Here is a 144,179-nt window from a genome sequence, read left to right as displayed (position 1 = left end):
ACTTGGGAAACCCAGAGACTGCAATAATTTGGAAGTATGAATAAGTCTTGCTCTTATCTCTTGCTTATCTACTAAATTCAAGCAACCTTCAAAACTGAGGCCTCGCTTGCGGTATCTAAGTTCCAGAATTGAGCAATATCTGTGGCGCTGTTTTGTAAGTGAAATCTGTACCTCAAAAGGTTTGCCTGCAACTGCTCCAGAACAGTGTCCCAAAAGCAGCTTTGGGGAAACTTCTCCGCTGCAGTTTACCTGTATAAAGACACACAGAGATTAAAAACCAGACAGCTTAACAACAGTGCACAAGAAAAACAACCTTCTTAATGGGAATATAAGCCTGGCAAGCAAAGACTTCCTTTGTCTACTTGTTCTACTGAGTACATATTCTACAGTTAACATGCAGGTACAACAAGCAATTGAAAAAGCAAATGGTATGTTGGCCTTTATTACAAGAGGATTTGAGTCGAAGAGTAAAGACGCCTTACTGCAATCATATCATCATCATCAAAGGCAGTCCCTCGAAGCGAGGATGACTTGCTTCCACGCCAAAAAGTTCACAGGTATTTCAATGAAGGACCTAATATTCCTTATCCCGAACTACATCTTGAAGGGTGGAAGATGCCTGTGCGTGGATTTTTTTAACGTGTGGTGGCCGTTGCACACCAGCCACCACACAAGCTGCGATGTGTGCGCGCACTGAGTCCGTGCAGCAGAGCTGGTCATCAGTCGTCTTGGGTAATCCTTGCCACTGGACCAAGACCTAGCTCTGCAATTATATAGGACCCTGGTGAGATCACACCTGGAATATTCTGTACAGTTTTGCTCTCCTTACCTCAGGAAGGATATACTTGCCATAGAGGGAGTGCAATGAAGGTTCACCAGACTGATTCCTGGGATAGGGGGATTGTCCTATGAGGAGAGATTGAGTAGACTAGGCCTATATCCTCTAGAGTTTAGAAGAATGAGAGGTGATCTCATTGAAACATGCAAAATTCTTACAGGGCTTGATAGGATAGATGCAGGGAGGATGCTTCCTCTGGCTGGGTAGTCTAGAACCAGGGGTCACAGTCTCAGAATAAGGGGTTGGCTATTTAGGACTGAGATGAGGAGAAATTTCTTCACTCAGAGGATGGTGAATCTTTGGGATTCTCTACCCCAGTCGGCTGTGGAGGCTCAGTCTTTGAGTATATTCAAGAGGGAGATCAATAGATTTTTGAATATTAAGGGTATTAAGGGATATGGGGACAGTGCAGGAAAGTGGAGTTGAGGTAGAAGATCAGCGATAATCTTAGCGAATGACAGAGTAGGCTTGAGGGGCTGAATGGCCGACTCCTGCTTCTATTTCTTATGTAGCATGGGTTTTCCAACTGCAGTATCCGGACCCCGAGGTAGTTCCTAAGGGAATTCCAGTGGTTCCACGAGCGTTTCAGATTTCTATATTTTTCAACATTATTTCCATTGCTGCATACTAATAATAAAGAAATTTGCTGTGACGGCATTACTTTTCCTTTGGGTAGCTGACGTATCTTTCAGAAGTTACACCGGGAGGTCTCCAAGAGTATGCGTCAATATTTCAGAGGCAACCCGTCCCCTCCCCCAACCTCTCCACACACAATTGCTTGAAAACTACTGCTTTTACTGTATGTGATTATCTACATTAACAAGGGCCCAGAAAGTCTGTGGAGCATTTAAGTGCGAAGATTTGCTGCCCCAGATCTTCACTGCTGACAATGCAATTAGTAATATGTATCACTACTACATTTCACTGCTAGTGGTGCATACTGCTGCTTATATTTCGCCAGTAGCAGTACATACTAATCGCGTTTGCGGTTTCTGATTCCCATTTCCTTCAAATATCCACAAGTATTAGAGACAGAAACAATTAAAGGTAATGAACACATTACCAGAGAAAGGCTCAAGCCATTATTGCTAAAAATGTCAATCAAGATATCGAATTAAATTCTGAAATGTACGCACAACTGGGCCAGATAAAGTGAACAGCTGTGGTGAGAATCCTGGGCTGGGGCCAGTTATTCCATGATTTTGGCCTTGACCCCCTTCTTACTTTTCAATGCTGTAGGTGGTTGTCATTGAGATGGGAAAGAGCAAAAACAATCATTCATAAGCTGGGAATAGAAAAAAAATAAGGAACAGCTGTCTGCTTTTAGAAGGAACAGTTAGGAATGAAAGTGGGACATGGTTGTTTCATTAACATTTAACACTTAATTTCACCCACGGACCTGGATCTGCATTGGTGACACTTGATGTCAAAGATCTGAGGAAGTGCAATCCTCGGGAAACCAGTGCGCTCTGCTTGACATTCACAGTCCTACCTGAATTGTTGCTGGGATCCTTTTGGACAATGCTTCTATATCGTGGTTAAATGACAGAAAGATCTCTCCTGATCTCGCCGTGCTCTTCTGCTCTATTTCGGCTCGGAGGTGGTGCTTCTCCAATCTCACATGTACATTGGCAATGTACCCATTTCTGAGATTCTGTCCAGGGGATAAGGCAGACAGTTATGTGCCGAGGAATAAAGGTTTTATAGCACATTCCTTGAGGGCCACTGCAGCGTGGAATTATGGAAATGGAACATATACTAATTAAGAATCAAGGTCCGTGTAATAGACAGCGTGATAGGTAGATTCGCTGTGTGTGGATTAGAAACTCACAGTGAACCAGGCACCTCACTACAAGGCAAGAAATCAAAAATTCTACCCTTAGATGTCAATGTCTTATAACTGCATAGGGACAAGAGATGTTGCAGGCAGCTAGTTATGGTTTATAGATGCACACAATATATAAACATTACCAACACTGAATAAACCATAAACAGTGAGTGACAATATTGCTGCACATTTTTCACACAGGTACACACTGGCAGGGTCATTTGCTTACTTATTCTTTGTGGGAGCTGAAGGTTTTCCAATAAGCATGTTGGCACAGTAGTATATATGGAGATGGTGAGGAAGTTCAAGTCTAAAAGGTCCCTTTAAGAGGCATTTATATCAATGGGTTTATATAATTACTGACATTTGATGATAGCACTGTTATACTTGTCCGACAGTAACTAACCTTTATTTATCTGACTTCTAGTCATTCAGTTGAATTACAGTACAGCACAATGGCCTTTGTTCAATTTAACCCTTTAACTGCTGACTTTGGAATACCCATCTAAACCAATTCATTAATCTCAGGATGGTTTGGACAAATAAATGTGGACTGAGTTTTCAGAGGTTTGTTTTGATTTCTTCCTATGAAAATTTGTGTGTGCGGTATTCAAATACAAACAATTATATTAAGAGGTAAATGAAAGAAATAGCACGCACGTAGAATAAAAGCCACAGTAGATATAGTCTGTGCTTGTACCTAATATATAGATATATAGACTTATGGAATCATATTTATGAGATGTAATATGAAGGTGCATAATCAATGCTGCTCTGTATTAATAATTTTGCCAAAATAAAAGATGAATAATTATCTGACAATACTTCAGTGAGATACTTACAACAATTTGTACTTGTATACTGTTCCTCTTGTGTGAAAGATGTCTCAGAGCATTTACAATAAGGAATAAATGGATATGGTGGATATCAAGCATGAGGAAAAGGAAGAGAGTTGGCGAGTGTAGGATGGATAACCAAAAGCATAGTCCAAGAGGAGGGTGTTGAAGAGGGTTTTGAAAGCAGGTAGGGAGGTGGTAAGATGGAGAGAACCTGATGGATGATCCCTAATCGCAGCAGCATGGTGACTGAATGAACTGCTGCCAATGCTCGGGCAGAGGGAGTGAGGAGTGAGGAGATGTCTAGAAGAGCTGAGGGTACGTATGGGGATGTAAGACAGGAGGAGACCACTAAGGTAGGATACGCGAAGACATGAGGTGATTGGAAAACAAGGATGAGAAATTGACATACTGGTACATGTAGAGCCAATGGAACTCAAAGAGGATGGTGATGTTGTGAACCTGGGACTTATTGCAGGTGAGGATATTGGCTGAAGCATTTTGATTACTGAAGCTTGTTCAGGGTTGACACAGGGAGGCCAGGTAGGAAGGCATTGGAGAAGTCCAGCTTTATATTTAGTAAATAAACTGCGGAAGAGTTGGAGGAACAGACTTTGAGATTGACGATTCACATACCCATGCTCACCTGATAATGATAGCTTCCAATAGATGAGAATGGAAGACCAAATTTTTCCAGTTCCTCCACACTGTGCAGCAGACTGGTGGTTAGCTGGTATATAGGGGTACCAGTAAACGTTCTCTCCATCTCCACAGAAGCCTGTATGCGTTTACTGCCACTTTGCATTTCAATCACAACTACACGATTGTTATTCACATGGTCATAATTCAGAGAGAGCCTCCCATCAGCAGGTAAACCTAATCATTAGAATTTGGAATTAATCAGATGCTCAAAAATGGCAACTTAAAAAATTGATCATCTGTAATATCGACATGTTATGTATGCAATAAAGGTTAAAACTGAGTACTGTTTAACTAAGCAAGGTACAACCTTGGCTCTGCTTTATTTAGGCCCAAAGTGCCTGACTCTCAAAATGGCTGGCCTTTTATACCTGAGCAGCACCATGTGCCTCCAACAATGAAGCCATCTGGTGGCTACAAACAGAATGTACATACATTTCCTTTTATTAAACATTCATTGGCTGGGGAGGGGTTCGAGTTCTGTGCACATATCCAAACATGCATGGACAGAGCTCCTTTGTACCTGACCCCAGTGTGATCTGCAGCACAATTTGGTTAAGAGCCCAACTGTGGTCTGCCGGCTGCATTCTTGCCTTAGGGACACCCATACCTGGAACCAGTAGCTGCAGTGTAAATTGGACTCCTGAGGGAGACATTACCTTTCATTGGGCTTAAAAAAGAATGAACACTGAGTGTTATGTTTTGTTCTGAAATATGGAAGCACAGGCACTAAAATAGTTGGCTATCAGTTGCCTTTAAAACGACCCACCTGTAGTTATTAATTCCTCCAGGTTGTGGGTCACTTTACCAGTGACCTTAGTCTGGTTTGCTTTGGTCACCTGTGAAAGCTGGAAACATATTGATTTATCATTAGTTTGCCAACAGGCCAGGCCCACTCTCGACTCTGGCCCCAGCTCTAGCTGTCCTTTAAACTCAGTCATTACTGGGATTGTTCGGCTGCCATTCTGGGTCAACGTGACAAGCAGATTATGGGCAGTGCGGTCACTGAAAGTGTTGTTATTTTGAAGATGTAGTCTGTAAAGGATGTCATCAATTTCAATATTCAGGTCACCTGCAGTTAACGGCGAGAACAAGATAAATAGTTACTAAGAATGATGAAAGCAAACCAAGAACAAAAAAGTATATTTAACATTTAGGATGTGACGAGCAAAAAAAAAACAGGATACTTTGTCCATGGTTTCTTACTTTTTCTTGAATGTGCTTACTTTAAAATAGGTTTTTAAAAACCCACACTCAAAATGAGGACTACGCATTCCTTTAGAAGTTAATTTTCAGAAACAGGACAGGACTACAATCCTTTGAAGGGACCGATTATCCTTAAAATGCAGTTCCGATGAAAGGTCATTGACCTGAAATGTTAACTCTGTTTTTCTCTCCACAGACCTGCTGAGTATTTCCAGCATATTCTGTTTTTATGCCAGTTTTCCAGCCTCTGCATTTGCTTTTATATCCTTAATATGTAAATGTGTTTGATAGCTAAACTCATCAAGAGTGTATGTATCATCAGGCACAACTGTGGTAACCCAATCAAGGAGACTGCTCTTGATCCAAAATGGTCAGGATAAAAACAATTGAGTTATTGATGCTTTGATCAAGTGTCATCAAATTGTATCATTGGATTACAAAATATTCCATGAATTTCCTCACAGGTTCTTAAGATCAGCTGCCATAACTTTGGCAGAGGATCTGCAGAAACCCAGATACACCATGTAAACAGTGTTTCCGCTGATCTACCACTGAAGTTATGGCAGTGGATTGCGAGAATTAATGGATGACACCAAATAAGGGGGGGACAGTCAATACTGAGGAGGACTGCAACAAATTACAGGTCATTAGTAAACTTGCAGAATGGGCATATAATTGGCAAATTAATTTCAACACAGATAAATGTGAGGTATTACATTTTGGTAGGAAGAACAGGGAGGTCACATATTATTTGGAGGGAACGAGTCTAGGTGAGGTAGAGGAACAAAGGGATCTCAGAGTACAAATACACGTAGCAACACAGGTTAACAAGGCCATAAAAAAGCAAACCAAGAACTAGAGAGCCAGCGGCAGTTGGTGAGAGGGGAGCGACCTATCAAAAGCCCAGCGGGAGATCGAGAGGTAGCGGCAGTTGGTGAGAGGAGAGCGACCTATCAAAAGCCCAGCGGGAGATCGAGAGCCAGCGGCAGTTGGTGAGAGGGGAGCGACCCATCAAAAGCCCAGCGGGAGATCGAGAGCCAGCGGCAGTTGGTGAGAGGGGAGCGACCTATCAAAAGCCCAGCGGGAGATCGAGAGCCAGCGGCAGTTGGTGAGAGGGGAGCGACCTATCAAAAGCCCAGCGGGAGATCGAGAGCCAGCGGCAGTTGGTGAGAGGGGAGCGACCTATAAAAGGCCCAGCGGGAGATCGAGAGCCAGCGGCAGTTGGTGAGAGGGGAGCGACCTATCAAAAGCCCAGCGGGAGATCGAGAGCCAGCGGCAGTTGGTGAGAGGGGAGCGACCTATCAAAAGCCCAGCGGGAGATCGAGAGCCAGCGGCAGTTGGTGAGAGGGGAGCGACCTATCAAAAGCCCAGCGGGAGATCGAGAGCCAGCGGCAGTTGGTGAGAGGGGAGCGACCTATCAAAAGCCCAGCGGGAGATCGAGAGCCAGCGGCAGTTGGCGAGAGGCGGGAGCAGTGTCGGAGCGGCCTATAAAGGCGACCGGTGTAGCTACAGCGGGAGAGAAAGCAAAATAGAAGTAGAAAGAAATCAAAAAGTGACGTCACAGCCAATGGGGTAAGTGATTGGTGAGTAGCTTTTCTTTTTCTTTTTTATATCAGTAAGTGAACTTTAGCATTGTTACTACCAATTTAAGGGTATCTAAGGGTTAAGACATGGTAGGAGAGCTCGGTCACGTGATATGCTCCTCCTGCACCATGTGGGAACTCGGGGACACTTCCGGTGTCCCTGGGCGCTACGTGTGTGGGAAGTGTATCCGCCTCGAGCTCTTGATGGTCCGCGTTGCGGAATTGGAGCTGAGGGTGGATTCACTCTGGAGCATCCACGATGCTGAGAATGACGTGAGTATCACATGTAGTGAGTTGGTCTTACCGCAGGAGAAGGGTCCACAGCCAGATAGGGAATGGAAGACCAGCAGGAAGAGCAGTACAAGAAAGATAGTGCAGGGGTCCCCTGTGGTCAGCCCCCTGCAAAACAGATACACTGCTTTGAGTACTGTTGGGGGGGATGACTCATCAGGGGAGGGCAGCAGCAGCCAAGTTCATGGCACCGTGGCTGGCTCTGCTGCACAGGAGGGCAGGAAAAAGATTGGGAGCGCGATAGTGATAGGGGATTCGATGGTGAGGGGAATAGATAGGCGTTTCTGCGGCCGCAACCGAGACTTCAGGATGGTATGTTGCCTCCCTGGTGCAAGGGTCAAGGATGTCTCGGAGCGGGTGCAGGACATTCTGAAATGGGAGGGAGAACAGCCAGTTGTCGTGGTGCACATTGGTACCAACGACATAGGTAAAAAAAGGGATGAGGTCCTACGGAAAGAATTTAAGGAGCTAGGAGCTAAATTAAAAAGTAGGACCTCAAAAGTAGTAATCTCGGGATTGTTACCAGTGCCACATGCTAGTCAGAGTAGGAATCGCAGGATAGCGCAGATGAATACGTGGCTTGAGCAGTGGTGCAGCAGGGAGGGATTCAAATTCCTGGGGCATTGGAACCGGTTCTGGGGGAGGTGGGACCAGTACAAACCGGACGGTCTGCACCTGGGCAGGACCGGAACCAATGTCCTAGGGGGAATGTTTGCTAGTGCTGTTGGGGAGGAGTTAAACTAATATTGCAGGGGGATGGGAACCAATGCAGGGAGACAGAGGGAAACAAAAATGAGGCAAAAGCAAAAGACAGAAAGGAGATGAGGAAAAGTGGAGGGCAGAGAAACCCAAGGCAAAGAACAAAATGGGCCACTGTACAGCAAAATTCTAAAAGGACAAAGGGTGTTAAAAAAGCAAGCCTGAAGGCTTTGTGTCTTAATGCAAGGAGTATCCGCAATAAGGTGGATGAATTAACTGTGCAAATAGATGTTAACAAATATGATGTGATTGGGATTACGGAGACATGGCTCCAGGAGATCAGGGCTGGGAACTCAACATCCAGGGGTATTCAACATTCAGGAAAGATAGAATAAAAGAAAAAGGAGGTGGGGTAGCATTGCTGGTTAAAGAGGAGATTAATGCAATAGTTAGGAAGGACATTAGCTTGGATGATGTGGAATCTATATGGGTAGAGCTGCAGAACACTAAAAGACAAAAAACGTTAGTGGGAGTTGTGTACAGACCTCCAAACAGTAGTAGTGATGTTGGGGAGGGCATCAAACAGGAAATTAGGAGTGCATGCAATAAAGGTGCAGCAGTTATAATGGGTGACTTTAATATGCACATAGATTGGGCTAGCCAAACTGGAAGCAATACGGTGGAGGAGGATTTCCTGGAGTGCATAAGGGATGGTTTTCTAGACCAATATGTCGAGGAACCAACTAGGGGGGAGGCCATCTTAGACTGGGTGTTGTGTAATGAGAGAGGATTAATTAACAATCTCATTGTGCGAGGCCCCTTGGGGAAGAGTGACCATAATATGGTGGAATTCTGCATTAGGATGGAGAATGAAACAGTTAATTCAGAGACCATGGTCCAGAACTTAAAGAAGGGTAACTTTGAAGGTATGAGGCGTGAATTGGCTAAAATAGATTGGCGAATGATACTTAAGGGGTTGACTGTGGATGGGCAATGGCAGACATTTAGAGACCGCATGGATGAATTACAACAATTGTACATTCCTGTCTGGCGTAAAAATAAAAAAGGGAAGGTGGCTCAACCGTGGCTATCAAGGGAAATCAGGGATAGTATTAAAGCCAAGGAAGTGGCATACAAATTGGCCAGAAATAGCAGCGAACCTGGGGACGGGGAGAAATTTAGAACTCAGCAGAGGAGGACAAAGGGTTTGATTAGGGCAGTGAAAATGGAATACGAGAAGAAGCTTGCAGGGAACATTAAGACGGATTGCAAAAGTTTCTATAGGTATGTAAAGAGAAAAAGGTTAGTAAAGACAAACGTAGGTCCCCTGCAGTCAGAATCAGGGGAAGTCATAACGGGGAACAAAGAAATGGCAGACCAATTGAACAAGTACTTTGGTTCAGTATTCACTAAGGAGGACACAAACAACCTTCCGGATATAAAAGGGGTCAGAGGGTCTAGTAAGGAGGAGGAACTGAGGGAAATCTTTATTAGTCGGGAAATTGTGTTGGGGAAATTGATGGGATTGAAGGCCGATAAATCCCCAGGGCCTGATGGACTGCATTCCAGAGTACTTAAGGAGGTGGCCTTGGAAATAGCGGATGCATTGACAGTCATTTTCCAACATTCCATTGACTCTGGATCAGTTCCTATCGAGTGGAGGGTAGCCAATGTAACCCCACTTTTTAAAAAAGGAGGGAGAGAGAAAGCAGGGAATTATAGACCGGTCAGCCTGACCTCAGTAGTGGGTAAAATGATGGAATCAATTATGAAGGATGTCATAGCAGCGCATTTGGAAAATGGTGACATGATAGGTCCAAGTCAGCATGGATTTGTGAAAGGGAGATCATGCGTGACAAATCTTCTGGAATTTTTTGAGGATGTTTCCAGTAAAGTGGACAAAGCAGAACCAGTTGATGTGGTATATTTGGACTTTCAGAAGGCTTTCGACAAGGTCCCACACAGGAGATTAATGTGAAAAGTTAAAGCACATGGGATTGGGGGTAGTGTGCTGACGTGGATTGAGAACTGGTTGTCAGACAGGAAGCAAAGAGTAGGAGTAAATGGGTACTTTTCAGAATGGCAGGCAGTGTAGTGGGGTACCGCAAGGTTCTGTGCTGGGGCCCCAGCTGTTTACATTGTACATTAATGATTTAGACGAGGGGATTAAATGTAGTATCTCCAAATTTGCGGATGACACTAAATTGGGTGGCAGTGTGAGCTGCGAGGAGGATGCTATGAGGCTGCAGAGTGACTTGGATAGGTTAGGTGAGTGGGCAAATGCGTGGCAGATGAAGTATAATGTGGATAAATGTGAGGTTATCCACTTTGGTGGTAAAAACAGAGAGACAGACTATTATCTGAATGGTGACAGATTAGGAAAAGGGAAGGTGCAGCGAGACCTGGGTGTCATGGTACATCAGTCATTAAAGGTTGGCATGCAGGTACAGCAGGCGGTTAAGAAAGCAAATGGCATGTTGGCCTTCATAGCGAGGGGATTTGAGTACAGGGGCAGGGAAGTGTTGCTACAGTTGTACAGGGCCTTGGTGAGGCCACACCTGGAGTATTGTGTACAGTTTTGGTCTCCTAACTTGAGGAAGGACATTCTTGCTATTGAGGGAGTGCAGCGAAGATTCACCAGACTGATTCCCGGGATGGTGGGACTGACCTATCAAGAAAGACTGGATCAACTGGGCTTGTATTCACTGGAGTTCAGAAGAGTGAGAGGGGACCTCATAGAAACGTTTAAAATTCTGACGGGTTTGGACAGGTCGGATGCAGGAAGAATGTTCCCAATGTTGGGGAAGTCCAGAACCAGGGGTCACAGTCTAAGGATAAGGGGTAAGCCATTTAGGACCGAGATGAGGAGAAACTTCTTCACCCAGAGAGTGGTGAACCTGTGGAATTCTCTACCACAGAAAGTAGTTGAGGCCAATTCACGAAATATATTCAAAAGGGAGTTAGATGAAGTCCTTACTACTCGGGGGATCAAGGGGTACGGCATGAAAGCAGGAAGGGGGTACTGAAGTTTCATGTTCAGCCATGAACTCATTGAATGGCGGTGCAGGCTAGAAGGGCTGAATGGCCTGCTCCTGTACCTATTTTCTATGTTTCTATTTTTCTAGAGTTTATTTCTAGAGGAACAGAATTGAAAAGTTGTGAAGTTATGCTGATCTTATATCGAACCATGGTTAGACCACATGTGGAGTACTGTGTATCATTCTGATCGCCATATTATAAAAAGGATACAGGCACTGTAGAAGATGCAGAGAAGATTTTCAAGGATGATACCAGAAATGCGATGGTATACCGATCAGGAAAGGATGAACAGGCTGAGTCTCCTTTCTCTTGAAAAAAGGCTGAGGGGTGACCTAATACAGGTCTTTAAAATTATGAAAGAGTAGATACAGAGAGAGTATTTCCACTTGTGGGGAAGAGCATAACTAGAGGCCATCAATATAAGATAGTTACCAAGAAATCAAATAGGGAATTCAGAAGAAACTTCTTTACCCAGAGAATGTTGAGACTGTGGAACTTGCTACCACAGGGAGTAGTTGAGGCAAATAGTATAGATACATTTAAGGGGAGGCTAGACAAGCATATGAGGGAGAAGGGAATAGAGGGGTTTGCTGATGGATTTAGATGAGGAAAAACAGAAGGCAGCTCAAATGAAGCATAAACGCCGGTTGGGCCGTATATCCTATGTCATCCTATGTAATGGTAGCAGGTCACGAGAATCGATGAGAAAATGACCAATGATCGACTCTGTCGAGCAGAACTGCTGCAGATCTTGCTCTGGGGGTTCTGCCGATCCTCCACTGAAGTTACGGCGGGAGATCAGGGAACCCCCCGAGCAAAGGCCTTTGCGCTTACTGGCGGTGATTGTGGTCTAGTGAACATCTTTTTCTCCCTGAACATTCGTGAAAGCCACTGCCTGGTTTCAAGGAGTGGTTTTGTGTACAAAGAAGCAGCGTGTTTGATATGTGGATAGTTTGGGTTTGGTCTGGTTGCGAGTTGCATGGAGGTGAACTGACTGTGCATGTAAATCCTGCACAGATTGTATTCTATCGATCTGCTGAGGAATCAGATTGATATTTCTCTCTGATTAACATTTGTTTTGCAAAGAAGTTTTCAAAGAAAAGCCTCTGGGCTCTCTATTTAACCCTCTGTGAACTTGCCCAAACTACTGTTTTCAGACTAATTTTAATACCTTGCTCTGTAAATAACTCTTCATGAATAAATCTAATTTAATAGATGAGATCGTTACAAAAACATCAACCATGGCAGATAGTACCTGTCTTTTTGGTGTTGTATTTGACCCCGGGATAAACTTCCGGCCACATCTTGGCTCCATCACCAAGAACGCCTACTTCCACCTCCCGACATTACCCGACTCTGTCCCTGCCTCAGCTCATCTACTGCTGAAACGCTCATCTGTGACTTTGTTAATTGTAGACTTGACTATTCAGTCGCCATCCTGGCCAGCCACCCATCTTCCACCCTACATAAATTTGAGCTAATCCAAAACTCTGCTGCACGTATCCTAACCGCACCAAATCTTGTTCACCCATCACCCTTGTGCTCGCAGTTAAGCAATCCCTTGCTTTTAAAATTCGCATCGCTGTTTGCAAATCCTTCCAAGGCCTCACGCCTTCCCATCTCTGTACTCTCCTCCAGTCCCACAACCTTCTGAGATATCTGCGCTTCTCTAATTCTAGCCTCTTGAGCATCCCCGATTTTAATCGCCCCACCATTGGTGGCCATGCCTTCAGTTGCCAAGACCCTAAGCTCTGGAATTCCCTTCCTAAACCTTTCCTCCTCTCTATCTCTCTTTCCTCCTTTAAGACGCTCCTTAAAACGTACTTCTTTGACTGTCATCTGCTTATGTGGCTCGCTGTCAAATTTTGTTATGTAACGTTCCTGTGAAGCGCCTTGGGACGTTTTACTATATTAAAGGCGCTATATAAATACAAGCTGTTGTTATTGCTAGTGTCAGAGTACAAAAATCTATACTAACTCTTAACTATCGAGTAACTGCTGGTCTAAAGCAACAACATAAGTGGAAACACCCACCCCTTCACTTTGTGATATCCAGGGCCTCAAATTTAGTATCGCTGGAAAGCTGGTGCTCTCCCCACCTTTTTGTGGCCATTAATGGCAACATTTTTTTGTGGCTGGGCCATCCCATATTCAGTTCCAAAAGTGAACAAATGGGTTCCAGCGCTAATGAATCCTTCCAAAGTGGATTTTTCAGCGGTGTGGCTGTCTTAATTTGAGCATTATCACCACTAAGAAATTCAGCATGCAGGTAAGGGTTTCTAACAAGCCAGCTGCAAAGGGGGGGAGGAGGTTGGAAGGATGGCTGGTGTAAGAGGTGCAAGGAGAGCCAACAGGTTCACTGATATGGAGCTGGAGACACTGATGGACGGTGTGGAGGACAGAAGAAGAATACTGTTTCCTGACGTGAGGAGACCTGGCAGACCGCCAGTACATAATGCATGGAGGGAGATTGCAGGGGAGGTGTCAGGCACCTCTATATATGTGAGGACACACCATCCCAGGAGGGTGCTGGCCAGTCTGCACCCGGCCCTTCCAGGGTGGCGATGGGTCGACGCCGCCTAGCTCTGGGGCGACGAGGATCCTCCTCCTCCTCCTCCTGTGCCTCCTCCTCCTCCTCCTCAGATGGTACTGCTGGCTCGATCTCCAGTGGCTGTCCCCTCATGGTGGCCAGGTTGTGCAGCATGCAGCAGACCACGACGATTATGGAGACCCGTTGAGGAGAGTACTGCAAGGTGCCACCAGAGCGGTCCAGGCACCGGAGCCACTGTTTAAGGATGCCTATGCACTGCTCGATGATACACCTGGTGGCACAATGAATGTCATTGTATGCATGCTCTGGTGCTGTCCTGGGGTTCCGCAGTGGAATGAGCAGCCAAGTGGACAGAGGATATCCCTTGACCCCAAGCAGTCAACCGCTATCCTGATTTGGGCCGGTGAAGACGGCGGGCACACTGGTCTGGTGCAGAATGAATGAATCATGGCTGCTGCCTCCCTTGCCCGCTGCCTGTCTGCACGGTGCTGACGGTGCCACCTTCTCCTGCGTGCCGCCCTGCTTCTGATCAGGTGTACCAGGTGTCGCCCTCCCAACACTCCCCCCATCCTCAGGGTGAACCCTGCCAAGCAGGTCTCTGCAGCCCACAGGCCGCCACTAAAGAGTCAGACGTGAACATTGTACAAAAGTATGTGCAAACCTCTGAGCAGCACTCAGCAGGTTGAATGGAGCCAAAGCAATTAATAAAACTATATGAAAAGATAAATACAGTGGATGCTGGAATCTGAAATAAAAACACTAAATTAATAAAACTATTTCCCTACCAAAGGTCCCTGATCGCGGCAACACTCCAGCGGTGTCATATTCGAGCACCATATCGAATACCTCGCGGGGGCACTGCCGGGAAAAGTCTTACCTTTTTGCAGCTGAAAATCCCTGTCCTTTTTCGCTTTTCAGTGGCCCGCACGCTGAAGAGCTCTCCGCTGGAAAGTTACTTTTACAGCGGCTTCACCCCACCATTACCGGCAGAAGTGAGCACTGCTCAAATCCCCCCCGCCCCCCCACTCCCCCTCCACCGAGCTGAATATGGTTCGGGGAGGGAAAAGTACCTGACCGCGGCAGCCGATTGATTTTTTTTCGATTGGCCGCCCAAACCCCGCGGTAGCCGTCCCTTCGGCGACGGTGAATTTCGGCCCCCTGAAGTGTGCTGCAACCCTGAGGAATTTAGACATCTAGTGAGTCGCCAAAATCAGTTGGGCAATAGATGCTTTCATTGGTTTCTCAGGGAACATTAAGCTTCGTGGTGGTGTATAAACATCAGGGGAGAGGTTTGATAACTAAAATGTCTACAGAGGAGAGCAGAGCGCTAAGGGAGGCGTTGCACAATCCTTTTAGGGCGCCAACGACCCATCGCGGAGCAGGAGCACTTCTCAAGTTGAGGCGTGAGGATACCAGTATCCTAACGCCTAAAGAGGAAGTGAGGTCGCCATGTGGAACCTGCAAAAAAATGGAAGGGAGGCAACCAACAGCCTTCCACAGGTAAGAGAGGTAAGTAATTGTTAAAAATTTGACTCTCAACATTTACCTCTTCATTGCCTGCGATATGGCCCCGGGATCCTCTGTACACTGTCTGCTTCCCCCTGTCGGGAGCAGCGTCAGGTGCTACAGCAGGCGAAAGCAGTCAATTTCGGAAACGCGTCGCAATGGGGGCATTGCACACTCTTGATCTCACCAAGTGGTGGCGCTAGAGTGCGCAGCGCTAAATGACAGTGCCGCCGCTAAACCACCAGTGAGGTTCGCGGCAGGCGGTCATAGAGCGGGGCTCGGGCAGTCGGTGTTTAGCAGCCCCTTAGCGCCCCTTTCTGGTGCTAATGGTGATGCTGAACAACCGAATTTCTCCCCCTAAAAGTTTTACATAACCGTACATTGTAGTATCCTTTTATAGGAGCGAGCTTTTGGCTTATTGGTAGCAATCCCATCTCTGAATCAGAAAATGTATTTTATGAACCACGCTCCAGACAGTCATGGGACTTTCAATGGCGTTTCCTGCGGTATTGTTTGGGAGTGGCCAACCACAAACAAGGTCACGGATGTGGAGGAGATAAAGCAACGGGCGGGGACTCCCTAACACTGGGAGCTCTTCCTTCCTCAGCCTCCAAGTGACCCGGCATTGGTTTGTAGGCTGATATATTGACTAAGATGATGTAGTGGGCCTCTTGGATAGGTGGGGTGGGTTTCATGCTGGGATCATGGGCTGGTCCCTAAAGACTAGAGAGGAGGCACTTAAAAAAAAATGTTTATAATGGCCCCGTGACTGGGGTCACAATCTGTTGCTTTCAGGACAGGAACATGGTACCTTCACACCCGTGTGTCAGCATAACCCCTTGGTAACCAATAAATATCTGAACTATAACGTCTCAGTAACCAAGAACTATAACTCCTTAGTAACCAAGAACTATAACCCCTCAGTAACCAAGAACTATAACTCCTTAGTAACTAAGAACTATAACTCCTCAGTAACCAAGATAGTCATGGCAAGCTGACGTAGCTATCTTGATTACCATATCGCACTGAGTTTTTGAAAAAATATCTTGCAGGAGAACTCACATCACAACAAAGTGATATAAGTGTGAATAATGCATAGAGATGCCACTACCACAGACATTTCACAGAATATCAGATATGAAAATAAAGTAGTCAGGAAAGGGAGCCAATCCAAATCCAATTACTTGTCCGGATTAATCTGGATTTCCTTTAAAATGGAAGAACTCTCTGCTCTACAGGGAAATTGTACACAAACAAAAAATTTGAAGCTTATCCCATTTGTAATTGATTACATATGTGCATCCACTCAAATCTGGCATTGTTTTCCGGGTTGGGGTGGGCTCCACGTAAATTGTGCAGAACATCTAAACTGAGCCCAACCTACTTCTTTAGTCTGAGCTTTTATTTAAAATCTAATCATCATTTTATTCCAATTGTTTATACCTAGATGCTTGGTTAATTACAGCAGTATATATGGCCTCAGATTACTTTCGGACCAGCGAGTGTAATTTTGACTTTGTGCCATAGTGAAGTCAATGGAAAAATAAAATGGGGAGAGATGTAAAACGAGCTGCTGATTCGCTATCACCCTTTTACAAAGTCAAGATGGCCCCTCGTATGTAAATGAATAGCAAAACAAATATAAGCCTACAACGAGCATTTCTCCTCTACATCTGTAGTGCATAGACCTACCAATAATCACTTGTACAATACCATGCTCCTTGCTCGTTATATTTTTTTAGTGGATCCTATTACATAATGACATTGTTTATACATTTTATATTTGGTTAATGCAACTTGAACCATTCACATATACTGAACGAGTAACTTGTTTAGAATGCAAGTTAATCCCTAAACAAGAAATGCTAATTATTTTTGTCAGTTCCTTTGTTTTGCAGTAGTTCAACAGCCCCACAGCTGTCTGTAAACCTCAAAGTTTTAAACTTTGCATTTTACATCAAATGTTCAAACCAATGGGGATAGGCAGGATTGGTCATCTTCAAAATATGCATCAGCTCTTGTTATTTCTTATTAAATGCAGCAATGCATTTGGGAATAAAAGGGTAAATTCATCAATCTTACATTCCCAGCAGAGAGCTGGGAATGGGGCGCTACAGTGTCCAGGTTCGGAGAATTGGGGCACTACAGTTTTGTAGTCTCATCTTTAACCCATGCCTTCTTCAAGCAAGGCTCCTCCTGGGAGCATGGGATTGGTGCGCGTAGCCTAAAGTCACTTTAGCTGGATTGATCACATTCAAATTTTATCAGCAGCTTCTACCAATGGAAATGTGATGAGTTAATGAAATCCTGAATATTTCGATCTTAACCTCGGTTATTTTCATCTTATTTTTCCAGGAACCATTCTTTCTTCGAGTTCAGTGGTCCCCGCCTGCCTATAAACTGGCCACTCACCTTTACAAACACTTGCTTTAACAAAGAACTCATCAGAAACATTGTGGCTCAAAAGCTACATACTCCACCAGTAGCAATGCATCTAGTCCAACAACAACTTGTATTCCTATAGCACCTTGAACATGGAAAAATGATATAAAAGGAATAAAGAAGCAGGCACCGAGCCTTGATGTGACAGTTCGGAGAAGTGACTGAAAGCACGATTGGAATTATGGCTTTTGAGAACGTTCTTGAAGGTGGAGAGAGATGCAGAGAGGTGAAGGCAGTTCCAGAGAGAGGGGTCGAGGCAGCTGGTGGGACAGGGAGAGGATGAATGCACAAAATTTCAGAGTCAGAGGACAGAAGATTGTGGGATGTGATGCAAGGCTGACAATAGTTGTCAGAACTAGGGTGGGAGAAGGCCTTGGGAAGAGTTGAAGACGAGGGTGAGTATTTTGAATTGAATGCACTGGGGATTAGGAAAGCAAAGTCAGTGTGTAAGGGCGAGTAATATTTTGTGCAGTGCAGGATACAGGCAGTGGGGTTTGAAAAAGCTGGAGTTTATGGAGGGTGGAGGATGGGAGGCAGCAAGAGAGACAGTGGGGCAATCGAGCGTGGAGATGACAAAGTCACGGATAAGGCTGTGGGGTAAGATAAGGGTGAAGGTAGGTAATATTGTGGCGGCATAAGTTCATAGTGCTAATAATGGATATGGCATAGAGTTGGGATCTCAGCTCGGAGTTGAACCAGATACAAAGATTTTACACAGTCTGGTTCATCCTTAGCAAATGGCCAGTTAAAGGATGGAGTCAGTGGAAAGGCAACAGGAACAAAAATGAAGGCAAAATACTACGGATGATGGAATCTGAAATAATAACAGAAAATGCTGGAAATACTCAGCAGATCAGGTAGCATCTGTGGAGAGAGAAACAGGGGAAACAGAGTTAAGATTCCAAGACAATGGTTCTTCATCAGAATTCTGACGAAGGGTCATCGACCTGAAACGTTAACTCGGTTTCTCTCTACAGATGCTGCCTGACCCGCTGAGTATTTCCAGCATTTTCTGTTTTTAATACAAAAATGAAGGCTTTGGTTGTCCCAAAACTTTTGAATAAGAATCATCAATATTTATGACTAAAATAACAACTACCATAACTCACTATACTGACCGATGAACGTTAGTCTTTCTGTTGGTGTTTGTGTATTGTTACTCTATGTAGAATTTCTGTAATCATTTATATAAGTAGTTAGGGAGACCATGCAGAGGCCTGATCAAATTTCCACAGCGAATGAACAAGCACATCTGAGGCCTTAATCACAGCAAGATGATGCTGGTTATATACGGAGGTCGCTGTATAGGTACAACTAATCCTATTTCCCTACGCGAAAATGTATTGTTGCACAGGTAAGGCCAGTGTTAGTAATAAAGTAATAAAGTCAGAGGTAGAACATTACAACAAACATTTGATATGTAAAATTACAGGAAAACCATCTGCATAGTCTGAGGTACAAACATACAGGTCAAGAGGGTAGAATCTTCAAGAAATTAAGAAACAATTGCTGAGAAATTACCTTCATTGGTATTGTTTTGTTGTTTTAAGGTTGCATCTACGTGCAGGAATTGTGGGATTGTCTGCACATTATTCATATTGTGCTGGACAGTACCAGCCAATGAGATAATCAAACCTTCTTGATACTCTTTTAATCCCTTCACATCTACCTCAAAAGCGTTCTCATCCAACTGCAGACTGGAAACCAGCAAATATCTAAAGTCAAGCAGCAATGCTGTGTTAGACCCATCAGTCACGGATGAATAATGTTACAAAGCCATTTAACATCTGCTTGTATAAAAAAACTGATCTGCGGAAATCTTTAAACTGGGGCAGTGAATATCGAAATGATTTGCAACACCTTTCCTGAAGCTTCTATAATAAATAATTAACAAATATTCTTTTGCAGATAGAGGTTCGAAAGAAAATAAAAATGTCACCTCCATTTCTGAGCCTTGACTCTGACCCACATCAATCTTTTTCCAAATTTTATTCACTTACTTTCGTCATGGTTGGCATGTAGTGTTAGGAGGCAAAATGCAACTACCATATTGCTTAAAACAGATTTCAACAAGGGTGCAAAAGTTCACGATTTGCATTGGGAATTTCCCTTAAGGCAAGTGGTACTTAACAATCATATTTCCTAAACATTACGTCCTACATCCTTAATCACTTTGTGTATCGCTTAACGTCAAACTCTTTAAACATTGGCACATCATACAGTTCCAAATATTTAAACATAAATTATGCAAAGCGCATTAAAGTTTCTGCAATATACTCTATGCATATTTTACCTTGAATTATAAGCTTGCCCCATTAATTGAAATTGGCTGTTCTCTGGTCCAGTCAGGAAGCTCTGGTGCAGGGCAGCTTTAACACCCAGCATTCTGACATTCCTTTTACTCTCATTCACAACATCAAACTCCGTTACCATAAGATCTTTACCATTGGAGTGGAGGTAGAATGTGCCATTGTAGTTGGTCTCCCCATAATTCTTTGCTGTTGCATAGGCCTGTATTTATAGAGAATGCTTCAAGAATTAAATCAAATTAAAATTTATTGAACAAGATTTGTAACAAGTCATAATTAAAGGCACACTAATAAGCGTACAAGTTATTTACAAATTAATCTGCAAAATATTCTCCCCAATTGCTACGCCATTCATTTATAGATTAAAGGCCAATAAAATAAGCATTATTGCATCTCATTTAAAAAAATGACCAATACTATACTTGTTCTCGGTCATCCTTCTTATAGATCAGCACAGTAAATGCATTCCATTTAAAATTAATGGCTAAGGCTGTGAGACTGAGATGTATTAAAGGATATTTAAATAAGGTATGTAATTTTAAAAATTGGAGCTCCCTAGTTGGCTCACTTGGTGAAGCAAGCTTTTAACTGAGCCATTGGAGTGCATCATCACAAACAGGAACAACATTTTTATTTGAGTTGTTAATTTACAGGTTTATTGGCTGTTGACTTACTTGCCGCCATCAACAGGTCCAGGCAGTCGGCGGTCGAGGGGGACATTCAGCCCGACTGCCTGTCTCCCTTCCGTGGCTACGTTCGCACCCGGATGGCCCTGCAGATGGCTCGCGGCCTTCCACAACAGGTGGGCACCGGAGGGACTGGAGTGCATCATTACAACAGGGAACAGATTTGTAATTTGATTTGTTAGGGTTCCCTTTAAGGTTTATTTGTTAATTTGCGGGTTCTGGTGATTGCCCCCTTTAACAAGGGGGCACATGGTTGAATTGTATTATTTAAAAAGAGTTGTGAGCTAGAAGCTGATTAAGCAGTCGTAGATTGTTTGACTCTCAAAAGGTACAGACCAGAAGGTTTAATTTCTTGCCTGTACTGAGTTAGCTTATCTCAGATGTAGTGGCAATTGGGGAGCTAAAACTGGCTTTAGCTTGGCTTATTCCTGCCACTGAGTCACAAGGTCACGGGTTCAACTCCCACTTCAAGACTTGAACACATAATCCAGGCTGATGCTTCAGTGCAGCACTGAGAAAATGCTGCATTGTCAGGAGTGTCTTTCAGATGAGAGGTTAAACCAAGGCCCCATCTAATTGCTCAGGTGAACATAAAAGTCCCCTGGAACTTTTCTGAAGAGCAGAGCGCTCTTCCAGTGTCCTGGTGACTATTCATTTCTCAACCAATGCCACAAAAATAGAATAACTAGGCTTTCATCTCATCGTTGGAACTTGCTGTGTGCTGATTGGCTTCTGAATTTTCCCACAAAAGAGTGACTACACTTTAAGAGTGTTTCATTGACCCTTACAGAAGCCACAGGATTTTTCTTTCACCGAAATGAATGGAAGGACAAACAGATGGGTTCTGTTACTAAAGTAGTTCTGACGAAAGGTCATCAACCTGAAATGTTAACTCTGTTTCTCTCTCCAGAGATACTACCTGAACTGCTAAGTATTTCCAGCATTTCTGTTTTCATTTTGGGCTCTGTTACTGGCCTGTAATCCCCCCCACCACATTTTCCCTTTTGTGTTCCGCCCAAACAATAATCTACCCAGGGTATTTGAGATAGAGCGTCTAAGATGATGTACCTGGAACGTGTACGGTATTGCTGATTGGTAGGGATGGCTGAACTCAGAATAAACTCGCATCTGATTGGAGGAGCCATTCACCTGAACAGAGAACTGGTTGAATACAAAAGAAGGTCAGTAGAAATAATCACTGTCATAACTGAAGAGTTTTTAATAGTTTATTTTAAATAAGTATTTCAGTACTGAAAGGATATTCTGTCAAAGTTTTAATAAATTAAACCCGATTCATTTTTAGGTTATTCTGACAATTATAATTCTCACAATTAAAATATATTCTACATCTTAATAAATTATCCTGATGGGATGACCACCACAAAATATTTTATTGGAGAATATATTTAATGCAATGAAAAATGTGTATTTTAACAGTTAAAAACTCAGCTTTTTCCAAAGGAGTTCATGATGGAATTTCAATCAAAACAAACAACCCACTAACAAAGCCAATATAGCGGTATAACAGACAAATGCATGGAAGAGTTATATTCTGTGGTTTGAACAGTGTCTTTCAAATTTTGCTTGAACTGCAAACTTTGCCATGGATTAAGCGGGGGGGGGGGGGCGGCTAATGGCATTGTGGTGGCACAGCTTGTTGAGATTTAATCTTCTGATACCATCAAGGGTAGATGGCAAATGGAGGCCTGGCATTTCCCCACTAAGAGGGAAAAAAACCCAAAATGAGTCGTCTAGGTCAGTAAGTTCTAGTGGCAAAATCACCAGAGCAAGTGATAGAGCAGATCTCCTGCCTGCACCTGGGGGCATGCTAAAGTAGAACCTTAAGTGAGGGCAAACCGCACATAAAAAGCTAAAGAAAAAGATTGGCCTCTCTTTTTGGCAGTCAAAAGTCAGTGAAACACTACCCTAATGTCTCAGGACCGAATACACCATTTGGTGCCATATTGAGCCACACACATCAGGAAGGTCCTACATTCAATCCTTGGTCTACACTGCATTTGCTGATCTCAGCTAGAACAAAGTAGTGGCACTATAATACTCCTGTGAAGTACCTTGGGATGTTTCACTACATTAAAGGCGCTATATTAATACAAGTTGTTGTTGTACAATTGGCTTTAATGGATCTGAGCTGGGGGGGGGGGGGCATGTGAAAGTCTGGGATTCCACTCACTATGCAGTGTAATCCCTCTTGGAAAGCTCACACTGGAGAAGATAAGGCCCAGGAATGATCTTAATGAAGTATTCAAGATTCTAAAGGGTACAAAACACATGCTTCACATACCCATAAATTCGACAACAAGAGGGCCTAATCGCAAACCAGAAGAGAAAGAGTGAACAAGCAGATTGGATTGAATTACTTTACACAGTGAGTGATGACTGTATGGGTTGGACTGCAAAGGAGGGCAATGGAGAAATGATTGTATCAGCAATTTCAAGAGGGAGTCGGATAAGTGCATGAAGACAAATATGGTTGAGAGGTATTGTGGGATATGATATTTCATGTGCAGAGGGACCGGCCAAATGGGCTGCAATGGTCTTTTCCAGTCCTCTACATTCCTACACTCCTATGTTGGGTAAATACACAATTTATTGTAGTGAAATTGCTCAGCAACTTTCATTGTCTGGGCCCACACAACAGAAGTACAAAGATAAAAGCATCCTTGAGGTAGTCAGTGCATGAAAAAATCCATAAGGGGCTTGAAAGATTCCAGAGATGAGGGGGTTGACTTATGAAGATAGATTGAGTAGGTTGGACCTATACACTTGGAGTTCAGAAGAATGAGAGGTGATCTTATTGAAACTTATAAGTTAATGAGGGGCTTGACAAGATGGACGCAGAGAGGATATTTCCACTCATAGGGGAAACTAAAACTAGGGGACATAGAGCCCAAGTTTCTACAAGAAAAAAAACGGGCGCCCCTCCGAGCTGGGCGCCCGTTTTTCGCGCCTAAAAAAATCCTCGGTATTCTCCACCTACTTACAGGTCCTCTGGCCCTCGGCGCAGCCAGCACGAGCTGTGGGGGGGCGGAGCCAGGTCCCGGCGCTGAAAACAGTGCCGGGACCTCTGCACATGCGCGCTACAGTCGGCACGCAAGTGCAGTAGCTCCAGGCGCCGAACTGTGTGGGAAGGGCCCGAAGCACGCAGCCCCTAGCCCTGGCCCAATGGGGCTGCGTGAATGAGGCTCCTCCCACGGCCAGCTCCTGCTCCCCGCCCGACCAGACCCGACACTCGCTCCCCCCCCCCCGCCGCCGACCAGACCCGACTCCCGCTCCGACCCGACACCCGCTTCCGCCCCCCCCCCCCCCCCGAGACCTGCTCCCCCCCAGCCCCCCCGCACTGACCTGAGACCCGAGACCCGCTCCCCCCCCCACCCCCCACCGACCAGACACCCGCTCCCCCCGCCCGACCCGACACCCGCTCCCCCCCCCCAGACCCGACACCCCGCCCCGCCCCGACACCCGCTCCCCCACCCCCCCCCCCCCCCCCCGACACCCGCTCCCCCCCACCGCACCGACCCGAGACCTGCTCCCCCCCCGCCCCCCCGCACTGACCCGACACCCGACACCCGCTCCCCACCGACCAGACACCCGCTCCCCCCGCCCGGACCCGACACCCCCCCCCCCCCCGGACCCGAGACCCGCTCCCCCTGCGCCGACCCAACACCCGCTCCCCCCCCGCCCCGACCAGACACCCGCCCCGACCCGAGATCCGCTCCCCCCCCCCGACTGACCCGACCCGCGCTCCTGTTCCCCGACCCGACGCCTTCCCCCCCCTCTCTCCCTCCCTCCCCCCCTCTCTCTTCCCCCCCCCCCTCTTTCTCCCCCCCTCTCTCTCTCTCTCTCTCTCTCTCTCTCTCTCTCTCTCTCCCTCCCGCTCAGCGGCACGAACGGCTGCAGATTTCTCCCTGGCTGAAGCACTTTCACACAGGTAGGATGATGGTTTATTTAATCTTTTCTTGGCTTATAAATGTTTATTCAGGTTGGATTTATTTGTATAATATTTGTAGAAGTATAAATAAGGATTTATTGTCGAATTTAATGAGTTCCCTCCCCCCCCCCCCCCCCCCCCCCCCCTCGTTCTGGGCGCCTAATTTGTAACCTGCGCCTGATTTTTTAATGTGTAGAACAGGTTTTTTCAGTTCTACAAAAATCTTCACTGGCTCCATTCTACTTTAGTTTGGAGTACATTTTCACTGTGGAAACTTTCAAATCAGGCGTCAGTGGCCGGACACGCCCCCTTTTGAAGAAAAAATTCTGTTCTAAACTAGAACTGTTCTACCTGAATAGAACTGCAGAAAAAAAAATGTGGAGAATTGCGATTTCTAAAATAGTCCGTTCTCCACCAGTTGCTCCTAAAAATCAGGCGTGAATCATGTGGAAACTTGGGCCCTTAGTCTTAGAATAAGGCGCCGCCCATTTAAAACTGAGATGTGGAGAAATTTCTTCTCTGAGGGTTGTAAATCTATTGAATTCTCTGCCCCTGAGAGCTGTGGAGGCTGAGTCATTGAATATATTTAAGGCGAAGACAGATTTTTGAGCAATAAGGGAGTAAAGGGTTATGGGGAGCAGGCAGGGAAGTGGAGCTCAGACCATGATCAGATCAGTCATGATCTTATTGAATGGCGGAGCAGGCTCGAGGGGCCAAATGGCCTACTCCTATTTCTTATGTTCTTATGAAAGGACTGAAAATATTGGGTGAGCTAGATAAGACACATGGGTTATTTGAATTTTCACATTCTTACCAGCATGCACAGGTTAAGTAATTGCTGTGGAGATTTTTGACATTTTGTCGATGTTTCTTTTACGACAGTATTTAAAAAAAGTAATATCCAAATGTTCAACCAACATTTTGCATCTAACCTGTGATGTATCCAGCTTATTGACGGTAAATTTGCAATTTGCTCCATAATTAAACTCCTCATTCTTGTTTTGCATCGTGAACAGTTCCCCATCCAGGATTAATGTGTGTGGAACTCGTAACTACATCAAAGAGAAACAAGCAGTAAAGCAAAAATGTCTTAGACACCCTTTCAATATTTTATTAATATGCCCGTTAAATAGCTGTTAATACTGGCAGTGGTTTAACAGACCAGTGCAACATTAATACAGGCCTTCAGTATACCTGCATACTGTGATCGGTGTCAAAGTGCACAAGGTACCAGGAATCTGTATCTGTAGATTTATTCTGATATTGTCCATGGAACTTTAGGGCGTCCTTTTTGTTGATTTTCACTGTTGCTTCTGCCTCAAATGTTGTCTGCGACATAAACCATCTAAAATCTTAGTACTTTCATAAATTACAAAATGCAAATCAAAGACAACATGTAATACGGAAAAAACTCTATAACATTAAAAAACTGGAATTAAACCCTTAACTGCCAGCAGCCCAGCGAAATTCCTGTCTGCCTGGGCCAACCAGTTTTGTAAGATTCAAACACACGCACTGTGATGCTGATTTAAATAAAAGCACTATATTATAGTAGTAAAATTATTCAAACACAAGGATGAGCTTTTTATACTACACTATTAACATCATAGTCTAAATATGACTGTAAGCGAGTGCGTCGCAAACTCCTGTAGCATTCCTCGGTCCACTATTCTAACTCAGCTGCCAGTGCCACGTGCTATTGCTACCAGTGCCACGTGCTAGTCAGAGTAGGAATCGCAGGATAGCGCAGATGAATACGTGGCTTGAGCAGTGGTGCAGCAGGGAAGGATTCAAATTCCTGGGGCATTGGAACAGGTTCTGGGAGAGGTGGGACCAGTACAAACTGGACGGTCTGCACCTGGGCAGGACCGGAACCAATGTCCTAGGGGGAGTGTTTGCTAGTGCTGTTGGGGAGGAGTTAAACTAATATGGCAGGGGGATGGGAACCAATGCAGGGAGACAGAGGGAAACAAAAAGGAGACAAAAGCAAAAGACAGAAAGGAGATGAGTAAAAGTGGAGGGCAGAGAAACCCAATGCGAAAAACAAAAAGGGCCACTGAATATAAAGGGGCTGCAGGAGGGGTAAAAACTAAAAATCATGGTTTAAAAACTAGGATTAAAATACTTTACCTAAACGCACGCAGCATTCGAAATAAAGTAAATGAGTTGACGGCACAAATCATTACAAATGGGTATGATTTGGTGGCCATTACAGAAACGTGGTTGCAGGGTTGCCAAGACTGGGAATTAAACATACAGGGGTATCTGACGATTCGGAAAGATAGACAAGAAGGGAAAGGAGGTGGGGTAGCTCTGTTAATAAAGGATGATATCAGGGCAGTTGTGAGAGACGATATTGGCTCTAATGAACAAAATGTTGAATCATTGTGGGTGGAGATTAGAGATAGTAAGGGGAAAAAGTCACTGGTGGGCGTAGTTTATAGGCCCCCGAATAATAACTTCATGGTGGGGTGGGCAATAATCAAGGGAATAATGGAGGCATGTGAAAAAGGAACGGCAGTAGTCATGGGGGATTTTAATCTACATATCGATTGGTCAACTCAAATCGCACGGGGTAGCCTGGAGGAGGAATTCATAGAATGCATACGGGATTGTTTCTTAGAACAGTATGTAACAGAACCTACAAGGGAGCAAGCTATCTTAGATCTGATCCTGTGTAATGAGATAGGAAAAATAAACAATCTCCTAGTAAAAGATCCTCTCGGAATGAGTGATCACAGTATGGTTGAATTTGTAATACAGATTGAGGGTGATATAAAAGGGGTCGGAGGGTCTAGTAAGGAGGAGGAACTGAGGGAAATCCTTATTAGTCGGGAAATTGTGTTGGGGAAATTGATGGGATTGAAGGCCGATAAATCCCCAGGGCCTGATGGACTGCATCCCAGAGTACTTAAGGAGGTGGCCTTGGAAATAGTGGATGCATTGACAGTCATTTTCCAACATTCCATTGACTCTGGATCAGTTCCTATGGAGTGGAGGGTAGCCAATGTAACCCCACTTTTTAAAAAAGGAGGGAGAGAGAAAACAGGGAATTATAGACCGGTCAGCCTGACATCGGTAGTGGGTAAAATGATGGAATCAATTATTAAGGATGTCATAGCAGTGCATTTGGAAAGAGGTAATATGATAGGTCCAAATCAGCATGGATTTGTGAAAGGGAAATCATGCTTGACAAATCTTCTGGAATTTTTTGAGGATGTTTCCAGTAGAGTGGACAAGGGAGAACCAGTTGATGTGGTATATTTGGACTTTCAGAAGGCTTTCGACAAGGTCCCACACAAGAGATTAATGTGCAAAGTTAAAGCACATGGGATTGAGAACTGGTTGTCAGACAGGAAGCGAAGAGTAGGAGTAAATGGGGACTTTTCAGAATGGCAGGCAGTGACTAGTGGGGTACCGCAAGGTTCTGTGCTGGGGCCCCAGCTGTTTACATTGTACATTAATGATTTAGACGAGGGGATTAAATGTAGTATCTCCAAATTTGCGGATGACACTAAGTTGGGTGGCAGTGTGAGCTGCGAGGAGGATGCTATGAGGCTGCAGAGCGACTTGGATAGGTTAGGTGAGTGGGCAAATGCATGGCAGATGAAGTATAATGTGGATAAATGTGAGGTTATCCACTTTGGTGGTAAAAACAGAGAGACAGACTATTATCTGAATGGTGACAGATTAGGAAAAGGGGAGGTGCAACGAGACCTGGGTGTCATGGTACATCAGTCATTGAAGGTTGGCATGCAGGTACAGCAGGCGATTAAGAAAGCAAATGGCATGTTGGCCTTCATAGCGAGGGGATTTGAGTACAGGGGCAGGGAGGTGTTGCTACAATTGTACAGGGCCTTGGTGAGGCCACACCTGGAGTATTGTGTACAGTTTTGGTCTCCTAACCTGAGGAAGGACATTCTTGCTATTGAGGGAGTGCAGCGAAGGTTCACCAGACTGATTCCCGGGATGGCGGGACTGACCTATCAAGAAAGACTGGATCAACTGGGCTTATATTCACTGGAGTTCAGAAGAATGAGAGGGGACCTCATAGAAACGTTTAAAATTCTGATGGGTTTTGACAGGTTAGATGCAGGAAGAATGTTCCCAATGTTGGGGAAGTCCAGAACCAGGGGACACAGTCTAAGGATAAGGGGGAAGCCATTTAGGACCGAGATGAGGAGGAATTTCTTCACCCAGAGAGTGGTTAACCTGTGGAATTCTCTACCACAGAAAGTTGTTGAGGCCAATTCACTAAATATATTCAAAAAGGAGTTAGATGTAGTCCTTACTACTAGGGGAATCAAGGGGTATGGTGAGAAAGCAGGAATGGGGTACTGAAGTTGCATGTTCAGCCATGAACTCATTGAATGGCAGTGCAGGCTAGAAGGGCCGAATGGCCTACTCCTGTACCTATTTTCTATGTTTCTATGTTTCTATGTAAGGAAGTTGTGTCAGAAACGAGCGTACTATGCTTAAACAGTGGGATGAGGGCAGAGTTGGCTAAAGTAGACTGGAAACACAGACTAAATGGTGACACAATTGAGGAACAGTGGAGAACTTTTAAGGAACTCTTTCATAGTGCACAACAAAAATATATTCCAGTGAAAAAGGGCGGTAAGAGAAGGGATAACCAGCCGTGGATAACCAAGGAAATAAAGGAGAGTATCAAATTAAAAACCAATGCGTATAAGGTGGCCAAGGTTAGTGGGAAACTAGAAGATTGGGAAAATTTTAAACATCAGCAAAGAATGACTAAAAAAGCAATAAAGGAAAGATAGATTACGAAGGTAAACTTGCGCAAAACATAAAAACAGATAGTAAAAGCTTTTACAAATATATAAAACGGAAAAGAGTGACTAAAATAAATGTTGGTCCCTTAGAAGATGAGAAGGGGGATTTAATAATGGGAAATGTAGAAATGGCTGAGACCTTAAACAATTATTTTGCTTCGGTCTTCACAGTGGAAGACACAAAAACCATGCCAAAAATTGCTGGTCACAGGAATGTGGGAAGGGAGGACCTTGAGACAATCACTATCACTAGGGGGGTAGTGCTGGACAGGCTAATGGGACTCAAGGTAGACAAGTCCCCTGGTCCTGATGAAATGCATCCCATGGTATTAAAAGAGATGGCGGAAATTATAGCAGATGCATTCGTTATAATCTACCAAAATTCTCTGGACTCTGGGGAGGTACCAGCGGATTGGAAAGCAGTTAATGTAACCCCTCTGTTTAAGAAAGGGGGTAGGCAAAAGGCAGGTAACTATAGACCGGTTAGTTTAATATCTGTAGTGGGGAAAATGCTTGGAACTATCATTAAGGAAGAAGTAGCGGGACATCTAGATAAGAATAGTGCAATCAAGCAGATGCAGCATGGATTCATGAAGGGGAAATCATGTTTAACTAATTTACTGGAATTCTTTGAGGATATAACGAGGTGTACCGACGGCTGTGGTGTATTTAGATTTCCAAAAGGCATTCGATAAGGTGCCACACAAAAGGTTACTGCAGAAGATAGAGGTACGCGGAGTCAGAGGAAATGTATTAGCATGGATAGAGAATTGGCTGGCGAACAGAAAGCAGAGAGTCGGGATAAATGGGTCCTTTTTGGGTTGGAAATCGGTGGTTAGTGGTGTGCCACAGGGATCGGTGCTGGGACCACAACTGTTTACAACATGACCTGGAAGAGAGGACAGAGTGTAGTGTAACAAAATTTGCAGATGACACAAAGATTAGTAGGAAAGCGGGTTGTGTAGAGGACACAGAGAGGCTGCAAAGAGATTTGGATAGGTTAAGCGAATGGGCTAAGCTTTGGCAGATGGAATACAATGTCGGAAAGTGTGAGGTCATCCACCTTGGAAAAAAAAACAGTAAAAGGGAATATTATTTGAATGGGGAGAAATTACTACATGCTGCGTGCAGAGGGACCTGGGGGTCCTTGTGCATGAAACTCTTTCAGACAAATCCCAAAAAGTTAGTTTGCAGGTGCAGCAGGTAATCAGCAAGGCAAATGGAATGTTGGCCTTCATTGCGAGAGGGATGGAGTACAAAAGCAGGGAGATCCTGCTGCAACTGTATAGGGTATTGGTAAGGCCGCACCTGGAGTACTGCGTGCAGTTTTGGTCACCTTTCTTAAGGAAGGATATACTGGCTTTGGAGGTGGTACAGAGACGATTCACTAGTCTGATTCCGGAGATGAGGGGGTTACCTTATGATGATAGATTGAGTAGACTGGGTCTTTACTTGTTGGAGTTCAGAAGGATGAGGGGTGATCTTATAGAAACATTTAAAATAATGAAAGGGATAGACGAGATAGAGGCAGAGCGGTTGTTTCCACTGGTAGGGGAGACTAGAACTAGGGGGCACAGCCTCAAAATACAGGGGAGCCAATTTAAAACTGAGTTGAGAAGGAATTTCTTCTCCCAGAGGGTTGTGAATCTGTGGAATTCTCTTCCCAGGGAAACAGCTGCCATAAGTATGAATGGGAATAACCTCAAAAATTTGTACGGAATTAGCATAAGTATGAATGGGGATCCCCTACTCTGATAGGTTGAGCCGGCCTACGTGATCCCATTGATGTGTACGAAACCCATACACTCCTGGGATATGTAAGCTGCTACACAGGCCTTCGCTTAGAGCCCCAGGACCGCAAGCCACCGAAACTTCGGGACCACCAGGTACCTTCGTACAAATTTTTGAGGTGGGAGGTATCCGCCCCGCGGAAAGCCTCCGACCCCAAATTCTGGTCCAATGTATTCTATCTAATTAACCGTCATTTTCTATTTTTACCCCAGTTTAAAATAGGTCACTAACCTTCGGGGTTAAAGGTCACTGTGTGCAGTAAAACTGTAAACACCTCCATTTTCAATGCATTTATGGGACAGGATCAGCACTCCTGGTCAGGATAGATATCGGAAAATTCTGCACCTCTACCCTGTGATATTCGGACCATTAATTCTGCTAAGTGACTCTGGGTAGAACCGTGTTCTCCACCAATGCTACCCTGTTGCAAGTAAGACATTAAAGGTGCTATACAAATGCATGTTGTTGTAATTAAAAGTGAGTTTCAGGCACAAGTTCAATCTCTGGGCTCCGTTGATGTTCACAACAGGTTGGAATTTGCTGGAGTGGGGCATCTCATGGTGCACCCAGTTAGTTAGACATTTTCCTGCATCCTTCAACTCAAATTTTCTTTGCCCTGTAAGTTGCTGGAAGTGTAAGCTGATAACGGCGCAGCGAGGACAAAAGGACATCTGGAACCTCAGTGAAAGATGGGAGAGAGCAACACTCGAGAGGGGGTGCCAGGCTGCCCGGAGGCATAATTGTCGGGCCGACATAGCAGTCGGCTGACAAAAAAAAATTAAGATGGCGACCGCGGCAGTGCATCCTCCCCTTTAATGGCAGTCACACCGCCATTTTAGAAGCAGGCCAAGCACAGTGCACTGACAGAAAAAGCTGTCGGTGACATCGAGCGATGGGAGCAAGATTTTCTATGCGGAATTTAGCGATCGGGGGAGAATATCGGCGGTGACGCACATAAGACGGATCGGCAGCAACAGAGCGGGTCACTGCCAGGATACCGCAGGGGCAGAATTTAAAAAATGTGGGCCATTCCACTAAAAATCGGCGGCCATTGCACTCCGCAACGTGGCCGCAGATTTCCAGCGGTAACAGGCCCTAAGGAAAAGGGCAATTTCGGCCCCTTAAAGTTAGCCATTTTTAAAATCACTAACAACAATTCACTACCTGAAGAAATGAGACTCCACAGTTCTAATTCTACACTGTCTGGACAAGTGAGATTGTTTGGCATAAAAACAGAAAATGCTGCAAATCTCAGCAGGTCAGGCAGCTGTTTGGCAATCATTAACAATTAACACATCGCTAAAAGGATAACAATCCTATTAATTACTAGATTTAACTGTGCGGTGAGTTTAATGGGCAATTAATGTGCAAATGCAACGACTTCATGAAACTCATGGGGCAGTTAAGGGCGAGGTGCCATTTTCGTGAAGCTAACGGCTGAGCAGTGCAAATTGTTCAGCAAAGTGTGGCAATTCGGAATTCACAGGTTATCTCTTCCTCAGAACAAGTTGCTGCTGATTCGCACATTAATAACCGTGCGCATCATTCACTAGCCATGAGTTTTTCAGTAAATACTGGCCCCAAACTGTTTCAGCATTACAGTTTATGAGGCTCATTAGGATATCTCTGTTGAATTGTGACATTTGAAGATTCTAACGCCCATGAACTCCCTCTCACTGGAGTTAGCATACCTCACTCTTGACTTGTGACTTGTTTTGTTCAGTCCTATAATGAGGCTGACATATCTTCCAGTTTCCAATTCTGACTAGGGTCTAAGCCTAAAATGTTAACCTCTTTTTTTCTCATTCCAGAAGCTAACATACCTGCTGTGTAATTCAAGCATTTTCTATTTTAATTTCAATTGAATGGCAATCTTGTAATGAACTCCTGGGTGTTATACAACTAAACCAGCAAGGCGAACATGAACGCCTAACTGTACAATATCATTAAGAAACAGATCGATACAGGAGGTGTAGCGAGATTCAACAGAATGATACTGGGACTGAGAGGATTAAATTATGATGCACAGACTAGGCTTGTATTCCCTGGAGTATGGAAGATTGAGGGGTGATCCAATCGAGGTGTTAAAATGTTCGAAGAATTAGTTAGGGTAGAGATGGAGAAACTTATTTTATTTGGTGGGGGAAATAAAGGATGAGGGGACATAATCTTAACAGTAGAGCTGCACCATTTAGAGGGGCTATCAGGGATCACCTTTTCACAGAAAGGATAGTGGAGATCTGGAATTCTCTCCCCAAAAGCCTGTGGATGCTAGAACAACTGGAGCTTTCAAGCCTACGATCGACAGATTTCTGTTGGGTAAATGGGACTATCAAGGAATATGGACCCAAGGCAGGCCTATGGAATTGAGTTACAGTTCAGCCATGATCTAATTGAATGGCTCAAGGGTCTGAATGGCCTACTCCTGTTCCAATGTTTTGCTGCAGGGAGCAAAAGTATCTGAGCTGTACTCACAATGTGGTTCGTCTTTGTCCTGACACAAACTTCCATATACTTTGGAATAACTTCACCATTATAAGGGTGTGCTAAATCAACACAGATCTGAAAAAAAAGGAATCATTGGAAATACTGTGTTGAATATTAATGAAGTATTTAAAGAAATTAAGCTAAATGTCCTGTATTCTGAATATTATGCTGCTAATTATATCAATACAATTATCAATAAAAAGATAGCATTGCAAAAACATGTATGAATTTTGGGGCTAAGAAGTGCAACTTGAAAGTAAACAGTAAGTTGGAATTATTAAGAGGACCCCACAGTCTGTTGCATTTTGAGGGGCACAGCTCACAAGCACTAAGCAGTGAGAAAAGAAAACATATTTTAACCAGGTATGTGGGCATCGCACCCAATGTTTACTCCCCACCACCAATGGCAAGTCTTGTAACTGCTCATATTAATTCCACTTTCAATAATCTATCATTTCTAAGGATTTATCATTTCCTAACAGAAATATTTAGTTTTTGTAACAGTACATCAGAGTAACAAATCAATTTATTTGGCACCACCAGTAAAATGGATTTTGGCTAAGCCATCTTAGTCCAGACGCACAGCCATCGTGCTGATTTGTATTTCTTACATATGGCTTTTCAGGTTGGTATCCAAGCGTGAGTGTATGAACAGTTTCCTCTTTCTCATTCACCAAGGCTTTTACTTCTAAAACATAATGCTTCTTCCTCTTGTCGACAGTGAAAGTCTCCTGTAGAAGGGTGTTCTGTGGTACTGGCAGCTTAAAAGGGTGCCTACAAAATGAAACACAGCAACAGAGTATTAATACTCAGAGGTAATAGGAGAGGATGAATATTTGCCCCAAATTACAGCGAGCTTAATGATCACGCCATTATTAGTGTGTTAATTGTCCAGCAACTTGTGGCTAGGAAGAGACACCCCGTGAGTTGCGAATCGCCACAAATTGCTGGACGATTTGCGTCACTCCACCGTTAGCCTCTCAAATACCGGAGCTCATGCTCAAACTCCCAGCGAGTTTCAAGAAATTGCTGCATTATTTAGCTGTTGTAAAGGTACAACAGAGTAACACATCAATTTCTTTGGCACCATCAGTAAAATTGATTTTGGCTAAGGCATCTTAGTCCAGACGCTCAGCCATTCATGCTGATTTGTATTTCTTACATATGGCTTTTCATGCTGGTATCCAAGCGTGAGTGTATGAACATTAAATTCGCCACACAAAGTTAGGGCTATTTAACAGCATAAGGACCCTTTTAATGAAGAGATTTATGATCGTGCAATGCCACTCAACCTGTCCGTCCCAGAAAGGGAAAAATTGAAACTGTGAGGTCTCATTCTTGCAGGTAGTAAATTGTTCCTAGAGATTTTAAAAAACTTTAATTTTTTACTTTTTCTTTCTGTCTCGTTTTTTCTCTCTCCCTTAATCCAATCTTTCTTTCCCTCTCTCTATTTCTCTTTTTTCACCCAATTTTACTCTAAATCACCCTTTTTCCTTCTCTGTCATCGCTTTGTTTTTTTCTCTATCCTTAAGTCTCATTGGTTCAGTACATAGACTGTTGGTCTTGTCATTCACCAAAGTTCAAGGTGCCTGCTGCCCTCACTGCACCATTATCAGCTCGGACTTCCAACAATCTGTGGGGGGGAAAAGCTTTTTGAGCTGAAGGGTGAGGGAAAAGATCTAACTAACAGGACATGCCACAGGATGCCCCACTCCAGCCCAGATCACTCAGTGATCTGCAAGGTATGAATCCAATAGAGAAATCCACAGGATTGAATACTAAGTAGTTTGTGACTCTCATTTTAGCCTACCCCCTCCACTCCTTTCTATATCCCTGCCCAGGCAGAGATTCAGCAGTCCTCAAACTACTTGATGGGAGTTCTTCGGGGAGCAGAAGCTTGACCCATCCTGCAGTACTCAGGTTCCGATTTGATGATAAAAGAACAACATTGCCTTTCAACAATTAAGCACCAGAAATCGGCCAGGATCGAGCATTTTATTGCTTAACTATGGACTTTGTTGAAGTCTGATTTTTCACATATCACCATCTTGGCAATTGCACTGCAAAATACTGTTGTTTAACAGACATTAGTAAAGAATGCTTGTCCCCAGAAGAAATTATCCCTAGAAAACTTTCAGAAATTTTTTGCAAATTAATTGCACACAGCTGTATCAGTGGCACGATGAAAGTGATACTGAGGAACACATTCAGATTGGGGTAACAGCAGCTATCACCTAAATCGAACTGATGCACGATTCTGGAACAGCATCTTCTCTCGCTTCAATTCCTCGATCTGTCCGTCCAATTGCATTACCAAAGGTGGGCTCTTACTGTCTGTCCAAAGCGCCATCAGTGATATACTCCTTTTCCTCTTTGGCTGTGAATTGACAATAAATAATAAGATCCATAAATAAATAATGATTTATTTTTTGAAACTAGAGATGCACAGATCTCCTGCTATGTATTTTATAGAAACAACTTGCCAAGCTTTAGTAATTCAAACGTTTTTGCCAAAGCCACAAAAACCTATTCCTTTGATCCTGCTTTTGACACACATGAAACCACTTCACTGACTGCAAGAGTTATTCCATTCAATGTGGCATACATCTGGCTTTATCCAGTTGAGGTTGGATACATCAGGACTCCAGTTGTGGCAGAATCCAGCCAACACATAATACATTCAGGATGAACTGGGTTAAATAAAAAAAATAAACTACTCCAATTCTCCTGGATTTAAACATTGCATTTCTATTAAGTTCAGAATCATGAATTTTAAAGCAACATAAACATCAAACAAATTGAAATAGATTTGTAACAATGCTTTCGTGCAAGCAGTTGCCACTCTTTGATATTTACACTTTCAGCTTTCATAACATAAGAACATAAGAATTAGGAACAGGAGTAGGCCATCTAGCCCCTTGAGCCTGCTCCGCCATTCAACAAGATCATGGCTGATCTGGCCGTGGACAGATCCACTTACCCGCCCGCTCCCCGTAACCCTTAATTCCCTTATTGGTTAAAAATCTATCTATCTGTGATTTGAATACATTCAATGAGCTAGCCTCAACTGCTTCCTTGGGCAGAGAATTCCACAGATTCACAACCCTCAGAGAAGAAATTCCTTCTCAACTCGGTTTTAAATTGGCTCCCCCGTATTTTGAGGCCATGTCCTCCAGTTCTAGTCTCCTCGACCAGTGGAAACAACCTCTCTGCCTCTATCTTGTCTATCCCTTTCATTATTTTAAATGTTTCTATAAGATCAGCCCTCATCCTTCTGAACTCCAACGAGTAAAGACCCAGTCTACTCAATCTATCATCATAAGATAACCCCCTCATCTCCGGAATCAGCCTAGTGAATCGTCTCTGTACCCCATCCAAAGCTAGTATATCCTTCCTTAAGAAAGGTGACCAAAACTGCATGCAGTACTCCAGGTGCAGCCTCACCAATACCCTATACAGCTGCAGAAGGACCTCCCTGCTTTTGTACTCCATCCCTCTCGCAATGAAGGCCAACATTCCATTCGCCTTCCTGATTACCTGCTGCACCTGCAAACTAACTTTTTGGGATTCATGCACAAGGACCTCCAGGTCCCTCTGCACCGCAGCATGTTGTAATTTCTCCCCATTCAAATAATATTCCCTTTTACTTTTTTTTTTCCCCCAAGGTGGATGACCTCACATTTTCCGACATTGTATTCCATCTGCCAAAGCTTAGCCCATTCGATTAACCTATCAAATCTCTTTGCAGCCTTTGTGTGTCCTCTACACAACCCGCTTTCCCACTAATCTTTGTGTCATCTGCAAATTTTGTTACACTGCACTCTGTCCCCTCTTCCAGGTCATCCATGTATATTGTAAACAGTTGTGGTCCCAGCACCGATCCCTGTGGCACACCACTAACCACCGATTTCCAACCCAAAAAGGACCCATTTATCCCGACTCTCTGCTTTCTGTTAGCTAGCCAATTCTCTAACCATGCTAATACACTTCCTCTGACTCCGCGTACCTTTATCTTCTGCAGTAACCTTTTGTGTGGCACCTTATCGAATGCTTTTTGGAAATCTAAATACACCACATCCATCGGTACACCTCTATCCACCATGCTCGTTATATCCTCAAAGAATTCCAGTAAATTAGTTAAACATGATTTCCCCTTCATGAATCCATGTTGCATCTGCTTGATTGCACTATTCCTATCTAGATGTCCCGCTACTTCTTCCTTAATGATAGCTTCAAGCATTTTCCCCAATACAGATGTTAAACTAACCGGCCTATAGTTACCTGCCTTTTGTCTGCCCCCTTTTTTAAATAGAGGCGTTACATTAGCTGCTTTCCAATCCGATGGTACCTCCCCAGAGTCCAGAGAATTTTGGTAGATTATAACGAATGCATCTGCTATAACTTCCGCCATCTCTTTTAATACCCAAGAATGCATTTCATCAGGACCAGGGGACTTGTCTACCTTGAGTCCCATTAGCCTGTCCAGCACTACCCCCCTAGTGATAGTGATTATCTCAAGGTCCTCCCTTCTCACATTCCAGTGACCAGCAATTTTTGGCATGGTTTTTGTGTCTTTCACTGTGAAGACCGAAGCAAAATAATTGTTTAAGGTTTCAGCCATTTCCATATTTCCCATTATTAAATCCCCCTTCTCATCTTCTAAGGGACCAACATTTACTTTAGTCACTCTTTTCCGTTTTATATATCGGTAAAAGCTTTTACTATCTGTTTTTATGTTTTGCGCAAGTTTACTTTCGTAATCTATCTTTCCTTTCTTTATTGCTTTCTTAGTCATTCTTTGCTGTCGTTTAAAATTTTCCCAATCAGCTAGTTTCCCACTAACCTTGGCCACTTTATACGCATTAGTTTTTAATTTGATACTCTCCTTTATTTCCTTGGTTATCCACGGCTGGTTATCCCTTCTCTTACCGCCCTTCTTTTTCACTGGAATATATTTTTGTTGAGCACTATGAAAGAGCTCCTTAAAAGTCCTCCACTGTTCCTCAATTATGCCAACGTTTAGTCTGTGTTTCCAGTCTACTTTAGCTAACTCTGCCCTCATCCCACTGTAGTCCCCTTTGTTTAAGCATAGTACGCTCGTTTGAGACACTACTTCCTCACCCTCAATCTGTATTACAAATTCAACCATACTGTGATCACTCATTCCGAGAGGATCTTTTACTAGGAGATCATTTATTATTCCTGTCTCATTACACAGGACCAGATCTAAGATAGCTTGCTCCCTTGTAGGTTCTGTAACACACTGTTCTAAGAAACAATCCCGTATGCATTCTATGAATTCCTCCTCAAGGCTACCTTGGTTTGACCAATCGATATGTAGGTTAAAATCCCCCATGATTACTGCCATTCCTTTTTCACATGCCTCCATTATTTCCTTGATTATTGCCCGCCATGTTCCTGTTCCACGCTGTATTTTCTAAGTTGGAAAGACAGAATGGTCTAAACTATTGGCCTCTCCATGGCGACTCACTAAACACAATAAATATATCCTCAAGTGACTTGACTGTTGTGACAAGTTGGGTTATGATCAGCTTTAAGATTGGAAACTATTCTCTTAGTACCACACATTGAAAATAGAATTTAGGGAGGTGATTTTATAGAGGTATGCAAGATAGTAAAGGGTATGGCAAAGATTAATCCAGAACACTTATATTATCTTTGTCTCCTTAGACAGTCCCGCTGAGTCGAGGACGACTTGCCTCCACACTAATATGAGTTCTAAGGTGTCTGATGAGTCCAATGTGGGATCTACTGTCTCTGTCACAGGTGGGGCAGGTAGTGGTTGAAGGGACAGGTGGGTGGGGTGCTTGGTTTGTCGTACACTCCTTCCGCTGTTTGTGCTTGTGCTCACGACGAAGAGACTCAAAGTGTTCGGCGCCTTCTTGAAAGCTTCTCCTCCACTTTGGGCCAGGGATTCCCAAGAGTCGGTGGGGATGTTACATTTTTTCAAGGAGGCTTTTTGAGGGACTTATATTATATAGTCGAAATAGGTCACAGGTTCCAACTAGTAAAAAGCAACTTTATGACTGATGTTAGCTATCCTTCATGCAAACATTGATCAACATTTGGAACGGGCTTCCACGCAAAGTGATGGAGGTGAAACCCTGGAATCATTTAAGAAATGTCTCGATCCTAATGCCTGTGTTGGACGTGAAGAAAGGTCTCAGAAATGGAAGGACAACATTGCAATGAACTGCGCTACCCGGTCCCCTGTTTCACAAAATTTGAAATCTCACCTCCTCTCTGCTCATGTAGTTAGCTGTGATATTAAATTCCTTCTTCTGATGCTTTATCCAAAACCAGAAGGACTTCAGTTTTTCTTTACTTTCCATAAAAATTTCATTCTTAACTGGCAGATTCCAAAGCGACACCAGCTCACTGTGGCTTCTGAACAAATTCTCTGCAATGTGTCCAACAGTAGATGCCTGAAATAATGTAGAACACTCTGATTAAACCTAACCTTTAAACCAGAACTACTATAACAGCTCAGTTTAATGGTCTTGTGGGTCTCATCAGTTCTGTAAAAGAAAAAGGACATCTTTGTTTCATATCCAGAAAAAAAGGAGAATTGTCTGTTAAAGTAAATTGGTTGCAGTGAAATCTGTAAATTATAGACACCTTAGGGATTGTATGTGTTATGTATGAAGAAAGAGTCTGACTGGATACTGTGAGCTCAAAGTAAAGTGTGACCTTCGTCTTTTATTGCAGATCTCCAGAGTGCCTCTCCAGCCTATGAGGCCTCCTTAAATACTTGTGATCCCAAGGGGTTATGGGATCCCTTGGGACTCCAGGGGATGAGCCCTCTGGTGGCTGTACAAAGTATATAAAAGTTTACGTATATAACAAGTATGTACAACAATCTTGAAGAACCAGCTGAGATTATGATCAGCACCTGATCAGCTGCAGCAAGGCTAAGAAGCCTCCTCCCACACACCAGCTTTCAGCTGTGGTCGCATAACAGTTTTGCAATCTAAATTCCCGCTTCATTTGAAACCGCTCTCACTTGGAACAGAGTGAAACTTCAGTAATGAATGATAGAATCATAGAATAGTACAGCACAGAAGGGGGGCATTTGGCCCCTCAAGTCTGTGCCGGCTCTTTTGAAGAGCTATCCAGCCCCACTCCTTCGCTCTTTCCCCATATCCCTGCAAATATTTCTCCCTCATGTATTTATCCAATTCCCTTTTGAAGGCTACTATTGAATCTGTATCCACCACCCTATCAGGCAGAGCATTCCAAATCCTAACCACTTGTTGTGTAAAAATGTTTTTCCTCCTGTTGCCTCTGGTTCTTTTGCCAATCACCTTCAATCTGTGCCCGCTCGCTATCAACACTTCAGCAATTGGAAACAGTTTCTCCTCATTTATTCTATCTAAACCCTTTATGATTTTAAACACCTCCATCAAATCTCCTCTTGGCCTTCTCTGCTCCAAGGTGTACTGCGATTCCCAGTTCTACTTACCAGCATTTGGGCAAACAACGGGGAAATGACAGGAATATTGAAGTTTACAAAAGGCAAGACTTAGAATAGATTGAGAACTTTTGGAAGGGAAAACACAACAGTTCACATTAAGTGTAGGAGTGAAACTAAGGTTTCTGGCTGAGCAATGAGCCTGCGGGATGACTGACTGATAGCTGGGACTCACAGGCGTGTCCATCACTTTATACAGCAGCAGAGAGAGACAGAGAAACCCGGGACAGCCATCCACCTTCAATCCCCAATCTCAAAGAAGACAAGGGAAAAACCGTGACAGGGTCAGGGGAGAAAGTGCGTATGGACACAGCGCTGAGGCAGGAAAGGACGGCCCCACTCACCGAATGCATGTGCTTTCCTTGATTCGGGCTCTCTGCTGCGGTGGGGGTGATGTCACCGGGTTGGAGGTGGGAAGTTCCGCCACCCAGTGGAGCCCAGTGGAATGGGCACTTGAATGACAATTGAAGGGGAGGTGGAACAGTATCTCAGAGTTTATTCACCCTGCCCAGGGACACACTGCAGCACCGATGTGCAAAACTGCCGATACAACAAATTGTTCTTTCCAGTTGCCAGGGAATTTGGGGGCAGAACGGAGGCGAGCTGTAAGGTCAGTGATCCTGACTCAGTGAAATTTCCAGATACAACCGCTTTGTAACAGGCTGTGCCCTGTGTTTTAAGTTGTAAAAGTGCTTGCTGCATGAAAGTTTATAATTTGCGAGTGTCTGTGGTTTCAGAGCGCCTCTTGTATATTTTACCATGCAAGTTATTTGGGTCTCTGTCCGTTTTTTAGGGGTGTCCGTTTATACCGGTTTCACCAGGTTTTCCCTTTGGCCATAATTTCTCATTTTCATTTCGATGCCAGTCAGCACAGGTGAGTGTGGATCGGATGTTTGCGGGGCGGCAGTTATGGTGCGGCGAGGCCAAAAGCAGCCGAAGAACCCCACAATGCCAGGGGGACGCGGGGGCGCTGCCGAACTTAACGGTGCACATTCTATGGACAAGGTCACTCTATGACCTGAACCTTTATTCACAGGACCAAGAAGTGATGACCCTGCGTAGGACTTCCCTTTATATACATACATGACATCACCTCTACCCCAAAGTCTTATTGGGATTATAGGTCAAGTCTTTCAGGTGGTCTACGCTCCCTCGTGGTGCGCCGCAGTTGGGGCTCTGGTTGTTGAGCCTTGGCGTGAGTGTCTGTCACCTGTGGCGATTCCAGCCTGTCCGGGCTGACCGCCAGGACTGTGCATGCTGCTGAATGTTCTTGTTGCTCGTTCACTGGCGGTGGTGTGAGCACCATCTCATGATCTTCCTCGGGTTCCTCAGTTTCGATGCTGAACCTTTTTTTTACTTGGTCCAGATGCTTACGGCATATCTGCCCATTGTTAAGTTTAACCACAATGATCCTGTTCCCCTCTTTGTCTATTACAGTACCCTCAAGCCATTTGGGCTCCACGGCGTGATTGAGGACAAATACGGGGTCATTTATTTCTATACATCTCCCCCTCGAGTTTCGGTCATGGTACTCGTTTTGGGACTGCCGTTTGCCCTCAACTATGTCGGTCAGGACTGGGTGGTGAATGAGGGACAACAGAGTTTTGAGTGTTCGTTTCATAAGTAACTCAGCGGGCGGGACCCCTATGAGCAAGTGTGGTCGGGACCTATAGGCCAGCAGGAGGCGTGATAGGTGGCATTGAAGGGAGGGTCCTTGAATCCTGAGCATGCCTTGTTTAATGATTTGGACTGCACGTTCCGCCTGGCCATTGGAGGCCGGCTTGAATGGTGCTGTCCTGACATGGTTGATGCCATTGCCCGATATGAACTCCCGGAATTCGTAGCTCGTGAAACATGGGCCATTATCGCTAACAAGGATGTCCGGCAAGCCATGGGTTGCAAAGACTCTCCACAGTGGTGGATGTCGTGCACAAATTCAAAATGATGCACTCGATCCATTTCGAGTACGCATCTACCACAATGAGAAACATTTTTCCCATGAACAGGCCCACATAGTCTACATGAATATGTGACCATGGCCTGGTGGGCCAGGGCCACGGGCTGAGCGAGGCCTGGGGGCATTACCCAGCTGCGAACACAGTGTTCCAGGTCTGAATCAATTCCCGGCCACCAAACATGTGACTGGGCAATGGCCTTCATCAGAACGATGCCAGGAAATTCACTGTGGAGTTCCCTAATGACTGCCTCCCTGCGAAAAGATCCTCCGCTCTTGGGAGCGGGTATTGGTCTTGTAGGGACACCCGATTGATAGTGGCCTTGTAGTCGCCACAGATCCTGACAGAACCATCCATCCACTTTTAGGACGGGAACGATGGGGCTTGCCCAGTCACTGAATTCAATGGGCGAGATGATGCCCTCTCTCAGCAAACGGTCCAATTCACTCTCAATCTTCTCCCACATCACATACGGCACCGCTCTGGCTTTGTGGTGCACTGTCTCTGGTGTCCGGGGTGATGCGTATCACTACTTTGGTACCTTTGAACGTCCCGACGCCAGGTTGGAATAGTGACTCAAATTGTTGTAGGACTTGTGAGCACGAACTTCGCTCCACAGATGACATTGCGTGCATATCCCCCATTTCCAGTTCATCTCGGCTAACCAGCTCCTCCCCAACAGTGCGGGACCATTGCCCGAGACAATCCAGAGTGGCAGCCGGTTCACTGATCCATTGTCTGTAACCGCCAACATTGCACTACCTAGTACTGGAATGATTTCTTTGGTATACGTCTGTAGTTATGTCTCAATGCATTCTAGTTTGGGTCTACTGGCTTTGTGTGGCCATAGCTTTTCGAATTGTTGAACGCTCACGAGTGACTGGCTGGCCCCCGTGTCCAGCTCCATGCGTACAGGGATGCTGTTTAATAAAACCTTCATCATCATTTGTGGCGTTTTGGTATATGAGCTGTGAATGTTTGCCACATGAACCCGCTGAACTTCAGCGTCCATTGATTTGCCCCAAGAGTCATCCTGCATCACAGACCCCACTTCTGGTCCATCCACCTCGTAAATTAGCCTGGTTACAGGCTTCCTGCACATTCGAGCTAAATGGCCACTGAGGTTGCAATTTCTGCAGACGAATTGTTGAAACCTGCAAGTCCTAGCAGAGTGTTTGCCCCACACCTCCAGCATGAGCTGAGATTCCCATTGTTGTGAACAAAGGAGCTATGACCCGGCATTCCTCGCTGATTATCCCTTTGACTACCCTTGAGTACCCTGTTAGTGGATGTCAATGGCCCCATCCCGGACCACATTGTCCACTGTGATGGCATAAATGTCCGTTCAGCCTGCCATTGTCTCTGTTGAAAACCTGCTCTGGGGTCTATTGCTGCCTGGGGTATGTCGAATTGCCCTTCCCTGCCTGCAGGGCTCGGAGTGGCATTTAGGATATTGACTCCCTGATCCCCCGCCACGTTGGAGGCAGAATTGCGTGCGTATATTATTTTGGTTTCCTCCTCCCCCGCCATGAAAGTCTGAGTCATCAACGCCGCCGCTTCCAAAGTCAAGTCCTTGGTTTCAATTAACTTTCGGAAAATCCACGCATGACCGATGCCCTCAATAAAGAAATCCCTTAACATCCTCCCCTGCAGGCATCTGTGAACAAACAGAGGCTGGCCAAACGCCGGAGGTCTGCAACGAAGTCCGGTATGCTCTGTCCATCACGACGTCGGTGGGTATAGAATTGGTGTCGGGCCATGTGTATGCTGCCCGCCGGTTTGAGGTGCTCACCGATTAGTTTGCTGAGCTCTTCAAAGGTTTTGTCCACCAGCCTTTCGGGTGCTAGTAGGTCCTTCATGAGCGCGCAAGTCTTAGGTCCGCAGCTGGTCAGCAGATGTGCCCTTCGCTTGTCGGCCGCTGTATCTCCCAGCCATTCTTTCGTGACAAAGCTCTGCTGGAGCCTCTCAATGAAATCGTCCCAGTCCTCACCAACACAGTATCGTTCCCCTGTGCTACCGGTGGCCATTCTCATGGGTCGTTGATTCCCGTTTCTCATCGCCAATGTAAAGTCCTTAGTCTTAATGGCACAAAACCCACATGAGGCACATTCTATGGACAAGGTCATTCAATGACCTGAACCTTTATTCACAGGACCAAGAAGTGATGACCCTGCGTGGGACCTCCCTTTATATATCTGGATGACCAGGTAAGGAGTGTTTCCCACAAGTTCACCCCCTGTGGTCAAGGTGTGCATTGCTTAAGTATATACAGTATTGCAGTGGTGTTACATAGAGGTTACATACATGACAAACGGCAGGACCTCGTTAGCATTTTTTAGCTCCCTTTCCCGCTCAGCAGCTGGGGGAACACCAGCGGCAGGAGGCCTCAGCCAAGGGCCCTTGCGGATGGTTCCCGGCAATCAGGAGGTCAGAGAGGCCCGTGATCAGGGCTGGAGGATGGAGGTCAGTGATCGTGAGATGGGAGGCTGAAGTCGTCCATGAGGGGCTGGGGAAGACAGTGCTGTTTTCTGTGCGCAAATTGGCTGCTGCGTTTCCCACATTACAACAGTGACTACAGTCCAAAAGTATTCATTGGCTGTAAAGCGCTTTGAGACGTCCGATGGTCGCGAAAGGCACTACATAAGTGCAAGTGTTTCTTTTTCTTTCCTGCTGCTCCTGGCCCACAAAGAGTGCTGAAACAACCACTTACTTTGTGGAGCCGACAGGTGTCGCCTCCTTTCACTATTGAGTTTCCCAACCCCAGGGAAATCTGCTCAGCAGTAGTGAATTTTAAATCAGGCTCCCAATAGCAGTGTGGGAGGCCGAATGAAATCTGTTCATTAAGTGTCCTGCCTCTCTAGGCCGGGACCCTCAGACGCCCCAATAAAAGAGGCGGCGAGTGTGTACATGGAGTGTTGGGGTCGCGTTCCCCATATCTGACTCTTTAACTCACTCCCACCCTTCATGGGAAGTGGGGGGAATTAATATTGAGGCCACAGGGTGTAGAAATACCTTGCAAAGTTCTAGTAAACAGCACGAATATTAGAGTGCGGTAGCTTGGGATTGCATTAGATATGAGATCACTTTGTTCAAGCAAACTGAACCTAACTTTTGGAGGGTAATTATTCATGTGCACGTTGATGGCTGCAAACATTACCCATTAGCAACACTGGTTCCCTGCTCACGCTGATAAAATAACCCCATGCCTTAAAGTGACAGCTGTGTGCCAACTGCATTAATAAGGTAAAGTTGATTCTGTTGAATTCCATTCTGTGCCGATAACTCCCAAGCTAAAATTGTTAATATTTACGACTCTGTTAAAATACAGTATACAGTAACTCTACAATTATCTTTCATATTAATATTTCAGCTTTTACAGTATACCACCAATGATTAAAAGACTAAAGTTCAACTCACTTTCTTTGGATAAGTCAGATCATTGTGTCACAAAAGGTTCTTGATGTAACAGCAAAGGTAAATAAATGGATGATTATTTCAAATTAAACTCATGTTTTACGATCTCAAACTTTAAAAATTGTGCAGATGTAATTTTTCCACGTTTCCCATTTTACATTTTCACTCTCTCATTAGGTCCTATGAAACAACCTCCATTGCTTGACTAAGAAAGTGACCATTCCCAGATTTTCTTCAGCTGGCTCCAAGTGTGCCGAAATAGACTGGGAGCCTATTGGGCCAGATTTTGCTCTCAGCCGCAAACCAACAGTGGCAACCTTTTGTTGCACTTGCGCTTGCTCATAGACTTCTGCACGCCAAGTTCCTGTCAGCCAACCAGCCAAAACGGCCAGCACCCTCTACAGGGGATCTGGGACTTGTGAAACAAGCAAACAACTGTGTATCTCCATAACCAATCAGATGGAAGAATCGTTAATGAGCAGCGCAGAGTCTGAACCAGGAAGTGTCAGTTAGAATATTTCATTCAATGTCAAATCAGGTACAGAAAGATTGAGTTAAGAGAGATAAAAGAAAGAAAGTCAAAAAAAATACTAATTTTAACAATAATTAAAATCTGAAGGAATGAGACTCCACACTTGTAAATTTAATTTTCTGTGGCAGAGAGGTTGTTTGGCAATAATTAAGATTTATCACATCGTTAAAAGAGAACTTGCACTGGAATAGACTAGCCCTAACTTTTTCTAGTGCATTTAGTGTTTATATAGCTGTACAGGAGACACCTCAAGTCGTTGGAGAAATACCACCAACGATGTTTCTGCAAGATCCTAAAATCCCAAAATCCCCTGGGAGGACAGACGCACCAACATTAGCGTCCTCAACCAGGCCACCATCCCCAGCATTGAAGCACTGACCACACTTGATCAGCTCCGTTGGGCAGGCCACATAGTTCGCATGCCAGACACGAGACTCTCAAAGCAAGCACTCTATGCGGAACTCCTTCACAGCAAGCAAGCCAAAGGTGGACAGCGGAAACGTTACAAGGAAACCCTCAAAGCCTCCCTGAAAAAGTACAACATCCCCACTGACACCTGGGAGTCCCTGCCAAAGACTGCCCTAAGTGGAGGAAGTGCATCCGGGAGGGCACTGAGCACCTCAAGTCTCATCACCGAGAGCATGCAGAAACCAAGCGCAGGCAGTGGAAAGAGCGTGCGGAAAACCAGTCCCACCCACCCCTTCCCTCAATGACTATCTGTCCCACCTGTGACAGAGAATGTGGTTCTCATATTGACTGTTCAGCCACCTAAGAACTCAATTTAAGAGTGGAAGCAAGTCTTCCTCGATTCCGAGGGACTGCCCATGATGATGATCAGATAAGTATAGCAACATCCTGACATTCAATGTATTTGAAAGGTGAGTCAGACGGTGAGATGCCATTATCGCTCAGTGTTTGGAAGAGCAGGGCATCTCACACAACTTCCTGATTTACATATTTAACGACACACGTGCGGTCATTGGAAGTTGCTATCCAATTTCCACATCAATAACTTTTAGCTCACCGTAAGTTCGACTGCAAAATCCGGCCCATTATGTGGAAAGGTATTGGGGAGGAGTGAACCCACCATAGTAGATTAGTTCAACAACCAGAACGCCCTAAAGCAGTTTTGAATTGTGAGGCTCAGATATGCTGATAAAAGTCTAAAATTGTAATAGTATGCACCTTAATGATCAAGTTCAGTGCAATTGTATAGATAGCGGGCAAAATTCGGTACCGCCCCGTTTGGGGGCGGTCCCAGCTGCAAGGCAGGACTTCCTGCACCAGGCACGACAGTCCTGCCCCGGCAGCTAAATTGGGCTTACCGCCCCCAAGAAGAAGTGGAGCACAATGTTGCGCACTCCACTTCCTCTTGGGGGCGGAACGGAGGTGCTAACCGCGGGAATATTCCAGCGCTACGCGGAGAGACGGAAGCACAAGGCCCTCCCCTTCCGTTAAAAGGGAGGACATGCTGCGGACTCTGCATTGGGGAGAATGGGCCACCCCTACACCACTGGAGAGCGGGGTGCAGGGGCAGCAGCCCGGCACAGAAGGGGAGTGCTGGACTGCAACATCGCGGCATGGAACCCGCGATTTCAAGAGGGCAAGGCCGCAACCAGTAAGTCGGGCATTTTTTTAAATGTCGGCGACAGACCTCCCCTTTAATTTTCACCCCATGAGCGGACTGAAGCCCGTCTCGTGAACCCGTGAGGCTGGCGTGGACATCGTCCGCAGCAGCCTCACGGGGCGCTATCGAATTTCTGCTCCGGGGCACTACCTATACACGCACAGAATTTTACAGGAGTCGGTAGCAGCCCTGCGACCCGGGTGAGAAGTCATTCGCACCTCCGTTAGCGCCCCCGGAGACACGAACAGGAGGAGCAGACGACACCAATTCCTCCCCAACAGAATTGATCTGTCCTTGGGTTCTGTGTGGTGGTTTTATGCTTCTAAAACAAGGTAAATAAGATGATTCAGGTGGTCAGACCAGAACATACACACCATAATATACACATGAAGTAAAACTGGCACCCTGTCCCAACTGAGCATAGCATTTAAACCGAATAAACAATAGACTATTGCTAACCTTTAAGTAAGTGGTACTGGGTGTGTAAATATGGATTCTTCCTTCCTTTTTATTTCCCTTGTTTTTATAGTAGGTGTAGATCACCAGATTCTTCACAGATATGGCTTTCGCTGCCGTTATTTCCACACTTGATTGGTAAGCACGAATGTGAGGTTGATTCAGCTTATGTGAAGTCTGGAGATAAAGCCAAGGTGTGTCCAGCTTCAATGAACCTTATTGAGAATTGGGAAACAAAGTTTTACAAATGAGTACAGTTGGTAATTATTCCTGAATACACTGCCAACTGAACAACAGACTCTCTCCTACTTAAATACATGTGATTTTTCTTAATGATGTTGTATTTGTCGATATTGTCTCTGTACCATTGCTCGAGTCAACATCTATAAAGTACAGAAGACCTCAGTCACAGAGTTACCAACAACTTGTATTTATATAGCACCTTTAACGTACTAAAATGTCCCAAGGCACTTCACAGCAGTGTTACAAGACAAAACAGCTAAATTTAACACCGAGCCACACAAGAAGAAATTAAGGCAGACCAAAAGCTTGGTTAAAGAGGTAGCTTTTAAGGAGCATCTTAAAGGAGGAAAGAGCGGTAGAGAGGCAGAAAGGTTTAGGGAGGGAGTTCCAGAGCTTAGGGCCCAGGCAGCTGAAGGCATGTCCATCGATGGTTGAGCAGTTATAATCAGGGATGCTCAAGAAGGAAGAATTAGAGGAACGTAGATATCTCAGGGGGGTTGTGAGGCTGGAGGAGATTACAGAGATAGGGAGGGGCGAGGCAATGGAGGGATTTGTAAACAAGGATGAAAATTTTGTAATCGAGGCGTTGTTTAACCGGGAGCCAATGCAGGTCATCGAGCACAGGGTGATTGGCACTTGGAGCGAGTTAGGACACGGGCTGCCGAGTTTACATAGTGTAGAATGTGGGAGGCCAGCCAGGAGTGCATTGTAGTCAAGTCTAGAGGTAACAAAGGCATGGATGAGGGTTTCAGCAGCAGATGAGCTGAGGCAGGAGCGGAAGCGGGCGATGTTACGGAGGTAGAACTAGGCGGTTTTTAGTTATACTGTGGATATGTGGCCAGAAGCTCATTTCAGGGTCAAATATGACGCCTAGGTTGCGAACAGTTTGGTTTAGTCTCAGATAGATGCTAGGGAGAAGGATGGAGTTGATGGCTAGGGAACGCAGTTTGTAGTGGGGACCAAAGACAATGGCTTCGGCCTTCCCATTATTTAATTCAAAAACATTTTTGATCATCCAGTACTGGATGTCGGACAAGCAGTCTGACAAGTTAGCATCCATGGAGGGGTTGCGAGAAGTGGTGGAGAGGTAGAGCTGGGTGTCGTCAATGTACATGTGGAAATTGACTCCGTGTTTGAAGGAATTCAAACATGGAGTTCTGAGAAAAATGATCACAGATTTGGGAGGTGACAACATGTTCAAAGACATTGAAGATGGGGCAGTAGCTAGCAAGCACAGTGGGGTCAAGGGTTGGTTTTTTGAGGAGAGGCATGATGACCCCAGATTTGAAGGAGAGGGGAACAGTACCTGAGGAGAACCGTTAACAATGTCTGACAATTTCCCACCTGTGCGCCTTTCCACCACATGAATGTTTTTTTTAAAACTACAACTCTCACTTCCAAGCTACTCCTTCTCACTTTCTGAACCTTTAGTTTCCAGCTCCTCCTCCTCCTCCTCCCGTACTGCGTACATCTCAAGTCCCCAGCTCCTCCTCCTCCTCCTCCCGTACTGTGTACACCTCTAGTCCCCAGCTCCTCCTCCTCCCGTACTGTGTACACCTCTAGTCCCCAGCTCCTCCTCCTCCTCCTGTACTGTGTACACCTCTAGTTCCCAGCTCCTCCTCCTGTACTGTGTACACCTCTAGTCCCCAGCTCCTCCTCCTCCTCCCGTACTGTGTACACCTCTAGTATCCAGCTACCTCTCCTCTCCCCACATTCCTGCTCGCCCACAAAGTAACCTATACCAAATTTTAAAGAAATACCACTTACCTGGGCCACCTGCCATAGTTGAGCCTGTAGTTAAGATGGCGTATGCATCCAAATAAGATCAGTGGGATGTGGCACTGCCATTTAAATTAGGTTCTCACTCCTCTGGGGCAAACAGACATCTCCTGCCCGATTTCAGACTAGTAAAAATGATGGGGTGTGGGAAGGTGGCACAAAATCCCATCGCCATCTTACCACACCCCCACCCCCCGCCCATACTGTGCCCCAGGTGATGGGGGTGTAAAACAGGCTCTTTAATATTGTAAGCTGGTGGTCACTGTAAGTGGAGAAAATGTATAACATTTAGGATTTTGTCTGCAGTGGTTTTTAAATGGTTTGTCTCTTCTCAGAGAATTCCTAAACTGAAGTCAAGGGCTAATCATTCCAAGCTGAGTGATACTGAGGAAAGAAACGATATAATCATTGCAGGCAGTTAGTGAAATTGTAACCTCTGTGGTTTAAGTCAGATCATTTCAACAGCAGAATACCAGTGATATTTTTCATCTTTCATGGTACTATTGGTGTAGTGGGAACTTCTGTTCTGGCCCAGAATCAAACTAAACCTCTGGCTTGGAGTAGCTTCAAGTAAACTGCACGATTTAAGGTAGTCACTCACAGGTTTCACCAGGGCTGATCGACATGTTGTTTCAATCATTGCTCCAGTTTTGTCACATTTTCCCCTCTTTGTGGCCGGAATTTTCTGTTCCTCATTCCATTCCGCTCTGGAGATCAGCTTTCCGTTAATGGGGCCTATTCAGGCAGCCCTGCGTGGTACAAGGCCCTATTAAATGGTGCGGGTCTGATGACATCATCGATGATGCATTTTCAGCTGGGATATTTAAAGGAGCCATGGCCACATTGCATTTGAAGGTTCATCTAGGAGTGTGCCGGCATGTTTGCAAGAGTTTGGAGCACTCCAATGCTGCAGTACACAAAGGCAGAAGGCTGCACCAAGGTTCTCCGATGCCCCCCTCCATATGCTTTTGGAGGGAGTGAGAGCAAGCAGGGCGGTGCTCTTCCCTTCGGATCGGCGGAAGAGACCTCCCCAGGAGACCAAAGGAACCTGGCTCCAAATAGCAGAGGAGGGCAACAGCGGGATGTGGTCAGGATGACCTGAGTGCAGTGCAGGACACGCTTCAATTATCTCATTAGATCAGGAAAGGTGAGTGCAAAGCCATACTCAACTTCATCCTGCTACGCCTCTCATCACATCCCCATCACTCTTCGCAAGCCTGCTCCTGCACATGATTACTCACACCAACATACCTTGCACATCCACCCATCCCTCTCTCTATCTATATTATCATATCCCCATCTGACTAACCACCCCTCACACTTGCCCTCATCCTAACTCAATCATACCAACTAACACACAAGGCCATTGGGCATTGGCACGACACTCCCTCATAGTCACCCTCTAAAGACGTTACCCATCCATTCCTTACACTCATTCCAACACTCTCACTCAAACCTCTATTCTTTGCCTCCTTGCAGAAAAGACTCCACAATAAGAGGGAGAGGGAGAGAATCGGAGGTTGCCCTCCATCATTGGCCACCTTAACTGCAGCAGAGGAGGTAGCCCTGGAAGTTTCAGGAGGCACAGAGCAGCTGGAGGTGGGAGATGGAGAGAGAGGGGGTAATCTCAGCAACCTGGTGACAGAATTACATCTCGTGCAACCATATAGCATACAGTAGCCACTCATATGGGGACTGATGTCAGCAGCCACTGAATGTTCATCATGCGTATAATGGTATCTTTACCCATTCTTGGCGTGACATTTTAAAATCACCTCTTCACTATCCCACAGGTCTATCAAGAGTACACCCCGCACCCCCCGCCCAGAGGAAAGATGAAGATGTCTCCTCAGAGTATCTCCAACCTCTGAGGACGCACCGTCAGAGATAAGCGCACCCATCATCAACACAGATTCGCACACCTCGGTGGGTCCCACGCGAGATAGAGTAGTGTTGTCACGTGGTGTCTCACAAGTCACAAGTGAACAAGAGGAGATGGTGGAGACAGGGTCAGCAGTGGAGACTCCTTGCTAGAGGATGCAGGGTGCTCCCAGCTCTGCTCAGCTGCATGCAGACGCTGAGCCTCGGGGACCATCCAGAAAGAGGGTGATCCTGAAGATGCAGCAAGAAGTGCAGGAAGCTTTGACAGTTTTTGAGACCGCCATGTCTGCAAATGTTCAGAGAATGGAGAAGTCCATCTCCAACATGAGCACCACTGTTTCACAGGCGATGGCAACTGTAGGGTCTTCCATGGAAAGGATGGCCACCTGCACGGAACAACTAATAGCCCACTCACAGGAGCACATGGAATCTATGGGGAATAGACGGCAGACACTCATAGACACTCCTCCAATGTACACTTGGGTCCTCATGGCCCCACTGCTGTGCAACAAGGTGCTCTCCAGCTCCTTGCTAGCAGGGAAGTGTGGGTGACCCAGGAGAGGGATGATGGCGAGAGAGGAAATAGGAGTGGGGGCTCCTCTCAAAGTGCTCACATTTCTCCACCGTTACCTCCCGCTCAGCCAGACCCTCAGGAGACTTTGGTGGGGCCATCATGGGCTTCAAGACCCAGAGGACGTCAGCCAAAAATGTCTATGCAATCACAGCAGGGAAGTGAGTGGGGCTGCCTCCTCTGCTACTGAAGCCACAGGGATAGCACCTCATAGAAGTACGTGAAAGAGAAAGATGAAACACAAGTAGATTCACTGTTTGTGTCAAGTTTCCGTTAATGTGATGTCACAAATAAAGATTCTTATTTTCACCATTTTCTGGTCATGGCCAATTCTGCCTGCAACTTTGGAAGTGGCTTAGTGAGTTGGAGTGAATGGTGAGACATAACTTTACCGAGAGCAATGGTGGTCAGTGTGAAAGGAATAGCCTGGTCATTGTAGGGAATGCATTATGGTGTTGCTATGACAGGGGTCGGGAGCAGTCGTTGATGCCCTGCACCCATGGGAAGCCGCTCAGTAACACTGGCTTTGTCAGTGGCAAAGTTGATATAATTGGCTGACATGTCAAACTGGTGACCTATGTGGGTGGCCGACTGTGAGATTCTACAAATGTCTGCTGCAGATCCCTGGAAGGAGCCTGAGACAAAGAAGTTGAGGGCGCTGGTGACTTTGACAGCCACTGGTAAGGCGTGGCCACTCACTCCATTGGGCTGCGGATCTTTCCTCCAGCAATTTGCAAATGTCTGAGCCTCAGCCTCCTTTGGCACTGCTGCTCAGTCATGTTGAGGAAGCTCATCCTCTGCCTTTACCCCCTGGGGTGGGGGTATCGCCTCCGGTGCATTGCAGCCCTGCACAGATGCCCTCCGTCCTGTGGAGCATCAGGTAGGTGAAGAGAAGGTTGGTGGTGGTGTTGTTGGTGGTGCTGCTGGTGTTGGGCCTCATCAAGGTCCAATTCTGAGCATCAAGGTGAGACAGTATAAAGAGCACCCATGCTGATGTAATGGATGGCAGGTCAGGTAGAGATGACAGAAACAATCTGTCATTGGTGTGAGAGGTTGTATCAATGAGGCGACAGTGGATCCTGACTTTGCTGAAAAGACTTGCAACCACTAGAAAGTTAAATCTGTGCTGACAAGGCACTTAGCAACAGCATCTGCCTTAGGAAAGTGACCAGGGGTCAGGTGGGAGTTTTTATTGTACTTTCCATGCTGTGCACTAATAAGCTGGATCAATGCCCACTGAGCTTCCGCCTCAGGTTCCCAGACATGGTTCCTTAGCTGCCTAACTCCCGTGGTCATCCAGGGAAATTTGAAAGGTAGGGTTAAAAAGACACTTAGGGGTCTGACAAGTATCTAATAATCATCCGAATTAGCTCGGCCGCCTCTGCTGTTCAGGTTGCTGCTGCGCTGGCAAACGCTCTCGAGGGAAAGGCGCATGGGGGTGGGATCCAGACCCCCTCGCAGTTATTTCAAATTTCTCTCCTGACCCCCTCCACTCCAATCCAACCCGCACGGATGGCAGATAATTCCAGCCTTTGTCTCCTTTAAGACACCAATAGTGGGAGAGCAATCTGCTCCTAAATCTCTGCTGAAACCAAACATCATTACATAGGCATTATGACACAGAAAGAGGCTATTTGGTCCAATCAATCATTGTTGATAATCTGCAAGGCAAAATGTAGCAATACTTTCATCAATTCAACTAAAATGATAGATATATTTTTCTGAAGATTAATTTGAAGTATAACTTGTCAGTTGTGCTTAACATATAAAATACACTGAGTTCCCGTAACCTGCTGGCTTCTGGTCCTCCTACCTTCCCACTTCTTTAGATTAGGTTTCGATGTATCCTTCCACTGAATTCCTGCCTGGAATGGGATCTTGTCATTGTACAGTACTTTGGCATGTGTGTTGCTTTCAGCGTAACCCTGCAGTAAGTGGGAGTGCTGCAGTTGTGTCCTGTAATTAATTTGCTTCTCTGGAATTTGCAAGGTGAACTGGATAATGGCAAAATAGTTTGAAGCTGTTAAATGATCAATTAAGGAACTGGCAACATCTGCATTTAAAAAGTGCGTCATCATTTTGTAACCAGTTCAAAAAAAAACAAAGTCTTTGATTTTCACTCCCACCCCCAACAGTAAGTTGCATTGGTCTTCACAAACTCACACAGATGTGAAAACGTTCTTGGACTCTCAGATTCCGGACAATGTTTTTCTCTGAAAAAATCCTCTTGCACCAACCCTTGCATTAATTATGTATTTTATTAAATTCCTCTCCTAATCCTCCATTCTGTTTTTCTTCACTCTATGTTGAGGGGGAGATGCAATATCAGGCTTAATGAAATTGAACCGTGAACATTTACTGCACAGAAGGCCACTCCGCCCACTGTGTCTGTGCTGACTCTTTGCTAGAACAATGCAAAATGAACAACTCCCCTTCCCTTCGACCACCACCCATGCACCTCCCCCCCCCCTACACACACACACACTTAGCCTTGTAGTTCCTCTGCTTCAAATTTTTCCTTAAAAAATGCAATTTTTTTTTTTTATTTTTCGTTGCCAATCTTTCCAATTCTTTGTCAAATCACAAACGCCAGAGGTCACCTTGCACACATCAAGGATCACTCTGCGCCAATGCTCTTAGCCAAAAGGCCGAGAGCCACTGCACCGTTCCTGGAAGTACTGCAATACCAGGTTCGTGCCATGGAGGTGGATGGGTCAAGCCACCCCACCCACCTCAAAATGCAATGGTCTCTGATTTAGCCACTCCCTGTGCCAAAACATTCCTTGCTGCAAAAACCCTTCATGTGAAGAAACTTCTAACCTCTCTTCTCATTCGTAGTGTCAATTTTAAATTGATGGCTCCCCTTTCCTTATTCATCCTATCAAAGTGCTTCATTTTAAATACCCCTATTGAATCTTCTCTTAACCTTTTCTGTTCCAGTGTGAATAGTTCCAGTATCTCCAGCCTCTATAGTTTCCCATCTCTGGTCATCATCATAGGCAGTCCCTCGAAATCGAGGAATCATACTGGTGAATCTATGCTGTGTGCTCTTTAATATCTTTTCTATAAGTGGCACCCAAAGCTGTACACAATACCCAAACTATGGCCTAACTGATGTTTGGTACAAATGTTTTATTATTATTATTGAAGTCTATTCCTCTATTTATAAACCCAAAAAGTTTTTGGCCTTCTTTTGTGGCTTTACCAACCTTTACATTTCATGATTTCATATTAACTCCATCAGTTAGCTTGTCACTTTGCTACTGCTAATGTATCCTACCATGTGCTCTGACTGAAAATTCATGAAACATTTCAAGGGCTGGATTCTTGTCAGGTTAGTGGTGGGACTGAACTTCCACCCACCATTGTGACTGAACAATTGAACAATTGTGCTGTAACCCTGACCCGACTTCCGGGGGCTGGGGGGGTGGGGGGGTGGCGAGTTGACACTTGTATGGCACGCTATGAGACTCCCAGCAGGATTCCAAAGAGAAACATTCTGGCTCCGCTGCAGTGGGCTCATTACTGCGTCACCCGAAATGGCAAAATCATTTGATGGGGTACAGCCTCAAAGGTGCAGCAGGGCTTAATGGGAGGGAAAGGGCCCTCTCCATCTGACAGGGATGATCTCTCCTGACAGCTCTGGTGTCAGCAATAACAACAGTGGAAGACAGGGACATTTGTCGGTTTGCCAGGGTCTGCCTCTGTCAAAGTATATATGCGTGAGGCAAGACCATGGAGGTAGGCCTCCGTACCTGAGCTTGCCGCTATCCTGCCCGGTTTCAGGCGTGATAACGCAAGAAAATCCATATGTCTGGTTGTCACAGCAACAGGATTGAGAAGTGAGCTGCTAATGTGTCACCTTGTAAAAAAATCCAACGACAGGTTTGTAAACACAGAGGGAAAGATAGTGCTGATGTACTATTTCATTTTATCAGTCACACTCCAGTTGGGAGGCCTGTTGAAGCAATAGCTCAAACTAAGAAAAATCAAACGGGGGAAATGTTCAAAGGGACACAGATGAGACTGCTGCAGTCCAACAATTGTCCGAAGGCCATTATGGTGGAAAACCTGTCTTAGCCTGTTCCTGGCTGTTCCAGAGACCGAGATGGCCCACCAATTCCTCAAGGTGTCCCCTTAACCACTGTGCTAGTTTTTTTTTAACATCACATGATGTGAGTTATTATATTAGAAATTAAATTATTCCATACGAATTGAAATTCTTTGATTATATTTCTACATAACAAATATTAACTGAGTTCCATTTTAAATAAAACGATCAATAAAAAGAAACATCCTTCCCAATTAACTGTGAACAATGTCTCAACAACAACAACTTGCATTTATATAGCACCGTTAACATAGTAAAACGTCCCAAGGCACTTCACAGGAATGTCATCAAACAAAATTTGACACCGAGCCACATTAAGGGGATATAGGGCAGGTGAGGTAGGTTTTACAACAACAAAAACAACTTGTATTTATATAGTCTCATCCACTATTATAGAAGACTTTGAGCTTAGCTCATAGCATTCGAAGGCTGTTGCTCCTGTTTTCAGAATCAGCTGAAGGCATGTTTAAAATTACTAGCTAACTTGCTTTCTGCCATCTGGACAACCATTTTTTTTATTTCATGGTCCCTCCAAAATGTTGCTGAATTTTTGGTTGGAAAAGATTTATGTCAAACTATTATGAATGGACTTACCTCCATGAAGTAGTTGGTTAAGCTGAGGCTGGAATCATTCTTAAACAGCTGAGTGATGAAAATCTTTTTCCTGTTATTTATCTCATCCCAGTGTTTCCCGTAGTTGATCTCGAGCTGTGTGTTTGTCCGTGACTCATTTTCCTCATGCTGGAGATGGAGCTGTCAGAATGTACAGATATTCATTAATTCAGTACAATACATCTAAATTACATAGAATATACAGCACAGCCATTCGGCCCAACCAATCCATGCCGTCGTTTATGCTCCACTCGAGCTTCCTCCCATCCGTCCTCATCTAAATCTATCAGCATAACCTCTATTCCCTTCTCCCTCATATGTTTATCTAGCCTCCCCTTAAATGCATCTATACTTTTCGCCTCAACCACTCCCTGTGGGTAGCGAGTTCCACATTGTAATCACTCTGAGTAAAGAAGTTTCTTCTGAATTCCCTATTAGATTTCTTGGTGACTATCTTGTACTGATGGCCTCTAGTTTTGCTCTTCTCCACAAGTGGAAACATTCTATCAAAATCTTTCATAATGTTAAATACTCTATCATGTCACCCTCTCAGGCTTCTTTTTTTCCAAGAGAAAAGAGACCGACTCTCTTCATCCTTCATTATATATTATAGTGATTTAGAGCAGTGCAAATACTGTTCTTGTCTCCCTCTGGTTGAACACTTAACTACACTTGACCCTGACCCTGGCATTTCCCAATTGCAGGTGAGTTTGACTTTCCATTGTAGGACTGCATTCACTGACATTAGGCAGCAGAATAATTTCCTGTCCAAAATATCCAGGGGCCAAAATTGTCCCTTTCCATAAGGCCCGTGGCTGCCCGAGAGCAGTGGCCACAGGCTGTTGTGTGGACTGGCTGGTGAGTTGCCGCGAAGGGGCTGCCATTTTGTATATTGCCCTCCTTTAGTTTTGCAGTGGTGTAGGGTACCGTCCCGCCCGTTTTACCTCTGCGTCGTGCACGTGCCGACCCCTTACCGACCGGCGGAGACCCCCCTTTCGGAAAGTGCCCCATGCGGAATTGCCCCACGGCCGGTGGGTGCCAATGACAGGTTTTTTCTGTCGGTACCCTTTGTGTGGCTGGGCGGCGTGGCTGCCCCGAAAGGGGAGGTCGTGCTGCCGGCGACTCCATTTTATTTTTTTATTGTCGGCCGACTGTCAGATCGGGCCGACAATTATGCCCCCCGGCTTTGGCCAGGCCGCCAACAGGGTGCCAAGCCACTGGCCCGGCCGAAACCCTCCCTGGTGGCCCAGTGTTTGCCACCAAAGTGACTGCAGAGTTTGCAGCGTCCCTCTCCGCCACTCCGACCCACCCCCACTTCCGCCCGACCCGACACCAACACCACTCCGACCGGAAGCTTAAGCCAAAGAGCTGGAAATCTCCGCAATGTCCACCCCATGCATTTGGGTGCACAGAGCACCTAAAAACGGTAGGTGCTCCCTGCTTTGGGCGGAGGGCAATTTCGACCGCTTATAGTTTTAATAACAGATTGAAGTTTGTATCCAACCTGTGTCACTTTGATGTAATTTCACTGTTGGCAGCCTGCCTCTCTCCCTATAAGGTTACCACCATCAGGAATATAAAACCTCTTTCGTTCACCTCACGCTACATTTTTCATTTTCACTTGTCTGCTTAGCTATCCTTTAGGAGCATAAATTCTGCATTTCTAGTGCAGTGCTGCTGCTGGAGATAGCCCTGCCTGTAATATAAATGAGACAATGCTGGTGCTTCAAGTAACACAGCGATCCCACTCATTGGTGCTCTGAAATCTGTCCCACCACATAAACAATATGACGGATTTCAAGAGGACTGTTAAAGGCGAATGGAGAAAGAGCGAGGCAGAACAGTTTAGGAGAGAGTTCCAGATCGCAGGACAGAGGCAGAAAGCTTTGGCACCAATGGAATGATGGGAGGGGGATGTAAAAAGGACCAGAATTAGAGGACCGAAGGGTGTGGGAGGGGATATCAGGCTGAAGGAGGTAGGTTGGGGTGAGGCCACGGAAGGATTTGAAGATGAGAACAATTATTTAAATTCAACGTACTTGGGTGGCAGACAGCGGCATAGGTCGGTGAGGTTGAAGGCGATGGGTGGATCACACAGAGCGAGATTTGGCCAGCAGAGCTTTGAACAAATTGGTGTTTGTAGAGAGAGGCAAAAAGGGAGTTGCAGGAAGCCTAGAAATGAGGAAAGTGTGATGAGGGTTTCCACGGTAGAGATGAGGTTGTGGCAGAAGTAGGTGGTACTGAAGTTGAGGCAGCAAGTAGTGATGCACAGGATATCGGGTTTGAAGATCAGTTCTGAGTCAAACTGGACACTGAAGTTTTGCGTGACCTGGTTCTACCTATGTAAGCAGCTGGAGGGAGGGATGGAGTAGTGTAAAGGAACGAGAGTTTATAGTTAGGGCCAAAAATGATGGCTTCACTCCTCCTGATGCTCATGTGGGACAGTATGTAAATGAAGAAGAGGAGGCGAGGCAAAGAATTACAAAAAGAATGTGCAGAAGTGGGAAGAGAAGTCATTGCTGGAGTTATGCTACCCATATTGGGCCATATAGGAGCGGTAAGCCTGTATGGTCAGTCCCACAGAGCTGGACAATGGAGAAGAGATGCTGGAGAGAAATGGCATGGTCAACCACATCAAATGCTGAGAAAGTTGGAGGAGAACATATCATGTTTGCAGACACAGAAGTGGAGAATGGTGACTCTGCCCAGGACTGTGAGCAGGGCAGAAAGTTGGACTGCAGGGATTCGAAGAGGGATATTGTGAGTGAGGTAGGCACAGAACCCGATGGTTAGCAGCACGTTCAAGAAGAGGAAAGGGTGATTAGAGATGAAGCAGTATTTGAGGACGGCAGAGTGAGATTTAAAAAAAAAATTTATGAGGCAAGGGGAAGGGGTCGCTGACGGCAAGTTTGAAAAAAGTGTTCATGTGGGCCCTGTCTGGGCTTCGAGGCCGAGAGTGTGGTCTAGACTACTGAAGAAAAGGCAAGTTTTTTTTAAGGGGGCCACCAGCGGCATTCGACAATTCTTTCTGGAGAATCCCTGTGTCATGTATGTACGTTTGGGATCACTAGCCACAAGATGGCATCACTGTTGAAGGCCATTGGGTGTGCAGCCCAAGTATAAAAGGCCAGCCATTTTGTATATTAGTCATTTTGGGCCTTAATAAAGCAGAGCCAAGGTTATACCTCTTGGAGTTAAACAGTACTCAGTCTAACAGTTATTGCATACATAACACCCTGATACCTCACAAATTAGCCAACACCATGCTGTAATTTGCAATTTCTTTGCGCCTAAATGTGCCTGCAACTGGTAGGAACATTAACCACCGACCTAAGAGGACAAAAACAGCAACTAATCTATATGGAGTACAGCACTTCCTACACCGTAAATCATGTCACAGTTTTAAAACCAATGTAGCTTCTCTGCTGGCGGCACAAAGTTAGAACACAGCAGAGCCACAAATCTGCGGATTGCATCGCGGTAATTAAACCTACCAGTGCTCTTCAGCACTGGAATTGGTGGGGTTAATGGGAGAGCACCTTATTAGCATGGGGTATCTCTTCCTCGCTACAAGTTATAGGCCGATTTGCTCATTAATAACAACATGTGCCATTCAGACACCATTATTTTTCCAGTAAATTCTGGCCCAATACAATAATGAAAACTTGACCTGATCTCAATATGTAGCAGGAAGCACCCAATCGATTTTTGAACTCATTAAGCCTCCAATGCCAACTGATTGTTTGCTCCACTTGTTGAGAACAAAGCGCGAGGTGTTTTTCTACCCTCTCCACACGGCCAATTATCTGGCAGAACCGATTGCCTGCCCCTTCAAATCAGTGGAATGAAAATCAAACTGGTTCTATCACAGGTGGGCGATCAGCTCTTCCAGATAATTGGTCATGTGATGAAGATGAAAACTTACCCCAGTACTTCTCTGAATGCAATTGCACTACTAGGGTTTATATAACATCGTAACATTGTGATCAGACCAGACTGAGGAGAATACCTTATGATTATAGGATGTAATCTGAGTGCAGTGAAATTCATGTTGCACTTGGAGTTTATAAGTTTCCAAAGGACTCGCCTCTCTCTTAATTTTCTGAGCCATGTTACACTCGTGCCGAAGATTCAGAGCATCACCTTGTTAAAAAGGAAAGAAAATAAGCAATATCTATGTTACTAAAAATGTAAAAAATAGTCTTCCTGGCTGCCTAGATTGGTTGAGTTTCATTTGAAAACAAACCTAGGTTTCACTGATTTGGGTATAGAAAAAAGAAAGACTTGCACTTATATAGCACCGGACATCGCTAAGTGCTTTACCACCAATGCAGTACATTTTGAAGTGTAGTCACCGTTGTCATGTAGGAAATGCGGCAACCAATTTGCACATAGCAAGGTCCCACTAACAGCAATGTTATAGATAATCTGTTTTTAGTGATGTTGATTGAGGGATAAATATTGGCCAGGACACCAGCTATAACTCCCCTGCTCTTCTTCAAAATAGTACCATAGGAATTTTGCGTTGACCTGAAAGAACAGACGGGACCTCGGTTTAACGTCTCATCTGAAAGACGGCACCTCCAACAGTATAGCACTCCCTCAGCACTGCATTGGAGTGTCAGCCTCGATTTATGTGCTCAAGTCTCTGGAGTGGGACTTGAACCCACAACCTTCTGACTCAGAGGCGAGAGACTGAGCCACAGCTGGCACATATTACCAACCTTCTATTGGAAGGCTGTACATTGATACCAACTACAGAAATGTAGGCCGCAAATATCCTTGGATTGCAATACCTGATTGAAATCTGTGGAATATATTGTATTTCATTTCCGTTAACATTTCATCTCAAAGTGACTCTTCATGGTCAGAATGGTTCAGTCTGTAGGCATGTCCTCAGATCAAAGTGAAACTTTAAAAAAAATTGTAAAATGCCCTACAAAAATCTGACTGTTCTTCTGCTATGAATATCAATTATTCTGCACCAACATTTTATCATTTGTTTTAAAGTGGAATTCTGGCTTGAAAGGAATTTGGGATTTCAATCAGAGGTCATTTTAATGTTGTCCATTGTGCACATTTACCACAATACAATGCACAGAATTACTAAAAATGGAAAAATTTTAACTTGTGCTGCTGCCAGGGTCAACCTTTGCAGGTGCCGCAAGTATAAATGAGCACAGATGATGTAACATATCCCCAGTGCTTCAGCTCTTTGCTTGTGACTTGCTGAGGGGACTAGAGCTGGAATGAGAGACACCGGCTGCCTGCTGTACACTGGCCGAGTTTCCAGCATGGGTGGAAGAGGTACTGGGCACAGGGATGGGAAGCAAAGGGTGGGGCCAGGGTTGCTGCGGAGGACATCTGGGAGGAGTGGCCGCAAAAATATTTTTATTTTGGAAATGTGGCCTCCCATTCCAAATCATCTTCTTCTTAGACGGTCCCTCAAATCGAGGATGACTTTTTTCCATGCCATAAAGGGATGAGTTCAATGAGTTCACAGGTGTTTCAATGAAGGTCCTAATATTCTGAACTACATGTTGAAGGGTGGAAGATGCCTGTGCGTGGATTTTTTTACTGTGTGGTGACCGTTGCACACCAACCACCACACGGGCTTGACAGAGCTAGGTCTTGGGTCCAGTAGCAGGGGTTAACCAGGACAACTGGAGGCCTACTCTGCTGCACAAACCTAGTGCGCACACATATCGCAGTGTGGGCTGGCCCATGCTGCCCCTGGGCCCACGCCTCTTCTGGGCCCTGATCACATCACTCTGCAATCTTTCGCTGCTCCTTCGCCCCGACCTCGCTGCTCCTGCTGTACCTGGCTACGCTCCAATCATCATCCCAAATAACCACTGTGTGGCTGGCACGTTGCTCAGATGCTTCAGCTACATTCTGGGGCGACCAGCTAAGTGAAATGAAAGTCAGGAGTGTCCTGATCACCCTAATGCGCGTCTTGTGCGCAGACTTCCAGTTCCCTTTATTCTCGCCACATGCATTGGACATGTTGTAGGCCTCAAGCCTCTGTGCCCAGTAATTGGTTAAGATTTGGGTATTTTCAGGCCATTTACATTACATATTGCATCATTAGGTGCATAAACTTTGGTTTAAAGTAGTATTTTGTAATGTTCTACCATGAACACCAAAGGCAAATGCCCCGTGGTTCAGTGAGTAGATGCACTGGCCACAGTGGTTCTTGGCCACAGAGACGAGGAAGGTCCCAAGTGGATTTCTTCTGAGCCTGGCCAGCAGATGGTGTGTTATAAAAGGAAAAGTAAGCCAGAGATGAAGCTAATTCCTCATTGCTATTCAGTGACCTCTGTATGAATATTGGGTGAACGCAATTCAGGATCAGCTGCAATACCTCCCCCTCCTCCCACTAAAATCAGTCCAATGACCAACACACACTGCCTGGATTTAGTAGCTGGAGCGTGTAGAAGCATTTCTTACCATGACTCAGCTTTCAGAAGAGTCGAGCAGGAAATATGGAAAAACAGATGGCGGAGGAGAAAAATGTTAAAACAGCCAAAGACTGGACTGTTGTGAGTGTTGATAAAACATCTGCTTTAAATTAGTATCTGTTTTAAGAGAAAATAAACTAACAACAGCAGGAACTTGAGCTGTTGGTTTTATTCTCCACTGGGATTCACGGTAAGGACAAAGTTAGGTTTGGTCTATCACAAAAATCAGGATCCTATTGTTACACCCCCTTCACCTTGTGCCAGCAACATCCAAGGATCATAATTTAAACATGGCATTAGTAATCTCCAACCCCGACAGATACCCTCTTTGCACCAATGTTAATGGGTTAGACATTTCTAGTCACTGGTGGGGTTGAGGTGAAATTGCCATGAAGTGGCTCGCCACATTCGGGTTTCTCGTTGGAAGAGGTGGTAGAGAAATTGGATAGGATACAAATAGATAAACAGGAGGTATTTAAATGGTTGGCAGCATTCAAGGTAGAAAAGTCATGCAGTCTGGATGGGATGCATCTGAGGTTCCTGAGGGAGGTAAGGGTGGAAATTATGAGGCGCAGGGCACAATCTTCCAATCCTCCTTGACGTGGTGCTGGAGGACTGGGGGTTACAAATGTTAAAACCCTGGTCAAAAAAACAGAGAAGGATAAACCCAGCAAATATAGGCCAGTCAGCATGAGGACGGTGGTGAGAAACGTTTAGAGACAATGGGGCCAAGTTTCGGCCTGAGTTGCTCCTGTTTTTTTGCAGCAACTGGTGTAGAACGGAGTATCTTAGAAATTTGAATTCTCGGCATTTAGTTTGCTCCAGTTCTAGTCAGTTTGAACAGTTTCACTTTGGAACAGAATTTTTTTTTCAAAAGGGGGCGTGTCCGGCCACTTACGCCTGTTTTTAAAGTTTAGGCAGTGAAAACTTACTCCAAACTAACTTAGAATGGAGTAAGTGAAGATTTTTGTACGTTCGAAAAAACCTTGTCTACACTTTAGAAAATCAGACGTAGGTTACAAATCAGGCGTAGGGAATGGGGGGGGGGGGGTTAAAAGGAAGTTTACAAACATTAAACACTTCAGTTTTACAAATAAAGAGCCATCATCAATAATAAATGAGAAATACATCAATAAATCAACCAATAAATCAATCAAAAAAAATTAATAAAAAATAAAACATTTTTAAAAAAATCAATAAATAAAACATTTTCTACTTACCGACTGCAGCACCGGGAGTCCTCCAACAGCATGCTGGGATGCCCCCCCCCCCACCGGTGTGTCTCTGTCAGTGTCTCTATCTCTCTGTCTGTCTGTGTGTGTCTCTCACTCTCTGTCTGTCAGTGTCTGTGTTTCTGACAGCGAGGGGAGGGGGAGAAGGGGGGTCGGGGGGAGGAGAAGGGGAGTGGGGGGGAGGGTGAGGAAGGAGGAGGGAGGTAGAGGGGGGTTGGGTGGGGGTAGATGGGGTTGGGGTGGGGGGGGGGTGGAAGGAGGAGGGGGGTGGGGGTGGGGGAGGAGGGGGGGAGGAGGAGAGGAGGGGAGAGGGGGAGGAGGAGAGGAGGGGAGAGGGGGAGAAGGGGGGATGAGGGGAGAGGGGGAGAAGGGGGGGGAAGAGGGAGGGAGGGAAGGAGAGAGGAGGGAGGGAGGGAAGGAGAGAGGAGGGAGGGAGGGAAGGAGAGAGGAGGGAGGGAGGGAAGGAGAGAGGAGGGAGGGAGGGAAGGAGAGAGGAGGGAGGGAGGGAAGGAGAGAGGAGGGAGGGAGGGAAGGAGAGAGGAGGGAGGGAGGGAAGGAGAGAGGAGGGAGGGAGGGAAGGAGAGAGGAGGGAGGGAGGGAAGGAGAGAGGAGGGAGGGAGGGAAGGAGAGAGGAGGGAGGGAGGGAAGGAGAGAGGAGGGAGGGAGGGAAGGAGAGGAGGGAGGGAGGGAAGGAGAGAGGAGGGAGGGAGGGAAGGAGAGAGGAGGGAGGGAGGGAAGGAGAGAGGAGGGAGGGAGGGAAGGAGAGAGGAGGGAGGGAGGGAGGGAGAGAGGAGGGAGGGAGGGAGGGAGAGAGGAGGGAGGGAGGAGGGAGGGGAGGGAAGGAGGGAGGGAGGGAAGGAGAGAGGAGGGAGGGAAGGAGAGAGGAGGGAGGGAAGGAGAGAGGAGGGAGGGAAGGAGAGAGGAGGGAGGGAAGGAGAGAGGAGGGAGGGAAGGAGAGAGGAGGGAGGGAAGGAGAGAGGAGGGAGGGAAGGAGAGAGGAGGGAGGGAAGGAGAGAGGAGGGAGGGAGGGAGGGAGGGAGGGAAGGAGAGGAGGGAGGGAAGGAGAGGAGAGAGGGAAGGAGAGGAGAGAGGGAAGGAGAGGAGAGAGGGAAGGAGAGGAGAGAGGGAAGGAGAGGAGAGAGGGAAGGAGAGGAGAGAGGGAAGGAGAGGAGAGAGGGAAGGAGAGGAGAGAGGGAAGGAGAGAGGAAGGAGGGAGGGAGGGAAGAAGAGAGAGGGGGGGGGAAGGGAGAGAAGGAGGCTGAACGGCCGGGCCCAAGACTTCGGGCTGGATTTACAGGTAGGTGGCGTCGGGTCTCGGGGGGGGGGAGGGGGCGGGTGTGGGGAGAGTCGCGGAGGTCGGGGGGGGGGGGGGGGGGGGGAGGAGCGGAGGTCGGGTCACCGGGGGGGGCGCGGGGGTCGGGTCGGGTCGGGTGGGAGGAGCCTTATCCACGCAGCCCCAGTGAGGCCATTCGGCCAGGGCTAGGGGCTGCATGCTTCGGGCCCCTCCCACAGTTTTGGGCGCCTGGAGCGCGCATGTGCACAGGTCCCGGCACTGTTTTCAGCGCAGGGACCTGGCTCCGCCCCCTACAGCTCGTGCTGCGCCGCGCCCAGCTCCAGAGGGCCTGCAGGGAGCTGGAGAATAGGTACGTTTTTTTTTAGGCGCACTTTCTGGCGCCAAAAACGGGCCTCTAGGTCCGGGCTGTGGCATTTTAGGCGCGGCCCGAAACTTGGGCCCAATAATCCAGGACAAAATAAATTGTCACTTGAAAAGATATGGGTTAATAAATGAAAGTCAGCATGGAATTGTTAATGACAAATCGTGTTTGACTAATTTGTGTTTTCCTTGGAACAGAGGAGGCTGAGGGGAGATTTAATTGAGGTGTATAAAATGATGAGGGGCCTCGATAGAGTGAATAGGAAGGATCTATTTTCCTTAGCTGAGGGGTCAATAACAAGGGGCATAGATTTAAAGTAGTTGGTAGGAGGATTAGAGGGGAGATGAGGAAACCTTTCTTCACCCAGAGGGTGGTGGGAGTCTGGAACTCACTGCCTGAAAGGGTGATAGAGGCAGAAACCCTCATCACATTTAAAAAGTACTTGGATGTGCACTTGAACCGTAACCTACAGGGCTATGGATCTAGTGCTGGAAGGTGGGATTAGGCTGGGTAGCTCTTTTTCGACCAGCACGGACACAGTGGGCCACATGATCTCCTTCTGTGTCGCAATTTTTCTAATGATTCTATGATTCCATGTGGTAAGCAGAACTGTACACAGTACTCTCACTGTGGTCTAACTAGTAATTTGTGTAGCACAATAAGCAATATAATTCCCCACTGTACCTGCCATTTGACGTTGCACACTCTACCATTTGCAGTTGTCATCTTACCAAAGAGCCCATATTTTCCTCGTAGTGTGGAGGACCAAGTAGTTCCTCTTTGCTGCAAAACGCCAATTATCTGGCATCCCATAATGCGCGGAAGATAGGTGTCGGCCTCTATTGTGTACTGCTTTTGTTTCTCATCAACCTTTTGCTCCAAACGAACTGTAGGAGAAAAGGACAGATAAAATGTTATTTTTGTTCCCATGAATGTCGAAAGGGCTATAACTTAGATTGGGGCCAAGTTATGCTAGGTCCCGGCCTAATATCAAAATTCTCACTGTCCTTGTTGGGGGGAGGGGTCATCACCCACCCCAAGTAAGTTCATTGAGGCTCAGAGAGAACTGGTGTAGAACCGGCAGCGGTACACCTTTTTTGTGAAGGCTGTTAATTTTTTTTTTGCATGGGGCCCAACGCACTCCCTTTCCCCCGCCCCCCCACTTCTCCCCTCACCTCCCCCGCCACCCCCCTCCTCACACCATGCCAAGCCTAGCACACTTCCGCTGTAGTATCAAGGGACCTCGTCCTCATTTGCAAATGTAGATGGGTTCAGTGGTGGAGGTCCACGGCTGGCATGTCCCAATGTTTATGCTGGGATACGCCTCTCAACTTCATGGATTTCTGTGTTCAACACGATTCAGCACATTATTGAAGGATGAAGACATGTTTTGGGATTAGTGAATGATTTAATCATGAGGTAGCCCCATGAAGTAACACATGGGCATACACATACATACATAAATGAGGCAAGGACGGCGATCGGTACTCGACACTGGGTGCTAGGATCAGCCACATAGCAGCAACCCTGGGATGGCTTCCCTCCCCATTCTCCTCCTGCCTCCTTCCTACCTCCCCACAGCAGTGACGGCTGAGATGAGGAACCTGGCAGTCAGCAGGATCAAACACCCTCCCCACCACCTTGGCACATAGAAACATAGAAAATAGGTGCAGGAGTAGGCCATTCGGCCCTTCTAGCCTGCACCGTCATTCAATGAGTTCATGGCTGAACATTCAACTTCAGTACCCCATTCCTGCTTTCTCGCCATACCCCTTGATCCCCCGAGTAGTAAGGACCTCATCTAACTCCTTTTTGAATAGCCTTCCAACATACAGCAGCAGCAGCAGCAGCACTTATCCCAAACATTCACCAATATTTGAAGAGAAACATTTTAATGTGAAGAAAAAGAAATAGAAATTCAGGGGGAAGAATAAAAAAGGGTAAATGTCTCTGAGACAACTTATAAACGATCAGAGGAGTGCACTGCACCGACATTGGTAAATAGCTTGAATGTCATTGCAAATTTGCAGATTTTTCTCAGCCATTTGCAACACAATGCAACTCTATTACAGGTTAACTAGGTGATTGATGGAAAGGGGGATAAAGGGAGAGGGAAACAAGTCTGGCACATGGAATGTCTACTGCTCATGTGGAGGATAAATACCAGCATGTACTGATTGGGCTGAAGGGCGTGTTTCCATGTTGTAATTACCCTGTAATTCAATCTAGTAATCAAGTGACGTATGACATACTGGCTTGGTCTGACAGCCGTTGATGAATGGCCAGACATAATTAATCTGGTAGAAGTTTATACAGTTCTGTGCTCCAGCTTCTGCAGAAATATGTATTTCAGCTTTGCGTGTTCCATGTGAGATATACAAATGACAGGCTACTGAGGGAGAGAGCAGACTGTAGAAGTGTTGCCGTGGAAACTCTAGAGTCAGCACAAGAGCCTAATAAATGCTACCAGTTCGGTGATAAAAGTCAGAAATAAGTAGTGCACCAGGAAAAATAGCCAATTATTCATCACTCTGTTTATATTACAAGCTTTTTAAAATTTTTAACGAGATGGTTATGAACATGAGGGGCACTTCAATACTCTTCATTATCTCATGTGGAACCATGAGGCGACTGGCTGCTAACTTAAACAAATATTGTATTAAATTTATAGGGGCTGCTTCTGTCCCAGAGAGCTGTAGTGGCTGGGTCATTGTATATATTTAAGGCAGAGATAGACAGATTTTTGAGCAATAAGGGAGTCAAGTGTTATGGGGAGCGGGCAGGGAAGTGGAGCTGAGCCCAAGATCAGATCAGCCATGATCTTATTAAATGGCGGAGCAGACTCGAGGGGCCAAATGGCCTACTCCTGCTCCTATTTCTTATATTCTATTCAGCTCATCAGTGAACCAGACTAAAACTTTTAGCTAAGGGAACAAAAAAACCCTTCTAAATGCTGTAAATCTGAAACAATGATGGGAAACGCTGTAAATGCACAATAGGTCAGTCAGCATGCTGGAGTAAAACAGGTTAACATTTCGGGAGGGAACCCTTCATAGCCACATGCCTAGCGGCAGCAACACGGTGAGCTAAACTGACTGGCCAGAAGAGGTTCAGATAAGTTTTAAACTGCCAAACCTCATCCACCGCCTAGGGGAGACTCACACGTAAATGTCAACTGAGTGTGGAATTCCAGTGTTTCCTAATTACGAGTACGACACTCCAATATTACAGCAACTCAGTTATCTTATCTATTTATTAAACAAAAATGGAAAAGTGGATAGAAAGGGCCTATTTCCCTTAGCAGAGGAGTCAACAACCAGAAGCATAAAGTTAAAGTAATTGGTAGAAGGTTTAGAGGGGATTTGAGGGGAAATTTCTTTACACAGAGGGTTGTGGGGGTCTGGAACTCAATGCCTGAAAAGGTGGTAGAGGCAGAAACCCTCACCACATTTAAAACATACTTGGATGTGCACTTGAAGTGCCGTAACCAACAGGGCTACAGACCTAGAGCTGGAAAGTGGGATTAGGCTGGATCGCCTCTTGTTGGCCGGCACGGACACAATGGGCTGAAATGGCCTCCTTCCATGCTGTAACTTTCTATGATTCTATGAAAATATTGCCTATCTTTGAACTCCTTGTAGGTCAGGAGGAGCAGGAGTGCTCCCTGCAGGCCTGACAAGGAGACCACAGGCCTCTCCAGCCCCGGCATTCTTCCCCACCCCCGATCATTGGGGAAACCCCGGCTTCCCCCCCCCCCAACCGCCTCGCCAGGTTCATCGCCCTCTCGTGGGCTCCCATGCATCTTCCCGCACCCTCTGTAAAAATGGAGGTGGTAAGGTCAGCAGTGTGTTAGCGTATAATGGTAACTTTCAGGAAGTGTTTCTGTCTGTGAGATTTAGATTGAGACATGGTGTAAAAGAGTTTTTAAATGACCACGCAGCACACTGTTGCCAACAGAACAACAGTAACTGAACTTCAAAATGTAGTTGATTGTGTGAAGTACTTTGACAGGTTTTGATGTGAAAAGGCACAATATAAATATGAGTGCTGTTATCGTTAACAATTCCGCGGCTAAGTGCGGAATGAATTGTATTTGGGACTGATACGGTGCATCTGTTACAGCTCCCTGGGGACAGGAAGTAGGCTGAGCAGAAACTTAGTCTTGTTTCTGCAGCTGAATAAAGATGACCTCATGCGTGTAAAAATCTAATTTACATCTCCATGGTGATGAGACCACATATGAGGCATAATACATCCATTTATCATCACAATGTTTTGCTTTGATCATTGGTCAGGAATAGAGACGATCAAATAAAACCCTAAAGAGGGTCATATAAAACTTCATTATTTGTGCCATATCATAAAATCCAGAAATGTTATTTTGCAATCTCTGTCTGGGCCCGAGATTGCTCTTGTAAGCATGCACTAGATTTCTCTGATTGTACTAACCTGACACAGTAGCTGTTTCTTTCATTACATTGTTGAGTGATACAAAAAATGCTATTTTCTGTCCAGGGACCCTGGTTACATTGCCAGACAGTATTATGGGATTCCCATGCTTTGTAAATTTGGCTTCCAGCTGAGAGAAATACATCTGCTCCCCATCAAGACTTTGCAAGTTTGTCCATCCCTAGAATAAAAACCAGACATAAAAAGGCTGTAATACTGAAACAGTATCTTGCCAAATAACTTGCATTGACTTAAGCTGGAGGATGACATTGTGGAACTGAATAAGTCACGTTTTATAATAATGCAGACACACCCAATTCCATGACTCTTTTGGATGGGAGTTAAGCATGATGAGAAAACATTTTCAACCCTGTAAAATTATTAGACATTTGATAAAGTAGCCAATAGTACAGTTGCAGGACAGTGTGCACCATTGGTAGTTGGCCCATTATGTTCTGGATGTGTTTTCATGAAAGATAAATTGGCCGTCATTTTCACTGACACCACATGGATGGAAATCTGGCGGAGTGGATCTCCCGTCCATTGTGCGTTCTACAACAAGGTCGAGGGGCTGAATGGCCTACTCCTGTGTAACAGGTGGACAATCACATCCGCCAGATTGACTTTAGACGAGAGTTACTGCAGAAGCGCAAGGCCTTTTCTACGTTCCTTCAGCCTGCCATGAGCAGCCATAACAGCTTGTGAAGAATGTGCAGCAGTACAGTTCAGAAATCACTGCATTCACACTCGAGGGGTTTCAAAAATGCACAGTACCATGGAGCAAGTGGCAGCCTTAACATCATTTGCAGGGAGCCCAAAAGACAGAGGAAACAAAAAGAGAGCATATTTCTTATATGACCATTGTGACTAGTGCCAGTGATATCTTGTTTGTCCATTTGCGCAAATCTAATGAATGGAAACCTTCTCATTTCAGGCACCCAGTGTAAAGGGCAAGCACCCCTAGGTCAGATATTGTACAGCCCAAAGCAACATACCTCAGCTCCAACCTAGGAAGAGAACTCCCTTTAGCCTCTCTGTAGTGAGACTGCCAGTTGACTGGATTGAATGTGCGCAGACTAATTTCACATAAAACCTTTAAAGCCAGCAGACAAAGGAGACTTTTGTACCATCATTCTGGGATGGATTTAACCCAGGTCCTAGAGGTGCAAGGTCGGTGTCTTGCCCACTACACCACCCAGGGTTCTCAATGGGATCAGAAACAATGGCTGCAAAGGACACCCTACAGCAATCCATCCATTCATTCATTCATTCTTCAAATAATGCAAAAACCCTGGACTGCTGACTAACACAGATTCTCCGGATAATGTACATTAATGTGCAGGATTATATTTTGTGGTCTGCAACCACTTGCACATTGATGGAGTGGTGAAGACTGTCAGGTGGTAACAGTTCTGTTCCCTCTGCAATTGGTATCTCCTTTGCACTGGGAAAGTGAGAAGGTTGTTTTCTTTGGCAAACATAGGACCGTAGGAATTCCTTGACAAAAAAGGACCAAGGTCCATCTACAGGGCCGGGGTCTGTCTACAGGGCCGAGGTCCGTCTACAGGGCCTTCTACTATCCTGATAGTTGCAGGATACAATCATAATGTGTTCATGGCTTGCTTTTTCTCTAGACGAGAGAAGGCTGAGGCTAGAATGTGGAACTCACTATCACATGGAGTGTTTGAGGCAAATAGCACAGATGCACTTAAGGGGAAGCTAGATAAGTACATGAGGGAGAAAGGAATAGAAGGATATGCTGATGCGGTTAGATGAACAAGGATGGGAGTCCGTTTCTGTGGTGTAAATTCAATGTATTTCTAATTCTATGTGAATATGAGTATAAACTGCAGACTGGCGGTGTCTGGTAAAAGTTTGGTTGCAGAGAAGCCTAATGGCAGAGTGACTTTCAAAGCTATGGGTATAGCTGCCCCTGTCCTTGTGGTTGTCTCTGAGTCAGCCTACACAAGATGTTGCTTGGTTACTGCCTCCACAGTGAAGCAGAGGTAACAAAGATAGGCCTCCTTTGACATACCCTGGTAAGAGTGGCATCATCTGTAAACATGGCTGTTTAGGTATTGCTGGCAGTGAGCATACTGCCTGAAGGTATTGTTGTACCTGTTTTTTTCGTCCACTCATAAATGAATCCTCCTAATCCAATTAACACAGCTCTATGGGAGCAGCGAAGGGATTCACATCTTCCCAACTTTGTTAGCTGCAACTTGTACTGTTGCCAATTGTCAATACGTCAGGAAAGTTTTACTTAGAAAGCTGAAGCAATAAAAAGTTATGAATACATAGGGGGAAAAGTATGCAATGTGTTCAATGCATTTGTAGATAACAGTTCACTGCCAAAAAAAAGCTACATTTCAACACTAACTGAAACACCAGCAACCTTGATGTAAGAATTAGGTTAAAGTAGGCCAGACCTGTTAAGTTGTCATGTGCTCATGTTACATGGGCGGTCGTGACAATCACCCAAAGGCACAAAACCCTGATTTAAATCATTTGATTTATGTAATTTGAAGTGTACAATACTAACAGCATTCTGTGTGTCCTGAAGCAGCAAAACCTTATTCTATTCAAAAAGTCAAAAATAAAGATCTATGTCGACAACGGCCTGTCCCTGGAGACTGATCATGGATTAAATGTCTCCTGGTTAGTAGTGCAATACGAGCGATTGGGTGAATCTAAAGCCCAATGAAAAATAATGTTGGACAGGGTGTAAAACGGGCTGCCCATTCACTAATGCCCATTTTCTGTTGTTGGCCAAGACCAATTTCACCCCCTTCACGCCTAAACTGCAGGTCGGAAACCAGTAGTGCCAGGTTTTTAGTGGGTCATTTTGCCCCTGAACACACCCAGCTCTCGAAGAGCAAATCTGGATGCAAAGTCCTCCGATAACCATTTGCATGTACTTTATATTGCTGCATTTTGAGGGCCAGGTGAAAACATTCACAGCTCACTCTAAATCAGAATATAATCAAAAACTGCAGCAGCAATTAACGGCAGACTCCCTGGCTTTGCAGTGACTGTTACAAATTGATTGATGCTGGAATGAAACTTCCCATTTAGACTTCTGAGCCGACAGGTGCAATAATAGCAATCCACATTGACACATCAAGCAAACACATCTGCTGCAAATATATTTGAACATAGGCATTTTTGAGAGAGCAACATGCCAACAGTACCTTAACATAATACAAGTCTTTGTCATCTATGAGAACCTCCAGCAGTCCCATGCGTGTGTGTTTCACTTTTGTAATCTCGCCTGTAAAATCAAAATCAAGAGCATTAACTGTGTGCACAACACTTGTGCCAATATGACTGCAGCTGGATTGTTAAACTTTCCAGAGCATGTTGCTGAATTTTGTTTGCTGATGCTGAATCTTTGAAAGCTTTCTTGTACAGGTGTGGAGCAGTATCCAGCCACAATAACGGCAACCTTCCTAGAATGAAGTACGCAATAGAAAAGCAATCGCGGCCTCTCATCAGGATACTATGCAGTATTAGAACCGAGCTTTCATCCAATAAAAGTAATTAGAGAGCATGTCAATTAAATTCAAAAAGGGAACTGGACAAATATTTGGCTCCACAATAACAGCTTGCATTTATATAGCGCCTGAAACGTAGTAAAAACATCTCAAGGCAGAAGGAAGAAGGCAAATGGCATGTTGGCCTTCATAGCTAGGGGATTTGAGTATAGGAGCAGGGAGGGCTTACTGCAATTGTACAGGGCCTTGGTGAGGCCTCACCTGGAATATTGTGTTCAGTTTTAGTCTCCTAATCTGAGGAAGGACGTTCTTGTTATTGAGGGAGTGCAGTGAAGGTTCACCAGACTGATTCCAGGGATGGCTGGACTGACATATGAGGAGAGACTGGATCAACTGGGCCTTTATACACTGGAGTTTAGAAGGATGAGAGGGGATCTCACAGAAACGTATAAGATTCTGACGGGACGGGACAGGTTAGATTCAGGAAGAATGTTCCCGATGTTGGGGAAGTCCACAACCAGGGGACACAGCCTTAGGCTAAGGGGTAGGCCATTTAGGACTGAGATGAGGAGAAACTTCTTCACTCAGAGAGTTGTTAACCTGTGGAATTCCCTACCGCAGAGAGTTGTTGATGCCAGTTCATTCGATATATTCAAGAGGGAGTTAGATATGGCCCTTATGGCTAAGGGGATCAAGGGGTATGGAGAGAAAGCAGGAAAGGGGTACTGAGGTGAATGATCAGCCATGATCATAGCGAATGGTGGTGCATGCTCAAAGGGCCAAATGGCTTACTCCTCCCCCTATTTTCTATGTTTCTATGTTTCTAAGGCGCAACTGAAAGGTCCAACCGTCCGTTATTTTTTTCGCCGGGCTGTGCCGCGATGGCTGCGGCTTCGGCACCCCGCATCCTTGGTGGCCTAGTTGGGGCTCCTCGCCCCATTGCAGAGCTCACAGTGTGCTCTTCCCTTTAACGGAAGAGGAGGGCCCTCTGCTCGCGTCAGCGCTACGCGGAGAGGCCGTGCTGCAGTCACATGCTTACTACCCCAAAACCGCCTTCACTTCCTCTCAGGGGCCATAACCCCAAATTCGTTACTGGGGGCAGGAAGTCCCGCCTCGCCATGGTTACCGCCCCATAATCCCTAGCACAAATGGATAGAAAATTGGGCAGGTAATTTTTGCACTCCTCCACTCCCAATCTCTTATTTACCATCAGAAGCCAGAAGAGGAAAACGTGCCCCTCTGACTCTTGCTTTGTTGGGCCGTGTAGGAGCCCAAGGTGGGCAGAGGAAATGTTTCAAGGACACCCTCAAAGCCTCCTTGATAAAATGCAACACCCCCACTGACACCTGGGAAGCCCTGGCCAAAGGCTGCCCAAAGTGGAGGAAGTGCATCCAGGAGGGCACTAAGCACCTCGAGTCTCGTCGCCGAGAGCATGCAGAAAACAAGCGCATGCAGCGGAAGGAACGTGCGGCAAACCTGTCCCACGCACCCTTTCCTCCAACCACTATCTGTCCCACCTGTGACAGAGACTGTAACTCACTTTTAGAGTGGAAGCAAGTCTTCCTCGATTTCGAGGGACTGCCTGTGATGATGATTTGTTGGGATTCAATCAGCAGCAGCCAGCAGATGGCAATTCCCTCCCTAGCCGAGAGGTGTGGAGACCAATTATAGCACCCCAATATCACCCGAGGTCAGCTCCTTTCACACAAACTGGGGACAGAATGTTGGGCCCTCCGTGTCTGCAAGATTCTGATCTACCAGGACAATGCACTTAAGAAATAGGAGCTAACAGGGTAGTCTCTGTGAATATGGCCTTATAATCAATCCACTACCATGGTGAGGAGCAGTCTAACTGTTATGGCATTAGTTCCACTGGACTTCATTACTTATTTGACTTATGCAAAATGTAAGAGTTCTATACATTTGAAGCTTCACAACATAGCTTACCATCTATTTTTATCTTCTTCGTTGGATGAATAATTTTGGCTGATAGTTTCCTCTTTGAGTAGTTCAGCTGGAAGTCAATGGCTACATCCCGGTTGATGTTTGACTGTGGGGTTCCCATAAAAAAATGCAGTACAGCCTCAGCAGGTAACCAGGTGTTCTTCTGGATGAGAAAAATACATTTGTTAGGTAAGTGCTGTGTAGGGCTGAAGTGTTCTATGTGTCACGGCAATATTTAAGAAACCGCCTACAAGCAAGTGTTCAAATACAATTTGCTATCAATATTTTTTGGTAAAATGCTGCAGTAATGTTATATTATGGCATTATTTTTAACTATTGTTTGGGTTATGGAGTACATTTACTTTTTACAGGATCCTCTAAAAAATTACATATATTAGCACAATATAAATGATGATGAAAAACAGTAAATTAGAGACGGATCTCAGCTGATTATTACAATCACCTCTCTAAAACAAATACTGATATGAATTTCATGCTCCAATGATGAAGTAGCAACCATAACTCTTTAAGAATCTGTTCTTTTTGAACATTCGGCAGTTCTGACGAAGGGTCATCGACCTGAAACGTTAACTCTGTTTCACTCTCCTCAATGAGGATGCTGCCTGACCCGCTGAGATTTCCAGCAGTTTCTGTTTTTATTATAGCAACCCAGAGATACTAGCAAGTTATTGAAAATAAAATGCATCTGCAAATGCGGAGGATTGAACAAGCATCACAGGAACCAACGAGTTGTGCAGGCCTCCCCTCAAAAGTAACAAATTTGATGCTCGATGATTATTAAAGTGTACAAAATATAAACTTTAGAAGACAATGTTTGTATTTGTTCTCTTTTAGTTTCCACTATTGACAATCTGGATGGTGGTTGAATACAACCCAGTCATCGTGTGAATTGGCTTCCAACTCCCGAAAGATTTCTGATTGCCATTTTGCAAACTCAGTCAAGTTGGATTAAATGATGGGCAGGAACTGCACCAACAAGCATACACTTTCATTACTTGGCCAGGTCTTCGTTTAACTTTCCTGCTGCTCGGCCTTGTTTCCCTCGAGGTATTAGAAAAATAAACAAATGTTTTTAGTGCTGAAACACACTGTTGCACTGAGTGTCCACTGGTCACGGGGTAACTGAGCATTTCAATTATTTCTCAAACCGTCAGTTTATTTTATAAAACCGGAAACCCAAAAATTTCACCCAGCCCGTAACAAATCGATAAAATAAACTAGAACATTAATGTTGGCTCTGAAGATTGAGTAAACTGGGAAACATTCTCGTTTCCTGCCTCTAATTGAAAGAACGTTATACAGGCAACTCTCGATTATCCGTACACGGATCGAACGGAGAACCCGCTGGGACGGCACTTTTAAACACTGTGATTCTGTCCTGTGCGCTAAGCATGGATCCAACCAGTAATGGAATATGACTAGGGATGGCACGCAGTTCGGGAGTCAAGCCGATGCACACGAGTCCCTTTTTAATTCCAAATTATATATTTATAAAACTTCCAATCAAACTCGTCAATCAGATTACTGTAACTCGGACCTGGACAGTCTGTCCGCTCAAACTGCGACCCATCCTCACGTTATCCCAAACCTGCTCTTTTTGGGCACTGTCCAGACCATCACGCTGGAAGCAAGTTCAGAGGGGCAAAAGATTTATCCAACTCTTCCTCCCTTCCCTGCCGTCTTTCCGTTTTCTGACACCTCTGCAACTCGACTCATAGACAATCACTGAGGGTGCCGCCCGGCCTCGGGGGTAAGGAAAGCCGAGTCTCATTCAACCTCCAGCGGTTGAAGCCTTTAGACTGGCCATTTTAAGAAAAAGTAGACACAGTATAACATGAGTCTCTTCACTTTATATTAAAATGAATAGGTGGACAATCCCATCCTGGAAGCAGAAGCAGAAAAGCATCAAAGTATAAATTTGGGACCCAAACATTCTTGGCAAGTTTGCGCACTCGCCCTAGCGGCAAAATCGTTTACCCGGAATAGCCCGATCCCCGAGGGCCCCGGATAATCAAGAGTTGCCTGTATATACATAACATTCAGGGAGAGATTCCTAACACTAACCAAAGGAGGGACAAAAAAAATGGGAATGAACTTGAACACTGTTTTCATGCTTACTAAGATATTCTCAAAATAGCTTCATAACTAGGGTATTCATATAAAAATAATTACTTAAGAGTTGGAGGGCGAAATTCAATGGAGCGCAAAATGCGTCACTTGTTATACATCCCGCCCTATTTCCCTATTTCATTGACAGCAGTGTTGCAGTGTGAAAGAGGCAGCCTTACTGTTTCCAGAGCACCGCGAACGACCTCAAGAGGTGATTTTCTCTGGCTGGATTTTACAGGCTGGTTTAATCTCCGTGTCATTAGATATTTGTGAATTGTTTCAGGCTCCCAGAATTTTCACATAACAGAATTGTGACAAAAATTAAGCATTTTGCCGAAGATTTAGCTTGGGGTATTGGATTTTGAATTCTGACATCGTACATAAGGGATTTAAAAACCAATTCACTCACAAATAATCATGTCCCAGCTAAACTCAACACATTGTTTTGATGATTAATCGGTCGGTTGCCAAGCATTTCATTGAAGGAGGAGCCAAGCCACTCAATTCAAATATAAACATGTTGTATGATTCAATCAGATATGTGTCCAATTTGTAGCTTTTTGAATGTAGCAAATATTTATCTAATTTCTACTTGGCTCCAGTTATTGTTTTCAAAGAAAGTTATTAGCCTGTCAATTTGAAATTAAATACAGAGACCGGCTCCTTTTTTATCCCTGTGAATGCCTGGAAAGATCCTGTGGCAATGGTGACCTTCAGTGCCATTGGTAATGAAATGTGGATAAGTGACTGTCCCTGCATGTCAGCGAGGACCAGAGGCACATCCATTACCACTTGCTGATTCTGAGCCTGAGCCCAAACCTCCTCATACACTTTTCCTCTGTGAGGTCCAGGAAGCGGTATCCATTCTGAAAGATCAGCTGCACATGGCAGTTGGCTCACTCTGGTGCTGCCCTCTCCTCAAAGTCCAGCTGGACAATGAGAGAACAGGCAGTGTCTGTTGCACCTCTCCTGTGGAGATGAAAAGTGCAGCCAGTGAAAATGAGAAATGCCGCTCTTTTTGCCGTATAACTCATTCACAGGTGTGCCAGTGCTGAAGCCAATTGTAATTTTAATCGTGCACTGCGCAATCAGTCCACCTTGGTCCAGACTGACTCTCAACATTTTCCATAAACAGATGGCAGCAAGGCTTAAAGCTGTGGTAAATCAGAGAATCATAGAAATTTGCAGCACGGAAGGAGACCATTTCGGCCCATCGTGTCTGCATCGGCCGACCAAGATCTATCCAGCCTAATCCCACTTTCCAGCTCTTGGTCTGTAGCCCTGTAGATTGTAGCACTTCAAGTGCACATCCAAGCACTTTTTAAAATGTGATGAGGGTTTCTGTCTCTACCACCCTTTCAGGCAGTGAGTTCCAGACCCCCACTACCCTCTGAGTGAAGAAATTTCCCCTCAAATCCCCTCTAAACCTCCTATTAATTACTTTAAATCTATGCCCCCTGGTTGTTGACCACTCTGTTAAAGGAAATAGGTCCTTGCTAACCACTCTTTCTAGGCCCCTCATAATTTTATACACCTCAATAAGATCTCCCCTCAGCCTCCTCTGTTCCAAAGAAAACAAACCCATAGCTAAAATTTTCCAGTCCTGGCAACATCCTCGTAAAACTTCTCTGTATCCTCTCCAGTGCAATCTCGTTCTTCCTGTACTGCGGTGACCAGAACTGCATGCAGTACTCCAGCTGTGGCCTAACCAGTTTTATACAGCTCAAGCATAACCTCCCTGCTCTTGTATTCTATGCCTCGGCTAATAAAGGCAAGTATTCTGTATGCCTTCTTAACCACCTTATCTACCTGGTTTGTTACCTTCAGGGATCTGCACTCCAAGGTCCCTTTGCTCCTCTACACTTCTCAGCATCCTACCATTTTGCCTTGTTAGCCTTACCCAAATGCATTACTTCACACTTCTCTGGATTGAATTCCATTTGCCACTGTTCTGCCCACCTGACCAGTTCATTGAAATCTTCCTGCAGTCTATAGCTTTCTTCTTCATTATCAACCACATAGCCGATTTTAGCATCATCTGAAAACTTCTTAATCATACCCACTACAGTCAAGTCCAAATCATTGCTATAGAACACAAAAAGCAAGGGACCTAGTACTGAGCCCTGCAGAACCCAAGTGGAAACAGCCATCCAGTCACAAAAACCCCCATCAACCATTACCCTTTGCTTTCTGCCTCTGAACTAATTTTGGATCCAACTTGCCACCTTTCCCTGAATCCCATGGGCTTTTACTTTCGTGACCAGTCTGCCATGTGGGACCTTATCAAAAGCCTTGCTAAAATCCATATGTACTACATCAAACGCACTATCCTCATCAATCCTCCTCAAATGGCTAAAGGAATCAAGGGTATGGAGAGAAAGCAGGAATGGGGTACTGAAGTTGCATGATCAGCCATGATCTTATTGAATGGTGGTGCAGGCTCGAAGGGCCGAATGGCCTACTCCTGCACCTATTTTCTATGTTTCTAAACAATTCAATCAAGTAAGTCAGACACAATCTTCCCTTAACAAATCCATGCTGAATGTCCTTGATTAATCCGTGTTTTTCTAAATGAAGATTTATCCTGTCCTTCAAAATTTTTCCAATAATTTTCCCACCAGAGATTAGGCTGATTAGCCTGTAATTACTCAGTCTATCCCTTTCCGGCACCACACCTGTAGCCAGAGAGGATTGGAAAATGATGGTTAGAGCCTCTACTATTTCCTCTTTTGCTTCTCTGAACAGCCTGGGATACATTTCATCCGGGCCTGGGGATTTATCCACTATCTGCTAAGCCCCTTAATACTTCCTCTCTCACTATGTTTATTTAATCTAATATTTCACACTCCTCCTCCCTGATTGTAATGTCTACATCGCCCCTCTCTTTTGAGAAAACAGACACAAAGTATTCATTAAGAACCATACTCACGTATTCCACCTCCACACACACATTACCTTTATGGTCTCTATTAGGCCCTCTTCTTTTTTTAGCTATCCTCTTGCTCTTAATGTATTTATAAAACATCTTTGGGTTTTCCTTGATTTTACTTGCCAACATTTTTTCATGCTCTCTCTTTGCTTTGCTCATTTCCTTTTTAATTGTACCCTTGAACTTTCTATACTCTTCTAAAGATTCTGCAATATTGAGCCCTGGGTATCTGTCATAAGCCTCCGTTTTTCTTTATCCTACCCTGTATGTCCCTTGACATCCAGGGGGCTCTAGATTTGTTAGTCCCATCCTTTTTCTTTAAGGGAACATACTTGCTCTGAACCATCAGAATCTCCTCCTGAATGCCTCCCACTGCTATGACACTGATTTACCTTCAAGTAGCTGTTTCCTTCAAGTGACTAATCCCATCTCAGCTTAGCAACATTGGCAGAAAATTTCTTGAACACTTTGAAGTAAATCCTAATAAAGGATCCTCTAGGAATGAGTGACCGTAGCATGACTGAATTTCAAATTCAGTTGGAGGGTGAGAAAGTTGGATCTCAAACCAGTGTCCTAAGTTTAAATAAAGAAAACTACAAAGGTATGAGGGCAGAGTTGGCTAAAGTGGACTGGGAAAATAGATTAAAGAGTGGGACGGTTGATGAGCAGTGGCAAACATTTAAGGAGATATTTCATAACTCTCAACAAAAATATGTTCCAATGAAAAGGAAAGATTGTAAGAGAAGGGATAACCATCCGTGGCTAACTAAGGAAGTAAAGGATGGTATCAAATTGAAAACAAGGGCATACAATGTGGCCAAGACTTGTGGGAAGCCTGAAGATTGGGAAAATGTTAAAAGCCAGCAAAGAACGACTAAAAAAAATAATAAAGAGAAGGAAGATAGATTATGAAAGTAAACTAGCACAAAATATAAAAACAGACAGTAAGAGTTTCTACAGGTACATAAAAAGGAAAAGAGTGGCTAAAGTAAATGTTGATCCCTTAGAGGATGAGACTGGAGAATTAATAATGGGGAACAGGGAAATGGCAGAGATGTTGAAAAAATACTTTGTATCGGTCTTCGCGGTAGAAGACACTAAAAACATCCCAATAATGGATAATCAAGAGGCTATAGGGAGGGAGGAACTAAAAACAATCACTAAAGAAGTAGTACTAGGTAAAATAATGGGACTAAAGGTGGACAAGTCCCCTCAACCTGATGGCTTGCATCCTAGGGTCTTAAACGAAGTCACTGCAGAGATAGTGGATATATTGGTGATAATCTACCAAAATTCCCTGGATTCTGGGGAAGTCCTAGCAGATTGGAAAATGGCAAATATAACACCCCTATTTAAAAAAGGAGGCAGACAGAAAGCAGGAAACTATAGACCAATTAGCCTAACATCTGTTGTTGGGAAAATGCTGCAGTCCATTATTAAGGAAGCAGAAGCAGGACATTTGAAAAAGCATAATTCAGTCAAGCAGAGTCAGTGGTTTTATGATAGGGAAATCATGTTTGCCTCATTTTCTGGAGTTCTTTGAGGTTATAATGAGCAGAGTGGATAAGGAGGTTCCAGTGAATGTGGTGTATTTGGATTTTCAGAGGCATTTGATAAGGTGCCACATAAAAGGTTATTGCACAAGATAAAAGTTCGCGGGGTTGGGGGCAATATATTAGCATGGATAGAGGATTGGCTAACTAACAGAAAAGAGAGTCGGGATAAATGGGTCATTTTCCGGTTGGCAAACAGTAACTAGTAGGGTGCCACAGGGATCGGTGCTGGGGCCTCAACTATTTACAATCTATATTAATGACTTGAATGAAGGGACAGAGTGTAATGTAGCCAAGTTTGCTGATGATACAAAGTTGGGTGGGAAAGCAAATTGTGAGGAGGACACAAAAAATCTGCAAAGGGATATAGACATACTAAGTGAGTGGACAACAATTTGGCAGATAGAGTATAATGAGGGAAAATGTGAGGTTATCCACTTTGGCAGAAAAAAATAGCAAAGCAAATTATAATTTAAATGAAGAAAAATTGCAAAGTGTTGCAGTACAGAGGGACCTGGGGGTACTTGTGCATGAAACACAAAAAGTTAGTATGCAGGTACAGCAAGTAATCAGGAAGGCAAATGGAATATTGGCCTTTATTGCAAGGTGGGTGGAGTATAAAAGCAGATAAGTCCTTCTACAACTGTACAGGGTATTGGTGAGGTTACACCTAGAATACTGCGTTCAGTTTTGGTCTCCTTCCTCCGTATTTAAGGAAGGATATACTTGCATTGGAGGCAGTTCAGAGAAGCTTCACTAGGTTGATTCCGGAGATGAGGGGGTTGACTTATGAAGATAGGTTGAGTAGATTGGGCCTGTACTCATTGGAGTTTAGAAAGATGAGAAGTGATCTTATCAAAACATATAAGATAATGAGGGGTCTCGACAAGGTGGATGCAGAGAGGATATTTCCATTCATAGGGGAAACTAAAACTAGGGGGGCATAGTTTCAGAATTTAAAACTAAGATGAGGAGGAATTTCTTCTCTGAGAGGACTACATAAGAACATAAGAAATAGGAACAGGAGTAGGCCATACGGCCCCTTGAGCTCAAAACTCTGTCTATCTCTGCCTTAAATATATTCAATGACCCAGCCTCCACAGCTCTCTAGGGCAGAGAATTCCACAGATTTACAACTATTCATTGTAATTCAGAAGAATGAGAGGTGATCTTATCGAAACGTATAAGATTATGAGGGGGCTTGACAAAATGGATGTAGAGAAGATGTTTCCACTGATGGGGGAGGCTAGAACTAGAGGGCATGATCTTAGAATAAGGGACCGCCCATTTAAAACAGAGATGAGGAGAAATTTCTTCTCTGAGGTTTGTAAATCTGTGGAATTCGCTGCCTCAGAGAGCTGTGGAAGCTGGGACATTGAATAAATTTAAGACAGAAATAGAAGTTTCTGAAACGATAAGGGGATAAAGGGTTATAGGGAGTGGGCTGGGAAGTGGAGCTGAGTCCATGATCGGATCAGCCATGATCTTATTAAATGGCGGATCAGGCTCGAGGGGCCAAATAGCCCACTCCTGTTCCTATTTCTTATGTTCTTATGTTCTTTCTCACAGTCTTGCTCATCAGTTTACTGAAATCTACTTCTGCATAAACATCAATAAACCCAGGCAAATATGGTCTCATTTCTGTAAGGAGTAAAAACGCAATAATAAGGGTTTTTTTATAAACTGTAAAAAAAAACCTTCAAACATACTACGGGTCTGAATTTTCTTGGCATGAATAATTTGTCCAATTTGAGCAGTCTCCAGCTGACCAACAGTGCGATAGAACAGCAATGCAGACAACAGACACGTACACTGCTAAGCTTACAGCCTGATATTAGATTTTTCTCACAAATTCCGAAGGAGCAATGGGAAGAGCTGCTTATGAATATAATGCTCGAATATTATTCCAGCAAAATCTTAATTAAATGATCAAATCATTCTCATAGCTTTCCATTTGTCAACTACACTGACAAAGTTCAAACAACTCAAATGGTCCGTACTGAAATGTAGAATAATGGAATGTGTCATTATATTACAGAACTTAAGCTGAACAAAACAGAGTCACAGAGCTACTTTTGGCTTCAGATAACTCTTTTTATTCTCACGGGTCAAAACGAAAACTACTAAATTGGCTGCAATTCAATAAATAGATAATAAGGAATACCTCCAAGAGAATTATGAGGCTGTAATCCCATTGAGAGCTTCTCATGGCTTTGTAAAATCACAGTGGAATATTCTTGACGTTCACTCAATGGCATCTCATTATTCATAAGACAGTTTTACTTATTATTGAGCTGCAATCTAATGGCCTGGCAACCCATAGTCTGTTTGAAGTAGACGTTTTGCAGTGTCATTGGAAAATAAAAGTAGTGACACATTGACCCTGATTTTAACTGCCTCCATCTGATGGAAACAGGCAGGGGGTGGAGGGTGGGCAGTTAAAATAACGTGTGTCAGTTAATCCCCACTGATTCCACTTGCTTCCTGCCCTGACCCTATGTTAAGCTGCTCTTTTGAGTCTCCCCTCCCACACCCCCAATCGTAACCCCCGAGCTTTCCTCCCCACGAGCTGCCGGGGAGCCGTCCCCACGTGACCCTGGCTGCGGCCTCCTGTCTCTTGTTTGCTCTCCCACCCGCCAGTCAGGCTGTCACCAGGCCGCTAATCTGGCCGGCTGTCAGGCGGGAGACTGCAGCATTTTATTTTAATGAGGTCCTGTCATTAAGATCGCACGGGCCTCCACCTCCAGCATCCGTGCTCCCCCTCCCCTCCCCATTAATATCGGGGCCATTCCAACAGGTCTGAGAACTTTTATGGGGTCGGGTCTGAATGGATCTGAGGACAGAATGTGTGTGTTGCCACGTTATATTTTAACTGTAAACTGCAGTAAAAGTTACAAGCTGGTTTATAGCAAAATATTATTCTTAGTGTCAAGTCCTTAATTTGCTTACAATTCAAGCCACTTAACTGGCTGATTCAAATTCTCTGAACACTTCTTCCTCTTGGAAGCCACAAATCAGTAAAATTAGCAGTGTGAGGGATAGTATTTCACTTACAGCACCAGGACAACAGGTGACTGTCTTGTTCCAGCTACTGCACTGACTGGCATTTATTTTAGTTCAGCGTGGTTACCTTCACGGAGGCTGCGCAGCTCATTTTAGGGCCTGAAGCTGGTAGCTGCTGGGGGCCACTTAATTCTTGTTTGCCCGGTACAGGAAGGGGAAGATCATAGAATCATAGAATAGTACAGCATAGAAGGAGGCCATTTGGCCCATCGAGTCTGTGCCGGCTTTCGAAGAGCAATCCAGTTAGTCCCACTCCCCCTGCTCTTTCCCCGTATCCCTGCCATTTTTTTCCCCTTCAAGTATTTATCCAATTCCCTTTTGAAGGCTACTATTGAACCTGTTTCCACCACCCTATCAGGCAGTGCATTCCAGATCCTAACCACTCATTTGATAAAATAGTTTTCCCTCATGTCTCCTCTGGTTCTTTTGCCAATCACCTTCAATCTGTACCTGTGTAACGTAGGAGTATGCTGCCTCCAGCAGGTACTGCTGCAGTCCTTTGTCGCGCTTTATTAGCATAACCGACACTTCAGCAGGGCCAGACAGTGGAAACGCAGGGCCAGAGGTTCCCGAGGGATATGACATTTCGGAACAAATCTGCCATCCAATTTGTCTAGAGACTGCACAGGGAAACAAAATGTAATTTTTAAGTAGTGTGTAGGCGTAAGGCATAAAACTTGGGAACTGCATCATCTCCATAAGGCTCACCAAAATGTATGCTACAGCAAGGGTAATGTCATTGAAGGACATGTTTTTGCTATTAGAGCGGAATCCATGAATAATCACCATTTGTCAGAAATCACATATTAAAGTGAAGGTCCAGTAAACATATTTTGCTCATGCAGTGCATTAGTAAATGGATGAATTAAACAGAGTAATTCAATTTACTAATGACCTAATTACATTGTAGTGGTGCTGCAGACAGCAGCTCTGACATCGGCAGCAATGCTTTAGTGTAAAGGTCTTACTGTCTCCCGAACTGCCAGGAAGCACCTCAAGAGGTGGTTTTTCGGGCTTCTCCAAAGATGGCAGCACTGGCAAATCCAAACACTGCCTTTGGCAGCGCCAGACATCATTTTTCTGGATGCAACTGGACTGGCCATTTGTCCAGCAATGATGTTTCTGCATTGGTGGCCTTCCCCAACCATCGCAACTGTGTACAGTTGTTTCTCTGTAGCCATCAATGTTGTGGAGCAGAAATCAAGCAGCTTCTGTAAGACTTAGAGCTTCAACAGCTACAGATTGAATATCAAATCGGCTGTCCAAATCAGTGTGACTGCCCTTGCTCTAACTTATCTGATTGTAGCCAGAGAATCTCCAATAACGGCTTATTTTCCTGTCTCCGTACCATTATATCCAGAGTCCCCCAAGAATCTATCCTTAGCCTTCTCTTCTTCATCTACGTGCTGCCACCTTGGCGATATCATTTGCAGACATGGAGTCAGTGCTCTACGCGGAGCTCCTTCACTGCAAACGAGCCAAAGGTGGGCAGCAGAAACGTTACAAGGACATCCTCAAAGCCTCCCTGATAAAGTGCGACATCCCCACTGATGCCTGGGAGTCCCTGGCCAAAGACCGCCCGAAGTGGAGAAAGTGCATCCGGGAGGACGCTGAGCACCTCGAGTCTCAACGCCGAGAGCATGCAGAAATCAAGCGCAGGCAGCGGAAAGAGCGTGCGGCAAACCAGTCCCACCCTCCCTTTCCCTCAATGACGATCTGTCCCACCTGTGACAGGGACTGTGACTCTCGTATTGGACTGTTCAACCACCAAAGAACTCACTTCAGGAGTGGAAGCAAGTCTTCCTCGATTCCGAGGGACTGCCGATGATGCTGATGATACACTGATGACACCCAGGTCGACCTCTCCGCTATCTCTCCGCTGTCTCTGTGTTGTCAAAACTGCTGGTCATCTAATATTGAATGAGTCACAAGTTCCTCCAACTCACATTGGGAAGAACAATGTCATTGCCTTTGGGCCCTTCCACAAACTCTGTACCCGTGCCACTAATTCTATTCTCCTCACCACTCCAGAAGCCCTTCCCTAAACCCCTTCACTTTTCCAGCTTCTGCTCCTCTTTCAACACCCACCTTAAACCCACTTATACACCTCTTAATATCGCATTCTTTGGCTCACCATCCATTTTTTTTTGTGACTATGCCTCCGTGAAGCGCCTTGGGCCATTTCTATGTTAAGGGTGCTCTATTGTTGAAAAAATACCATCTGTCTGGTTGTCTCAACTTCGGCTATAATCTATAAATAGATCTCATTTGACTAAAGGACTTACTGAATATTTAAGGAAATAAATAAAAGTTTCCGAACTCTAGTAAATGTTGGAAGTCGTGCAGGTACTTTGCCCGATATTAACTCGGAGGTGCAATGGGAGGGGAAGGGTTAGCTCCGATATGTGGGAAACTTGGAAGTAGGTTCAGCGCGTCTGTCCGAGCTATTTAAACACAGCCACCTCGTTATCATTTTACTTCCGGGTTTGGGATTGATTGCGTGGCAGCTGGCGTGATGAGCAATGCTCCCTGTACGCGGCGCGGCTACAGGGATCCCAGGCAGCCGGTATTGAATGTGAAAACCGCGCATACACGGTATTTTGATTGGCCCATGCCGCCCTTAAAGGGGCCGCATGCGGCAAAAAAAATTACTGGGAGCATTGGCGATGAGGACTCAGATGATGCAATCTCAACTCCAGTATTTAGAGGGCCAATCCAAAAGGTGGAATTTGGATGAGGTGGAGTTGGAAACAAGAGAAGACAAGATGTGATGATGGATAACCGGACGTTCAAAGGCTGCGCCCCGCTTCAATGAAACCTCCCTTGAGGTGCTGCTGGGGGCTGTGAGGAGCCGGAGGGAGATACGCTTCCCCAGCAATGGGAGGAAGAAACCTGCCACTGCCACAAAGGCGGCATGGCTGAAGGTGACCCAGGAGGTCAACAGCAGGAGCATTCCCCCTTTAGTTCTGACGCCCACAATATATAGGCCTGGAATTTCCTGGAACATTTCAGTGTAACTGTAGTGCCGGAGCAGAGTTGTGCCATTTGTTTCCACAGGAAATTTGGGTGTAGGTTCCAGTTGGCAAGATCGCGCAGACAACGGTATAACTTCCAGTGCCATTTCTGCTAAGAGCGCTCCAGGAAATTCCGGCCGAAGTCTTCATGTGAATTTTTATTTTTACAGGGCATTTTCCACTAGCCTCAGCTCATTCATCTGCTTGGCAAGCGGAGAACCACGAAAGAACGACTGAAGGCTTGGGTCAAATAAACCTCACATGCTCTTTGCAGGTCACACTAGGATAAAAGAAACAAAAAGGGTATCTTTCACCATTATATGAAGCTGCCAATCGGCTGAATTTAAAACACAGAGAGGCCGAAATTGCCCCTTTCTATAAGGCTCCTGGCTGCCTGAAAGCAGCGGTCATGGGTCGGTGCGGAAAGGCCTCCAAGTCTCCGTGGAGGGGCTGCCATTTTAAAAATTGCCCTTCCTCAGGTTTGGAGTGGTGTAGGGGAGCACTCCACCCGTTTTCCCGCCGTGGCGTGCACTCGCCGACCCCATACCGACCAGTGGCGACCTCGTCCCAAAATTGCCCCGCGGGAAATTGCCCCTTTCCTGGAATTGCCCCGCGGATCGGTGCCCCTGACAGCTTTTGCTGTCGGTACTCTCTCTGTGGCTGGGTGGCATGGCCGCCCTTAAAGGGGAAGTGGCGCTGCCAACGACGCCATGTTATTTTTTTTGTCGGCCAGGTCGGGTCAAGAATTATGGCCGCGAGTTCGGCCGGGCCACCAACAGGCAGCCTGATAACCCCTTTTGGGGGCCAGGCCGCTGGCCCCAGCTGAAACCTTTCTTGATGACCCAGTCTTTGCCACTAAAGTGGCTGCAGAGTTCACAGCGGCCCTCCCCTTTAACTGATGGGGGGGGACATCATGATGCGCCAGCGCAATGACGTTATCCGTGCGGCACTGATGAATTCAAGTGTCGGCCACTCAGCTCCGCCCCCACTTCTGGCCCGCTAGTGATGGCCACTCCGCCTCGCCCCCACTTCCGGCCCGCTAGTGATGGCCACTCTCCCCTGCCCCCACTTCCGCCCCAATGATGAGGCCACTTCCACCCCGCTCCCAAAAAAATCACGGTGCTGAACTTCTCTGGTTCGCCGCCCCATGCATTGGGGCAGCCAGAACATTCGGAAATGGTAGGTGCGACTTGTTTCGGGCGGTGGGCCATTTCGGTCCAGCGATTGCCTGTGCTTCAGGAGTTTCACATCCCGGCTTTGTCAGCAGTAAACTAGTGATTAGCTTTGTCTCCTTCCAGTGATCAGGTTTAACGATTCAAACACCTGGATGGCTGCTAGCCCCTCCTCACTTATTGAACAATAGGACAATGCAGCTTTCCTTCTACCCATCTGGATCGAGTTTTAGATATCCGCTCAAATGTAATTGTCAGAGGAGAAAGGAATTCTGAATCATTTTATTTACTTTGCTATGGACCACAGACGATGGAGCCTGGCTTGAGACTATCAGCAGGAAACAAAGTGATTGCAAAAATTTGATAAACAGATGCTAAACGTATGAGGGCCGCTCTTCCTATCCCCGAGCTGTCGAGGAAGAATTAGCATGAAGGGCACCAGAAGTGTGCTCTATTATCTTCAGCGTCCAATCTTCTTGTCAAGGCTCAGTACCATGAGCAGCTGCAGACCCAATGCAACAAATCCAGAGGAAATCCAGGCTCTGCCTGGGCCTTGAAGGCAGCTGCAACCTTAAAGGGCCAGGGACAATGGAGGCTTCAGGGGCAAAGCAGAGGAGGTTTGAAAGTTATAGTATATGGGAGCAGGATTTAGCTTAATAGCTTAACATTAACACAAATTACTTGGAAAATAAGAATCTAAATGGGGTAGAGGAGCAAGGAGATCTGGGAGTACAAATACAGAAATCTTAAAGTGTCAACGCAGGTTAATAAGGACATAAAGAAAGCAAACCAAGCACTAGGGTTTATTTCTAGAGGGATAGAATTCAAGAGTAGAGAAGTTTATGCAAAACGTGAATCAAACTTTGGTTAGACTACACTTGGAGTACTGTGTACAGTTCTGGTCGCAATAATATAAAAATGATATAGAGGCACAAGTGAGAGTGCAAAAAAGATTTACAAGGTTGATTACTTCTCAGGCGGTCCCTTGTATCGAGGATAACTTGCTTCCACACCAAAAAGAGATGAATTCACAGGTGTTTCAATGAAGGACCTGACATTCCAGGTCCTGAACTACATCTTGAAGGGTGGAAGATGCCTGTGCGTGGATTTTTTAACATGGGATGGCCGTTGCACACCAACCACCACACGGGCTTGACAGAGCTAGGTCTTGGTCCAGTGGCAAGGATTACCCAAGACGACTGGAGACCAGCTCTGCTGCACGGACCTAGTGTGCACACATATCGCAGTGTGGGCTAGCCCGTGCTGCCCCTGGGCCCTTGCCTCTTCTGGTCCCGAACTCATGCCTTTCCTGGGCCCCGATCACGTCGCTCTACAATCTCTCGCTGCTCCTTCGCCCCGACCTCGCCGCTCCTCTGCTGCTTGCCGCCTCTCCTGCTGTACCTGCCCACGCTCCAATCAGTGATCTGGAGTTTGGTGACGTCCAATCCAGTCGCCCTTCTCCAAGTCGTCTACAAAAGAGATGGCTGAGGGGTGACCTGATAGAGGTCTTTAAAATTATGAAAGGTTTTGATAGACAGAGAGAGAGAGTTTCCACTTGTGGGGAAGAACAAAACTAGAGGCCATCAATATTAGTCACCAAGAAATCAAATAGGGAATTCAGAAGATATTTCTTTATCCAAAGAGTGGTGAGAATTTGAACTCGCTACCACATGGAGTAGTTGAGGCGAATAGTATAGATGCATTTAAAGGGAAGCTAGATATGAGGGAGAAGAGAATAGAGGGTTATGCTGATAGAGAAAGTTGAGGAAGAATGGGAGGAGGCTCGAGTGGAGCATAAATGCTGGCATGGACTGGTTGAGCCGAATGTCCTGTTTCTGTGCCATATATTCTATGGACCCGAACTTGGTGCACTCACCGCCCACTGTCGCTGGCTGCTGCCGAGTTTTTTGAGCGGTCTCCCCTCGGTGACAATTTCCTCTTGGTCCCCCGCTAGTGGGAGAGGAGGACCGTTGGGAACCGCCCGCTGACAGCCGCTAGCGCGCAAGGTGCGTAAGGGTCCTCCTGCCCGCCAAGCTGGGCAGATTCCTCTGGGCGGGAGTCGGCGGCAGCAAGCGGAAGGACCGTCGCGTGGAGGAAGGTCTAACCCCAACGGTAAGTAAGAAAACCTACAAAAAAAGGGTAGTGACCTTCTTTTATTTATTTTTTCCCCCAGCGATTTATGTGGATGGGGTCCCCTGAAGGTGCTCCAGTGGTTTTCTTCTTTTTTATTTTTATGTGTTCGCCCCCCCCGCACCCCCTCCCCGGGCCTGACTCAATCCTCGGCGGCACTTTGGCGAGGATCGCATTTGCCGCCGAGATTGGGAGCTCCCGCCCGCTGCCGCCCAGATTCACGGCGTAAGTCGGCTTTTTACCACCGGTCGGTACTGGCATATCTTTTAGAGGGATCTCCCAGGCAAAGTACCGCCAGGTCTCTCGGCCTGTCCTTTGGGCGGCACTTGGGTGGGCCTCAGCTTTCATCAAGTTTGGGCCCAATGTAATTCTATGCAGAAACACCAGAGGAAGTTCTCATGCAGTACTGTGAGGAGCAGAATGAAAGCCAAAGATTACTGTCTAATTTCACTCTGCATTGCAGCTGTTATTTTGGACGATATTGGAGCAATTCCATGGTCAGGGGGAGGGGATACAGGTGTTTATGACTCAGGAGAGGCCCAGGCTAATTTTCTCCAGCAACAGTCAAGGGGGCCTGTGATTATTTCTATCGCCAAATAATTCCTGAATAATTTACTGAAAAGCAAAGTCATATTTAATTAAAAACATCAAACATAATGATCTTTCTTGACAATACAGATATCCCTGAAGACAGATAGCGAATAAACAGCAGCTGAGAGATCCGCAACACTTGAATTTTTATGGGGGTAGTGTGCCCCTTGATCTACACCCAGACACATGAGAGGAAATCTGTGTGTTGAGCTCTCTAAAGTTCATTTGCATGTAGTTTATATTTCTGCACTCTATTCAGGTCCAGTAAGGTGCAGAAACACCAGAGGAAGTTCGGGTGCAGTACTTTTCAGGGGCAGAATGAAAGCAGGGGATTACTGGCTGGTTTCCCTCTGCCCTGTACCTTTTTTTTGGTAGCTATTGGGATCAGGGCAGAAGAAGATCTGTTCCGTGGAGTCTTTTTCTGATCGCGCAGCTCACCGCATCCATCACAAGTATCAACTCACTAACTTCCGCAGGCTTTCTCCCGCCTCTTCGCCGTAACTGCGCGGAGGTGTGACCGAAACCCCGTTAACAAACGCAAACTGAATCCCTGGAAAAGTTACGACAGCAAAGCAGGAGAAGTGCCGAGCAAATTCACCACTCCAGGTTCTCAGTTTACTCTTTCAACTTTTCTTTATTTGTGAATTTAGTGCTTATTAAGATGAGAGTTAATGGTAGTGGGAAATTTTGGGCAGCCACTGTCAAAGTCAAGTGCTCCTAGTACAGCACAGTGAAATGCAGAGAGAAATCTCGCTCTAATCGTCCCCATCTTGTAGTGTCAGCCATGGCTCAGTGGGTAGCACACTCGTCTCTGAATCAGAAGGTTGTGGGTTCAAGTCCCACTCCAGGAACTTGAGCACAAAAATCTAGGCTGACATCCAGTGCAGTGCTGAGGGAGCATTGCACTGTCGGAGGTGCCGTCTTTCGGATGAGACGTTAAACCGAGGCCCTGTCTGCACTCCTAGGTGGACATAAAAGATCTCATGGCACTATTTCGAAGAAGCGCAGTGGAGTTTTCCTTCGTGTCCTGGCCAATATTTATCCCTCAATCAATGTAACAAAAACAGATTATCTGGTCATTATCACATTGCTGTTTGTGGGAGTTGTGTGCAAGTTGGCTGCTGCATTTCCCACATTACAACAGCGACTACACTCATTGGCTGTAAAGTGCTTTGAGATGTCCGGTGGTCGTGAAAGGTGCTATATAAATGCAAGTCTTTCTTTCTTTAACCTTGTGCCACAGCCCCAATCTCAAAAAGCACCTTCATTTTATCATGTCCCACACACCAGCTATTCTTTTACAAACAAGTGTACTGCTTGAAACGCACCTACTAATACACCTGTGGTAATACATGTTCCAATACTTGATATACCAGAATAGAAGCCTCAAACAGACTATAATACTCCATGCTATCTAATCCTCTCAGTTCCACATTCCTCAATGAAACACTGGGATGGTCACCATCAACACACCATAATCAAATATGACTGATTACTAACAAAGTGAATTTGATGATACAATATAAAAACAATGTAATACATGCAGAGAAAAAAGTAACACATGTTGCTGGTTAAGTGTGTGATTAAGTCTTTCACTCAGACGAACGACTCTGTTCCTCTGCCAGATTCCGATTATGACAGTTGGCATTGATCAAGATTCATTCTTATTATTTCCAGAGACACAGCTGCAAACCTGTTGCCATATCGTCACGGGTACTTTGGGGATAAACTAAAGGTGGTAGCAGTGAAAGGAGAACCTGGATTCCTATTAGCAGCATGTTTACTTTGTGCACTGGAGTCTGTTTCACAGCACAACATTTGTTAGGCTGGTTTGCTTCCATGCACAGGAAGGAAATAAACCGTTTGTCTCTGCATTGTTTAGGTCAAAGAACTGCTATGAAAAACGTACAGCAATGGATACCCGAGAGTGGGCTAGTTCATCCAAAGATTCAGATAGTACCAGACCACACAAGGAGGCCATTTGTCTTTTCGCCCAGATCAGTTTGCAGTGTTTAACTCAATCACTGGTAGCTATAACTTTATATAATATATCATGGATAATATAATAATATAATACTTTGCTGCCCGGTCGTTTAGCATTGCCTGCATAGAGCGCAGAAAGGAAAGTCTGGCAGAGAGGTGGCCTAACAGAATCAGCTGCAATTTCTTTCAATGATAAGAAAATCAGATGGGATCTGTTACCCCGCCTGCGATCCAACCCGTCTGATTGTCCTTTCTATGTGGATGCTTAAAGCCCAAGTGGTAAAAATGAAAATCTACCCCATATATCTGTGTATATGAACTGTATATGGAATTTTATAGTTAAACGGTTTACTGTTTCAAGAAAATTCCAGTGTCTTAGTGCATTGCTTAACTTCATTCACAGAGATTATGCTCTTTTGTGCATTCATCTTTACAATTTTACCAAAAGTAATTTTAGCAGATTAAAGAGCAATCCCATGCAGTATTTAAAAAGTATTTGCAGAAGTTGATAATAAATGCAAAATAGAAAGAATGTGCATTTATATAGCACCTTTCCTGTCCTCAGGACATTCTAAAGTGTTTCACAGCGAATAAAGTAATACTTTTGATATGTTATGATTGAGAAACATAGGAGCCAATTGACAGGGGACAAATATATACAGCTAGGTCCCAGAAACAGCAATAACAACAACAACAACTTGCATTTCTACACTGCCTTTAGTGGAGTAAAATGTTCGAAGCCACGTCACAAGAGCATTATCAGACAAAATTTGTCACCGAGCCACATAGGAGAAATTAGGACAGAATCCCAAAAGCTTGGTCAAAGAGGTAGTTTTGAAGGAGCATCTTAAAGGAGGAGAGAGAGGTAGAGACGTGGAGAGGGGCCAAGGCAGCTGAAGGCAAGGCTGCCAATTGTGCAGCGATTACAATCCGGGATGCTAAAGAGGCCAGAACTGGAGGAGCACAGAGATCGTGGGGGTTTGTAGGGTTGGAAGAGGTTACAGAGACAGGGAGGAGCAAGGCCATGGAGGGATTTGAAAACAAGGATGAAAATTTTAAAACTGAGGCGTTTCCAAGCCGGGAGCCAATGTAGACCAGTGAGCACAGGGGTGATGGGTGAACGGGACTTGGTGCGAGTTAGGACATGGGCTGCCGAGTTTTGGGTAAGCTCAGGTTTATGTAGAGTAGAAGATGGTAGTCTGGCCAGGAAAGCATTGGAATCTTCAAGTCTAGAGGTAAATGACCAGATAATCTAATTTTCATGCTGCTGGTTGAGCAATAAATGCTCGCTAGGGCATTAGGTCTTCCTCAAACAATGCCATGGGATCTTTTGCGTCCATCTGAAAGGGCAGACAGGCTCTTAGTTTAACACCTCATCCAAAAGATGGCACCTCCCTCAGTACTGCACTGAAGCGTCAGCCGAGATTATGTGCTCAGGTCTCTGGAATGGAGCTTGAACTTATAAACTTCAGCCTCGGCGACAAGAGTATTACTGCTGAGCCAAGGTCAACACTTGGCTGACACAAATGGAAGAGGTAATTTATGAAGCCACATTCTCAACGTAGCGTTTCACCTGATAAAAGCACACGTTGGGAATTCAGGCACATGCCCTATGATTTTCCATTCATAAATGAATGTTTATGTCGACAGACTACACATAAATACTTGACCCTTCAGTGAGATTTATCCATCAAGGTTGTGACCATGGCAGCAGTAATTCAATTGCTTAAACACAATGAACTCTGTGAACACAATGTCACATCGGAAGAGTTTAGCAAATTTACAGCAACAAGATGGGAGAGTTTTATTTCTTGCCACTGAGATACCTGGCTTCGAATAGAAGATATAGTAAGGCATTTGAGTTTAATTTTTTTTAAATTAATCAGAACCATGTAAGATACAAAAAGAGGAAGGGTAGCAGGATTGAGAAAGATAAATAGAGCAGCTTATAAAACTGTAGGAATATACCTAAATAAAAAAAATGAGAATATTAATTCCACATATTAATGCCACACTCTGAAGTTGATCACTCTTTCCCCTTCCCTTTGGAAAACCTAATTCATTTATTTTCTATTTAACAATATGAATAGGTTTGTAAAGTTTTGTAAAATCTGTGTGTTTGTAAGACAGTGAAAAACTTTAAGGAAAATATAAGGAAAAAAATTCATCCATAGTTAAAGAATAGTTTCCAAAGAGTTTTATAATATTCCATTCTGCCAAATCCATTAAAACTGCAATAGGGAAGGGTTGAGCTCATAGGAGCTAGATTTTCCTCTGCTATCCCGACCCAAATGAAAGAAAGACTTGCATTTCTATAGCGTCTTTCACAACCACCAGACATCTCAAAGCGCTTTACAGCCAATTAAATACTTTTGGAGTGTAGTCACTGTTGTAATGTGGGAAACACGGCAGTCAACTTGCGCACAGCAAACTTCCACATAAAGCAATGTGATGGCGACCAGATAATCTGTTTTTGTTATGTTGATTGAAGTATAAATATTGTCCAGGATACCGGGGATAACTTCTTCAAAATAGTGCCATGGGATCTTTTATGTCCACCTGAGAGAGCAGACGGGGTCTCGGTTTAATGTCTCAGAATTTTGACCCAGCGAGGTAAAATAATAGATATTGATTAACTGCTATATGAGCCGAGACTGCGATACATAGTTTTTACTGTGAAAACATGGATATATAACACTGTCATGTAACTAGCCAGTGCTGCTGGAACAGTGCAGCATAAGCTACATTTAGATGGTACTGAATATATCACTGAAAAAAATGTTCTTTACACCTCAATTATTTTTCACCTTTACCAAATACGTAACAATACTGATCTTAGTTAAGTCTAGTTTTGATTTAGAATTAAATTGCAGAGATGTTTACGATATAGTTTATTCCACAATAAACCGGAATGGTTGGAGAACTAACATCTGTGTTAAACACCATAAGTAGATAAAGTGTTGGAATCATCATCATCATAGGCAGTCCCTCGAACGAGGATGACTTGCTTCTACACCACAAGGGATGAGTTCCCAGATGTTTCAATGAAGGATCCGATGTTCCAGTCCTGAACTCCAATTGAAGGGGTGGAAGATGCCTGTGCGTGGATTTTTTTAATGTGTGGTGGCCGTTGCACATCAGCCACCACATGGGCTTGACAGAGCTAGGCCTTTATCCAATGGCAAGGGTAAACCAGGATAACTGGAGATCTGCTCTGCTGCACAGACCTAGTGCTGCACAGACCTAGTGCGCACGCCTGAGTCAGGAGGATGCTCTGCCGCTGGGCCCTCGGCTCTTCTGGTTTTTGGAATAGTTACGTGTTCTATGCTGTTAGTGAAACATGAGTGAGGGTTGAATGAAGAGGGCCAGAAGCACTTCTCCAAGTGGTCTGGTTTCTGTCTGCATGCAAAAATATCTCCTTCAGGGCCACTTCGCCACACCTCAGGCAAAGTTTTGATGTGTTTGAAAGATAAGTTTCTAGGAGAGCCATGATTCCAGTTACTCCTCTTTAAAGCCTAAGCTGGCACATGGTGTAACTTTTCTTTACAGCTTCCCAGCGACTACCCTGAAGTATTCTAACCTTTGAATTAATAACTTCCAATGATCGAATCTCTTGATTATTTAAATGCAGCCCAGGTCTCTGCTCTGCTCTGGCTCAGATATGTTGCGGTGGACAGTGCTTTTACGTTTATAAAAAATCTGAGTACAAGTAGCCAATAAACAAAATATTAATATGTACATTAGTACTGCCGCATTCTATTCTCAAATGAATTGGCTTAACTGTTGTACTTCAACAAATTGCACAGGCAATCCTCTAAATTAATAAAGCAAGACACACACACACACACACACACACGTATAGTGCAGTGTAATATTATAAACTCTGGCTGCAAGTTTAACAACAAAATAATTTGAGGCAACTCTGTGACCAGTAATACTTATTACAGAATAAGTAATAATTTATCTTTCAGTTTTGAACAACTGTGATGGAATCCATGAACAGCAGTTGCATCCATTACTGGTAACCATGCTTTTCTACATAGCTGTCGCTACTAGAATCAACTGCCAACAAACATGAATAAGTAGGAGAGCATTGTTCTGGAAGACCATGCTTCCCACCACAGCACAAGTAGCCTCACCAATTGAATACTATTGGTCTTCAACATTAACAGAAACATCCGGGCTACATCCTCAATTAATAAATATATAAATTACCTGCACTTTTGTCATTATCTGATGATCTGACTATTACATATTTAGGTGTTAGCTGTGGCTCAGTAGCACTCTCGCCTGAGTCAGGAGGATGTGGGTTCAAGCCCCAATCAAGAGATCTGAGCCCATAATTCAAGCCGACACTTTAACGCAGTATTGAGGGAGCGCTACACTGTCTAAGATGCCGTCCTTCAGATGCGATGTCGAACCGAGGGCCTGCATGCCCTCTCAGATGGATGTAAAAGATCCCATGGCAAAAGAGAAAATCGGTTCTCCCTCACCCAGCATCACTGAAAGCAGACTATCTGGTCATCATCGCATCACTGGTCGTGCGACCTTGCCGTATGCAAATCGGTTGCCATATTTTCTACATTACAACAGTGACTACATTTCAAAAGTGTTTCTGGAGAGGAAGCAGAGTTAACGTTTCGATAATCCTTCGTCAGAACTGAATTCTGACGATGGGCCATTGACCTGAAACGTTAACTCTGCTTCCTCTCCACAGATGCTGCCTGACTTGCTGAGATTTCCAGCATTTACGGTTTTTATTCCAGATTCCAGCATCCGCAGTATTTTGCTGTTGTCAAAAGTATTTCATTCGCTGTAAAATATTTTGGAATGTCCTGATGTCATGAAAGACACTATATAAATGCAAGTCTTTTACTACATATTTATACAGGTTTAATTATAATTCAACTAAAAACTAATACACTGTTTTATTATTGGTTACAGAATGATTATCAGTTTTATTGTCCTATTAGTTACTACTGTAGCCCTTGTGAAATCTAACTACATTGGGTTTGTTGGCTGGATAAAAAGATGCATCTCCAATTGGATGGAAGGGGATACATTAAACTTTCTCTCCTCCCCCACTCGATAGAATCTCTGCGGACACACTGAAACTGCTATCCCCTCCCTCAGAGCAAAAATCTCTTTTAAATGGCCATGGATCTCTAATGGAGGAGTCATTCCTTTTAATACATTACTGACCTTCCTCTTCACATCGCAGTTTACATTTCTCTGCTATTTAGTTGTATTTTCATTTTACTGTGTGGTCACTTATTTAATTTGCAACATCATATGCTTCCATAAGAGTTGTTCAAGTAATGTAATTAACAACGTCTATGGTCTGTTACAATGACACACTATCAATGATGATAGAGGTGGGCAGTACCCAAGAGCTGAAAATCTACCCTGACATCATAAACTGGACAAAACACCAAGAACCCAGCTGCCCTAGATAAAACCTTCAAGTACTTTGACTGAACCATAGGAATAAGAAGTATCTCAGCGGTTGAAAGATAAAGTACGCAATGTAATGTGGAGAGACTAAAGAAGCTGGGATTGTTCTCCTTAGAGCAGCGAAGGTTATGGGGAGATTTAATATAGGTGCTCAAAATTATGAATTTTGATAGAGTAAATAAGGAAAAACTGTCAAGAGGGTCAGTAACCAGAGGACACAGATTTAAGGTAATTGGCAAAAGAACCAGAGGTGAGATGATTTTTTTTACACCAGCGAGTTGTTGTGATCTGGGATACACTGCCTGAAAGGGTGGTGGAAGCAGATAGAAACATAGAAAATAGGTCCAGGAATAGACCATTCGGCCCTTCGAGCCTGCACCACCATTCACTATGATCATGGCTGATCATTCACCTCAGTACCCCTTTCCTGCTTTCTCTCCATACCTCTTGATCCCCTTAGCCGTAAAGGCCATATCTAACTTCCTCTTGAATATATCCAATGAACTGGCATCAACAACTCTCTGCGGCAGGGAATGCCACAGGTTAACAACTCTCAGTGAAGAAGTTTCTCCTCATCTCAGTCCTAAATGGCATACCCCTTATCCTAAGACTACGTCCCCTGGTCCTGGACTTTCCCAACATCGGGAACATTCTTCCCGCATCCAACCTGTCCAGTCCCGTCAGAATCTTATACATTTCTATGAGATCCCCTGTCATCCTTCTAAACTCCAGTGAATAAAGGCCCAGTTGATCCAGTCTCTCCTCATATGACAGTCCAGCCATCCCTGGAATCAGTCTGGTGAACCTTCGCTGCACTCCCTCATTAGCAAGAACATCCTTCAACAGTAACTTTCAAAAGGGAACTGGATAATACTTGAAACTTGAAATGCATGGCAACGGAAATGGTGGAAAAATAGGGTGGTGCGGCCTACCACCATCTCCCAGCCTCAACCTGGATTTTTCTTCCCCGCCCGTACTGTGACTGCCATCCACTGTGTGTAGATGCCAGTAGGGAGATTGGGCTTGGCGCCCCCATCCATTTTCCTCCGACCTGCTCCTCTTACCACCAATCTCTGGAACACACTGATGAAAGGTGGTGGTAGGCCCAGGGAAGCCTCTGTAATGGCCCTGAAGTTTCCTAATGCAGACAGAGGGCCTAGTAAATGCCGCCCACCAGGTGCCTGTCCTGTACGTCTAAATAAATCCAATTCAGGAAGATGAGTCGGTGTTATAGTGGTGGGGGTGGGGGGGGGGGGGGGGGGGTGGTGGGGGCGGGGGAGGAGGAGATGGCAATGCTGCACCGGGGTTGCCACTGCAGCAATTAAAAGGGCAGAAGAGCTCTGAAGACGGAACAGAACGCAGTTTTTGTAGGCTTTGGCCATGAGGGAAATGGTCCACGACACTGGGCTCCACTTCTCTGCTGGCACTTACATGTGGTGGGTGGGGAAAAGGCGTCCAATGGCAATCCTAGCAGGGGAGGGGGAGGACTGTAGACCTCACTGTTGCCTCATTTCATCTGTCACCAGTATTGGGCAATTTGACTTTCAGAAGATTGAGCTATCTGAACAATAATCATGATAAGGAGTTACCATTACTCAAAACAGTGTGTACAGGACCAACTTACATTCTTCTTCACTGCAGGTTCTTGCTTCACTTCGATCAAGCGATCCAATAATTTCCTCCTTTCCACCTGGATTTGTAGTGTAAAGTCTTGAGCTGCAACCAGAGCAAATGGATGTAATATAAAAGTCAGGCACTTTCCCCATTGGTTATTGGCCTTCACACATTGTAATACATGCAAAAGGTGTTGATTTATTTATGGGCTGCAAATAATTTTAAATCCTCTCAAGCCAGGTTATAAAATTAAAATGATAACCAAATAAATGGGGAGAGGATAGCCTGGAGCAGCAGTGGCCCAGACTTCTCGTGTGGGACCTGGACGAACAGGACCGCTCCTCTGGGCCCCACTAAGGAAGTTGTTTTCAAAAGTGTTAATAGAGTTTCCATAGTTATTGTAGTGGTGTCTACCTGGGCCTGTAAGCTGCATAACACGTCTGTTGCCATTTGAGTAGCGCTTCAGCCCAAGAGAAGCTCAGAAGTTCAGTTTTATTTATTTTGTGGAGCTGGGAGGAGCAAGCATGCTCTACAAAAGCAACATGGGCCTCAGGAAATCCACACCCCTCCCCTCCGCACCTCCCCAGCCCCCTCCCCGGAGAACAAAGCTACCATTCACTTCATTTCTGTGCCAGGCTGCACCATCTCAGCACGGACCCTGCGAAAAAGATAACGGAAGGCCGGATCGGTCAGTCAGCCGACAGGACAAAATGTTGCCGCACACCTTCCTTCTTACTATTGCCCCGCGAGCGGAGTGCAGCCCGGTTCGCGACCCGCGAGGCTGACGCTGACATTGCCCGTGGCGGCTGATCAGGGTGTTGTCCAATTTCTTCCGTGGGGTGAAAACAGGCCACGTGGGACGAAAACGGGGCATTGCACACATCATCGCCGGAGAAGCAGTGGCCTGGGGTGCTACCGATTTTGCAACTCCGCTAACTCCCGCGCCCCACCCCCGGGCAAGAAATAGTTTGCGCCCCATTAGCGCCCCCTGGAGACACTAGTGGGAGTCACAAACCATGCGAGTTTCTCCCCCAGATCCTTTTATTACACGTTCCCTGGCAGAGCCCGAGGAGTCCACCAAAATGTTTTAAATGACCCCGATGTCAGGCGATCATCAAGGTGCAAGGATAATTGTTTGTGGCAGGCAGAAAATCCAGCGTGTCGGAGATGTACCTCCAGTTCCACGACTGTGTACAGTTCTGGTCTCCTTACCTAAGGAAGGATATCTTTGCCTTAGAGGCAGTGCAACGAAAGTTCATTATATTGCTTTGTGGGATAACAGGGCTGTCCTGGGAGCAGAGATTGAGTAGAATGGGCCTATACTCTCTGGAGTTTGGAAGAATGAGAGGTGATGTCATTGAAACATATAAGATTCTGAGAGGGCTTGACAAAGTAAATGCTGGGGTGTTGCGTTCTCTGGCTGGAGAGTCCAGAACTAAGGGGCATAGTCTCCGGATAAGAGGGTCAGCCATTTAGGACTGAGATGATGAGAAATTTCTTCACTGAGGGTTGTGAATCTCTGGATTTCTCTATTTCAGAGGGCTGTGGATTCTCAATTGTTGAGCATATTCAAGGCTGAGATCAATAGATTTCTGGACACTAAGGGATTCAAGGGATATGGGGAGCGGGCGGGAAAATGGAGTTGAGGTTGAAGATCAGCCATGACCTTATTGAATGGCGGAGCAGACTTAAGGGGCCGTATAGCCTATTTCTTATGTCCTTATAGTGGAATATCAGATTCAGAGTCTCAAGCAATATAGCATCTGGAGTTTAGAATTTTAAAGCACCTTTAGCCTGGAGGCCAGTTGGTTTCCGCTAAGGGTTTGATTCTTTTAGAAGTACTGAATTTTAAATAAAGATTTGTTGAAAACTGTGCACCAAAACTGTGATATTCCTTAAACAGCATTTTATCAGAGGGAACTACTGTAGTATCTTGCCCATGAGTGAAGGATGGAGATAGCGAACTCTACTGTACAACATTGCCACTGTGAATTCACACCACCTGCATTAAGGACCCCAAAACCGAATCAAAATTGCCAACAGTGAATTGAGTACTTGATACTGAATAAAGGGTTTTGTAGGATTAGTGGTAATCAGATCAAAGTAATCTTTGTGCTATCACCTGATATCTATGATCTCCATAGTTTCCTGTGGTGTGTTGAGGAAAATTTTCAAGTCATGTCCTTTCTTTAACTGGATGCCACCATCCAGGCTCGTCAACGTCCTCATGCCTGCCACCCACTCCAGACCAGCTTTACCAATTGTCCCTTCAACCCCCATGTGGACAGAGACATGAATATGAGCACTAAAAGCAAAGAGTATGAATACCTTGTTAGACACTTATCCACAATTCAAATGTCAAAAGAAACATATGTCTACATTGCATAGGCTTTTTGGACAATCATTATACATGATGAAAGAAGTTACTTATTTGCAATAAACACATTGGGCTAAAAATTCGTTATAACCCGGTTTGGGCGGTGACACTGCCTGGTCGCTAACTTTAGCGCCGGGCGATGTTTACCGCCTCCAACCGGGATATTGACTTTTAGCGCCCCAAGAGGGGAGTGGTGCGCTAAGGGAAGCATTCCACACTCCTCTGAGGGCGCTAACCCTGATTCCTGGGGCGCTAACGCAGGAGCGCTGCTGAATTTCTGGTGCTAGGAAACCAGCATCCTAGCGCCTAAAGGGTAGGTCAGTTGGACCACCCGAAAACAAAGAAAATGCAAGAGAGATTAGCAACAGTGTTGAACATTTAAGAGAGATACATTAGTACAAATAAATTCCACTTAAACCAACCGCCCACTTGCTCACCAGCGGAAATATCTTCGGGATGCCTGCTTTCCCTGTCGGAATATGCACCAGGCGCTACGGCAGGCGCAAGCATTCAATTTCACGACCGCGGCACTAAGGGAGTGTGGCACACTCATTGACATCACCAAGTGGGTGGCACTAGAGTGTGCAACATTAACTTTTAGTGCCGCCGGTAAACCGTGACTGAAGGTCGCGGGAGGCACTGCCAGCACAGCGCTCGGGCGGTAAGAGCTGAACAGGCATTGCTGAGCAAACAAATCTTTAGCCCATTTTCTCTAAAGGGAAATACTTGATCGAGGAGAAACTACAAGGGTGGGTATTTGAATGTAAATTACTTACCTTTTCATTTATGCTGTTACTATTTTGAATATGTTTTTTTTTAAAGTTATAATTTAAAGTCTCCACTTTGAAGCCTAAAGGAAAACAATTTCAAGCAGACACACCCAGTGATATCAACCAGCGGGATCCACGGAGTCAGCCTTTGAGCCTAGTTCCAATTGTTTCTAGATTGACCAGTTGAGCTGAAGTCAATGTCTAAAGAGCAGCCTTTCAATTACTAGTTTCCCTGGACTATAAAGTTACATTAAAAATGTTCATTTGGAATGTGTATAAAGAATGATATTTTACATTGACAGAACATTTCTTAGTTACCTTCTGTTTTAAAATTGCATAGTTCAACTTTGTTAGACACATCCATATTGTGTACTTAAAACATGTTAACAATATCCCGACAATCGCAAAGCTAAACTGAAAATGGATTTTTTTGTCACCCTTGCATAAAGTAACATTTACTTTTATGGAAATTTGGAGATTTGTTGCAATTTTGTTCAACCACTCTGCGGAACAAAATAAATATAAATGTAGTTATCAGCATTCTGTATTTGTGACTGTTTACTGGTGTCCATACCTTGGCTTGATGAAACCAGTGACGATAAAGTGCGTCCACTGTTTAAGGTCTACATTCCCTTTAATTCTAATGTTTGTGGCAGCTGAAGCATTTACTGCAAGTCTAATTGGGAGGCCTGAAATGGATGAAAATGTCAATTCCTCTGTAGCTAGACTCGTCCTTCTGTTATACTGGACTTCTTGACCCTAAAGAGAAACAATGGATGAACAGAGTCACTGCACAGTACTGTCGAGTTCAGCAGGAAACAAGTCATCGCTGGGAGTTTTCTCGCTGACTCTCCCGATCGGCTATCGTAACTTTGGCAAACACCCTGCTTATGCATCGAGCTGGCCTTTCTTCTGATCTTCTGCCAAAGTTACAGTGGCTAATTAGGAGCTCCCATAAGGAGAATCAGTGTACTTGTTACTGCTCTCAGGAAAATGTGAATAATCTTTCAATTATCAGATACTGGTATTAACAAAACTAAACTACTTAAATTGTATGATGAAAAACTTCCTGTACCTTTAAGAGTCTGATTGCAATTTCTGCCACATCCAGAGAGTATTGCTTTATCTGGGTCCTCACATCACTGCAGTCTAAAAAACTCAGCTCGTTGCCAAATATCTTCATGCTCAGACCACATGTCAGCTTCTTCTTCTTCTTTGCCATTCTTTTTCTAAACTAATCCAGTAAAACAAGATAAAGGTCTCAATGCAGTGCAAGTATGAGAATAGCAGCTTAATGGAAGAGCAGTTCCTGCACACAGTCTTTGTATTCACGGGCTTTGTGCCAAAGTTATTTTGGATCCCAAACTGACCCAAACTCAGTTCATTTAGAGTGGAATACATGATCCAAATGGGTCAGAAATCCAAACACTGCTCATGTTCTCTCAGTACGTGTAACATGAGTTTACAACTGGAGATTGAAAGAGAACTCTGTGAGATGGGTGATTCTTCTGAAATCTCTAAAGTGCATGTCCTCTGCAGTCATTACTTATGTTCTAAAAATGGCTTGGGATCATACTTCACTGAATAGTGAGTAACCTTTGGCAAAGTAATGGCAGCATTTGAGTTGCAAGTGGCTTCACTGAATTTTGATCGCTTTGCTTACTTATGTCAGCATGCACTGCTCCAGGGACTCTTCAAATCTGCTAGCGCAGGGCTCGAAAGGAACTATAGTAGAAGTCTAGTCCGTTCTGGGCAGTATCATTTTTCTGAGTATAATATACATTATTAATATACATTAAATTTGTACATTTTTATTAATACTTTTGCCTCCTGCACAAATGACATTTGAGCACAACTGAAATCCCCTCCAGAGATTCAGCCTGATGATCTATTGTATTTCCAGTTTAGATCAGTTCAGACTTTAAATGCAATATCTGCCCATTCAGGTAAGTATTTTGATACATGCATGCTTACTTTGGCTTCGATTTCATAAATCCTATTATAGTCCACGTTCTGACAGCTTTGTTTTGCCTTTCGAGGTTTCAATTTCTCCACCTGCTGCTTTGATGCTGTAAACCTGCCGACAGCGTGCCTCCGCACAGTCCCCTTCTTATCCAGAGACTGAACGGAAGATTTCGCTGGATTTCTCGCCCTCCATTTTTTCCCTGAATTCTTCATGTTTGTGGGACTGCCCATAAAAGGAGCTTGCTTGTGACCAAATATTTTCTGTACAAGGTACTCAGCGTTTTCTACTCGAATGCCAACCTGTACAAATACAAGCAGGAAAATGGTATATATAAATACAAAAGCTGCTCAGATGAAACAAATTTAATACTGACAAAAGGTCATCGGCCTGAAACGTTAACTCGGTTTCTCTGTCACAGATGCTGCCTGACCTGCTGAATATTTCCAGTATTTTCTGTTTTTATTACAAATTTTATGCCATCTTAGAATGACATAAGGTTTATCCTTAATTGTACAAATAATTGTCATTCCAAAATGTTAGGCATCATTAGCAAGACCACAAATTTGCAGTTTACATGGAACAAATAGATGGAATTGTGTAATGTGGGGCTAGAAATTTCTAATTGTGATAAATGTAGATGAACATTCAATACTTGTGTATGTTAATTCCATCTCTGCTGTTTCAGTGGCAGTGTTAATCCATTACTATAAATGGGTTTATATCTGTCTTCATCCACTATTATCGCCAATAGTGATTTCTCCCGGGACTTGAGCACATTAATCTAGGCTGATACTGCAGCACAGTGCTGAGGGAGTGCTGCACTGTCGGCGGTGCCGTCTTTTAGATAAGACATTAAACCGAGGCCCTATCTGCCCTCTCAAGTGGAGGTAAACGATCCCATGGCGCTATTTCGAAGAAGAGCAGGGGAGTTATCCCTGGTGTCCTGGGCCAATATTTATCCCTCAATCATCGTGATAAAAACAGATTATCTGGTCATTATCACATTGTTGTTTGTGGGAGCTTGCTGTGCACAAATTGCCTGCTGTGTTTCCTACATTACAACAGTGACTACACTCCAAAAGTACTTCATTGGCTGTATAGTGCTTTGAGACCTCCGGTGGTCGTGAAAGGCGCTATATAAATCCAAGTCTGTCTGTCTAGATTATGATCCCCAAAACACAGGATTCCATGTAATAAAAACAGAATTTTGGCGTAGATTTTCCCATAGGGTGTAATCCTGACTGGAAGCAGGGGGTGGTACAACAAGAGCACCCACCTAACCCTTAGTGCACTGAGATCAGTCTCTGAATGATAGAGGTGAGCTTCAGGCATGAAAGGCAGGAAAACAAGCGCTGTGCAAGATTTGAAGATCTCACGGTTTCTGACTTTTTACGCCGGCAAGTTTTTTTGGTTCAAGATGTCTGGAAGCAGTTTTGCGAGACAATGAGCATCCCATTCTCCTGACTAGGCCATGGAATTTCAGTTAAAGGAGATAGGGTACAGTGTTCGAGACAGTGAGCTACAGGACCCAAAGGCAAGCTGGAATGGCAGAAACTGGCTACCAGTGTTGGTGTTAATCTTCTAACGCTCCTTCACCTCATCTTAGTCTCCCATTTTACCCCACGTGAAAAAACGTAAGCCTCTAAATTGCTCAGTCGTTCCGTAAGTTCAGTGGGAGTCCGCCGGAACCGTCACAAACTTTACCAGAAATTGGCTACATCAGGTTTTGGCTTTAAGGCAGAGCTTTCAGGCTGGCTTTGTGGGGTGCAGACTCCAGCCAACCCAACGTGAACATCAACGTAAGAGGGGTAGGATCAGGAGTGGCATATCACTGGATTAGCACTTCTCATACAAGGGCCTTGTCAAGACTCTAACATTGGCAAAGGTACCCCTGGTGTCACCTGGCATAATTGGCCAAGCCTAGCAGAAGTGGGGCCTACCTGTGGGTCTAGTTCGGTATCGGTGTCTAGACCCTCAAAGATAAGGGGGCTTGGGCTGAAAATTCAACCAGATTGTTCCTCCAAAGCACCATCACTGCTGCCCATTCCAGCCATGCGCCTGATGTTGCTCACTCCTTCAACATGGGCATTGATCAGTGTGACCACAAATCTAATGGCAACAATGAGCTAAGTAAAGCCCTGGCTCATGAATCTTCTAGCTCTAGCCAATTTTCACGCTCATCAAAGCATCCATCCTCCAGCATTTCTGGGGTCTTCAACAGCAGGATACACCATACATGCTTCCCCAAATCAGTGAAGGCCTGCTCCTAGAAGCCCCTCTTCCTGACCCCACACACATCAGCAGGTTCCGTAGTAGAGTTCCACGCTGGATGCAATCCTGGTGTAACTGACCCTGCTGACCTTCGGTAAGAGTTAACAGAACTTTCCAATGCCAGTCTTACTGCAAACTATATGTGAAGGCTACTCATAAGGACACCATCCCAACCTTTGGTCCTTTTCTGTTTCTCTAGGCACTCCGCAGGAATCTGAACCAAGACTGATGGTCACAAATGAGCTGAAAGTGCATGGAGTGAAATCTTTTCCAATTTATGTGGATAGTGGCATTGTGCAGTAACCCGTTCGGTCTTCGTAAATCCAGTCATTCAGTAAAACTACCAAGTCCTCTCATGCTGCTGCTAGTTGATCATGAGGAAGATGAAATTGGTTGCTTGACCAAACGAGGCATCCATCACTTGCCTTGTGCATCTGCCTACTGAGAATTGACTAATGTGGGTGAAGTTGCGAGTAGTACCTTGGGATTGTCCACAGCCTTCATTGTAAATCTCTGTTCCTCGAACAGTTGTAGGTATGCGAGTCCTGCTCTGTAACTGTGGCTGTGAGGGCACTGCAGAGTGCACATTCCTGAGTTGGTTCTCCTCTTCTTCCTCCACAAAGTATCGATTTGGAGAGATTCCCATTGAGAAACCCATTGTGGCTGTACCACAATTGTCTAACACTTCTGAACGCTTAAGTAACAGCAGCAAAAACATATAAAAAGGGTTGAGAAATGGATTGAATTTTGTGGAAAATAGAGACAGGGACATCACTAAGGCTGTGGCCACTAGCGGATCTGGAGTGACTGATGAGGTTATCTACAAACCTAATCCTCCTTCTCCCATTCCACTTCTCCCTCATCCTGCAATCTAACTTGGTGGTGTCATCAAACTTGGCTCTTTATTCCTTCAGCCAAGTAATTTATAAATACAATGAAAGGCGCCAACAGTGAAGGTGTATTGTAAACTCTATTGAATGGAATCAAAATTAATGCTGTTTTATGCGGTAGAAATGCAACCCTTTCCTGACAAAGGTACAAGTTGATTAATTAGTTTGGAGTGGGAAAAACTGCACTCAAAATCAGTAAAACTTATATCTTAAATAAAGATTTCAAGACAATGAGAGTAAAAATACGTAAATGCTGAACAACCTTCTCAAAGAGATGTGTTGATGTGATTTACAATCACAGTTAGTTGGGAAAGTCTGTGAAGTTCAAATAAAATCTGAGCAATTACTCAACAGGGACTTGTTTATGCCAAATGTACTGGCGACTGTGACACTAATGGGGACCAGACAAATGTCGAAAAGCCTTTGGGGCAAAGTATCTGCAACAAAGAAACAAATTGAAGCTGTTTCTGAAGATGAACTGATACTTAAAAACAAAACATTCATTTTGATCAAATGTAACTTGCCTCAAGGAGATTGACAGCATAGCCCATCACATACACGGTAAGATTTGCCATGGCGGAGCGTGGTAAAAAGGACTTTGGGGAGAAAATGAGGGCTGCTTCTGCATTTGCCCCGACAGAAAACGGCTCTGCAACAAATGAAATGTAACAAAATCTCAAATCGTGGGCAATAAAAAGCATTTTAAATACCATGAAATTCATCTTTTTAACTATTTATTTGACATAATTAGCAACACAAGTACAGTAAACATTTACTGCTGTCCAAGAAACAGCAAAATTTCCTCAGGGCTTTTGCCACTCCACTGTTGTAACAGCGGTGGAAACGCCCGTTTCACACATAAACGGGATATCTGTGATGTTACGGTGATGGAGTAGGACATGCATCGAGAATTGTCCGGTGTGCCCAAGAAATCGTGTAACGGAAATGGTGTTTTTCGTGGTTTTGCCAAATAAACAATTTGAAATGTGTGTTACATCAAAGAAATACCACAGGTAGTTATCTTAAACATCTAGATTATCAAAAAAATCATATTAATGGTGACACTTATTACTCAATTATCAATCATGAATAATCTCTATTTCTTGATCTTACAGTTTACAAGTGATAGCAATTGTTATCTATTATCTGTAGTACTGGACAGTTATAGTAATGCAGTTTTACTGTGCTGGGCAGTAACTTAATCCCAGAGCACAAATGTAACAATCTGATCACACCAAATTTACCATGAGCACACGGGAGCTCAGAAGGTTCCAATTCTTACCCAAATTGGTGGGATGAAGGCTTGGGAACTGAAGGGTGTCGGCTCAATGATTGCAACATTATTGGGCTAGAAATTCGTCAGCCTGTCGATACTTGTTTTTTTAACATCATTTTTGTGAAAAAAATAATAAAAATTTCACCACTTTTTAACGGGGTAAATTTGGCCCAAAAATACGTCTGTCGATAAAAATTGGCGGTGCTGGAAACCGTGTCCTCACTAACTTTACCGCGAGGCCGATATCGCCAAAAGTACAGGGGAGAAATTTTTTTTTTTTTAATTCCAAAAATTTTTAAATTAAAAAAATCAGAAAACATTAACAATATCCTTAAGTAATTAATCGCTGAAAAATAATTTTTTTTAAAAACCTTCAACTTAACTTTTTTGTAGGTTTCTGAGGTTGCAACACCTGCTTTTCTCATGCGTTATTTTTTCACCCGAGTATTGGTTCGCCAAACGGCCAAGATTAGGCAGTCCCATTTTTTACGTATTGGCGATCCGCTTTTCGCCAATATTTCAAAACCGCCAATCTTAACCTTTGGGGAATTTTGTTAGATTTCTTTTAACGCCAAAAAAACTTTTAACGCGAAAAAATTGCGTTAAAACGTGCGTTAGGCTGGCTAATTTCTAGCCCCTCCATCACTGTTGCTCCCACTAATTAATTCACTGAATAATTTCCATCAAAAACAGCTCTATTGCCCACTGAAATTGTTATAGATGGAGCCAACAGTTCAGGAGCCAGAAACCAGCAGTTGAGAGTGGACATCTTTGCAATCCAGAAGCAATATATTCATTGAGGACCTCAACTTTAGCTGTAAATGTTTCTGTCCAGCGTTTCCCTCTCCCATCCTGGGACTCATACTTGGGCACAGTTCCGTATACAGTGGTAATTCTAGCGTGCCTTGTCCAGGCGACTATTCATCAAATGTGAACCAAGAATCATAGAATTATACTGCACAAGAGGCCCATCGTGCTTCTGCCGGATTTTGGAAAGAGCTGTCCAATTAGTCTCGCTCCCCTGTAGGTGAAATCCTACATCCCGTCAATCTGTAGAACTGTACATTAGGGTTCCAAGGTGCTGTTCTCCCAATCTGTCCTGATTGTTAACGAAGATTTATTTTTCACTAGCTGGTTACCTAAGTCTTTTGGTCTGAGCTTTGCCAATGCTACATACAAACAATGCATGTGGTATATTAGCAAATGTTTGGACGTTACAAAGGGCCCTTTTATAATGTTTCCTCCATTGGGACAATTGTGTGCCAAAAAAAAAATCACAATTCTTTTGACATGAAGCCATATATCAGGCTACAATACAGCAGCACAGCGGATTCCAGTAGAATGTTATGCCAGTTTTGTCAAACATTTGCCAAAATATAAAGGGCCAAACTAATCTTATTTATTAACCAGTTGTTATAATTCTAAAATGTACTAGCCAAAGCAAACTTTTAAAGCTCTAATTACCCAACATGACCATTAATAGAGACATAGAAAATAGATGCAGGAGTAGGCCATTTGGCCCTACGAGCCTGCACCACCATTCAATAAGATCATGGCTGATCATTCACCTCAGTACCCCTTTCCTGCTTTCTCTCCATACCCCATAATCCTGAAATACATCTTTTTGGCTTAGGAAATTGCAACATGCGAAGATCTTTTTTTTTGTTGCCATTAGTTCTGCGAATGGGGCTGATATAGGAGTTAGAATTAATGGACATTCACTCTAAAATAATTGACGTACTCAGATCGAACACAGCGGCACAGTACCTGACTGGAAGGTGGCATCCACATACGATGAATATTTCCAGTGCTCCAGGTCAAAGTCTTTGCTGACGATGTAATTGGGAAGAGTTTCCCTAATCTGCTGTTTGAGGGGGTCATTAGTTTCCATCAGCTGAGACAGATGGGTCCATACAAATGAGCCCACTAAGAAAACAAATTCAGTCGTCAAATTAGAAAGAATGATTCACAACTCAAGACACTGTGGAAATACACACTTCAGAGCTCAAATCGAATGTGCATGTCTATTTATAACATATTTGGTGCAGGCTTGGTTCTCCCACTCTGTGATCCTGCCTGAAAACAGGTATAATAGCAGAAATATTTCTAAACTTATTGAAAGTGCTTCTCATTAACTGGACAATGATGGTTTTTTAATCGTGCTGAAAGGAAATGGTCACTAAAAATAAATTATGAAAGTCAGTCATGTTGCTGTGAATAATAATCACTAGCTCTGCAGAAAATACATTTGAATTCAGTATAGATCAAATTTTCCTAGATAAATGGACATGAAATATAATATTAAATTTGAAATATACTTATCTGTACTTTACTTCTTCGGTCACAACTGTCACTGTATTTTTCTACCAACTGAAAAAGCAGCCTTGATTTTAACTCCCCGGCCTGGCGAACACCAGGTGAGCGGGCAGTTAAAATGGAGCACGGGACTTTCCCACTATTTTCCCGCTTCAATCTGGCTGTCTACAATTTTAAATTGCAGGAGGCAAGAACATCTGGCCCAAGCCTCTTTAAGTATGCAACTCAGGCTCCGATGACTTCATCAGGCCCCAATCTGCCATTTTAATCCAAGGCCTGAGTAGCGGAGCAGAGGTGGTTGCCCCACTAGGCCAAACCCGGCGGGCACAGCAGCCAGAGCCAGAAAAGGCCCAAAAGTAAACCTTGATCCACCTCTGCCCCGGGTTCCCACCCATCCCTCCCCCTCTCCCTTCCCATCCTGAAACCCACTGATGGACCTGCCTGGTGTCAGGAACCAATCCCGTGGGTCCCTGGTGGAGGCCAACTGCTGCCCAAAGTCCCACTCTTGCCCGTCGGCAGAGGGAGCTTGATCTTGCATATGTAAGTGACACCTGAAAGCTAAAATCTTTCTGAGCCTCAGCACACGAGCTTGTCACTTGATCTGTCCCCCCTCCCACACACTGATCTCGCCCAATTTACAATGGAGGCAAACATAAGAACATAAGAATTTGGAAAAAAAGTTGGCCATATGGACCCTTGAGCCTGCTCTGCCATTCAATAAGATCATGGCTGACCTTCCACCCCAACTCCACTTTCCTGCCCGATCTCCATATCCCTTGAATCCCCTAGACTCCAAAAATCTATCTATCTTAGCCTTGAATATACTCAATGATTCAGCATCCACAGCCCTTTGGGGTAGAGACTTCAGAAGATTCACAACCCTCTGAGTGAAGAAATGCCTCCTCATCTCTGTCTTAAATGACCAATCCCTTAACCTGAGACTAAGCCCCCTAGTTCTAGACACTCCAGCCAGGGGAAATAATCTTTCAGCATCTACCCTGTTAATCCCCCTCTGGATCTTATTCATTTCAATGAGATCACCTCTCATACTTCTAAATCCCAGAGAGTACAAGTTTAACCTACTCAATCTCTCCTCATAGGACAACCCTCTCATCCCAGGAATCAATCTAGTGAACCTTCATTGCACTCCCTCTAAGGCAAGTTATCAGCTCCAATGTGATAAAGCCAGAATGTCAGATTCAGTCAGCTTTCTTTACAGTTAGAACCATCTTGTAACTTTTCCAAAATTATGAGGGTTATAAACTAACTAGGTTCTAAATGATTTTTTAGTTGCTGTTCACGAATTATTTTAATTTGTAGCATTAAGAATTATAACATTTTCTTCAACAAACTTTCAAAGCAAGTCATTTTTCAATTAAAACCAATTATTTAGTTGAGAAGTTTTGATTACAGTATTCATAGAGCCACAAACACTTCAATATAACAAAAATGACAAGAAAACACTAATATAGAGTAAAATTGTACAATAAAAAATAAAAGTAGACAACAAATGTTGAGTATATTTAAGACAGAGGTCAATAATATTTTGGTAACCAAGAGAATTAAGGGATATGGAGATAATACGGGAAGGTGGTGTTGAGATAGAAGATCAGCCATGATCTTATTGAATGGCGGAGCAGGCTCGAAGGGCCAAATGGCCTACTCCAGCTCCTATTTCTTATGTTCTTAAATGACAATAAAGGTGATGTTACCACATAAAAAATAAAATAAAGACCAATTGTAAAAACAAAATTGACATTAAAGAGGAAAAGTAACAAATTTACTGGCAATATGTAGGACCTACTGAGCAGCTCTTCTCAGAACGTCTCATCAGAAAAGATTTAAAATGCTGGTATGTAGTGCTTAATTGCAAATTTTAAAATGTGTCAACTTCCCCACCTTGACTGGATCTTTCCTCCCGTAGAGTGAGTCCCACTGTTTCAAAGAGCTGATCGCTGGGACATTTCATTAATATGTAATAAGAAGCAATTCGGAGCTCTACATCTTCATCCGCTGTTTGATACAGCTGAACTAACACAGTGTGCTAAAAACACAAACAGCATCACTGAGATGACAAAGATCCATTCGACTGAAGGAATCACATCAGGCAAAGGAAACAACATGGTTTGTAGACATTCAGGGTGGTTTAAATAGATTTTTGTATTGAACTTTAAATCATTATCGCAGACATGTTCAAAAAAAGGATCAAAATTCAACCAAGAATGACAAAATCCCTCATAATAGGGATCAATACATAAATAATCAGTTGTGAAATGTTATCTTACGTCAGCTTCACAGGGAATGCGTCTGAAAGCATAAATGGCTGCAAGTCGTACTTCTAATAGATTGGTTTTATATTGTACACATTTATTCAGTGTTGGGATCAGAGCACTGGCAGCAAGACCAGCATTTCCAATTGCTTTCAGGAACATCCGCACCTGCAGATTATATTAAAAAAAAACATACAAACTTCCATCATTCGCATTTTTTATTGAGAAGTGAACATTGAGCAATCGAGTAAGTGGACATAAAACAACTGAAACAGTACACTTTACACCGCAATAGAAAATATCCCAACCAGTTTCTGTAATGCTAGGGATAATTTACTGGCTTTGTGTTTCTGTCAGGGAGAATCGCTCATGGTCAGTGCATATTTTGCACACGATGCACGATTTTCCAACCATTAATTTAAGTGGTTGGAAAATTGCGTGTGTCTTGCATGCACAGATTTCTGGTGCACGCTTTCAGTGAGCAAGTCTCCCTGCTGGGAGTGTGAAGTCGGAAAGTTACCTCTGCTGTGCCAAAGCAGCTAACAGTGAGCTACTATTAGATTCCTAGAATAGCACCACCTGGTGTTTAGGCTAAATACTTACCTGTACCTAAATGTGTACATCGCACGAGTTAAGAGCAGGAGCTGCGGGTAATCTCTAAGCTAGGAAAGGCTCTACAGCTCCCATATTCTCATTAATAACTTAAAGAGCCAAATAAATAAAATGTTTATCATTCACATATAAGTGACATCTATTTTAAAAGATTTACTAGCAATGTTTATTTTAAAGGCATTTCAAAGGGTTGTATAGCGAGTTAACACATTGTCCTTTTACCCCTCTGGTACCTAGTTTATCTACTTAGATTGAAAGTCTCGCCTGTGGATTATAAGAGTCCCAGGTGAGTCCGAGGAGTCTCAGCCCAGTCTCCAGTAAGTGCAGTGTCACAAAACCAACATCATTCAAACAAATTAGCAATCGGGCATAAGGAATGCCATAGGAATGGCTGCTGCAGAAAAAGGAAAAATTCGTATTAATGCCGTAGGGCTGCCCTGCTGTGATTAGAGTTGTGGTAGATTTTTGGGGAGGAATAGAAGGGAGTGATTGCAGAATATCACACTGACACATACCTATATCAAATTTCATACTGAAATCATTCAACTTCCTTATCATTCTAATGAAAGGTTTCATGGTATTGATATGGTTTTTCGGATTAATCTCAATTGAATCCTATTCACTAAAAAATGGCACTTTAATTCCTTCTGATGGCTTTTAAATAATTAATGCAAACACTCTGTTTCCATGGTAATGCATTAACACTGCCTTCAGGCTTTCAGTTTGACCAACTTATACTGTGCTTTGTATTTCCAATTTTTTTTACCCAGCTTTATTATTTATTAAAGACATTTATATGGAATATCCCAGTTAAGTTTAAACACTTGTTTGCAAGAATCCTGTTCATAGTTAGCGGACAAAAAGTAGCACACAGATACACGGTAGAACATTTTAGGTCCCTCAGCTCAGTACTGACGTTTTGTAACAATGTCTAACCTTTTCAAGCAGTGCAGAAAAATTGCTAAGCTTTAGAAATGAATTATACCTTGCTAACCTAAAGAATTTACAGAGTAAATCTCGCTCTAACAGTCTTCCTTCTGAAAATAAAACAATGAAATTATGATTAACATGATTGCACTTTTTTTTTCTACATCTGATAATTTTATTTTGATGTTTTGATTAAACAGTACCTGTTGATGAGATCCTCGGGGGAACAGTGTCTGAAGAAGCTGAATCAGCGTGTAGAATTAAACGATCACTCAAGAGAATATTTGCTACAGAGAAGGCTACAGTTCCAAAAACCGGCCAAGATCAACTTTTAACCCAGTGGAAGAGAGCAGCACAGAAAGTGTCCTGAGGTAAGAGCACCAACAACAACAACTTGCATTTATATAGCACCTTTAATGTAATGAAACCTCCCAAGGCACTTCACAGGAGTATTATGAGATAAAAAAATTTGACACCGAGCCGCATGAGTAGAAATTGTGGCAGATGACCAAAGAGATACGTTTTAAGGAGCGTTTCGAAGGAGGAAAGAGAGGTAGAGAGGCGGAGAAGTTTAGGCAGGGAGTTCCAGAGGCAACAGAAGGCACGGCCACCAATGATTGAGCGATTATAATCAGGGATGCTCAAGAGGGCAGAATTCGAGGAGCGCAGACATCACCAGGAGAAATTATGGGAAACCTGCCTAAAGAAAACCTCACTGCAACATTTTCATTGTTCTATTCAAATCAGAAAATGCCTTCTCTGGGCTTCAGGTTTTACACATCCTGCAATGACTCATTTACTCGAAGATGAGACAGTTTTGCTAAATCTATGTCTGCTCAGCAAGCATAATTCTTTGGACATGTATTTGCTTTGCAAATCTGAAATTTAAAAAGAATTAGGGGCTGATCAACAGGACAGGCTTTTGTGTGACATTAGAGTTGAGGAAGATCACGTGACTCCTGCATGCCGACAAAGCTTATGAGTGTGTGCAAATACTTAGAAATGCACTTTCCTGGTAATCTTTCTGTTGGTGGATAGTGAGTCTTATCCTAAGATACATGGCGGTTGGACAAATGAGGCAGAATGAATGGCTAATGTGTTGCTAATATTCCACTACTTGATGGCTTAATTTTGATTGGGGCTCAACGCTGTTATGTTGTAGATTTTAGCATGCTGCTCCCTTTTTATTTATTGCATGTTGGAATTAATTCCCATTATTCCTAAATATATGCTTATAAAATGTATTCTCTGAACATGGTAGTCTTGGAAAGTAGCTTATTAAATTCTATTCTGTACAAAAATATTTCAAATATAGAAAAAAATGAAAAGTATAAATGGGAGCATTAGGGGTGAGGATACGGCATTGTAAAATATGACAGGCCTGTACCTGTTGAATACGACACATATTCATACCTTCTCCTTTTTCTCAGATTCCCGTGCTTTGCAGTTTCCTTGTACATAACTTTCCAGAATCTTCATGAACTCCTGTACCTCATGTATTTCTTGGCATCTATTGTTTTTTGAACAGAAGTTATGAACCAGTGAAGAAGCTCCGAGAAAAGTCTGTGTACTCGCATCTGGTGATTTCATCAGGGCCTGTGAATTGAAACAAATCAGACTTACAAGACTAGGCACTTTCCCGCAGTGGAAGATACACAGCGGCACAGTCACTGGTACAACGTTCTCTCCTACTCTTCCTCATTTCTGTGCTAGAAAACAGAATTGATTCAGAGCCATTCGGTCAGCAATGCTGATAAAATGCTCACTTTGTAACTCATTAGCATGTGCATTGCTTTGATAATGGCATTCATGTAATCTGCATACTCTATCAGAATGTGCATGCTAATTTTTTGAATACTGCACCTCTGACGCTGTCCTGTGGTACCTGTAATCCCACACAGCCCATTGTCTCAATTGCATCACGCTTTATAACAAACAGTACAACATAGGATGAAATAAAGGGTAAGTTGTAGGTTAGCAGCAGGGAAAATGACCATGAAAACTGCTGGACTGTCATAAAAACAATCCTTCATGTAAGAGAATCTGTCACACCGATCTGGTCTGGCCTATACATGACTCTTGTTCCCATTATGTGGTTGACTCTTATTTTTTTTAAATATTCGTTCTGGGATGTGGGCATCGCTCACAAGGCCAGCATTTATTGCCCATCCCTAATTGCCCTTGAAAGATGGTGGTGAGCCGCCTTCTTGAACAGTTGCAGTCCTTGTAGTGAGGGAGTTTAGGAGTTTGACCCAGCGACGATGAAGGAACAATGATATATTTCCAATTCAGGATGGTGTGTGACTTGGAGAGGAACTTGCAGAAGATGGCGCTTCCAATGCGCCTGCTGCCCTTGTCCTTCGAGGTGGTAGAGGTCACGGGTTTGCCGAAGAAGCCGTGGCAAGTTCCTGCAGTGTATCTTATAGATGGTACACACTGCAGCCATGGTGCGCCGGTGGTGGAGGGAGTGAATGTTGAATGTTGTTAATACCCTCCAAAATGGCCTCGCAAGTCACTCAGTTATACAAATCAAGGCAATTAAGGATGGGCAATAATTTTTGCCTTACCAGCATCAAGCACCAATAAAAAAGGGCATTGAACCCCTCATGCCCTATCCTTGTACAGACCATGTAAAATTTGCTTTATCATGGTCTCTATCTAATTTATCTAATCTTACAATCTTTTCCTTGCCCTTTCCCAAGATAATTAAAAGAAATGTTAGAATATATCTATCTACCTTACCTGAACAACCTCAACCTCTATTATTCCTCATTAAGTAGATGATTCCCATGATACTAGAAAGTTTTATAGAATATTTGATCATTTCCTTCTGTATTTAGCTTTATATCCCTCAATCACATTCCCAACCAGCTGTTTATCCTGCGTCTATTGCATATGTTCACTGTTGTGCACTTGTCGTAATTTTTCCAGTTCCAGCAATTTTAAAACATTATCGTAAAAATAAAAATCATTTTACAATTTGACTGAATAAAAGGGCAAATTCTCACAGTAATTGTGGTGATCATCGGTGCCGTGGGTTCAGAGATGAAAGCCAAGGACCACAGAAAGGTGTCTGTTCGATCTTTATCCAGCTCTTTAGACAAAATGATTTCGGTTAGGAAACTGATACATGCTTCAGTTCCACAGGCTGGTAAAGTGTCCACCAGAGGTTGCCTGAAAGAGTACAAAGCACAATATCAGTAAATCAGTCATTTCTCTCCTTCACAGGCCCTATTAGTAAGGAATCCAGAAAGTTTGTGCCTCAGATCATGCAGCCTTTACCAGAATTAACATTTGCGGTGGAAAAGTACTTCAACAACTTATTATTTTCATATCACACATCTTTCCTGACGGAGGTGGCAAGAAGATGACCTAAATTTAGGCTTTTTTCAGCATGCTCTGAACCAGATGCTTGAGGTGCAAGAGTGTATCCTGGGGTAACTCTCCCTGTAGTTTCACCTGGCTACACTCAACCATGTCTCCTCCCACCATAGCACAACTAAGGTTAGTATCTCGCCATGTGGAGCACTGTCTATCACTACGCATTGGATCAAATTGCGATACCACCACACTAGCCTATATGCACCATTAATAAACATTGAGTATTTATGGAATCTGGTGTAAAAGTGATGGCCAGGGTTTAACGCTTCTGCAATCACCAGCCCATGATTTTCCTTCTAACGGTTGGAAAATCACGAGCTGAAGAGCGTGGAAGTGGAAAAGCTGGCCTTATAAGTTTAATAATGTAATGACTACAGCAGATCTGCCAGGGTATTGCTCATGGAATATCAGACAACAAGCTATTTTTTAATGATAGCAGTGTTATGCAACGTAGCGCAAAAATATATTATTCTGTTGTTAAAGTGCAGAGATAATCTGGATGTATCTCTTTAAGACCACAGAGCCTAATTGCAGCGAAAAGGGGAATCCTGAAATGAATTAGCAATGAATTGCTACTGGAAAGGGAAGTTTACAGACTGGGATGAGCTTGTAAATTCCAAGTCATAAGAAACCAGCAAGAAGTACCTGCCTATCTTTCCCTTTTTCACTTATAGTTACAATTTGGTGCTTTGACGTGTGAAGGACTCAAAAGCTACATATATGTATATGCAGGGCAGCAAGAAAGTAGAACCAGAGGAATAGACAGAAATTAGCCAAACATAAATTTAGACCACATACCGGTAACTCTCAATTATCCGCACACGGATCCAACGGGAAACCGTTGTAATGGGATGTAAAATTCTGTTGCGAACAAGTGAAAAGATAGCTCCAAATAATTTGGAAAAATCATCTTCCAAACACTGTGCTCAATTGTATTTGCTCATTCTCTCTCTCTCTCTCTCTCACACACTCTTTCTCTCTCTCTCTCACACTCGCACATTCTCTCTCGGTCACCGTAAAAATCACCTTCCTCTGCCCTTGCTTTGCTGGTGTGTGTGTGTGTGTGTGTGTGTGCGCGCTGCAGCCGCTGTTTCTCGCGGCCACCGCTGACGTTGGGAACAGGGGCAGTGCCGGCACCGGGTTCCAGGCACAGAACCTGTACATGCATGCGGGTAATGTCCATCTTTTGTTACTGTTTGTAGTTGATTGTATTTATTTATTAAAGTTTTAACTTGTAAATGTAAACTTGCCCTAACGGAAAAATCGTTTATCCGGAATAGCCCAATCCCCAAGGGACCCGGATAATCGAGAGTTGCCTGTATCACTAAAAGTGTCCTTATTCCAAAATTGATAAATGTCTGGAAAAACAACAGAGGCAAAACATTGGGCAGGATATTGTTGGAAAAATAACAGTGTGTTAACGAGGCACACGTTATTCATGTGAAAATCGGCCAGCAGGTTCAGCGGATTAAGAGATACTTTGTGAGTTGCTAATCTCCAGAACTTGCTGGTCGATTTATGCCACACCGCTGTTTGCTTCATACAAAAAGCATCTTGCCCTCAGCCTTCCCATTATTTTTAAGAACTTGTTGGATTTGCATATTAATTCCCCATTAAACTCGTCACAGAAACAGAAGTCTGGTAATTAAAGAAAGAAAGACTTGGATTTATATAATACCTTTCACAACCACCAGATGTCACAAAGCGCTTTACAGCCAATAAAGTACTTTTGGAGTGTAGTCACTGTTTATGAAAAGTGTAAGTACCCTTTAACGGCGTGATAATTGTTAATGCAATGCCAGTCAACCTCTCTAGGACAGAAAGGGAAAATTGAAACTGTGGAGTCTCATTCCTTCAGGTAGTGAATTGTTCTTGGAGATTTAAAATAAAATAGTTTTATTCTTACTTTTTTTTCCTGTCTCTTTTTTCACTCTTAATCCAATGCTTCTTTCTATCTCTTTCCTGATAAGTATATCCTCTCAGTTCTGGTATCATTCTTGTGAATCATTTTTTGCACCTTCACTATTCCTTTTATAGGGCCCAAGTTGCCACACGATAAAAAACGGGTGCCCCTCCGAGCTGGGCGCCCGTTTTTCGCGCCTAAAACGGCGCCTAAAAAAAAAATTGCGATTCTGGAGCGTTCTGCAGCTCCTTGTCTGCCTGGTGCGGCGCCCAGGGGGGCGGAGCCTACACTCACGCCGATTTTGTAAGTGGGAGGGGGCGGGTACTATTTAAATTAGTTTTTTTCCTGCCGGCAACGCTGCGCGTGCGCGTTGGAGCGTTCGCGCGTGCTCAGTGTGAAAAAAACATTGGCACTCGGCCATTTTTGTAGTTCTTTGTAGCTGTTTAATTTTTGAACATTTTTTAATAAAAGCACATTGCCATCAGCACTTGCAGCCTTCTCACTGTCTCCTCCCCCCCTCCCCCCCCACCTCGTTCTGGACGCCTAATTTGTAACCTGCACCTGATTTTTTAATGTGTAGACAAAGTTTTTTCAGTTCTACAAAAATCTTCACTTGCTCCATTCTAAGTTAGTTTGGAGTACATTTTCACTGTGGAAACTTTGAAATCAGGTGTCAGTGGCCGGACACGCCCCCTTTTGAAGAAAAAATTCTGTTCCAAAGTAGAACTGTTCTACCTGACTAGAACTGCAGAAAAAAAAATGTGGAGAATTGCGATTTCTAAGATAGTCCGTTCGCCACCAGTTGCTCCTAAAAATCAGACGCAAATCATGTGGAAACTTGGGCCCCATAATATGGAGACCAGAACTGTGCACAGTACTCCAAGTATGGGGCTCTAATCAAAGTGCGATACAAGTTTAACATAACTTCTCTGCTTTTCAATTCTATCCCTCTAGAAATGAACCCCAGTGTTTAGTTTGCTTTTTTTCCCAAATGGCCTTATTAACCTGCATCACTACGTTTAGTGATTTGCATATCAGTACCCCCAGAGTCCTCTGCTTCTCTATCCCATTCACTCTTATTTTCCAAGCAGTATGTGGCCTCTTTATTCTTTCTACCAAAATTCACCACCTCACATCTACATTGAAATTCATTTGGCAATTACATGCCCATTTTGCAAGTTTATTAATGTCTTCCTGTGTTTTGTTGCATTCTTTCTTTGTAATAACGCACCCTCCAATTTTGCAATTGTACTTCCAAAGATGCAGGATTTTTGGTCGGAGATGAATAAGATAGCTTTGATGTCCCAATGTTTAATTGGAGGAAGTCCTGCCATATTCCGGACTTGATGTTAGACAAATAACCTTACAAAACAGAGATGGCTATGGTCATTGTGATGGTGATGGTGGAGAGATAAAGTGGAGTTTCATCAGTACGTGTATGGAAACTGACCACTTGCCTACAGATAGTGCCACTGAGGGGCAGTAAGGGGCACTATCTATGGCATGTGGTTAATTTCCAGACATATACTGATGCCCATGGGGAAAAGGAGAGGACTAAGGATGGAACCATAAGGTATTCCAGAGATGACCATGCAGGGGTGGGAGGTGAAACCATTGCTGGACTGGTGTTGGATACATTGGAACAAGAAGGAATGGAACCATTCCAGTGCAATTACATAGGGGTAGATTATAGATGAGAGGTACTGGAAGACAATTCAGTGATCAACCATGTTGGACATCATGGTAACTTCAAGGAGGGATAGCATGCATCACAACGGATGTCATTGGTGGCTTTCATGAGTACAGTCCCAGTGCTGTTGGCAGCGGAGGAGCATAGCTAAAGGGATTCAAATAGAGAATGTTGGGAGAGGTAAGTATGAAGCTGGGTTACAGTAATGCATTCAAGGGCCTTAGCAAGGAAAGGGGGTTAGAAATGGGTGATAGTTGAAGGGGGTGAGTTTACTTGTTGAGATGTCATTGGCTCTGGGGGGGGCACTGATAAATTTACTTGTCCAGCAGTATAATAGATCAATGTACTAGATGCAGCTCAATATGCAGACGAAGGACATAAGAACAAGAGTAAGCTATTTAAACCCTTGAGCCTGTTCAATCATTCAATTAGATCTTGGCTGATCTGTACCTCAGCTCGTTACCCACCTTTGACCCATAGCGCTTGATAAATGTTGATCTCAGTCTTGAAAATTTGAAATGACCTAACGTCCACAGCCTTTTGGGGGAGTGAGTTCCACATTTCACTACTCTGAGTGAAAAGGTGCTTCCTGCTTTCACTCCAGAATGGTCTCGCTGTAATTTGAAGATTGTGGCCCCGTGTTCTGGACTCCCTCCACCACAGGAGTAACTTCTCTGTATCTATTCCTTTTATCATTTTAAAGACCTCAATTAGATCACCCTTCCTAAACTCAAGGGAATACAAGCCAAGTTTGCACAACCTGTCTTCATAATTTAACCCTTTAAGCCTTGATATTGTTCTGGTGATGATGGGCTTGGTTGAAGAAATAGCCTTTCAAGCTGTTTTTCAGCCAATAACAGCCCAATTCTTTGAAGATTGATCTGGGCTCAAAACTGTAGAGTGGGAACCAAGAAGTAGCAGCAGGTAAGAAAACTATGTGCAATCAGTTATTTTAAAGAAAATGGGGTTGTACGCTATATATTAAGATAGACAGAAAAAAAAATACAAATAGAATGGAGTTGAGGAAAAATACCAAAAAGGAAGGCAGAGTGAGCAAAAGTCATTTTTTTTTAAATTTGAAATTGTATTTTAAGTGACTTAACTGGTTCAATTTTACTGTGATATATTATTTCTTGTTTTAGTATGTAAGCTGAAAATATATTTTAATAAAACTAGCTTCCTAGATAGACGGTAATTTCCTGGAACATGCCAGCAGTTCAAGGAATGGGAATTAATTTAACAAAGTTGAAAATCAGTGGTCTTTAGCACTTTGTTTTCAAAATCCTTTTGAGGAGAGCAAGTAACATTATTGCAGTGAACCACTTCATCTTGTATTCTGTGATGGCTGCAGAACTAGTTGGTCTCCAGCCCACAGCTATGCGCTCTGCCAAGAATAATGCATATGTTCCCAGAAGAGTCGCAGCTAGTCAGTGTTATCTGTGAAGAAAACGGACTAGCTGCAGAAAGTCTGAAGAAAGAGGGAAAGTTTAATAATGTTTCAAACCTTTGTTAAGCAAAGCCTACTGGCCAGGGTGGATTTTATGAATTAGCACTCCTAGCACAGAGCTTCACGCAATGTGACCACATATCAAGAATTTGGATGCATTGACCATAACGAATGAAACAATGTGGGATACACTGATCTCCATGCCGGAATTCCCAATATGTGCTCCTGTCATGAGAAGAGCTGTGACTGGAATCCTAATTTGTAAAATCTACTCCATGGTCACAGATACCATTGAGACCCCCTATTTAATATGCATTTACCATAACTAAATGCTAGCTCATTGTTTAAAACTTCAATTCAGGCTTATGGAGCTGGACTGCAGCACTCAAAAGAACTATTTTGTGTGACTATAATTGATAATTCCAGTGAAAATGGATTTGACGTAATCTATTAATACAATGGGTTCATGATTTTCCCTAACCTTGATGGAGGCATATTTACTACTGCTATAAATAATTATATTTTTTCCTTACTGGCAGTATGTACAAATGTATAAATATTCAGCTATCCATTAAGCAGGCTTTCTACCTAGAAAAAACAATACTTTGGTAAAAATTGAGGTGCGGTAAATAATAACGGGAAGGAAAGAAGGGAGGGAAGGAAGGAGGGAGGGAGGGAAAGAAGGAGGGAAGAAAGGAAGGAGAGAAGAAAGGAAAGCAGGGAAGGAAGGAAAAGAGGGCAAGACAGACAGACAGAGACAGAGACAGAAAGAAAAACAAATTTACATTTACAATCATCACTCTTGGGACATCACAAAGTACAGCATCAGTGTGTATACAGCAATGTCCCAGAAACAGTTGTATGAATGAAGAGTTAATCTGCTTTAGTGGTGTTAGTTGAAGGATAATTGTTGGCACAGTTCTAGTTGCAAGGTCATTAAACATGTATGACTAAGGGGATTATCACAGAGAAAATACTGGCACAAATAGCATTTCAACATCAATCTGGATTTAACAGCTCATAACTCTGACACACAATTTGGAACACAAAGCAAATGCCTGCAGACTTCACAAAGCACCGGCCTGAAGAAGATTTTCTTTAAAGTGTCACTAACTTAATAATATTTGTAAAACCCTAGGCCGGATGTTGCAGCAGTAATGACGGCGAACATGTCAATGTTCACCATCATTACCCCTCTGAAACTGACAGCAACTTCAAGATTTAGCTCAGAAATCGAGAAGTTGCGGTCAGTCATACCCTTCTCTGCCACAGGTTGTGCTGTGGAACTCCCCAGAGCCAGCAATCAATTGAAATCACACTGAAGGACGAAATATTTCCCTAATACGCTGGAATATCACTGTTAAAGCACCCCCATTCCCCTGAAAAAGTTAAGCCTTGTTGAAAGAGGTGTAATTGGGTTTTTAATGACATATTGACTGCAGAACAACCATTCTTGCCCTGAAGAGCTGACTTTATATTTGTGGAATGTCATATTTTTCGATTAATACAATTATAAATTACATGGTTTTTAAAATAATTTTTTAAAAGTTTTTTTAATGCTATTTCAGCTTCTACCTTAACCCAATGTGTATGTCCCTATCTTTATTTCACTCGCTGTAAAATGTATAAAAAGTTAATTAGTATCTGTGCATTTTACTTCCTGTTTTGCAGTCTGTGAGAATTCTTCAATGCTGAGGCAGCTTGATGACATCACTGTTGCTAAACGCTGGCGATTTGCTTGAGTTGGCACCAGATCCAAACAAAGGGCGGGAGGGCTGAAATTCACGCCACAGAGATCACTAAATTTTCGTGGTCATCTCCCTGAGGTCAGCGGCGAGCGCCGTCGCTTTGGGCTGAGCGCAAATTCCAGGCCGATGTTTTTGTTTGGGGGAGGAGAAGTGTCCTGCACTAATTTCATCAGAATAATATTGGGCTAAAAATTGCGGCCTCGCCGGGTCCGTACAAAGTGCGCACTCACCCGGCGAGGCCTTGCAAAAGCCGGTTCTCAGGACGCGATGAGCACGCACTGAGAACCCGCTTTTCCGATCTGTCAAAATCTCTAGACAGATTCTACGCATCCCCGCAGGAAGGACATCCGCGAGGCAGAGATTGGGCTATTTGCCCAACTCATGCCCAGCGAATGTCCTTCAAACCTTTACACCTAGTAAAAGCAGATGCATAGCTTACGTTTACCAGTGTAACACTTTTTAAAACAGAAAAATGTAATTTAATCATTCACTTTTATATTAAAACACCCTGTCCATTGAGTAAGTTTATTTTTAACCCTATTAGAACACATTTTAAAAAATTCCCCCAAATATATTTTTTTCTAAAATATTTAATTTCAATTAATTTTAAATATGTACGGTGTTTTTTTTTAAATTTATTGTGTTGTGTTTCATGTTTTAGGAGGTGATTGTAATGGGAGCCCATCCAAACAGAGTTCCCATTTATTATCAATGAGAATACTAAACAGTGATTGGTGGTCCAGGCCCACGTGACTCCAGCAGATGCTTTTGTACTTGGAAGACATCTTCCCATGCGCTGCGCCGCGAATGAAGGCCTCCGACCGGAATTCTGCATTCCTCTGGGACCAACAGGTAGTTTCGTAGATTTTTTCGGGTCAGAGGCATTCATAAGAAGGAAGCCTCCGACCGCAATTTTTGGCCCATTGTGTTCATTGCAGTGAAGGGTTCCGCCATTGTTTATTTTATTACATTGTGTATCTGTAAACAACTGAGAAAAATGTTGCCAAACACTTTTACATGAAAGGAGCCCCACTATAAGCATTGCTCTTCCCATTGTCTTCAGACTTTTCAATAAATCTCTTCCCAACCCACCTCAACTAGGAACAAAGGCTTATATTGTGTTGTGGATGCGTTGAAAGAAATTGGTTATCTGAATTATTGTACACTTCTGTTCCTGACACTCAAACTTTTAGTAGAGAAAGTATATTTTCTGAATACATTTATCAATATCAAAATCTTTTCAGCTTCAAAACCCACCCACTTCATAAAGAAAATAGTCAGTATATCTGACACTGAATGTTGCGAAGGTTATTTTACTAATATATTAAAAAATTGCATGCATTTCCTGTCCATATGCCATTATAAATTCCACATTTATTGCAGTGCCACCACTGGTGGCAATGTGTAATTGCACCATGACAAGTTTACATGAGCATTTTCCATTATAAATGTGGGCATAAGTGTTGTGTATCTGTAAAGCATGTACTCCCATGTTCCGCCACCAGGGAGCTCATCCCCTGAAGTCCCAAGGGATCCCAGCATCCCTTGGGAGCAATGTATAAAAGCCGGCCCCTAAGAGCTGTTCCTCACTCTGGAGTGTCTTATTAAAGACCGAGGTCACTGTTACTTTAACCTCCCTGTGTGCAGCCTCATGTGTTAGGAACACAATAACTGGTGACAATATACGAATCCAACGCAAAGATGCAACAAACTGTGGGCATCCTGGAAAAGTTCTCGGAGGGTGAGGACTGGGAAGCCTATGTCGAACGGCTAGACCAGTATTTTATAGCCAATGAGCTGGACGGAGAAGGAAGCGCTGCAAAAATGAGAGCGGTCCTCCTCATAGTCTGCGGGGCACCAACCTACAGCCTCATGAAGAATCTTCTGGCTCCGGTGAAACCCACACATAAGTCGTATGAGGAGCTGTGTACACTGGTTCGGGAGCATCTTAACCCGAGGGAGAGCGTGCTGATGGCGAGGTATCGGTTCTACACGTGCCAGCAATCTGAAGGTCAGCAAGTGGAGAGCTACGTCGCCGAGCTAAGGCAACTTGCAGAACAATGTGAGTTTGATGGCTACCTGGAGCAAATGCTCAGAGACCATCCTACGAAAACTTTTGACTGTAGAGATACCGACCCTCAGTAAGACCATTGCAATAGCACAGGCGTTTATGTCCACCAGTGATAACACCAAACAAATCTCTCAGCACACAAGCGCTAGCAATGTTCATAAATTAACTGGAACTGTGTTTGCGAGCAGAAATGTACAGGGCTGAACCCACGAGTCTGCAACTGCCAGCAGGCCTCAGGTAAACCAGATGGCTCAGAGAATAAATGAAAGGCAATTCACACCTTGTTGGCCTTGTGGAGGCTTCCATTCAGCCTATTCATGCCGCTTCAAAGGATATGTTTGCAAGAGCTGTGGAACAATGGGGTACCTCCAATGAGCTTGCAAACGAGGTGCAAGCTCTGCAAAATGTGCTAACCACCACGTGGTGGAGGAAGATCGGTCCATGGTAGATTAAAGCAATTTCGAGAGGAAATGACAACTATAATGCTAAACGTAAAATTGAATGGCTTACCTGAAGCCATGGAACTGGACACTGGCGCTAGCCAATCCATCATGAGTAAAAAGATGTTTGAGAGACTGTGGTGCAACAAGGCATTCAGACCAGACCTGAGCCCCATCCACACGAAACTGAGAACGTACACCAAAGAGCTTATCACTGTCCTGGGCAGCGCCATGGTCAAGGTCACCTACGAGGGCACGGTGCACGAACTGTCACTCTGGATTGTCCTGGGCGATGGCCACACATTGCTTGGAAGGAGCTGGCTGGGCAAAATCCGCTGGAACTGGGATGACATCCGAGCGCTATCACATGTCATAAGAACATAAGAATTAGGAACAGGAGTAGGCCATCTAGCTCCTCGAACCAGCTCCGCCACTCAACAAGATCATGGCTGATCTGGCCGCGGACTCAGCTCCACTTTCCCGCCCGCTCCCCATAACCCTTAATTCCCTTATTGGTTAAAAATCTATCTATCTGTGATTTGAATATATTCAATGAGCTAGCCTCAACTGTTTCCCTGGGCAGAGATTCACAACCTTCTGGGAGAAGAAATTCCTTCTCAACTCGGTTTTAAATTGGCTTCCCCATATTTTGAGGCTGTGCCCCCTAGTTCTAGTCTCCCCTACCAGTGGAAACAACCTCTCTGCCTCTATCTTGTCTATCCCTTTCATTATTTTAAATGTTTCTATAAGATCACCCCTCATCCTTCTGAACTCCAACGAGTAAAGACCCAGTCTACTCAATCTATCATCATAAGGTAACCCCCTCATCTCCGGAATCAGCCTAGTGAATCGTCTCTGTACCCCCTCCAAAGCTAGTATATCCTTCCTTAAGGAAGGTGACCAAAACTGCAAGCAGTACTCCAGGTGCGGCCTCACCAATACCCTGTACAGTTGCAGCAGGACCTCCCTGCTTTTGTACTCCATCCCTCTCGCAATGAAGCCCAACATTCCATTCGCCTTCCCGATTACCTGCTGCACATGCAAACTAACTTTTTGGGATTCATGCACAAGGACCCCCAGGTCCCTCTGCACTGCAGCATTTTGTAATTTCTCCCTATTCAAATAATATTCCCTTTTACTGTTTTTTTCCCCAAGGTGGATGACCTCACATTTTCCGACATTGTATTCCATCTGCCAAACCTTAGCCCTTTCGCTTAACCTATCTAAATCTCTTTGCAGCCTCTCTGTGTCCTCTACACAACCCGCTTTCCCACTAATCTTTGTGTCATCTGCAAATTTTGTTACACTACACTCTGTCCCCTCTTCCATGTCATCTATGTATATTGTAAACAGTTGTGGTCCCAGCACCGATCCCTGTGGCACACCACTAACCACCGATTTCCAACCCGAAAAAGGACCCATTTATCCCGACTCTCTGCTTTCTGTTAGCTAGCCAATTCTCTATCCATGCTAATACATGTCCTCTGACTCCGCGTACCTTTATCTTCTGCAGTAACCTTTTGTGTGGCACCTTATCGAATGCCTTTTGGAAATCTAAATACACCACATCCATCAGTACACCTCTATCCACCATGCTAGATATATCCTCAAAGAATTCCAGTAAATTAGTTAAACATGATTTCCCTTCATGAATCCATGTTGAGTCTGCTTGATTGCACTATTCCTATCTCGATGTCCCACTATTTCTTCCTTAATGATAGCTTCAAGCATTTTCCCCACTACAGATGTTAAACTAACCGGCCTATAGTTACCTGCCTTTTTTCTGCCCCCTTTTTTAAACAGAGGCATTACATTAGCTGCTTTCCAATCTGATGGTACCTCCCCAGAGTCCAGAGAAATTTGGTAGAGTATAATGAATGCATCTGCTATAACTTCCGCCATCTTTTTTAATAACCTGGGATGCATTTCATGGGTACATGAGGCATCGATGAGGCCTCATGTATCCATGTTCTTAACAAATTTCCTTTCCTTTTTGAGCCAGGCATTGGAAACCTTTCCGGGGTGAAGGTGCGGATCCACTTGGTCCCAGAGGTACGACCCTTTCACCACAAGGTGTGAGCGGTACCTCACATGATGAGGGAGAGAGTGGAAATCGAGCTGGACAGGCTGCAACGCGAGGGCATCATCTCCCCAGTGAAATTCAGCAAGTGGGCCAGCCCGATTGTTCCAGTACTCAAAAGTGATGGCACGGTCAGGATTTGCGGCAATTATCAAGTAACTCTTAATCGTTTCTCGCTACAGGACTAATACCCGCTACCTAAGGCAGATGGCCTATTTGCGACGCTGGCAGGAGGCAAGACATTCACCAAGCTCGACCTGACTTCGGCCTACATGACGCAAGAGCTGGAGGAGTCTTCGAAGGGCCTCACCTGCATCAACACGCACAAGGGACTGTTCATCTACAACAGATGCCCGTTTGGAATTCGGTCAGCTGCAGCGATCTTCCAGAGAAACATGGAGAGCCTACTCAAGTCGGTACCACGCACGGTGGTTTTTTACGACAATATATTGGTCATGGGTCGGGACACCGTCGAGCACCTACAAAACCTGGAGGAGGTCCTCCAGCGACTGGATCGCGTAGGGCTGCGGCTGAAGAGATCGAAATGCGTCTTCATTGCAACAGAAGTGGAGTTTTTGGGGAGAAAGATCGCGGCGGACGGCATTCGGCCCACAGACGCCAAGACAAAGGCTATCAGGAATGCGCCCAGGCCACAGAACATCATGGAGCTGCGGTCGTTCCTGGGACTTCTCAACTATTTTGGTAACTTCCTACCAGGGTTAAGCACCCTCTTAGAGCCCCTCCATGTGTTATTGCGTAAAGGTGAGAAATGGGTATGGGGAAAAAACCAAGTAATTGCTTTTGAGAAAGCCAGAAACATTTTATGCTCCAACAAGCTGCTTGTATTGTATGACCCATGTAAAAGACTTGTGCTAGTATGTGATGCGTCGTCGTACGGAGTTGGGTGCGTATTACAACAAGCTAACGTTGCGGGGAAGTTGCAACCTGTCGCCTATGCTTCCAGGAGCTTGTCTAAGGCCTACAGCATGATTGAGAAAGAGGCATTAGCGTGTGTCTTCAGGGTAAAGAAAATGCATCCGTACCTGTTTGGCCTCAAATTTGAGCTGGAAACCGATCACAAGCCCCTCACATCCCTGTTCGCTGAAAACAAGGGGATAAATACTAATGCCTCAGTCCGCATACAAAGGTGGGTACTCGCGCTATCAGCGTATAACTATACCATCCGCCACAGGTCAGGCACCGAGAACTGTGTGGATGCTCTCAGTCGGCTACCATTGCCCACCACGGGGGTGGAAATGGCAAAGCCTGCAAACTTGTTGATGGTGGCGCAGCCCGCAGACTTGTTGATTGTCATGGAAGCGTTTGAAAATGATAAATCACCTGTCACGGCCCGCCAGATTAGGACTTGGATCAGCCAAGATCCTCTGCTGTCCCTAGTAAAAACCTGTGTACTGCATGGGAGCTGGGCCAGCATCCCCGTTGAAATGCAAGAGCTAATCAAACCGTTCCAGCGGCGAAAGGACGAGCTGTCCATTCAGGCAGACTGCCTGTTGTGGGGTAACCACGTAGTGCTATCCAAAAAGGACAGGGAGACGTTCATCTTGGATCTCCACAGCACACACCCGGGTATAGTAATGATGAAAGCGATAGCCAGATCCCACATGTGGTGACCCGGTATCGACTCTGACTTAGAGTCCTGTGTATGGCAATGCAGCGTATGTGCTCAGTTGAGCAACGCGCCCAGAGAGGCACCATTAAGTTTGTGGTCCTGGCCCTCCAGACCATGGTCAAGGATCCATGTCAACTATGCGGGCCGTTTCTCGGTAAAATGTTCCTGGTGGTGGTGGATGCTTTATCAAAATGGATTGAACGGGAAGCACCGCCATCGCCACCATTGAAAGCCTGAGGGCCATGTTTGCCACACACGGCCTGCCTGACATACTGGTCAGTGACAATGGGCCATGTTTCACCAGTGCCGAATTTAAAGAATTCATGACCCGCAATGGGATCAAACATGTCACCTCGGCCCCGTTTAAACCAGCCTCCAATGGGCAGGCAGAGCGGGCAGTACAAACCATCAAACAGAGCCTTAAACGAGTCATAGAAGGCTCAATCCAAACCTGCCTGTCCCGAGTACTGCTCAGCTACCGCACGAGACCCCGGCTGAGTTACTCATGAAAAGGACACTTAAAACCAGACTCTCGCTGGTTCACCCCAACCTGCATGATCAGGTAGAGAACAGGCGGCAGCAACAAAATGTAAACGATGGTCACGCCACTGTGTCACGGGAAATTGATCTGAATGACCCTGTGTATGTGCTAAACTATGGACATGGTCCCAAGTGGATCGCGGGCACAGTGATAGCTAAAGAAGGGAATAGGGTGTTTGTAGTCAAACTAGACAATGGACAAATTTGCAGAAAGCACCTGGACCAAACGAGGCTGCAGTTCACAGACTGCCCTGAACAACCCACAGCAGACACCACCTTTATCGAGCCCACAACACACACCCAAAGGATCAACGACACCATGCCAGACCAGGAAACCAAACCCATCACGCCCAACAGCCCAGCAAGGCCAGGCTCACCTAGCAGACCTGCAGAGCCAACAACATGCCAGCCCAGCGAGGGCACAGCCAACACACCAGAACAGAAATTTGTACCGAGGCCGTCCACCAGGGAAAGAAAGGCTCCTGACCGCCTCACCTTGTAAATAGTTTTCACTTTGACTTTGGCGGGAGAGTGATCTTGTGTATCTGTAAAGCATGCACTCCCATGTTCCGCCACCAGGGAGCTCATCCCCTGACGTCCCAAGGGATCCCAGCATCCCTTGGGAGCACTGTATATAAGCCGGCCCTTAAGGCCTGTTACTCACTCTGGAGTGTCTTAATAAAGACTGAGGTCACAGTTACTTTAACCTCCCTGTGTGCAGCCTCATCTGTGTTAGGGACACAATAATAAGAATGTATAATAGAAATATATTAAAAACAACAGAATGTATGTCTTTGAAATGAACATCCCATTATAGATGGGACATTAAAGTCAGAGAGAGCGTACAATGCAGATTCATCACAATTATACCACGGATGGGAAACTGTAGTTTAACAGACATATAACACTGAGATTATATCCTCTGGAACCAAGATAGTTAAGAAGAGATTTAAATAAAGTTTGCAAAATTAGCAAAAGTTTTGAATAGTGAATAATAACTATTTCCTCTGATTGAGGAGGCAGAGACAAGGTTTAAATTTATCACAGATAGAATGAAAAGCGATATTGTTAGGAATGTCTTTACACAGCAGACTGTGGGAGCATGGAATGCTTTGCCACAGGGAATGATTGAGGTATGTGAAAGTGGAAAATTCAATAAATAAGTTAACCAGAGGAAGATGCAGGGCTATGGAGAGACAACAAAGCATTGGTGAGCAGGGTTTTTGGAATTCTCTGGCGAAGAGTGACACAGACGCAATGTGCTGTAAACTCCTAAATTCATTTAGCAATATCGAAATCTTTTCAGCTTCAAAGCCCACCCACTTCACAAATAAATACACCCCTGGTGCAAGTATCCCCCTGCTGTAACCCCGCTTCACCTGAAGACTTGGACTTGACTTTCTGTATACAATGTCATAAAAGATCAACTTGTATTTTAAAAATATTTAAATATGCTTATAAGGGTAAGGCTCCTCGCAGGACGGGAGCGCTCAAGGGACAGTACCTGATTCAAAGTACTTTTGATTTTCCAGAGTTGTGAGAGGCCTAGTGTCAAGCTCGAGTCTTGCAGGCAATAAGCAGAAATCACAAAATTTGTGAGTACCGACTTCGAGCCAAATAGTGAAGCTGCTCAACTAGCATGTGCAGCCTTGTGACAAAGAATACTCACTCAAGCCCCCACACCAAATTTTCCATTTTTGGGACAGGCCATGCCCATAATAAAAAGGTTATAAAGGCGTCCGAGGAGCTTCCTTTTTGAGGCTGGCTTCTTTAAAGCAAGAAAATAGGTTATTGCTTTTACGTCCCATTGACTGTATTTTGCTCCATGCACCTGCTGCTTACACCTCCCCTTTTTCAGTTTTGGATTTTTTTCTGCACCAATACTTCATTCATTAATCATGGTTTCTGCCAGCTTTTACGATTTTTAAGTAATTCGTTCATGGGATGTAGGAGTCGATGGTAAGGCCAGCATTTATTGCCCATCCATAATTTCCCTCGAGAAGATGGTGGTGAGCCACCTTCTTGAACTGCTGCAGTCCGTGTGGTGAAGATACTCCCACAGTGCGGTTAGGGAGCGAGTTCCAGGATTTTGACCCAGCGACGATAAAGGATAAGCAATATATTTCTAAGTCAGGATGGTGTGTAACTTGGAGGGGAATGTGGAGGTGATGGTGTTCCCATGTGCCTACTGCCCTTGTCCTTCTACGTGGTAGAGGTTGCGGGTTTGGGAGGAACTGCCGAAGAAGCCTTGGCGAGTTGCTACAGTGCATCTTGTAGATGGTGCACACTGCAGCCATGGTACGCATTACAGGGAGATAAGTTCCGGCATTTCTTTGGAGGTTACAAATGTGCTGCACAAGTGAACTGAGGAGCAGGAGTTCGTGAGGGACCAACAAATGTAGATGCAACGATCCCAGAGGTGTTTTCCCCACACCCATCGCTGCACCGGGATCTGCATCTGTACCTGTCAGAGCAGTCCGGTCTTCAGTTTTCCTACTTTGCAAGACAGCTTAACCACAGAGTTGTGCCACGTGCTGTCCAAAGATCTACATACAGCTGCTGGATCAGGGACAAAACATGAAGTTATCATGCTGTCACATCCCTCCAAACTGCCTGAGGAGAGATCTGCCACACCAAGCAACATGTACTATTCACGTGCATCAAGGAAGTGATAGCCATGTCTGGAGTAGCAATACCCTCATCACTTGTCATTTGGAAAGGTGGCATCAGCTGGACAGGACACACAACTTTCACCAGCTGCCAGGGTTCCCTCGAGTGCAAAAATCCATACATGGGACCCAGTTGCATCTGGGCTCTTAACCACACTGCTGGCATGAACAGAAAGGGTTTGCACGTAACTCAACATTCAAGTAGTATTTGGCCGCAGGAACATCATCATGCACACCAGTGGTGGCTATCCAAGAAGCAGCCTCCATTCTGTGGCAGTCCATAGCGCCCCTGTTATTTGACAAAGAAACAATGGGTGGCAACAAGGCTATCCTCTGTATGCATGGCGTTGACCTCACTGAGAAACCCCTCAGCAGTAGAAAAACTCCTTGGCTTCGGATACCTCAGTAACTGTTCGCTGATCTGCATCTGCCACCTCCAACTTCAAGAAAAGTGTGCCTTTCAGCTTAAGCACAATTAAATGGTGTAAAAGGATAATGGTAGTCGACAGAGCTTGAAATTGTACCTCCCAGAGGGAGCAGGAGTTCACACTTTAGTTTTATACCATGATTGATGGACCCCATGAGAAATGAGAGCAACACTAATTTTCCCTTTCCTCCAGATACCAGCAAACGTCTTCTACATCTGCAGCCAGGTCATCACCATCATAGGCAGTCCCTCGGGGTCAAGGATGGCTTGCTTCCGCACTAAAAATGAGTTCTCAGGTGACTGATGAGTCCAATGCCGGACCTGCAGTCTCTGTCACAGATGGGGCAGACAGTGGTTGAGGGAACAGGTGGATGGGGTGCCTGGGTTGTCGCGCGCTCCTTCCGCTGTCCACATTGGCTTCAGCATGCTCTCAGCAATGAGACTCGAGGTGTTCAGCGCCTTCCCGGATGCTTCTCCTCCACTTTGGGTGGTCTTGGGCCAGGGATCCCCAGGTGTCGGTGAGCATGTTGCACTTTTTCAAGGAGGCTTTGAGGGTGTCCTTGAAGTGTTTCCTTTGCCCACCTGGGGCTCGCCTGCGTGTCGAAGCTCCGAGTACAGCGCTCGTTTTGGGAGTCTTGTGTCAGGCATATGGACAATGTGGCCCACCCAACAGAGCTGATCAAGTGTGGCCAATGCTTCGATGCTGGGGATGTTGGCCTAAGCGAGAACACGGACGTTGGTGCGTCTGTCCTCCCAATGGATTTGCAGGATCTTGCGGAGGTAGCGCTGGTGGTACTTCTCCACATTTTGAGGTGTCTGCTGTATATAGTCCATGTCTCTGAACCATACAGGAGGGCGGGTATCACTACTGCTCTGTAGACCATGAGCTTGGTGCTGGGTTTGAGGTCCTCGTCTTCAAACACTCTCTTCCTCAGGAGACAGAAGGCTGCACTGGCACACTGAAGGTGGTGTTGGACCTCGTTGTCGATGTCTGCCCTTGTTGACAGTAGGCTCCCGAGGTATGGAAAATGGTTCACATTGTCCAAGGCCTCAATGTGGATTTTGATAACCGGGGGGCAGTGCTATATGGTGGGGCAGGTTGGTAGAGGACCTTTGTCTTACGGATGTTTAGTGTAAGGCCTATGCTTTTGTACTCATCGGTGAAGGTGTTGATGGTGGCTTGGAGTTCGGCCTCTGAGTGTGTGCAGAAGTTCCAAGGGAACTAAGTGGCTACATTCACTTGGTTGGCGATCTCCCTCCATGCAGCTGGTATGTATACTTTCACTTGAGGTTCAGCCTCAAATTGGGCAATCTTCCTTGGGGACAACTCCTGCAGAAGGATCTGCGGCGCATCAGCATCCAAAGTAGCAGTGCTGCCCACATATCTCCATGGTGAACAATTAGGCAACTTTGCATCACTTTTATGATGAGCCCTTAAGACCTGCTTCCTCACCAGCTTTTGCACTCCCCAGCCAGAATTTGCACACACTAGCCAAATGTGCAGGACAAGCCCCGAGCAAACTTTTCCTATGCCTGCAACCTGGTCAAATGAGGGGACAAGATGAACATTGCACAAATTCGGAAAGGCCCACTTGCTGAGGTAAGAGCGCTCCTGTGAACAGAGCCAGCACCGGCACAATCCCATTTTTGCCGGGAGCTTATTTTTTTTTAAAGCATGTATGCTTGTACGTGCCTGGCACCCAAGGCAGGACTATTAATCCACTTTCATAGCTTCTTATGAATGCTGAGTAGTAAAGTTAAAATTGACACAAGGCTTCTATCCAGCCTCATTGCTGCCAACAGTAATGTCAAGTGAAAACAGATAAAATAAAATTATTTAAAAATGCTGGTAGTGCTTTTGGACCACCGTCTTGTCAACTGGCTAGCTCAATGTTTCTGAGCATTGGTTTTAGTTAAAAAGTTGAATAGTTGCTGTTGGCACAGCCAAACAAAGCAAAAAAATTGGACAAAGATCAATTATTAAATTATAATATCTGGCATTCATATCAAAAATGAGCATCAGCAATTAACTGTTGGTCCCTAACCAAATGTTCAGCTTGGTTGGCTGAAAAGAGAGACGTGTTTGAATGTTTAGGCTGTGGAGGGAGAACTCATGGCGCGATCTCCTTTGAATAACAAAATAGAATCTTTAACGCTCATACATTCACCAGAAACAGTGGATTATATAGCGGTTGTTTGGTTTATATACATATTACATAAGAACATAAGCCTTTTACTTCTGATTTCAGTTGGTACTACACTCGGCATGGAGTAAAAAGGTTCGGATTTGAGCCCCATACCAGGAGTTTGAGTTCCTAATCTAAACTGACAGTCCAGTCTAGCGCTGAGAAACTCTTGTATTTCCAGAGAGCTCATGCTTCAAACAAGATGTTAATCCACTGATCCTGGTGATTGGATGAGCATTAAAGATCCAATTTTGTAATTCAAAAGCAATCTCGCCATTATATCTCCCTCAACCAACACCACCAAAAACAGATGAACTGGCCATTCATTCTGGGATCTTGCTGTGCAATGAAAAGGCGCTAAATAAATACAAGTCTTTCTTTCTTGGTCCCCAAGTGTCCCCTTACATAAAACACAGCTGCACAGAATTTCATCCCTGTCTAAATTTAGTTTTGGATCTAACAAGGCTTAGCCATCTTCAATTGAGGTGTCCCCTTTGTTCCCCCACTTCTTTGGAAGCGGGAGACGTACGAATAACATCCTCTTTTCACCAATTGGGTTTCTCCAGCCCCAAGTTTCCTCATTGTTTGCAATGACTATTTCCAGATTTGTAGCTTTAAGTGTGGCTGTGTTGCTTCTATGTGAACGTGACTATAATACAGATATGCAGATGTAAGCTCCCAGAAGAGCAATAATAATCTCAAAAGCTTTAAGCTGATTGCCAGGACACACAGCCAATGAAGCTGCATATCATGTTTTGCTTTTCCAATGCCAAATCAAAAAATGTCCTCGCACCATATTGTTACTGGCAGAGTTTCTCAGTGGCAGTGGAACAGCTATCCAAACGACAGGAATCTAGCACATATAACTGTGAAAACAGATAAGTCAGGTTGAACAGGCTGAGATGAATCACAGATTGTGTTGAATGGGGTAAATGATTGAAATAAATTGCAGGTAAACACTTATGGGAAAGTTATGTTGTCAGTTGGAGGGATTTATCTTTGTGCTGGGGGCTAGAAGCTGCAAATTTTCAAGCTTGCACTGTTTGACTTCCTCTGATTGTTTCATTTTAATAATTTAAAAGCTATTTAAAAATTGTAATTCGAGTCTAGTTTCTAAACAGCGCAAAATACCCTGAAAAGAACATTAGGGGAGATTGTTTGCCTCAGCTAGTCCCGGCCCATGCTGGGAGTACATATTGAGAAATAGCTCACCCCGACCATGAATTTTCATCCATTAAAATCACAGGCTGGGCGTGCACGGTTTTCTCACTTGCATTGCAAGCCACACTGCAAAGTGAAACATGATTCATTCTGGGTATGAAGAAGTATAAAGATATTCCATGATGTGATAAAATTTATTAGGGGCCCAATTTTCTGATCCCAGCAAGAATGGGCTGCACTGGCTCAAATCTTGAGCACACCCATAGCACAAGGGGCAGACTGCACGCAAAGTTCCTATATAATCCACTCCCTATTTTGAATATGAAGCTTTGATTTGCAGCAAACATAGAAAATAGGTGCAGGAGTAGGCCATTCGGCCCTTCGAGCCTGCACCGCCATTCAATGAGTTCATGGTTGAACATGCAACTTCAGTACCCCATTCCTGCTTTCTCGCCATACCCCTTGATCCCCCTAGTAGTAAGGACTACGTCTAACTCCTTTTTGAATATATTTAGTGAATAGGCCTCAACAACTTTCTGTGGTAGAGAATTCCACAGGTTCACCGCTCTCTGGGTGAAGAAGTTTTTCCTCATCTGACTGGGAATGAGGTACACCCCTTAAAGGGCCATGGCTCACCATAAAAGTTGCAGTTATGGTGTGGACAGAAAAGTTGGAGATACAGCGGAGACACGTGGGCAACACTGTTGCCCTTTGACACTGAAAGTTTGGAGGTTCTTCTGCATAAGCAGTACATAATGAGGGCGGTCCTACTTGAAACTGTAGACAACTGTCCAGCTGTATGGAGGAAGGTCTACACCTGAGTCAAAGCAGTCATTCATTTCTCTCGCACCAAGTCCCGTTCACCCATCACCCCTCTGTTCACTGACCTACATTGGCTTGCGGTTAAACAACGCCCCAATTTCAAAATTCTCATCTTTCTTTTCAAATCCCTCCATGGCCTCGCCCTTCCCTATCTCTGTAATCTTCTCCAGCCCCACAACTCCCCGAGATGTCTGCACTCCTCCAATTCTGCCCTCTTGAGCAACTCTGATTATAATCGCTCAACCATTGGTGCCTTCTGTTGCCTAGGCCCTAAGCTCTGGAATTACCTCTCTAAACCTCTTCATCTCTCTTTCTTCCTTTAAGACACTCCTTAAAAATCTAACTCTTTGACCAAGCTTTTGGTCATCTGCCCTAATTTCCCCTTATGTGGTTCAGTGTCAAATTTTTTGTCTTATGATACTCCTGTGAAGCGCCTTGGGACATTTAACTACATTAAAGGCGCTAAATAAATACAAGTTGTTGTTGTGATTCTGGCTGCGTAAGGAAGATATGTCCTATTCTTAGGAGCAAAGGGAGGGAGGGTGAGTGAATTCTTCACTTTAGAGCACATTCCTTAGGAGGCCCATCAAGTATGGCACAAACCCAAATGTGGAACTCACCAATCCTCTGGTAGCTACCATTTCAAGCACTGTGCACAACCACTGCACCTTTACACACACTCTCCCATTGTGCCCCAATTTTCCTTGTAAGTGGAGGCAGTAGCTGTGGAACGGCAATCTGATGCTCAGGTTTCCAGTTCGAGGCTCTCCTCTGCTATCTGGTGTGTTCTCAATGGGGTCAGCATCTATGATGCAGTGGATAGCCTGGTTTTCCCCAAGGGCCATCCAACCAGTCTTCCTTCTCCTTCAAATAATGTGGGCACCGCAGAGTGCCATTGATGTTTCTGTGCTCAGATAATTAAGTGGAAATCCTTTTACTTCATGAAGACCATGGGAACGATATAATCATCATTATAGGTAGTCCCTCGAAACGAGAATGACTTGCTTCCACACCGAAAATGGATGAGTTCACAGGTGTTTCAATGAAGGACCTAATATTCCAGGTCCTGAACTACATCCTGAAGGGTGGAAGATGCCTGTGCGTGGATTTTCTTAATGTGTGGTGGCCATTGCACACCAGCCACCACATGGGCTTGACAGAGCTCGGTCTTGGTCCAGTGGCAAGGATTAACCAAGACGACTGGAGACCAGCTCTGCTGCACAGACCTAGTGCGC

The 144,179-nt window shown here is 44.5% G+C and overlaps 3 protein-coding genes across 3 annotated transcripts in view; all 3 read right to left on the bottom strand.

The window, feature by feature from the left end:
* Positions 1-4,268, bottom strand: part of LOC139281623 (uncharacterized) — a 9,485-nt gene extending 5,217 nt beyond the window's left edge. Inside the window, exons 1-3 of the mRNA XM_070901768.1 lie at positions 4,149-4,268; positions 2,331-2,492; positions 172-249 (exon numbers count right to left, since the gene is read on the bottom strand). Coding sequence (XP_070757869.1) covers positions 172-249; positions 2,331-2,492; positions 4,149-4,268 — 360 coding nt within the window. The remainder of the gene's footprint in view (positions 1-171; positions 250-2,330; positions 2,493-4,148) is intronic.
* A 48,738-nt stretch (positions 4,269-53,006) lies between these two features.
* Positions 53,007-68,348, bottom strand: LOC139281622 (uncharacterized). The gene is made up of 5 exons (XM_070901767.1): positions 68,286-68,348; positions 62,216-62,349; positions 58,189-58,347; positions 55,297-55,477; positions 53,007-53,143 (listed from the first exon to the last, which is right to left on the bottom strand). Exons 2-5 carry the CDS (start codon positions 62,315-62,317, stop codon positions 53,007-53,009), a joined length of 579 nt encoding a protein of 192 aa, XP_070757868.1. The 5' UTR covers positions 62,318-62,349; positions 68,286-68,348.
* Positions 68,349-75,297: 6,949 nt separating this feature from the next.
* LOC139281621 (apolipophorins-like) lies at positions 75,298-116,308 on the bottom strand. The gene is made up of 12 exons (XM_070901766.1): positions 116,293-116,308; positions 114,392-114,550; positions 111,873-111,997; positions 110,901-111,152; positions 108,196-108,486; positions 107,297-107,455; positions 106,796-106,980; positions 105,197-105,379; positions 103,085-103,176; positions 87,567-87,736; positions 77,445-77,604; positions 75,298-75,452 (listed from the first exon to the last, which is right to left on the bottom strand). The coding sequence occupies exons 1-12, from the start codon at positions 116,306-116,308 to the stop codon at positions 75,298-75,300; spliced, it is 1,947 nt and encodes a 648-aa protein (XP_070757867.1).
* Between the last annotated feature and the right edge of the window lie 27,871 nt (positions 116,309-144,179).

Source organism: Pristiophorus japonicus, chromosome 15 (genome assembly GCF_044704955.1).
Source record: "Pristiophorus japonicus isolate sPriJap1 chromosome 15, sPriJap1.hap1, whole genome shotgun sequence".
Classification (NCBI taxonomy): domain Eukaryota; kingdom Metazoa; phylum Chordata; class Chondrichthyes; family Pristiophoridae; genus Pristiophorus; species Pristiophorus japonicus.
This window is presented reverse-complemented; position numbering and strand designations above follow the sequence as displayed.

Bases quoted from the DNA above. Each gene is read 5' to 3' on its own strand.
- LOC139281621 (XM_070901766.1), bottom strand. The intron at 106,981-107,296 runs GTACAGGAAGTT...GTTTCTCTTTAG, and splicing joins TTGCAATCAGACTCTTAAAG to GGTCAAGAAGTCCAGTATAA. The intron at 105,380-106,795 runs GTATGGACACCA...CTTTGCTTTTAG, and splicing joins ACTGGTTTCATCAAGCCAAG to TGCTCATATTCATGTCTCTG.
- LOC139281622 (XM_070901767.1), bottom strand. From the start codon at position 62,317: ATGGCTCAGAAAATTAAGAGAGAGGCGAGTCCTTTGGAAACTTATAAA. The intron at 58,348-62,215 runs GTATTCTCCTCA...ACATTCTGACAG, and splicing joins TTACATCCTATAATCATAAG to CTCCATCTCCAGCATGAGGA. The intron at 55,478-58,188 runs GTAAGTCCATTC...GCCATTATCCAG, and splicing joins TAACCAACTACTTCATGGAG to TTCACCTTGCAAATTCCAGA.